This window comes from Chiloscyllium plagiosum, unplaced genomic scaffold, assembly GCF_037043375.1.
Source record: "Chiloscyllium plagiosum isolate Xiang-an unplaced genomic scaffold, Cpla_swu_hap1 HiC_scaffold_7, whole genome shotgun sequence".
Lineage (NCBI taxonomy): Eukaryota > Metazoa > Chordata > Chondrichthyes > Orectolobiformes > Hemiscylliidae > Chiloscyllium > Chiloscyllium plagiosum.
The window spans coordinates 41,950,023-42,094,201 of NW_028270145.1; the positions used below are offsets into that span (position 1 = coordinate 41,950,023).

General features: G+C 41.9%; 4 protein-coding genes across 8 annotated transcripts in view; 1 reads left to right on the forward strand and 3 right to left on the reverse strand.

The window, feature by feature from the left end:
- Positions 1 to 18,582: 18,582 nt before the first annotated feature.
- On the forward strand, positions 18,583 to 83,533 carry zswim2 (zinc finger, SWIM-type containing 2). Of its 4 annotated transcripts, none has more exons than XM_087988959.1 (12): positions 18,583 to 18,638; positions 33,537 to 33,718; positions 37,561 to 37,790; positions 53,427 to 53,605; positions 55,353 to 55,429; positions 57,641 to 57,681; positions 58,816 to 59,035; positions 61,730 to 61,978; positions 65,997 to 66,081; positions 70,094 to 70,221; positions 70,768 to 70,927; positions 79,940 to 83,533. In XM_087988959.1, the coding sequence occupies exons 4-12, from the start codon at positions 53,456 to 53,458 to the stop codon at positions 80,747 to 80,749; spliced, it is 1,920 nt and encodes a 639-aa protein (XP_087845085.1). In that variant the 5' UTR covers positions 18,583 to 18,638; positions 33,537 to 33,718; positions 37,561 to 37,790; positions 53,427 to 53,455; the 3' UTR covers positions 80,750 to 83,533. The 4 variants fall into 4 exon arrangements, with proteins under 4 accessions (XP_087845085.1, XP_043549373.1, XP_043549376.1 ...); XM_043693438.2 differs by having other exon boundaries at positions 37,561 to 37,609; XM_043693441.2 differs by having other exon boundaries at positions 37,561 to 37,609; positions 70,774 to 70,927.
- Positions 83,534 to 86,843: 3,310 nt separating this feature from the next.
- LOC148149599 (uncharacterized) lies at positions 86,844 to 97,499 on the reverse strand. Of its 2 annotated transcripts, none has more exons than XM_087988961.1 (5): positions 97,409 to 97,499; positions 96,283 to 96,328; positions 95,030 to 95,188; positions 91,334 to 91,381; positions 86,844 to 87,118 (listed from the first exon to the last, which is right to left on the reverse strand). In XM_087988961.1, the coding sequence occupies exons 2-5, from the start codon at positions 96,290 to 96,292 to the stop codon at positions 86,865 to 86,867; spliced, it is 471 nt and encodes a 156-aa protein (XP_087845087.1). In that variant the 5' UTR covers positions 96,293 to 96,328; positions 97,409 to 97,499; the 3' UTR covers positions 86,844 to 86,864. The 2 variants fall into 2 exon arrangements, with proteins under 2 accessions (XP_087845087.1, XP_087845088.1); XM_087988962.1 differs by having other exon boundaries at positions 96,283 to 96,334; positions 97,409 to 97,468.
- Positions 97,500 to 104,310: 6,811 nt separating this feature from the next.
- On the reverse strand, positions 104,311 to 126,380 carry LOC122551479 (uncharacterized). The gene is made up of 5 exons (XM_043693446.2): positions 126,261 to 126,380; positions 119,210 to 119,504; positions 113,211 to 113,387; positions 109,564 to 109,611; positions 104,311 to 105,749 (listed from the first exon to the last, which is right to left on the reverse strand). Exons 2-5 carry the CDS (start codon positions 119,487 to 119,489, stop codon positions 105,496 to 105,498), a joined length of 759 nt encoding a protein of 252 aa, XP_043549381.2. The 5' UTR covers positions 119,490 to 119,504; positions 126,261 to 126,380; the 3' UTR covers positions 104,311 to 105,495.
- Positions 126,381 to 133,968: 7,588 nt separating this feature from the next.
- fam171b (family with sequence similarity 171 member B) overlaps positions 133,969 to 144,179 on the reverse strand; it is an 80,262-nt gene continuing 70,051 nt past the window's right edge. The window contains exon 8 of the mRNA XM_043693447.2: positions 133,969 to 137,105. Coding sequence (XP_043549382.2) covers positions 135,698 to 137,105 — 1,408 coding nt within the window. The 3' untranslated portion in view covers positions 133,969 to 135,697. The remainder of the gene's footprint in view (positions 137,106 to 144,179) is intronic.

Below are 144,179 nucleotides of genomic sequence, written 5' to 3' on the forward strand. Positions count from 1 at the left end.
TTTCTCCTGTTGCAACCTCTACAGGAACCATTTGACATTCACTACTCTCTTCCCTTTTACATTTTTGTCAAATACTTTACAATTTGGTTTTATACGCATATCAAATTTATTCTCATTTTATATCCTCCCTCTTCATCAGTTAGTTTGTCCTCTTTTGCTGATATCTCGATATTTCCCAACTTTAGACTTAGTACCTCTTATGAGTATTATAAGCTTTTTTCTACCTAATACCACCTTTAGCCTCACTAGATAGCCGCATAGATGTCTTTCTGTATGGGCCTTTTGTTTCTCAATAGAATGTAGAATTGTAGATAGATATCAAATAGCTATTTAAATATTACTTATCTTCCATCATATCTTTTAACTTAATTGTTCATTCTACCTGAGTCTTCTCACCCAGCATACCAGTATAGTTTTTTAAATTAAAGTTCCATTCCCTAGTTTTGGACTTATATATGGTGTTCTCAAAGTTAATGTGATAATCATCATATTATAATCACTCTTTCCCAGAGGATCCCTGATAATTAGATTACTAATTAATGCAAAACCAGATCAAAATAGCCTCTTCCCTAATTGGGCCCATGATATATTATTGTAAGAAATGATCCTGAATATATTTCATAAGCTCAGCAAGCCACTTGTTGATTTGATTTATCCTGTCTGTTATGAAGATTAAAGTCCCCCATAATAATTGCATTATCTTTGTTACAAGACAAACTTATTTCCTTATTAATGCTCTTACTCATTAATAATGCCAACAGTATATCGATAGCAGTGTTTCCCAAACTACCTAAGTTCAAGGATTGAGAGTTGTCATGACTATTTGGTGTGCAATCTAAGAGTAGAGGGGTAGGGGACAAGAGCCAGTGGAGCAGTGGACAGAGAAAACAGACCTATAAGTGAGGGGGAGGTGTGTGGAGTTTTACAATGTCCATTGTTGCCTCAGAGAACACAACACTAAAATCTCAGGACACAATGTGAAGTCCCACCCAACATTTTGAGAATCCCTGATCCAAGGGGGTGAAAGATTTGATCAAGGGTAACAGATTACACAAATTGTTCAAGGAGTTACGACTTGAGAAATAACAGCTCAGATTAAAACCAGAACAGAAATTACGGGAGACACTGTGGAAAGAAAGCAGAGTTAACATTTTGAAAGTGGTGAAGTTCCATCAGAACCTTTCACTGGATTTGAAATGTTCACTCCACTTTCTTCCCACAAATACTGCCAGACCTGCTGAGTTTCTCCAGCAATTTTTGTTTCAGTTTCAGATCTCCAGCGCCCACAGTTCTTTGCTTTGTTTTAGTTCAGATTTATACAGCACACAATCCAAATAAGCAAATGTATGATTAGTAACAGGATTACCAATCAAGGATTGGACAGATGGGCAAGACAAAGTGATTTGTTTCTCCAGTTTATGATAACGATATCTTTTCCTTCACTTGTCTATCAAGCTGACTGAAGGTGTTGTGTATGTGAGAGCCCCTTAGAATAAGTTTTATACTTGATATGGAAAGAACCTACATGTGTACGTTTCTATCATGCAGAGCTTATTGTGTTGCAGCTACCATACAATGGCTGAAAATTTTCAAAATGAACCTAACCACCTCGAGGATAACTACTGACAATGATATTAAGTTGAAACTAGCTTTGATTCACATCAGAAAATCATTGTACTCCACCCATTGTCAGGCACTAACAGTCCCCATTAACAGATAGCCATATGTTTAGGGTGAGAACGGAAAGATTTAAAAGGGACCGAAGGATCAACTTTTTCATGCAGAGGGTATTGCATGTATCGAATGAGCTGCTGGAGAAGTGTTGGAGGCTCGCACAATTACAATATTTAAAAGACATCTGGATGAATATATGAATAGGAAGGGTTAGAGGGATATAGGCCAAGTGCTGGCAAATGGGTCTCGATTAATTTAGGATATCTGGTCGGCATGGACAAGTTGGACGGAAGGGTCTGTTTCCGTGCTGTATATCCCTGTGACTCTAACTCTATTTGATTAGTTTCTGAACAGTTTATAAATCCATTAGATTTCAACAATTCTGAGTTGATGCTCCTTCGTATTTACTCTGTCTACTTGTAAAACAGTTTTAGTGCAAACAAGCATCCATTTTTACCTCAGGGATTCCTGCTCACATACCAGCTTTTTTAAAAATATTGTGGCTCCAGATATATTTTTGAGTTAATCATTAAATCCCTGCATGCACAAAAACCAAACCCACTAATCTGAAATTTGAACTCTAAAGTAAATGATATTTACATAAAATTAAATCATATTGTTTATATCATACTATTATATATTTTAAATTAAATTAAAATGTCCCTGCAAAGTATTTATAATAGTCATAAAATTATTGATCTTACATTTCCACAAAAGCAGACTGAATCATGAGAAATAAATTTAAAGATTTAAACATTATTTGGAAAAGAATCTGGAGTCAGTCTGTCATTGTATGAAGCCTGACAACACCCACATGCATACAAATGTTGTACCTAATCCAATATTTCAGTTTATCAAATGGGACTTTTGGCAACAAATACCAACTTTGCTTTATGTAATTGTCCTCTGTCAGATTCAAAATCATAATGACCGCAGTGGACAATCCAATATTAATGGACCAATTAGTTTTCTTCAGTCAAAATTACATAACTGACTTTTTGCTGCTCTGGTGCCTACTAAGAAATAAAGCTTAAAGCTTAACGCCTTGCAGCTTCACTATAACTGGGTGAGTGCAAAAGCTATTAGAATGAATTGGCACACAATTTTGTTGTAGTCTAAGAGCAATGCGGCCAAAAAAAAACTTCTACATTGTGTAACAAAACTGTAAATTGAGAATCAAAAACTTTTAATTCTAAATAGCTATGGTGGCTTCACATTCTCAATTCTTTGTAAAGTGTCCAAGAAATCTGAAAAATGCATAATTGTATCAAGCTCTGGGAAGTAGTGAATCAATATTCACAACAAAGGGGAGGTTTGGATGGAAACTCTCAAATAATAATGGAGGCAGCCACTGTATCAAGGCATACTTTCCATTATGAGCAAGGCTGTTACTTCCCAGCTGCTCCCCCTCATCATCTCCTTTCATCCACACTGGGAAGCTCCTGCAACCACTACATGAAACATTTGAGAATCATAGAACACCTACAGTGTAGAAGCAGGCTATTTGGCCCATCAAAACTACACCACCTCTCTGAACAGCATTTCACACAGACCCATCCCTCTATCCTAACTCTGTAATCCTGCATTTCCCATGGCTAATCCACCTAACCTGCACATCTTTAGACTGTGGGAGGAAACCAGAGGAAACCCATGCAGGCACAGGGAGAATGTGCAAACTCATACAGACAGTCACCCAAGAGTGGAATCGATCCTGCATCCGTGGCACTGCGTGAGACAGCAGTGCTAACCAGTGAGTCACCGTGCCACCCCTATACATATCCTGCATAAACTAGGTATAAAACTAAGCACACTTGATTCATGCTGTCAGTTGAATTTCTCTATGACTGCAGCTCAAATATCACTTTCTCAATTCTTAGTTCAGAAAATTTAACTTGGGAGTGTTAGTAGTTTAAGCAGCTGCTTGGCTTACAGGCAAAATAATCATCCATGACAGATTAAGTGTAGTACAATTAAAATGCTATCGTCTTGACACAAGACAGAATGTTTGGGGTCCACTGAGAAATGGTGTGCATTTACCTCCAAGACACAGTTTCACTTGATGCAGCAATGCATATTATCATAAGAAACTGGGCATGGCAATTATGATATTGAAGAATCCATTTATCATAACTAAGTATTATTTGCAAACAGTATCTTCACAAGCTCATATGTGATCAGTGTCTGGACTGACATTAACCAATTAGTTTACAACAGAGGAAAATGCTTTTAACAGTGCCATCCTTCATGCAAACCAAGCTTAGATGGTAAGTGAGATTTCTACATCCTCAGACCACATGCTTTAGTCATAGGATTTTTTAGATTGTGAAATTAATTGTCATATACCAAATATATCTGTATGACCAAAATGAACAAATCTTTTGAGGTACTTCTCATTATTGTCAGGTCATCCTCGAATAATGATCTTTTGTGACTCTTGCAGTTGCCCAAATTCAACAGTTTCCGATCATCTGTTTTTCATACATCACCGCATCAAAGTTGTTACCCCAGTGCAGCATTAGTTTGTGGTCTCACCTTTCAGGGATCTGGCACCTCCACTATTTCTTCCCTGTTCAAATTTATGCCCAATGACAGGCATGTGTTACTCTATGCTATCTGCTAAAGTATGCACAGTTTCAATATCTAAACTTATGCCTGTTAATATCAGATTCAGTGAATGTATTTCTTCCTTATCACCTTTCACACCTCTGTCTGGACATGTAACATTTCTTGTGTATCTAAAAGCGTAAAGGCACAAGGGGGATTGAGAAAGTGTTGCTAGAGAAGGAAGGTGAGGGAGCAAGAGGTACACAGTTACAGTGATCACAGCTTCTTAATTTGGGTTACCCAAAGTGAAGACTGGCACCCCTGGTGAGGTCATGAACTGAAACTTTGGAGTTGTAAGTTCCTAGATAGTTATCTCTGCCACGGATACTGAGTTATATCAACTACACTTCCACTTCAACAAACTCCTGCTCTCTCAGGTTCTTGTCCACCTGTAACAGTACCCTCTTGTGGCCATTCGTATATGCAGCAGAATCAATCATTTTTAGTTCAGTGCTGAGTTTCCATGTGCTGCACATTGCTTCCTATGTGATGAAAAGATATTACATTTCGTGACAAGGATGGGGCTGTCTATGTCTTGGCCAGACAAATTTGTGTTGGATAAACATCCAACAAGCCAGTACGGGAATTGAGCTTTTTATTTGCACAGAAGTATTTTTAAAAATCTATTCATCCTGGAAATACTGTTATTGTGTGTGGGTGGGCTGACCTTCAAATGTGGCTGAGTCAGCAAGTATCTTTGGAAGACTGGGAGACTAAAGTCATGATCAAGAGTCTATCAATTCATATGTGCAGCAGTTCAAGATGCTTTTCACTGTTCATACTATCCTGAATGTTTCTAATAATCCAGACATTGATCAGGCAGTGGGTGAAAAGGAAATGAAGATATGGGCCATGTGTGCAGAACACTTAAGAATTTGCTCAGTCCTGCTGAACCAAACACACTGCTGTTAGAATTGTTTTTCTAAGCTCGTGTTATACTGCAGTCTGAAGCCATTGCAGCTCACAGAAAACTATTAGTTTGGAACAACGGATCAGTGTGTATCATCTACAAGATGCGCTGCAGAAATTTGACAAAGATCCTTAGACAGCATCTTCTAAAGGACAATGGCAGCAGATACATGAGAATGCCACCACTTGCAAATTCCCCTCCAAGCCAGTCACCATCCTGAATTAGAAATATATCTTTGTTCTTTCAGTGTCACTGGGTCAAAATCCTTGAATTCCCTCCCTAAAGTAATTGTGGGTCAACCGTTATTATTAGAGTGGCCAACCGTTATTATTAGAGTGGCACGGTGGCTCAGTGGTTAGCACTGCTACCTCACAGTGCTAGGGACCAGGGTTTAATTCCAGCCTCAGGCGACTGTCTGTGTATGTTTCCTCTGGGTGCTCCAGTTTCCTCCCACAATCCAAAGATGTGCAGGTTAGATGAACTGGCCTTGCTAAATTGCCTATAGTGTTCAGAGATGAGTCAGTTAGGGCGATTAGTCAGGGATAAATATAGGTAATAGGGTGGGGGATGGGTTTGGGTGGATTACTCTTTGGAGGGTCGGTGTGGACTTGTTGGGCCGAAGGGCCTGTTTCTACACTGTAGGGATTCTAATTCTAACGTGTACCCTAGTAATACAAGAATGCAGCTACCATCTTTTCAAGGGGAACAAGGAACAGGCAATGAATGCTGGCACCCAAGTCCCACAGGAGAATAAAAAAGTCACCCAGCAAAGATATTGGAAACATTGTTGTGACTTTATAAAAGTTGTCCATCAATTGTAACTTTTTCAAGAGAAAGCACAAAGGCATAGATTTGCATGTTGTTTAGAAAGTGAGAGCATTCTGAGTAAGTCACTAACATTGCTTAAGTTAACCTTTGACATTGCTTGCCAAGCAATTTTGTCCATGTCAGAATGTGACTCAAAAGAAGTCAGAACGAACAACCACTTGTTGTCTGCGGAAGTAAGTAAGCTGTAGCTGAATAAGCGGAAGGCCTCTGCCTTCAAGTATTCAGTTAGAAATGCTTAGGACAACATTGGATATGAAGCTGCAGCTGCAGGTGAAGGATCATCTTGTCGAAGTATTTCACAGGAGGGCACATTGAAAAGATACAGATAGAAAAGGCAGTCGTATAGTTTTTGTACAGTAGCAGATCAAAGTGGGGTCTATACAGATTGATCCAATAAGAATTACAAAACTGTCTAATGAAAAGTCACAAGGGCTTTGTAGTCAAAATAACACTGAATATAGCCTCAGTGGACTTGGTGATTGACAAAGGGGCATCAGTCAGTGTGTTGACTGGCAGATGACTTTGATGGAGTCATGTTGAGATTAGATTCGTTTCTGCAGAATGTTGTCCTTTCAAGTGTGAGTCCAATGTATATAACTCTATGCCTAACTTATGCAGAACCAACCATGAAAGCTTCCAAATGGTGCAGAACTCCCCAATGATTTCCGACAGGCTGACACACAAAGATACCTGAGAGTTCATTCTAAAGACAATCTTCTGTCAGGATTCAAATTCAGCAGAATAATCCCAAAGTAAACTTGGTCTATGGATTTCAGAGAAGAAATCTTTGGTATTACAATGAAAATATCAGAGTCACATCATATCAGACACTAATTGGTCCACTCATCTGGAGTATGAAAATTGTGTATCACATCCTTACACAGCAAGAGATAGAAGTATGGTTGAAGTGAACCAAAAAACATGTTGCAAAATTATGCATAAATCAGTGTGGAAAATACACCAGTGTCTCCCATTGTTGATCAAAGGTTTGGAATAGCAATCATTACAGAAAGAAATATACTTGATGGCACACAATGGAGTGGCAGTGTGTAATGGCAATGTCACTGGAGAAAATCCAGGTTAATGTTCTGTGGTCATGGGTTTAAACCCCACTATAGAAACTGGTGGAATTTTTCTTAGAGCAAAGGAGATTGAGAGTTTTCAGTTTGTTTTCAGTTCTGTTTTCCAAGCTATGGGTGTTACACCTAACCTCCAAACAAATTCTGAAATCTTCTATTTGGAAACTTAATACACAACATATTGGGGCGATTGAGAGTTATAAGGTAGCTAGGAAGGACCTGAAGAGAGAGCTAAGAGCAGCAAGGAGGGGACATGAAAGGTCCTTAGTTGGTAGGATTAGGGAAAACCCTAAGGCTTTCTATAGGTATGTCAGGAATAAAAGAATGACTAGGGTAGGAATAGGTCCAGTCAAGGATAGTAGTGGGAAGTTGCGTGTGGAGGCTGAAGAGATTGGGGAGATACTGAATGAATACTTTTCGTCAATATTCACTCAGGAACAGGACATTGTTGTCAATGTGAGTACTGAGTCACAATTAAGTAGAATGGATGGCTTTGAGGTATGTAGAGAAGAGGTGTTGGAAACTCTGGAAAGGGTGAAAATAGATAAGTCCCCTGGGCCTGATGGCATTTATCCTAGGATTCTCTGGGAAGCAAGGGAGGAGATTGCAGAGCCATTGGCCTTGATTTTTATGTCCTCGTTGTCTACAGGAGTAGTGCCAGAAGATTGGAGGCTAGCAAATGTGGTTCCCTTGTTCAAGAAGGGGAGTAGGGATAACCCTAGTAACTATAGGCCGGTGAGTCTCACTTCTGTTGTGGGCAAAATCTTAGAGAGAATTGTAAGGGATAGGATTTATGAACATCTGGATAGGAATAATGTGATCAAGGATAGTCAGCATGGTTTTGTGAAGGGCAGGTCGTGCCTCACAAACCTTATTGAATTCTTTGAGAAGGTGACTAAGGAGGTGGACGAGGGGAAAGCAGTAGATGTGGTGTATATGGATTTTAGTAAGGCGTTTGATAAGGTTCCCCATGGTAGACTACTGCAAAAAATACGGAGGTATGGCATTGAGGGTGAGTTGGAGGTTTGGATTAGGAGTTGGCTGGCTGGAAGAAGACAGAGGGTAGTAGTTGATGGCAAAGGTTCATCTTGGAGTGCCGTCACTAGCGGTGTTCCGCAAGGATCTGTTTTGGGACCATTGCTGTTTGTCATTTTTATAAATGACCTGGAGGAGGGGTTAGAAGGTTGGATGAGCAAGTTTGCGGATGATACAAAAGTTGGAGGAGTTGTAGACAGTGAGGAAGGATGTGGCAGGTTACAGCGGGATATTGATAAGCTGCAGAACTGGGCAGAAAGGTGGCAAATGGAGTTCAATGTAGCTAAGTGTGAGGTGATTCACTTTGGTAATAAAAAGATGGGGTACTGGGCTAACGGTCGGATACTTGGTAGTGTGGATGAGCAGAGGGATCTTGGTGTCCATGTACACAAATCTTTGAAAGTTGCCACCCAGGTAAATAGTGCGGTGGAGAAGGCATATGGCGTACTGGCTTTTATTGGTAGAGGAATTGAGTTCCGGAGTACTGAGGTCATGTTGCAGTTGTATAAGACTCTGGTGCGGCCGCATCTGGAGTATTGTGTGCAGTTTTGGTCGCCGTACTATAGGAAGGATGTGGAGGCACTGGAACGGGTGCAGAGGAGGTTTACCAGGATGTTGCCTGGTATGGTAGAAAGATCGTATGAGGAAAGGCTGAGGCACTTGGGGTTGTTTTCATTGGAGAAAAGAAGGTTTAGGGGTGACTTGATAGAGGTGTATAAGATGATTAGGGGTTTAGATAGGGTCGACAGTGAGAATCTTTTTCCACGTATGGAGTCAGCTATTACATGGGGGCATAGCTTTAAATTAAGGGGGGGTAGGTATAGGACAGATGTTAGGGGTAGGTTCTTTACTCAGCGAGTCGTGAGTTCATGGAATGCCCTGCCAGTAGCAGTGGTGGACTCTCCCTCATTATGGGCATTTAAGCGGGCATTGGATAGGCATATGGAGGATAGTGGGCTAGTGTAGGTTAGGTGGGCTTGGATCGGCGCAACATCGAGGGCCGAAGGGCCTGTACTGCGCTGTATTCTTCTATGTTCTATGTTCTATGTTCTATGTTCTATAACACTGTTTGCTTTGGTCACACTTAAGCTCTTCCCATGTAAACAAGATCCAATTAGTCTCCAGGAAGTCTTTGTGTCACACTGTGTTTAAAAGAAATCATCAAGATTTCTATAGAAATACTTACAAGTTAATCATTACAGAGCTTCCGGCACACAGAATACTCATATTTTGAACTATTTCTAGTTCAAAATAAAAAAAACAACCTCTAAACCAAATGGTATTAATAAATATGAATATCACACACCTTACACTGCACTAGCACAACTGTGCAAAATTAAAAACTCATTGATGCTCAAATTCAGGCTATATCTGGAAAATAATTTACAAAGGAAATTTTTTTGCAGTGTTCTGTTGAGCACCGATTCATGCTGATAACTTTTGCAATTATCCATTCATGGATGTGCTAAACTTTTTGCTATTTTTTCTGGCAAGTAATAGGGTAGTCATGTAACTTGAATGTGACAGAAAAATAATTGGCCCATATGTTCTGGTCAAACCACTGGATCCATTATGATTTTGAATCTGATAGAAAATAACTACACTGAACAAGTTTAATCACTGTCACCCAATGTTCTTTCAGATAAACTGAAAGATTATGGATTGGGTTTAATCTTTGTGTTGCAAGTTTTCACACAATGGCAGGCTGACTCGAGTTTTTTTCCCAAAAAATGTTCTGGTTAACATTGCCAACTTGCTTCTCATGGTTTCATCTATTTATTCAAAGTGCATAATCCTTGAAAATTTATGTGGGTATATGAGGTGTCTAGAAAGAATGGGTACGAAAAAATTTCCTGCTTGTCAGACCTAGCTTTTTAAACCAATTTGGGTAGTTAAGGAATCTGTTAGCTTGGATGGCTGATTTGTAATGCAAAGTGGTACCAATGGTGTGGGTTCAATTCTGGTGCTGGCTGAGGTTGCCATGAGGTCCTACATCGTGACCCTGGGGTTAAACTCACACCAGTCATCCCTCTATAATGAGAGAGCAGTCCCATGATCTCTGGGAATATGGCGATCTACCTCAATTTTTAAGGTGGCAATCAAAGCTCCCATCATCCTGGTACATCCAAGCCTAAAGCTCCTTGGTGCCTCAGTGAACATTGTACAATATCTCTGTTTCCCAAAGCCAGGAAAATGCCAGTTTTGACAATCCCATTTTTGCTGTGTAAAAGTCATCTCGAGTGCGAGAGGGGTATAGTCCTTTAAAATACCTCTTGGAAAAGTTTTTAAAAAACTGTTGTTAGATGTCGGTTGAAGATAGGATCAGGTTTATTTATGATGCTTTGTATGTTGCAACCTGATGCTGGCACTTACTTCCTGTCTCATTTCACAAGCTGTGGTGGGCTCTTGTGGTGCCATGGGGTTCCATACCTCGGGGCTGAAGGCTTGGGGTCAAATTCCACGAACTCCAAATGTGTATTCCAATGCATCTGAGCAGTTTGATTATATTTTAAAAATCAAATAAAATTTAGAGTCTGTCATATTCTTCAAACGTTTAGCTGATTTAAGCAGCTTGTACTGTGGAGCTGAAAAATAATGACACAGCATGTAGTCAAGCCAACAAGGGCGATCTGGCACTGGGCAATGAATCTGTCCAGGTGTTAAATTTGGAGGTAGGTGAGGACTTTGGTGATAGTGACCACAAATCAGTTATGTTTGCTTTAGTGATGGAAAGGGATAGGTATACACCAGAAGGCAAGAACTATAGCTGGGGGAAAGGTAATTGCGATGCGATTTGGCAAGATTTATGATGCATAGGATGGGGAAGGAAACTGCAGGGGATAGGCACAATAGAAATGTGGCAAAAGTGAGGATGCTGGAGATTAGATTCAAGATTAGAATAGTGCTGGAAATGCACTGGAGGTCAGGCAGCATCCGAAGAGCAGGAAAATTGACATTTGGGCAGGAGCCCTTCATCAGGAATGAAGGGCTCCTGCCCAAACCATCGATTTTCCAGTTCCTCGGATGCTGCCTGACCTGTTGTGCATTTCCAGCACCACTCTAATCTTGACAATAGAATTGTGGATCTTATTCAAGGAACAGCTACTGTGTCCTTGATAAGTATGAACCTGTCAGAGAGGGAGGAAGTTGTCGAGTGCAGGAGCTGTGGTTTATAAGGGAGATGAATCTCTTGTCAAGAGGAAGAAGAAGGCTTATGTTAGGATGAGATGTGAAGGCTCAGTTAGGGCATTTGAGAGTTACAAAGTGGCCAGGAAAGGCCGAAAGACATAGCAAAGACGAGCGAGGAGGGGACATGAGAAGTTGCTGGATAGGATCACGGAAAACCCTAAAGCTTTCTATAGGTATATAAGAGGTAAAAGAATGACTAGAGTAGGATTAGGGACAATCAAAGACAGTAGTGGACAGTTGTGCATGGAATCAGAAGATATAGAGGAAACACTAAATGAATATTTTTCATCAGTATTCACACTGGAAAAAGACAATGCTGTTGACGAGAATACTGAGAAATAGGGTGCTAGACTATATGGGATTGAGGTTTACAAGGAGGAGGTGTTAGCAATTCTGGAAATGTGAAAATAATAAATCTCCGGGCCGGATGTGAATTTATTCTAGTATTCTCTGGAAAGCCAGGGAGGAGATTACTGAGCCTTTGGCTTTGATCTTTAAATCATCATTGTCTACAGGAATAGTACCAGAAGACTGGAGGATAGCAAATGTCGTTCCCCTGTTCAAGAAGGGGAGTAGAGACAACCCTGGTAATTATAGACCAGTGAGCCTTACTTCGGTTATGGGTAAAGTGTTGGAAAAGGTTATAAGAGATAGGATTTATAATCATCTGGATAGGAATAAGTTGATTAGAGATAGTCAACAGGGTTTTGTGAAGGGTAGGTCGTGCCTCACAAATCTTATTGAGTTCTTTGAGAAGGTGACCAAACAGGTGGATGAGGGTAAAGCCGTAGATGTGATGTATATGGATTTCAGTAAGGTGTTTGATAAGGTTCTTCATTGTACTGCACAATATATGGAGGCATGGGATTGAGGGCGATTTAGCGGTTTGGATCAGACATTGGCTAGCTGAAAGTAGACAAGGGGGTGGTGGTTGACGGGAAATGTTCATCCTGGAGTTCAGTACTAGTGCTATACCGCAAGGATCTGTTTTGGGTCCAATGCTGTTTGTCATTTTTATAAACGACCTGGATGACGGCGTAGAAGGATAGGTTAGTAAATTTTGGACGACACTATGGTCGGTACAGTTGTGGATAGTGCAGAAAGATGTTGTAGGTTACAGAGGGACATAGATAAGCTGCAGAGCTGGGCTGAGATGTGGCAATACGAGTTTAATGCAGAGAAATGTGAGGTGATTCACTTTGGAAGAAGTAACAGGAACGCAGAGTACTGGGCGAATGGTAAGATTCTTGGTAGATGAGCAGAGAGATCTGTGTCTATGTACGTAGATCCCTGAAAGCTGCCAACCAGGTTGATTGGGCTGTTAAAAAGGCATATGGTGTGTTAGCTTTTATTAGTAGAAGGATTGAGGTTTGGAACCATGAGGTAATGCGCCAGCTGTACAAAACCCTGGTGCGGCTGCACTTGAAGTATTGCATGCAGTTCTGGTCACCGCATTAAAGGAAAGATGAGGAAGCTTCGGAAGGGTTTATAGGAGATTTACTAGGATGTCACCTGGTATGGGGGGAAGGTCTTAGAAAGAAAGGTTGAGGGACTTCCATTAGAGAGAAGAAGGTTGAGGGATGACTTAATTGAGACATATAGGATGATCAGAGGGACAGTGAGAGCCTTTTTCCTAGGATGGTGATGGCTAACTCGAGGGGGCATAGCTTCAAATTGAAGGCTAATAGATATACGACAGATGTCAAAAGTAGTTTCTTTACTCAGAGTAGTAGGGGCGTGGAGCGCAGTGCCTGCAACAGTTGTAGACTCACCAATTTTACGGGCATTTAAATGGTCATTGGATGGGCGTATGGACGAGAATGGAATAGTGTAGGTTACATGGACTTCAGATTGGTTTCACAGGACGGTGCAACATCAAGGGCCGAAGGGCTTGTACTGCGCTGTAATGTTCTATATTCACTAATTTGGTGACAGTGATAAAAATCTTGCAAAGTATTTTAATCTGATTTCAGGGATATAAAACTTATACTGAGAGTAAATTGGACAGCAGTTGAGCAGAAAACATTTTAAGAAAAATAAATTGGACATTTGGGGCAACTGAAGCGAGAGGTGGCGTTATTGAGACATATGAGATTCTTAGGGGACTTGAAGTTTAATGTGGAAAGGCTCTTTCCCTTTGTGGGCATGTTTTGCAGCAGGGGCATATGGTGGAGCAGATTCAGTGGGCTAAATGGCCTGCATCCTGTCACATTTCCTATAGTCTCATTTTCAGAAATACAATTTGAAATTATATTAAATAGTTCCACAGTCATTCTGAATACAATTATAAATAGAATCAATAGAACCCATAGATTTAAACATTCCTGGCATATCTTTTTTTTTCTGCTCACAAGCTGTTCCTGTTTCCAGGACAACTGCACTGCTGCCACTTTACTGCTGAATGAATTCATGATTCAGAAGGTGTAGTTTCCAAATATGACATCATTCGAATATAATCTCACCTGCTCTCGGGCAAGAAGTTTGAAAACATCTTTTCTGAATGACGTAACTCTCAAGAGTTTCTCCCAAGCAGAATGGGATTAATACAAAAGCAGAGATAAATGGATTTGGTATAAGGGGAAATTCTTACATACTGAATACATTTAGAATAAAAAGACAAAATGGAAAATGTATAGTTGAAGTGGAGTTGGTGAAAATCCTGATAATGTAAGATGGCCTTATGTATAATACTTCAATGTATGTAAGATCCTTTGCTTCCAATATTGGGTTGTCTATTGTTTGTAAGAATGTTATAACTGAGGATGCAGTGCGACACTATTTCTCTGACTCCTCCCATACCTCCACTAATTTTAAACTTAACCAGATTTCAAACTTTGCCAATTATATCCGTCTCAATCATTGTCAAGATAAAATATTTATCTATCTTTTAAAAAATATCTAATACCCAAAAGTCTGTGAAACAAAAACACAGAAACAATGCAGAGTGTAACTTTATTAAGAGTGTTAGGTGCATTAGTCAGAGGGAAATGGATCTGGGTGGGTTACTCTTCAGAGGGTCGGTGTGGACTTCTTAGGACGAAGGGCCTGTTTCCACACTGTAGGGAATCTAATAAATAAAGTAATAATTAAACTCATTAGAAGAAGGAGAATTTAGAATTGCCTCAAATGTTGTCTGATTCTGCAGTTATTCAGGACAATCACAAGCTACTGGTGCTAGGACACTTGTAGCTGGCTGAAGCCCCTTTTCTTCAGATTGTTGAGCACAAATTCAAAAATGTCCTCTTTGGGAAATCTGTCCAAACAGTAAAAACAACTTTAGTTTTTTTTGGCTCACATTGCAAAGGGAGTTGCAAAGAAAGAGGATGTTTCCTATGCTGTTACTCATCAGACAGGTCAAATTCTGCCTCACTGAGTTTAAAAATGCAAGTCTTTTCCTACTTCTAAACTGGACCATGTGACCTCACTCTGAATGCTCACCCAATTGCAGGACTCCATCTGAGATTCCTGCTACTTGCAACTGCAGCATTGTTGTTGCTCTGCCCAGTGCCTTATACTTATGCCAAGTCAGAAGTTACATGACAATAAGCTATAGTCCAGCAGGTTTATTTGAAATCACAAGCTTTCCGACTGCTGCTCCTCCATCAGGTGAAGTCTTCACACTGTTCACTTATGTGACGTGGGCATCTCTGGCTGGGCCAGTATTTATCGTACATCCATAATTGCCCTTGACCATGTGGTGGTGAATTGCCTTCTTGAACCATGTGGTTCATGCGCCGTGGATAGTGTGGAATTGCAATTTGAAAACAGTTAATATAATGCATTTATTCAAAAGTGTAGGAGACAAAAAAGGTAACTACAGACAAGTTAGATTAACACCTGTCATTGGGAAAGCATTAAAGTCTACAGTAAAGGGTGTAAAAGCAGAGCATTTAGAAATGCATTGTCTGATTAAGCAGAGTCAGCATGCGTTTATGAAGTGGCAATCATGCATAACATATTCATTACAGTTCTTTGAGGAGGTAACAAGCTTGACAGATAAAATAATTTGTATTTCCAAAAGAATTTCAATAAAGAACCCCATATGAGGCTACTTAATAAGATGTCATCCCATTGTGCTAGATGTAGTATATTAGCATTGGTAGAGGATTGGCAAATAAAAGAGAGAGTTTGGATAAAGCAGGCTGGTAGTGTGGCCGAGCGGTCTAAGCCGCTGGATTTAGGCTCCAGTCTCGACAGAGGCGTAGTGGGCGGCATGGTGGCACAGTGGTTAGCACTGCTGCTTCACAGCGCTAGAGACCCGGGTTCAATTCCCGCCTCAGGCGACTGACTGTGTGGAGTTTGCACGTTCTCCCCGTGTCTGCGCGGGTTTCCTCCGGGTGCTCCAGTTTCCTCCCACAGTCCAAAGATGTGCAGGTCAGGTGAATTGGCCATGCTAAATTGCCCATAGTGTTAGGTAAGGGGTAGATGTAGGGGAATGGGTGGGTTGCGCTTCGGCAGGGTGGTGTGGACTTGTTGGGCCGAAGGGCCTGTTTCCACACTGTAAATAATCTAATCTAATCTAAAAGGAGGCATTTTCAGGAGTGACAACTGGTGATTAGTGGAGTCCCAAAGGGAACAGTGCTGGGGCCACAATTTAAGACATGTATTCACAATTTGGATCAGGGAAATGAATGTGTTATTGTCAAGTTTGCAGATGACATAAAGTGGCGAAGGCAAGTAATAAGGATGACACAGAGGAGCTGCAGAGGGAAATCATCTGGTTAAGCAAGTGGGCAAATACTTGGCAGATGCAATACAACGCGGGAAAATGTGAGCAGGAAGGAGAGCTGCACATTATTTAAATGGAGATAGACTGCAGAAAGCTGCAGCACAAAGGAATTTAGGAGTCCTCATGCATAAGTCATAAAATGCTTGCACACTAGTTCAGTGGGTAATAGTGATGGAAATGTGTTGCTGGAAAAGCGCAGCAGGTCAGGCAGCATCTAGGGAACAGGAGAATCGACGTTTCGGGCATAAGCCCTTCTTCAGGAAGGGTAATAGTGATGGCAAATGGAATTTTGGCTGTTATTTCAAACAGAAAGGGATATAAAAATAGGGAGGCCTTACTACAACTGTACTGGTCAAACCACAGCTAGAATACTGTGAACAACTTTGTTCCATTTATCAACAAAAAGACATATGGTCATTGGAGGCAATCCAAAGAAAATTCACAAGGTTGATCCCGGGGATGGAAAGATTTCTTTATGTGGGATATAGGTGAATTAATGTTATTTCTGCAATTATAAGTTCTGATACAGAGTAAATGAATTCACATTAGTTTGGGATTGTTTCGGACGAGAGCTGACTTAGCAAGAATGAGGAAATATATAATCCGTTACAAAATGGTATGTTAGCAGGAGACGTGATTACAGAACAATGGTAGAAATACAGGCACTAAATAAAATGCTGTGAAAAGAGGCCTTTATAAACATGTTTCCCACTTGTACAGAGACACAGGAACAAACCCCAATTAAAAGGGCTTAGTGATAAGATACTGTGAGGGGCAGCGCAGATGGAGGGAGCAGATAATGGTAAGCAAAGGATGGGATGACGTCAAACAACTTTATGGGAGGCAGAGATAGACATTTGTCACTGACAAGGCCGGATAAACAGAAGTTGTGGGATCAGTCTTAAGGAAATGAATGACGTAAGCGGAGGATGGGGGTAAACAATGGAATAAGGAAAAAATATGGGAATTCAAACTGTATAAATTTCGAGAGTTTGTTGGATTTGGTGTGCATTTGTCATTGCCTTACCTGGCATTAGACATGGCACCCACTTGCAAGAATACAAATAAACGACACTGTTTCAGATTTTTGGTCTCGGACTGAAATTATTAAAGTGAGTGAGCTTTTGTTTCTCACACTTATGAAGAGGCGTCATTTGGGCCTATAATCATTGGAGTTTAAAAGAATGAAAGGTGACCTTAATCCAAACATACAAGATTCTTCGAAAGAACAGGGTAGATACAGAGAGCTTGTTTCCCCTTGTGGGAGAGACTAGGACCAGAGAACATATTCTCAGAGTAAATGATCACCCATTTAAGATAGAGAAGGAATTTCTCCCATCAGAGAGTAGTGAAAGTGTGGAATTCTTTACCACAGAGGGCAATAAAGGCTGCATCATTTAAGAATATTCAAAGCTGAGACAGACAGATTCTTAATGAGTAAGTGAGTAAAGAGTAATGGGGAAAAGACAAGAAAGTGGAGTTAATACTTGCATCCATCCTCAATAAATGTATTTTTTAAAGTTCATTTGTTGAATGTGGGTGTTGCTGGCTGGCCAGCATTTTATTGCCCATTCCTACGTGCCCTTGATGAGGTGGTAGTGAGCTGCCTTCTTGAACCACTGCAGTCCACCTGCTATGGGTTAACCCCCAAGGGAGGAAATTCCAGGATTTTGACCCAGCCACAGTGAAGGAACAGCGATACACTTTCCAAGTCAGGATGGTGAGTAATGTTAATTAATGGTAATTTAACAATGACCCTTCCTAAGGACTTTAATTGGTATCTAGACAATCATGATATCCAACACCTTTTCCAGCAGAGCTACTGGGAGAGATTGAATAGGCTGGGGCTATTTTCTCTGGTGCATCGGAGGCTGGGAGGTGACTTTATAGAGATTTATAAAATCATTAGGGGCATGGATAGGGTAAATAGACAAGGTCTTTTCCCTGGGGTGGGGAGTCCAGAACCACAGGACATAGGGTGAAAAGGGAAAGATTTAAAAGAGACCTAAGTTGCAGCATTTTCACGCAGTGGACTGTGGAATAAGCTGCCAGAGGAAGTGGTGGAGGGTAGTACAATTACAACATTTAAAAGGCATCTGAATGGGTACATGAATAGAAAGGATTTAGAGTGATATGGGCCAAGTGCTGGCAAATGGGACTAGATTAGTTAAGGATATCTGGTCAAGCCAGGACCAGAGGGTCTGTGTCTATGCTGTATAGCTCCATGACTCTAATTCCTTTTTGGAGAATTCCCAGGAGCAAAACTGCAGGATGCAGTCACAAGGAGGAAGAAAACAAACCTTGAAGATCTGCTGTGGGTGGAGAATACAATGTGACTGTCAATCCTCCAATTAAAAACCTATTTCGACGAAATTGAGAAACTCCTTGCGCTGCATTTCAAAGAGCCACGTGTAGGTGCAGGAACCAGTCCCTGCGCCGCTCACCGGGAAACCCCGCCCCCAGTGACCTTTCACCCGGCTGCACAGGGCTGACGGGAAGCCCCGCGGCGTCCTGTTTCCATGGTGACGCGGCTCGAGAACCTCCGCCGCCCGTTTTCAGCATCGAGGACCCAGTGGCCGCACTCTCCCAGGTCAGCGTCCCAGAGGCCGGGGGCGGCGGAGACAACAGCAACAACACCGGGAGAAAGGGAAAGGGAAAGGGAGAGGGAGGGAGGGAGAGAGAGAGAGAGAGAGAGAGAAGGGAATGGAATGGAATGGAAGGGAAGGGAAGGGAAGGGAGTGTAGTGGGAGAGCAAGAATAGAGGGGGTGAGGGGTGGGGAGAGAGGAAGGGGAGAGCGAGAACAAGGCGAGGGGAGAAGCAGGAATTGGGGCTTGAAGGGAGAGATGCGAGTAGTGAATGAGGGAAAGTGGAAGTGAGGGGGTGAGGGAACGTGTGAGAGGGTGGAGGGGATTGGGGGAGTGGGAATGTGTGAGCGGGACAAGGGGGTTGAGGCGAGGGGGAAGGTGGGAGTGGGACGAGGGGGCTGGCGGGATGGGGATGAGGGGGAAGGTGGGAGCGGGACGAGGGGGCTGGCGGGATGGGGACGAGGGGACTGGCGGGAGCGGGACGAGGGGGCTGGCGGGATGGGGACGAGGGGGAAGGGGTAAAGTTGGAGCGGGACAAGGGGGCTGGCGGGATGGGGACAAGGGAGAAGGGGTAAGGTGGGAGCGGGACGAGGGGGCTGGCGGGATGGGGACGAGGGGGAAGGTGGGAGCGGGACGAGGGGGCTGGCGGGATGGGGACGAGGGGGAAGGTGGGAGCGGGACGAGGGGGCTGGCGGGATGGGGACGAGGGGGAAGGTGGGAGCGGGACGAGGGGGCTGGCGGGATGGGGACGAGGGGGAAGGTGGGAGCGGGACGAGGGGGCTGGCGGGATGGGGACGAGGGGGAAGGTTGCAGCGGGATGAGGGGGCTGGCGGGATGGGGACGAGGGGACTAGCGGGAGCGGGACGAGGGGGCTGGCGGGATGGGGACGAGGGGGAAGGGGTAAGGTTGGAGCGGGACGAGGGGGAAGGTGGGATGGGGATGAGGGGGAAGGGGTAAGGTGGGAGCGGGACGAGGGGGCTGGCGGGATGGGGACAAGGGGGAAGGTGGGAGCGGGACGAGGGGGCTGGCGGGATGGGGACGAGGGGGAAGGTGGGAGCGGGACGAGGGGGCTGGCGGGATGGGGACGAGGGGGAAGGTGGGAGCGGGACGAGGGGGCTGGCGGGATGGGGACGAGGGGGAAGGTTGCAGCGGGATGAGGGGGCTGGCGGGATGGGGACGAGGGGACTGGCGGGAGCGGGACGAGGGGGCTGGCGGGATGGGGACGAGGGGGAAGGGGTAAGGTTGGAGCGGGACGAGGGGGCTGGCGGGATGGGGACGAGGGGGAAGGGGTAAGGTGGGAGCGGGACGAGGGGGAAGGTGGGATGGGGATGAGGGGGAAGGGGTAAGGTGGGAGCGGGACGAGGGGGCTGGCGGGATGGGGACGAGGGGGTTGGCGGGATGGGGACGAGGGGGAAGGGGTAAGGTGGGAGCGGGACGAGGGGGAAGGGGTAAGGTGGGAGCGGGACGAGGGGGAAGGTGGGATGGGGATGAGGGGGAAGGTGGGATGGGGATGAGGGGGAAGGGGTAAGGTGGGAGCGGGACGAGGGGGAAGATGGGATGGGGATGAGGGGGAAGGGGTAAGGTGGGAGCGGGACGAGGGGGCTGGCGGGATGGGGACGAGGGGGTTGGCGGGATGGGGACGAGCGGGAAGGTGGAATGGGGACGAGGGGGTTGGCGGGATGGGGGCGAGCGGGAAGGTGGGAGCAGGACGAGGGGGCTGGCGGGATGGGGGCGAGCGGGAAGGTGGGAGCAGGACGAGGGGGCTGGCGGGATGGGGGCTGGCGGGATGGGGGCGAGCGGGAAGGTGGGAGCAGGACGAGGGGGCTGGCGGGATGGGGGCGAGCGGGAAGGTGGGAGCAGGACGAGGGGGCTGGCGGGATGGGGGCGAGCGGGAAGGTGGGAGCGGGACGAGGGGATCGACAGGAGCGGGAATGTAGGAGCGGGACGAGGGGATCGACGGGAGGGGGAATGTGTGAGCGGGACGAGGGGATCGACGGGAGCGGGAATGAAGGAGCGGGACGAGGGGATCGATGGGAAGGGGAATGTGTGAGCGGGACGAGGGGATCGACGGGAGTGGGAATGTGTGAGCGGGACGGGGGGATCGACGGGAGCGGCAATGAGTGAGCGGGACGGGGGGAGCGGCAATGAGTGAGTGGGACGGGGGGAGCGGGAATGTGGGAGCGGGAATGTGGGAGCGGGACGAGGGGAGCGGCAATGAGTGAGCGGGACAGGGGGAGCGGCAATGAGTGAGTGGGACGGGGGGAGCGGGAATGTGGGAGCGGGACGGGAGGAGCGGGAATGTGGGAGCGGGACAAGGGGACCAAGGGAGCGGGAATGTGTGAGCGGGACGGGGGAGTGAGGGGAGCGGGAATGTGTGAGCATGACAGAGGGAGCGAGGGGTGAGGGAATGTGTGAGCGGGACGAGGGGAGTGGGAATGTGGGAGCGGTACGGGGGGAGCGGGAATGTGTGAGTGGGACAAAGGTAGCGGGAAGGTGGGAGCGGGAATGTGGGAGTGGGACGTGGGGAGCGGGAATGTGTGAGCGGGACGAGGGGATCGACGGGAGCGGGATGGGGGGGATCGATGGGAGCGGGACGTGGGGAGCGGGAATGTGGGAGTGGGAGTGGGACGGGGGGATCGACGGGAGCGGGAATGTGGGAGCGGGACGGGGGGATCGACGGGAGCGGGAATGTGGGAGCGGGACGGGGGGATCGACGGGAGCGGGAATGTGGGAGCGGGAGCGGGAATGTGGGAGCGGGACGGGGGGATCGACAGGAGCGGGAATGTGTGAGCGGGACGGGGGATCGACGGGAGCGGGAATGTGTGAGCGGGACGGGGGGATCGACGGGAGCGGAACGGGGGGATCGACGGGAGCGGAACGGGGGGATCGACGGGAGCGGGACTGGGGGATCGACGGGTGCGGAACGGGGGGATCGACGGGAGCGGGACTGGGGGATCGACGGGTGCGGGAATGTGTGAGCGGAACAAGGGGAGTGGGAATGTGTGAGCGGGGCGGGGGGAGCGAGGGGAGTGGGAATGTGTGAGCATGACAGTGGGAGCGAGGGGTGAGGGAATGTGTGAGCGGGACGAGGGGAGCGGGAATGTGGGAGTGGGACGAGAGGAGTGGGCATGTGAGAGCGGGACGGGGGGGGGATTGGGCATGTGAGAGCGGGAGGAGGGGATTGAAGGGAGTGGGAATGTGTGAGAGGCACAAGGGGATTGAGGGTAGGGGGATTGGGAATGTGTGAGAGGGACAAGGGAATTGAGGGGATGTGGGAATGTGTGAGAGGGACAAGGGGATTGAGGGGATGTGGGAATGTGTGAGAGGGACAAGGGGATTGAGGGTAGGGGGTGTGGGAATGCGTGAGAGGGACAAGGGAATTGAGGGTAGGGGGAGTGGGAATGTGTTAGAGAGCCAAGGGGATTGAGGGGATGTGGGAATGTTTGAGAGGGACAAGGGGATTGAGGGGAGTGGGAGTAGAAATGTGTGAGAGGGACATGGGGATTGAGGGTGGGGGAGTGGGAGTAGAAATGTGTGAAAGGGAGAAGGGGATTGAGGGTGGGGGAGTGGGAATGTGTGAGAAGGACAAGGGGAAGAGGGGTTTGAGGGTAGGGGATGTGGGAATGTGTGAGGGGGACAAGGGGATTGAGGGGATTGAATGTCAGGGATGTGAGCATGTGTGAGAGGGACGTGGGTTTTGAGGGTAGGGGGAGTGGGAATGAGTGAGAGGGACAAGTGGAAGAGGGGATTGAGGGTAGGGGATGAGGGAATGTGTGAGAGGGACAAGGGGATTGAGGGTAGGGGGAGTGGGCATGTGTGAGACGGACAAGGAGGTGGAGGGGAGTGGGAATGTGTGAGAGGGACAAGGGGAAGAGGGGATTGAGGGGAGGGGATGTGGGAATGTGTGGGGGACAAGGGGATTGAGGGTAGGGGATGTGGGAATGTGTGAGAGGGACATGGGGATTGAGGGTAGGGGGAGTGGGCATGTGTGAGACGGACAAGGAGGTGGAGGGGAGTGAGGGTAGGGGAAGTGGGAATGTGTGAGAGGGACAAGGAGAAGGGGGATTGAGGGGAGGGGATGTGGGAATGTGTGAGAGGGACAAGGAGATTGAGGGGATTGGGAATGGGTGTGAGGGACAAGGGAATTGAGGGTAGGGGGAGTGGGAATGTGTGGGAGGTCCTAGGGGTTTGAGGGGAGGGGATGTGGGAATTTGTGAGGGGGACAAGGGGATTGAGGGTAGGGGATGAGGGAATGTGTGAGAGGGACAAGGGGATTGAGGTTAGGGGGAGTGGGAATGTGTGAGAGGGACAAGGGGAAGAGGGGATTGAGGGTAGGCGATGTGGGAATGTGTGAGAGGGACAAGGGGATTGAGGGTAGGGGATGTGGGAATGTGTGAGAGGGACAAGGGGATTGAGGTTAGGGGGAGTGGGAATGTGTGGGAGGGACTAGGGCATTGAAGGTAGGGGGAGTGGGAATGTGTGGGGTGTCCTAGGGGTTTGAGGGGAGGGGATGTGTGAAGGGGACAAGAGGATTGAGGGGAGGGGATGAGGGAATGTGGGAGAGGGACATGGGGATTGAGGGTAGGGGGAGTGGACATGTGTGAGACGGACAAGGGGAAGAGGGGATTGAGGGTAGGGGATGTGGGAATGTGTGAGAGGGACAAGGGGAAGAGGGGATTGAGGGGAGGGGATGTGGGAAAGTGTGAGAGGGACAAGGGGATTGAGGGGGTTGGGAATGGGTGTGAGGGACAAGGGAATTGAGGGTAGGGGGTGTGGGAATGTGTGGGAGGTCCTAGGGGTTTGAGGGGAGGGGATGTGGGAATGTGTGAAGGGGACAAGAGGATTGAGGGGAGGGGATGAGGGAATGTGGGAGAGGGACATGGGGATTGAGGGTAGGGGGAGTGGACATGTGTGAGACGGACAAGGGGAAGAGGGGATTGAGGGTAGGGGATGTGGGAATGTGTGAGAGGGACGAGGGGAAGAGGGGATTGAGGGGAGGGGGAGGGGGACAAGGGGATTGAGGGTAGGGGATGTGGGAATGTGTGAGAGGGACATGGGGATTGAGGGTAGGGGGAGTGGGCATGTGTGAGACGGACAAGGAGGTGGAGGGGAGTGAGGGTAGGGGAAGTGGGAAAGTGTGAGAGGGACAAGGGGATTGAGGGGGTTGGGAATGGGTGTGAGGGACAAGGGGATTGAGGGTAGGGTGCGTGGGAATGTGTGGGAGGTCCTAGGGGTTTGAGGGGAGGGGATGTGGGAATGTGTGAGGGGGACAAGGGGATTGAGGGTAGTGGATATGGGAAGGGTGAGAGGGCCAAGGGGAAGAGGGGATTGAGGGTAGGGGATGTGGGAATGTGTGAGACAGACGAGGGGATTGAGGGTAGGGGATGTGGGAATGTGTGAGAGGGACAAGGGGATTGTGGGTCGGGGGAGTGGGCATGTGTGAGAGGGACAAGAGGAAGAGGGGATTGAGGGTAGAGGATATGGGAATGTGTGAGAGGGACAAGGGTGTTGAGGTAGGGGGAGTGGGAATGTGTGTGAGGGACAAGGGAATTGACGGTAGGGTGAGTGGGCATATGTGAGAGGGACAAGGGGATTGAGGGTAGGGGGAGTAGAAATGTGTGAGAGGGACAAGGGAAGAGGGGATTGAGGACAGGGGGAGTGGGAATGTGTGAGAGGGACAAGGGGAAGAGGGGTTTGAATGTCGGGTATGTGGGAATGTGTGAGAGGGACGAGGGTTTTGAGGGGAGTGGGGAATGTTTGAGAGGAACAAGTGGATTGAGGGGAGTGGGCATGTATGAGATGGTCAAGGGATTTGAGGGTAGGGGGAGTGAGCATGTGTGAGAGGGACAAGGGGATTGAGGGGAGTGGGAATGTGTGAGAGGGACACGGGGATTGAGGGTAGGGGATGTGGGAATGTGTGAGAGGGACAAGGGGAAGGGGGATTGAGGGTTGGAGATGTGGGAATGTTTGAGTGGGACAAGGGGATTGAGGGTAGGGGGAGTCGGAATGTGTGAGAGGGGGAAGAGGGGATTGCGGGTAGGTGGAGTGGGAATGTGTGAGAGGGACAAGGGGAAGAGGGGATTGAGGGTAGGGGGGAGTGGGAACGTGTGAGAGGGACAAGGGGATTGAGGGTAGGGGAGCGGGCATGAGTGAGAGGGACAAGGGGATTGAGGGGAGGGGATGTGGGAATGTGTGCGAGGGACAAGGGGAAGAGAGGATTGCGGGTAGGGGTGTGGGAATGCGTGAGAGGTACATGGGTAAGAGGGGCTTAATGGTGGGGATGTGGGAATGTGAGAGGGAGAAGGGGATTGAGGGTAGGGGGAGTGGGAATGTGTGAGAGGGACAAGGGGAAGAGGGGATTGAGGGTAGGGGGAGTGGGAATGAGTGAGAGGGAAAAGGGGATTGCGGAGATTTAGGGGAGTGGGAATGTGTGAGAGGGACAAGGGGATTGAGGGTAGGGGAGTGGGCATGAGTGAGAGGGGATTGAGGGTAGGCGATGTGGGACTGTGTGAGAGAGTCAAGGGGATTGAGGGGTGCGGATGTGCGGTTCTGGTCGCCTCACTTTAGGAAAGATGTGGAAGCTTTGGAGAGGGTGCAGAGAAGATTTACCAGGATGTTGCCTGGAATGGAGAGGAAGTCGTACGAGGATAGGTTGAGAGTTCTCGGCCTTTTCTCGTTGGAACGGCGAAGGATGAGGGGTGACTTGATAGAGGTTTATAAGATGATCAGAGGAATAGATAGAGTAGACAGCCAGAAACTTTTTCCCCGGGTACAACAGAGTGTTACAAGGGGACATAAATTTAAGGTGAAGGGTGGAAGGTATAGGGGAGATGTCAGGGGTGGGTTCTTTACCCAGAGAGTGGTGGGGGCATGGAATGCGCTGCCCGTGGGAGTGGTAGAGTCGGAATCATTGGCGACCTTTAAGCGGCATTTGGATAGGTACATGGATGGGTACTTAATCTAGGTTAGAAGTTCGGCACAACATCGTGGGCCGAAGGGCCTGTTCTGTGCTGTATTGTTCTATGTTCTATGTATGAGAGGGACAAGGGGATTGAGGGTAGGGGGAGTGGGAATGTGTGAGAGGGACAAGGGGAAGAGGGATTGAGGGTAAGGGGAGTGGGAATGTGTGAGAGGGACAAGGGGACTGAGCGTAGGAGGAGTTGGAATGTGTGAGAGGGACAAGGGGAAGAGGGGATTGAGGGTAGGGGGTGTGGGAATGTGTGAGAGGGACAAGGGGAAGAGGGGATTGAGGGTAGGGAGAGAGGGAATGTGTGAGAGGGACAAGGGGATTGAGCGTAGGGGGAGTTGGAATGTGTGAGAGGCACAAGGGGATTGAGGGTAGGGGATGTGGGAATGTATGAGAGGGGCAAGGGGCAGAGGTGATTGAGGGTAGGGGGAATGGGAATGTGTGAGAGGCACAAGGGGATTGAGGGTAGGGGATGTGGGAATGTCAAAGAGGGACAAGGGGATTGAGGGGATTTATGGGAGTGGGAATGTGTGAGAGGGACATGGGGGAGAGGTGATTGAGAGTAGGGGATGTGGGAATGTGTAAGAGGGACAAGGGGAAGTGGGGATTGAGGTTAGGGGGTGTGGGAATGTGTGAGAGGGACAAGGGGATGGCGGGTAGGGGGAGTGGGAACGTGTGAGAGGGACAAGGCGATTGCGGGTAAGGGGAGTGGGAATGTGTGAGAGGGACAAGGAGATTGAGGGGATTAAGGGTAGGGGATGTGAGAATGTGTGAGAGGGACAAGGGGAAGAGGGGATTGAGGGTAGGGGATGTTGGAATGTGTGAGAGGGACAAGGGAATTGAGGGTAGGTGGAGTGGGAATGTGTGAGAGGGACAAGGGGATTGAGGGTAGGGGGAGTAGAAATGTGTGAGAGGGACAAGGTGAAGAGGGGATTGAGGGTAGGGAATGTGGCAATGTGTGAGAGGGAGAAGGGTTTTGAGGGGAGTGGGAATGTGTGAGTGGGACAAGGGGATTGAGGGGAGTGGGCATGTGTGAGAGGGACAAGGGGATTGAGGGTAGGGGGAGTGGGAATGTGTGAGAGCGTCCAGGGGATTGAGGGTAGGGGGAGTGGGAATGTGTGAGAGGGAGAAGGGGTAGAGGGGATTGAGGGTAGGACATGTGGGAACGTGTGAGAGGGACAAGGGGATTGAGGGTAGGGGAGTGGGCATGAGTGAGAGGGACAAGGGGATTGAGGGTACGGGGAGTGGGAATGTGTGAGAGGGACAAGGGGAAGAGGGGATTGAGGGTCGGGGGCGTGGTAATGTGTGAGAGGGACAAGGGGACTGAGGGTAGAGAGAGTGGGAATGTGAGAGAGGGAGAAGGGGTAGAGGGGATTGAGGGTAGGACATGTGGGAACGTGTGAGAGGGACAAGGGGATTGAGGGTAGGGGGAGTGGGAATGTGTGAGAGGGACAAGGGGAAGAGGGAATTGAGGGTAGGAGATGTGGGAATGTGTGAGAGGGACACAGGGAAGAGGGGATTGAGGGTGGGGGAGAGCAATGTGAGAGGGGTAGAGGGAGTGGGAATGTGTGAGAGACACAAGGGGAAGAGGGGATTGAAGGTCGGGGGAGTGGGAATGTGCGAGAGGGACAAGAGGATTGAGGCTAGGGGGAGTGGGAATGTGTGAGAGGGACAAGGGGAAGAGGGGATTGAGGGTCGGGGGCGTGGGAATGTGTGAGAGGGACAAGGGGACTGAGGGTAGAGAGAGTGGGAATGTGTGAGAGGGACAAGGGGAAGAGGGGATTGAGGATAGGGGGGAGTGGGAATGTGTGAGGGACAAGGGGATTTAGGGTAGGTGGAGTGGGTATGTGTGAGAGGGACAAGGAAAAAAGTGGATAGTGGGTAGGGGATGTGGGAATGTGTGAGGGGGACAACGAGAAGAGGGGATTGAGGGTAGGAGATGTGGGAATGTGTGAGAGGGACAAAGGGATTGAGGGTAGGGGGAGTGGGAATGTGTGAGAGGGACAAGGGGAAGAGGGGATTGAGAGTAGGAAATGTGGGAATGTGTGAGAGGGACAAAGGGATTGAGGGTAGGGGAAGTGGGAATGTGTGAGGAACATGGGGAAGAGGGGATTGAGCGTAGGGGTAGTGGGAATGTGTGAGTGGGACAAGGGGATTGAGGGTGGGGGAGTGGGAATGCGTGACAGTGACAAGGGGAAGAGGGGATTGAGGGTAGGGTGAGTGGGCATATGTGAGAGGGTCAAGGGGATTGAGGGTAGGGGGAGGAGAAATGTGTGAGAGGGACAAGGGAAGAGGGGATTGAGGACAGTAGGTGTGGGAATGTGTGAGAGGGACAAGGGGATTGACGGTAGGGGGAGTGGGAATGTGTGAGAGGGACAAGGGGATTGAGGGTAGGGGATGTGGGAATGTGTGAGAGGGACAAGGGGATTGAGGGTAGGGGAGCGAGCATGAGTGAGAGGGACAAGGGGATTGAGGGGAGGGGATGTGGGAATGTGTGAGAGGGACAAGGGGATTGAGGGTAGGCAGAGTGTGAATGTGTGAGAGGGACAAGGGGAAGGGGGATTGAGGGTTGGAGATGTAGGAATGTTTGAGCGGGACAAAGGGATTGAGGGTAGGGGGAGTCGGAATGTGTGAGAGGGACAAGGGGATTGAGTGTAGGCGCAGTGGGAATGTGTGAGTGAGACAAGGGGATTGAGGGTAGGGGGAGTGGGAATGTGTGAGAGGGGGAAGAGGGGATTGAGGGTAGGGTGAGTGGGAATGTGTGAGAAGGACAAGGGGAAGAGGGGATTGAGGGTAGGCGGAGTGGGAACGTGTGAGAGGGACAAGGGGATTGAGGGTAGGGGAGCGAGCATGAGTGAGAGGGACAAGGGGATTGAGGGGAGGGGATGTGGGAATGTGTGCGAGGGACAAGGGGAAGATGGGATTGCGGGTAGGGGGAGTGGGAATGCGTGAGAGGGGCATGGGTAAGAGGGGCTTAATGGTGGGGATGTGGGAATGTGAGAGGGAGAATGGGATTGAGGGTAGGGGGAGTGGGAATGTGTGAGAGGGACTAGGGGAAGAGGGGATTGAGGGTAGGGGGAGTGGGAATGTATGAGAGGGACAAGGGGATTGAGGGTAGGGGAGTGGGCATGAGTGAGAGGGGAAGAGGGGATTGAGGGTAGGCGATGTGGGACTGTGTGAGAGAGTCAAGGGGATTGAGGGGTGCGGATGTGGGAACGTGTGAGAGGGACAAGGGGAAGAGGGGATTGAGGGTGGGGGAGAGCAATGTGAGAGGGACAAGGGGATTGAGAGTAGGGGGAGTGGGCATTTGAGAGATGGACAAGGGGATTGAGTGTAGGGGGAGTGGGAATGTGTTGAGGGACAAGTGGATTCAGGGTAGGGGGAGTGGGAATGTGTGAGAGGGACAAGGGGATTGAGGAGATTTAGGGGAGTGAGAATGTGTGAGAGGGACAAGGGGATTGAGGGTAGGGGGATGTGGGAATGTGTGAGCGGGACAAGCGGAAGAGGTGATTGAGGGTAGGGGGAGTGGGCCTGTGTGAGAGGGTAACGGGGATTGAGGGGAGCGGGAGTGGGAATGTGTGAGAGGTACAAGGGGGTTGAGGGTAGGGGATGTGGGAATGTGTGAGAGGGACAAGGGGAAGGGGGATTGAGGGTCGGGGGGAGTTAGAATGTGTGAGTGGGACAAGGGGATTGAGGGTAGGCGGAGTTTGAATGTGTGAGAGGGACAAGGGGATTGAGATTAGGGGATGTGGGAATGTGTGAGAGGGACATGGGTAAGAGGGGCTTAATAGTGGGGTAGTGGGAATGTGAGAGGGAGAAAGGGATTGAGGATAGGGGGAGTGGGAATGTGTGAGAGGGACAAGGGGAAGAGGGGATTGAGAATAGGGGGAGTGGGAATGTGTGAGAGAGACAAGGGGATTGAGGGTAGGGGGAGTGAGAATGTGTGAGAGGGACAAGGGGATTGAGGGTAGGGGGAGTGGGAATGTGTGAGAGGGACAAGGGGATTGAGGGTAGGGGGAGTGGGAATGTGTGAGAGGGACAAGGGGATTGAGGGTAGGGGATGTGGGAATGTGTGAGAGGGACAAGTGGAAGAGGTGATCGAGGGTAGGGGGAGTGGGCCTGTGTGAGAGGGTAACGGGGATTGAGGGGAGCGGGAGTGGGAATGTGTGAGAGGTACAAGGGGGTTGAGGGTAGGGGATGTGGGAATGTGTGAGAGGGACAAGGGGAAGGGGGATTGAGGGTTGGAGATGTGGGAATGTTTGAGTGGGACAAGGGGATTGAGGGTAGGGGGAGTCGGAATGTGTGAGAGGGGGAAGAGGGGATTGCGGGTAGGTGGAGTGGGAATGTGTGAGAGGGACAAGGGGAAGAGGGGATTGAGGGTAGGGGGAGTGGGAACGTGTGAGAGGGACAAGGGGATTGAGGGTAGGGGAGCGGGCATTTGTGAGATGGACAAGGGGATTGAGGGGAGGGGATGTGGGAATGTGTGCGAGGGACAAGGGGAAGAGGGGATTGAGGGTAGGGGGAGTGGGAATGTGTGAGAGGGACAAGGGGAAGAGGGGATTGAGGGTAGGGCGAGTGGGAATGTGAGAGAGAGACAAGGGGAAGAGGGGATTGAGGGTAGGGGGAGTGGGAATGTGTGAGAGGGACAAGGGGAAGAGGGGATTGAGAGGGGGAGTGGGAATGCGTGAGAGAGACAAGGGGATTGAGGGTAGGGGGAGTGGGAATGCGTGAGAGAGACAAGGGGATTGAGGGTAGGGGGAGTGGGAATGTGTGAGAGGGACAAGGAGATTGAGAGTAGGTGGAGTGGGAATGTGTGTGAGGGACAAGGGGAAGAGGGGATTGAGGGTAGGGGATGTGGGAATGTGTGAGAGGGACAAGGGGAAGAGGGGATTGAGAGGGGGAGTGGGAATGCGTGAGAGAGACAAGGGGATTGAGGGTAGGGGGAGTGGGAATGTGTGTGAGGGACAAGGGGAAGAGGGGATTGAGGGTAGGGGATGTGGGAATGTGTGACAGGGACGAAGGTATTGAGGGAAGCAGGAGTGGGATGTGTGAGAGGGACGAAGGGATTGAGGGTAGGGGAAGTGGGAATGTGTAAGAGGGACATGGGGAAGAGGGGATTGCGGGAAGGGGATGTGGGAATATTTGAGAGGGACAAGGGGTTTGAGGGTAGGGGGAGTGGGAATGTGAGAGTGGGACAAGGGGATTGAGGGTAGGGGGAGTGGAAATGTGTGAGAGGGACAAGGGGTTTGATGGGATTGAGTGTAGGGGGAGTAGGAATGTGTGAGAGGGACAAGGGGAAGATGCGATTGAGGGCAGGGCATTTGGGAATATGTGAGAGGGACAAGAGGAAGAGGGAATTAAGGGTAAGGAATGTGGGAACGTGAGAGAGGGACAAGGGGATTGAGGGTACGGGATGTTGGAATGTGGGAGAGAAGCAAGGGGATTGAGTGGGGATGTGGGAATGTGTGAGAGGGACAAGGGGTATAGGGGATTGAGGGTAGGGGATGTGGGAATGTGTGAGAGGGACAAAGGGTATAGGGGATTGAGGGTAGGGGATGTGGGAATGTGTGAGAGGGACAAGGGGATTGAGGGTAGGGGATGTGGGAATGTGTGACAGGGACGAAGGTATTGAGGGTAGCGGGAGTGGGCATGTGTGAGAGGGACAAGGGGAAGAGGGGATTGAGGGTAGGGGATGTGGGGATGTGTGAGAGGGACAAGGGGATTGAGGGTAGGGGGAGTGGGAATGTGTGAGAGGGACACGCGGAAGATGGGCTTGAGGGTTGCGGATGTGGGAATGTGTGAGAGGGACAAGGGGAAGAGGGGATTGAGGGTAGGGGGAGTGGGAATGCTTGAGAAGGACAAGGGAAAGAGGGGATTGAGGGAGGGGGAGTGGGAATGTGTGAGAGGGACAAGGGGATTGAGGGTAGGAGGAGTGGCAATGTGTAAGAGGGACAAGGGGATTGAGGGTAGGAGGTGTGGGAGTGTGTGAGAGGGACAAGGGGAAGAGGGGATTGAGGGTAGGGGGAGTGGGAATGCTTGAGAAGGACAAGGGAAAGAGGGGATTGAGGGAGGGGGAGTGGGAGTGTGTGAGAGGGACAAGGGGATTGAGGGTAGGGGGAGTGGGAATGTGTGAGAGGGACATAGGGAAGAGGGGATTGAGGGTAGGAGGTGTGGGAGTGTGTGAGACAGACAAGGGGATTGAGGGTAGCGGTGTGGGAATGTGTGAGAAGGATAAGGGGATTGAGGGGAGTGGGAACGTGTGAGAGCGACAAGGGGATTGAGGGTAGGGGATGTGGGAATGTGTGAGAGGGACAAGGGGATTGCGGGGTGGGGATGTGGGAACATGTGTGAGGGACAAGGGGATTGAGGGTAGGGGGAATGGGAATGTGTGAGAGGGACAAGGGGAAGAGGGGATTGAGAGTAGGGGATGTGGGGATGTGTTAGAGGGACAAGGGGATTGAGGGTAGGGGGAGTGGGAATGTGAGACGGACAAGGGGATTGAGAGTAGGTGGAGTGGGAATGTGTGAGAGGGACAAGGGGAGGAGGGGATTGAGAGTAGGGGGAGTGGGAATGTGTGAGAGGCACAAGGGGTTTGCAAGGGTAAAATGGATTGAAAGGAAAAGTGGGGAGAGAGTGGGCGAGGACAAGTGTTGGAGTATGGGGAGGAGGAAGAGGGGTAGACCCAGAGTGGAGGTGAGGTAGGCATAGAGGGGGAGCAGATGGGAAGGGGTTTGCAGGAGGTGAGAAGAAGGGGTGGGAGAGGGGACAGAGGGAGAGGGAATTGTGGGGCTGGTGGTTGGGGGATGATAGAAGCCAGGAAGGAGATGGGGAAAGGGTGAGGGGAAGGGGGCAGGTGGAAAAGATCTGGATTGGGTATAGGGGAGGGGGAAGAGTGAGAGTGGACTGAGGGCAAGAGGGAGTGAAGTATGGAGTTGAGGGAGGGTGGTGGAAGGTGACAAAAGAATGTAGTGGAGGGTAAATGGGGAGAGGTGGTGAAAGAGGCAGGTAGTTGAGGATGAGGGATGGGAGAAAGGAGAAAAGTGAAGTAGTGAAGGGACAGGGAGAGAAAAGGAAGGGGGAAAGGTCAGAGGGGAACCACCAGAAAAATTTGGAAATGACCAAAATTATCCAAGCTTGTTTTGTATCTCATAGGAGATGGAGGTGGTTTGAGGAGATAGGAGGGCAAGTTTCCAAAAAGATTCACAAACAATGAATTTAGTGTTAAGTCTAGAATCATGCAGTGATACAGCAGGAAACAGGCCCTTCAGCCCAACTCATCCTTGCTAAACAAGTTTCCCAACTAAACTAGTCCCAATTGCCTTAGTTTGGCCCATATCCAACTAAACCTGTCCTATTTATGTACCCATCTAAATGTTGGAAATGTACCTGCGTCTACCACTTCCTCTAGTAGTTCATTCCCGAACATATGAACCACCTTGTGTGTGAAAAAGTTGCCTCTCAGGTCCCTTTTAAATCTTGCTCCTCCCACCTTAAAAATATGTCCCCTAGTTTTGAATTTTCCCACTCCAGGGAAAATATTTTGCTATTCACCTTATCTATGTCCCTCACGATTTTATAAACTTCTGCAAGATCATCTCTCGACCTCCTATGCTCCAGTGAAAAAAGGCCCCAAACTATCTTCGTAAACACCCTGTGGTTAAGCACAGTAAGCATAAGGAACAGGATATTTACATTGCTTCTGTATGTATTTTTCTCCTGAGGTCACTGTACAATAAGAGTTCACAATTTCTGAGAAGGGTTATGTTGACAGAACACTATCGTATAAAGGGTTTGGTTTCGCTCTGATATGCTAATAAGAAGTAAGTGGTACAATGCAGTGATCATGCAGCTCTGTGGCAAGGTGAAGGCTCAGTAAGATGCTTAAATAAAGTTGATATTTTTCTTCCCTGACAAACTCTATAAATTTTTTAACAGTGCAACAAACCAAGAATACTATATGGCAGGAAAAATGAACGAACAACCATGAAGAAGTCTCTGCCATTACCAGAAAGCAAATCTCAAGCCCCATTGAGGAAGAAACGTGGCTAAATTGCCATCAAAGAATTACAAGCTATCACACTGCATCTAGTCTTGCTGTGAAGTTGTGCAGTGAGCAGGTCAGTACACTATTGTAATCAATGGATGATTGTGCAGACAATATCCTAGTCAGACAAGTGATCAACAAAAAATATTATGTCCAAGAAGTTAATAAATGCCTACTTCAATCTACAAAAACGTATAATTTCTATCAGGTTAAATGTAATAAGCACACCCAACGACAAGGAGAAAGTGTTAAAACATTTATCAATGGACTGTACAAATATATATGGATTATGATTAAGCCGGATTTTTAAAAGGCTTGAATTTAGTGTTATCTTGGAATTGAGAAATGACTTAGCATTAACCAAAGCATTTGAACCAAGCAGATGAGCATAGGTTGAAAAGAAAAACTAATTGGTGATTTGTGATAGTAGTGGTAACCATGCAAAAATTATCTTGCCAAACATTTGGTAGAACCAGTCTGATTCAAGATTGTAATACACACAGACTCTAAACTCACACCTTTAATACATTGTCTAGTCTAAGCTGAGCTGTCACCTTTGTTTTTACCTTAAGTTATCTCGGGCATATGATATGAGAGAATTTCTGGGACTTACATATTAATGAATCAAAACCTGCAGCCCATTCTAAAAGGTGAAAGACTTAACAGTAATCTAGGTTTGTTCAATATGTTGCATCAGTGTATGACACTCTGACCTTTTGCTATAAATTCTGTGTTCTATGATCCTACTCTACTAGCCACCTGACAAAGGAGCAGTACTGTGAAAGCTTGTACTTCCAAATAAATCTGTTGGAATATAACCTGATGTCATGTGGTTTTTAGCCTTGTAGACAAAATGAGACATTTTAAGTTGGGCACAGATGCAGCAATTTTGTTTCTTTCTAACAGTGAACTGTAGAGGAATTGGAAAGCCATAGAGTTCAGCCTAAAAACTTCAGAGGTGAATTTCCACTGCTTATTACTTCACCAGTGGGAGAACGAAAATGCTGATGCTTAGAGATGTTGCTAGTACCAGAACTAAGCAGGTCTATCAGAATCTGCAGAGATATTGTATAGCTGAATAAAATAGTTGAATGTGAAGTTCATCAAATGCCAGCTGGATGCAATAGCTCTGCAAAATTAAAAAGGAAGTGAAAGTGAAGACTGCAGATGCTGGAGATTAGAGTCAAGATTAGAGTGGTGCTGGAAATGCACAGCAGGTCAGGCAGCATCTGAGGAGCAGGAAAATCAGCATTTCGGGCAGGAGCCCTTCATCGGGAATCCTAATGAAGGGCTCCTGCCCAAAACGTTGATTGTCCTGCTCCTCAGATGCTGCCTGATCTGTGCACTTCAGCACCACTCTAAAATTAAAAAGTAGTTTAATCTTCTCAAAATCAGATGCAAATATTCTTTTTAGGCCATTGATGAAAAGTGTAAGTAGCTCAGAATCCTATGACACTGTTTGGAAGGTATTTTTCTGCAGGTTACTTTGTAGTGATTGTAATAAGATCAGCCAGGTGGTCTTCATAGAATATAAGTTCCCTGATTGGAGCTTTTAACCTGGTCCACTCAGGGAACCCTGGCTGACAGATAAGAACAGGAGTGTCAGACATCCTGTTCACTCTGAGAACTAGGTGTGAGGGAGCTAGATCAGTATCAAGGACTCTCCACATGTAAATAATTAGTGACAGGAACGGGTCTGTGTGGAAAGAAAAGCATGCTTCTGAAGAAATTCACTTGCAATAGTCGTCTTTGAGTTGGGGTAAGCATTTCTGGCATCATGTTCTTTGTGAAGCTTGATCCTGCTGTTGAGACGGCTCAATATGTGGAAAGAGTGTGTTTTGTTTTCAGGCAAATAACATTGGAGCAGATCAAAGGCAACGAGTAGTTCTCCTGGCAACTTGCAGCTTTTTCAGTTATTAGGAGCCTAACTTCCCCTGAGGCATCAGATACTAAAACCTTTCAAGAGTTGATGGATTTAGTTAAGCAATATTACTACCCAAGCCTCCTCTAATTCTAAGATGTTATTGGATTTACTTGGCAATTCAAGAACTAGGGGAATCCTATTCAGAATTTTTGACGAGGTTAAGACAACGGGCAGAGGCGTGTGACTTTGGTTTAACCTTTAATGAGATGTTGAGAGACTGTTAGTTTGGTGTGAGCGATTAATGATGTAACCATGCAAAAGCACCTAGTAGCTGAAGACCAACTGAACTTCAAACAGGGACTACAACTGGCTTTGTCATTGGGAAATGAGGCAAGTGGAGCATAGGAGTTGCAGAGTATTCCGATGGAAGTAAACGTCCCAAGTAAGCTTGGGAAACATTTGAGTGAAGGCAATTGCATAGTGTCACTCAGGACATAGGGAAACTCTAGGTCAGCCCACAGCAAAACCCCAAAACAAAACCAATCCTCGGCCAAACGATTAACATTTTCTTCATGATCCGGGCTGGCAAGTCATTGTAGTTGCTGCCGGTATGCAGACTCCCACTTACTAAATTAAGTAAGAGAACTCATAGGCCAGTATTCAGGAGAGTGCACACCCTGGAAAGTCTACCTACATCTGATTTGAACAGTTAAATTGCTTAGCAGCATCAAAATCAAAACAAATCGAAATAAACATTTGATTAAATGGTCACCTGGTTCTAATGGAAGTTGATACCAGTGCAGCGACTTCTGTGATCTCAGAACCAGACTTTAACAAAATTTGCCCTGATTTAAGTTTGCACAAAACCTCAGCTAGACTGACAACCTATACTGGGGAACCTTTACAGATTAAGAGTATAACTTCTGTTCCACTCTTTTATGAGAAGCAGCTGATTCAGTTACCAGTGGTTGTAGTAAAAGTCTTGGGTCCATGGGAGGAAATTGGTTGAGAAAGATTTACCTAGATTGGCTGCACATTTTCAATTAGAAAATGGCTGCCTCAATGAAATCCAAATTAAATACTGGGAAGATTTTCAGGAGGGTCTAGAGACAACCAGAGAAGCCAAGGCTACCGTGCATGGATCAGAAAGCAATTCCACGATTCTGCAAGGCCCGCCCAGTGCCATTTGCCTGACAAGCAAAAGTAGAGGCAGAAATCAGGCAGCAGTAAAGCAAAGAAATCGGCAAACCAGTCCAGTTTATGGAATGGGCAGTTAGATGAGGATTCCTAGAAGCATGCTACAATTAATACGCAAAGGAGTTTGCACCAATATGCTAGACTACCATTTGGGATATCATCAGCCTGTGCAATTTTTTGGTGGATGATGAAGAACATTTTACAATTCGCTATTTATGTAGATGATATGCTAACAACAGGGAAGATCGAAAGGAACACTTAGAGAACTTGGATGTAGTCCTTAGATATTTCTCCCAGGAATTCGTACACCTTAGAAGGGAAAATGTGTTCTAGGCACCCCAACTGATCACTTGGACTACAGAGTCAACAAGACTGGAAAATAAAAGTGAGGATGATCAAAGGTGCCCCAGCTCCCACGTCTGTACTAGAGCTTAGATCTTTCCTTGGGCTGGTGAATGTTCCGTAATAATTCATAAATACCGTGGCCTCCATCCTGGCATCTTTGCAAGGGCTCTTAAACAAGGATAAGCCTTGGAAATGGTCATGGAGTCAAGGGAAGTGAAAAAACAGCTATCATCCTCAAATGTGTTGAAGCACTATGATTCCAAGCAAGATCTGGTATTTAATGCGATGCCTCCCCATATGGCATTGGTGTAGCATTATCTCATAGTTGGTCCAGTGGAGAGTAAGGTCCAATAGCGTATGCATCCAAGACTTTGGCTTAAGCAAAGCGTCAATATGCCCAGATTGAGAATGAAGGTTTGGTGGTCATATTTGGAGGCTGGAGGTTCCACCAATATCTTGCAGATATAACTTATATTATAATAAATTTTTTTTTTCCTGTCCGGGAGCAGCAGGAGACAGAGCAGAGGTGACTTTGGAGACCAGGAAGTTGCTAGGAAGGTAAGGACTTAGTATAAATTCTTACCTTCGAAGCCTGCGACCTTTTTCTTGTCCGGGAGCAGCGGGAGAGCAGAGGTGACGGAGACCAGGAGGTTGCCGGAAAGATAAGGACTCAGTATATACTTCGGGCAATGGCTAAACCTGAGGTACTACGTGTGTAGTAAGGTTTTTACTCTGTAAGGTAAGGCTTTTTCTTTCATATATTTAAGTGCATTGTTTGGTTTTAGTTAGTTGATATAAAGCTAAGGCTTACAATGGCAGGGGACCTCAGACCCATTGCATGTGCGTCTTGCTTGATGTAGGAGCTCAGGGACGTGGCTGACATTCCTGACTCTTACACTCGCAACAAGTGTGTCCAGCTGCAGCTCTTGATTGACTGCATGACCACTCTGGAACATCCGTGATGCTGAGGAGGTCGTGGATAGTACGTTTAGTGAATTGGTTACACCACAGATTAGAATTGCTGAGGGAGACAGTAAATGGGTGACCAAAAGGCAGAGAAAGAGTAGGAAGACAGTGCAGGTGTCCCCCGAGGTCATCTCCCTCCAAAACAGATATACCGTTTTGGATACTGTTGGGGAGGTGGCTCACCAGGGGAGGGCAGCAGTTGCCAGAATAATGGCACTGTGGCGGGAACTGCTGTTCAGAGGGTGGGAAAAGACTCATAGGGCCATAGTCATCGGGGATTCTATTGTAAGGGGAGTAGATAGGCGGTTCCCTGCCTGAAAACGAGACTCCTGGGTGGTATGTTGCCTCTCAGGTGCTCAGGTCAGGGATACCACCGATTGGCTGCAGGGCATTCTGAAAGGGAAGGGTGAACAGCCAGTTGTTGTGCTACATATAGGCACCAATGATATAAGTAAAAAACGAGATGAGGTCCTGAAAGCAGAATTCAGGGAGCTTGGAGAGAAGTTAAAGAGGAGGATCTCAAAGGTAGTGATCTCAGGATTGCTACCAGTGCCACTTGCTAGCCAGGGTAGAAATCAAAAAATAAGCAGGATGGTGGATTGAGGGATGGTGTAGGAGGGAGGGGTTCAGATTTCTGGGACATTGGGACTGGTTCTGGGAAGGTGTAGACTATTACAAATTGGATGGTCTACACCTGAACTAGACTGGAACTAATGTTCTTAGGGGAGTTTTTTGCTACTGTTGTTGGGGAGGTTATAAACTAATGTGGCAGGGGGCTGGGAACCAGAAGACTTGTAGGCAGTGAGGTGGAAACTAGAGACTGTAAGGATCATGAAGTTAACATTACCAACGGGAAGAGTAGGCAGAGTTGATCTACGCAAAAGAATTGGAGGCCTGAAGTGCATATACTTTAATGCAAGGAGTATAGTGGGTAAGGCAGACGAACTTAGGGCTTGGATTGGTGCCTGGGAGTATGATGTTATTGTGATCAGAGATTTGGTTGAAGGAAGGGCATGATTGGCAACTAAATGTTCCAGGATATAGATGCTTCAGACAAGACAGGGAGGGAAGTAAAAGGGGGGGGAGGAGTTGCATTGCTGGCCAGGAATGATACCACAGCTGTGCTAAAGGAGGACACTATGAAAGGCTTGAGTAGTGAAGCATTATGGGTAGTGCTGAGAAATAAGAAGGGTGCAGTTACATTGTTGGGGCTGTATTACAGTGTGAGGTAGAAGAACAAATAAGTAAACAGATTATGGAAAGATAGGGAGAAGTAGGTACTGTAGATGCTTAAAATCTGAGTCAAGGTTAGAGTGGTGCTGGAAAAGCACAGCAGGTCAGGCAGCATCTGAGGAGCAGGAAAAATCGACGTTTCGGGCAAAAGCCCTTCATTTGGAATGAGATTATGGAAAGATGTAGAGGCAACAGGGTGGTGATGATGGGAGATTTTATTTTTCTCAACATTGACTGGGATATACTTAGTGTCAGAGGTCTAGATGGGGCAAAATTTGTAAGGAGCGTCCAGGAAAGCTTTCTAGAGCAGTACGTCGATAGTCCCACGAGGGAAGGGGCCATATTGGACCTGGTGTTGGGGAATGAGCCAGACCAGATGGTAGAAGTTGCAGTGGGGGATTTCTTTGGGAAGAGTGACCACAATTCCGTAAGTTTTAGAATACTTATAGACAAAGATGAGAGTGGTCCTAAGGGAAGAGTACTAAACTGGGCCAAGACCAATTATATCAAAATTCGGCAAGAGATGGGAAATGTCGATTGGGAATGGCTATTTAAAGGGAAATCCGTATTTGATATGTGGGAGACTTTCAAAGATAGGGGTTGAGGATAGTGCAGGATAGGCATGTCTCTTTGAAAACAAGGGATAGGAAAGGCAAGATTCGTGAACCGTGGATGACAGGAAAAATTGTGGACTAGCCAAGAGGAAAAGGGAAGCATACATAAGGTCCAGGCAGCTAAGAACAGAATGGCCTTGGAGGAATATAAGGAGATTAGGACCAATCTTAAGCAAGGAATCAAGTGGGCTAAAAAGGGTCATGAAAAAACTTATGTGAGCAGAATTAAGAAGAATCACAAGGCTTTTATTCATATATAATAAGCAAGAGGCTAACTTGAGAGAGGGTTGATCCACTAAAGGATAAGGAAGGAAGGTTGTGTGTCAAACCTGAGAAAATGGGTGAGATTCTCACTGATTACTTTGCATCAGTGGTCACTGAGGAGAGGGACATGATGAATGTTGAGATTAGAGATAGAAGTTTGTTTACTCTGGATCACGTTGACATAAGGAGGGAAGATGTGTTGGGTAGGCTAAAGGATGTTAAGATGGACAAATCCCCACGAGTGGATGGGATCTATCCCAGGTTGCTGAGAGAGGAGAGAGAGGAAATAGCTTGGGCCCTGACAAATATCTTTGTAGCATCCTTATTCTCAGGTGAAGTGCCAGAGGACTGGATGGTTACTAATGTTGTCCCCTTATACAAGAAGGGTAGTAGGGATATTCAAGGTAACTACAGACCAGTGAGCCTGACATCAATGGTGGGAAAGTTGCTGGAGAAGGTACTGAGGGATAAAATCTATTTATATTTGGAAGAGAATGGGCTGATCAGTGATCGGCAACATGGTTTTGTCCTGGGGAGATCGTGCCTTACCAACTTACTATAATTCTTTGAGGAAGAGGCCAAGTTGATGGATGAAGGAAGAGCTGTAGATGTCTTGTACATGGACTTTAGTAAGGCATTTGATAAGGTTCCTTATGGTAAACTAATGGAACAAGTCAAGTCATATGGTGTGCAGGGTGTTCTAGCTAGGTGGATAAAGGACTGGTTGAGCAACAGAAGACAGAGAATAGTAGTTGAAGGGAGTTTCTCGAAATGGAGAAAGATGACCAGTGGTGTTTTACAGGGATCAGTGTTGGGGCCACTGTTGTTTATGATTATACATAAATGATCTGTTAGTCTGATCAATAAGTTTGCAGATGACACAAAGATTGGTGGAGTAGTAGAAAGCATAGGGGACTGTCAAAGAATACAGGCGAATATAGATAGACTGGAGAGTTGGACAGAGAAGTGGCAGATGGTGTTCAATCCGGGCAAATGTGAGGCGATGTATTTTGGGAAGTCTAATTCTAGAGCGAATTATACTGTAACTGGAAGAGCCTTGGGAAAAGTTGATGATCAGAGATCTGGGAATTCAGGTCCATTGTACCCTGAAGGTGGTTGCACAGGTGGAATGAGTGGTCAAGAAGGCATATGGTATGCTTGCCTTCATTGGGTGGGGTATTGAGTATAAGTGCTGGCAGGTCGTGTTAAAATTGTACAAGACTTTGGTTAGGCCGCATTTAGAATACTGTGTTCAGTTCTGGTCGCCACATTACCAAAAGGATGTGGATGCTTTGGAGAGGATGCATAGAAGGTTTATGAGGATGTTGCCTGGTATGGAAGGTGCTAGCTATGAAGAGGTTGAGTAGGTTAGAATTGTTTTCATTTTTAAAAAAAAAGGAGATTGAGGGGGAACTTGATTGAGGTCGACAAAATCATGAAGGGTATAGACAGGGTGGATAGAGATAAGCTTTTTCCCAGGGTGAGGGATTCAATAACGAGAGGTCACCCATTCAAGGTGAGAGGTGAAAAGTTTAAAGGGGATACACACGGAAAGTACTTTACACAGAGGGTGGTAAGTGTCTGGAACGCATTGTAAGCAGAAGTAGTAGAGGCAGGCACGGTAGATTCATTTAAGGTGCGTCTGGACAGATGCATGATTAGATTAGATTAGATTAGATTAGATTAGATTAGATTACAGTGTGGAAACAGGCCCTTCGGCCCAACAAGTCCACACCGACCCGCCGAAGCGAAACCCACCCATACCCCTACATTTACCCCTTACCTAACACTACAGGGAATTTAGTATGGCCAATTCACCTGACCCTGCACATCTTTGGATGGTGGGAGGAAACCGGAGCACCCGGAGGAAACCCACGCAGACACGGGGAGAACGTGCAAACTCCGCACAGTCAGTCGCCTGAGGCGGGAATTGAACCCGGGTCTCTGGCGCTGCGAGGCAGCAGTGCTAACCACTGTGCCACCGTGCCGCCCACAAATGGGGAGCAGAGGGATACAGATGCTAAGGAATTGGGCGATAGGTTTAGACAGTGGATTTGGATCGGCTCAGGCTTGGAGGGCCGAAGGGCCTGTTACTGGGCTGTAAAATTTCTTTGTTCTTTGTGTTTTTTTAATAATGGAGCACAAACTCCTACCATGTCTACTTAGAGGACAAGGCTGTGCCATGCATAGCTTCAGACCTAATTTAGTGGTTTGATCTAATATTAAGTGCATATAGTTATAAAGTGGAATACCATACGGGAGGCCAAGTAGCAAATGTGGATGCATTGAGCAGCTTCCCACTGATAGATACCACTGGTGATATCACCACCAGAATACCTAAGATTTTAAATTTTCTGGACACACTTCCACCCACCGCTGACGATATCAGAAATGTCCAGTCCTGGCAAAACTGAATCAGCTGGTGATGATGAGGGAAACCAAAGGGCTATCACAACCAGAATTGAAACCTTTTTGGAATGGAGAGACCAGATCACAGTCAAAGATGGCATATTATTATAGGGAGGAAAGGTCACTATCAGGTACTGGCTGAATTCCACCAGGGTCATCCAGGGGTTTCCATAATGAAGATGTTAGTGAGAAGTTATGGTTGGTGGACAGGACTGGATGCTGGGGTAGTGTCCACAGTGCAATAAAGTCAAAGATTACAGACAGCAACTCGCCTACATTTATGAGAATGGCCACGTAAACCCTGGACTCGGTTACACATCGAATATACTGGTCCTTTCATGATCTCAATGTTCTCATCATTGTGGATGCCCACTCAAAGTGGTTGGATGTGCATAGAGTTCATTCAAGGAACTTGAGTACAATGTGCATCTTTTGCAATATCCGGATTCCTGGAAGTGTTGGTCACAGATAACGGGCCATCATTAACCGGAAGGGAATTCAAGTATTTCCTAAAATCAAATGGCATTTGATATAGAAGGACAGCTGCAAACCATCCACTGTAATGGTCTGGCAAAACAACAGTCCAAACTTTGAAGGCAGGCTTAAAGAAACAGCCTACAGCCTCACTAGACACCTAACAGTTCCTATTATCGGACCACCCCAGCTCCAGCAGAGATGCAATTTGGGAGAAGACTCCGTGCCAGGTTAAATTTGTTCTTCCCGGACCTGGGGGGGAGGGTGAAATGGCCTCCGGAATGGCAATGCCAGTTGCAAGATTCTTCTAAGCAAGAGACACAGTTTACTTCAAGGAACGGTATCTCAGCCGGGCCCGCAGGAGCTGACCAGACCTCCCAGTCACCACTCATTTTAATTCCCCTCACACTCTTTCCAACATGGCCATCCTTAGCCTCCTCCATTGCCACAATGATCAAACTGCAAATTAGAGGAACAACACCGCATCTTTTACCTGGGCAGCCTCCAGCCTGGAGGACTCCATATTGAGTTGTCCAGTTTCAAATGACCTCCCTTCCCAGCTCCTCATTCTCCCTCTCATTCCTCTCAGCCACCAACCGGACTCATCCCTCCATTGACCAACCACGTTGTACCCTCTACCTATCTTTACCTATCCCCACCTCCACATCCTGCCCTTCTCTTCACCTCCCCCCCCCCCCCCCCCACACCCATTTTATCTGCTGCTTCCCTTATCCACCCCCAGTCCTGAAGAAAGGTTACACCCGAAACATCAACTGCTCCACCTCCATTGCTATGTTCTCTCAGCTTCCTGCTTGTCTGCATGGGTAAGAGGCATGGTTAACGAGAGGTCAGGTTCAATGATGTATGAAATTCAGGTAGGTGCAACACCCTGAACAAACACATGGACCATATAAAAGCTGCAAACTCACAAACTGTGGGAGCAAAATATGCCCCAATCCTTAACAGCCTTTCTGACTGTTCTGGAACATATGGATTCTCCAAATCAGTCAAGCATTGAAAATAGCTCAGAATCTGAGATGGACGCAGAGGATGTCGCTGCCTCGACGTCTTTGCAGCCTGAAGAGAAGAACAAATTTCTTCCATGATGTCTCGGACACAAGTGGTGAACGTCTGTGTATTACACTCTGCTATATTAGAGGAACCAGTGTATGTCCTCTGACTTGGGGAGGGAGAGATGTAGTGAGTGTCGCCAGGTGGACCTCATAGAAAATGACCAGGGCTGTTGATCTGGTCCAGTTATGGAGCCCTGGCTGACATTCTGTTAACTCTGTAACCTGGCTCTGAGAGAGCTGGATCAGTGTCAAGAATTTTCCATATTTAAATGAAGGGTGATTTGTTGTCTGGATACCAGCCTGTGTGGAGTTTTTTTCATTCTTGTTATTACATTAGCAGCAGTAACCTTTCAGAGGATAATGTCAAGCAGCCTAGAGGTCTGGCTAGAGTCATATGTCACATCGATGATGTCCTGATCCATGAATCCACTCAGACAGAATATGACTAGTATGTGAGCTCTGCTGCAATGCCTACAGATAACAGGACTTGCACTCCACTACAAATGTGAATTCTCACAGCTGACTATGTCAGGCTCCTTAGGCACATTGTGGAAACATCCAGTGTTAGGGTTGATCAACAGAAGACAAAAGCAATCAAGAATTTTCCAGCTCATTGAAATATTAATGAGCCCCACGCATTCATGAATATGGAAAACCAAGTTGGAAAGTTCTTGACCAATATAGATATCATCAATGAATCATTTTATCAGCTGTGAGAACAGGACAATACATGGCTCTGCGAGGAAGCCCCAAGAGCTTTTTCAAAGAAAATCAAAAAGGTGGAGATATCATCTGATTTTATGAGCTTGGACACCTATTACTTTTACTGCAGATGCATATTTTACACACCTAGAGGCTGTGCTCTTTCAGGTACAAAAGCTTGAAATAAGTAGGTAGTATCCGATCCAATATATTAACAGATAGACAAATCAGATGTATGCAGTGATAGATACATTTTCAGCTGCACAGGCTTGTAAAAGGTTTGCAAGCTTACCACAAACCATCTTTTAAATTCTGAGGAGATAAACCTGCATCCATCAGTATAGCCATTCAAACTGAGACTACTGAGGTTTGAAGCAAAGATAGAGTATGCCAATATTTATATCTGTGTCAACAGCTTAAAAAAAGTAGTTTTCATTGAAGTGCTGAACCTTTTATTATCAATAGCAACAGCAATTCTATCAGCAGCAACTCAGTGACTGAATAGAATTAAAGATCCACAAAAGTCTGACAAAGCTTGTACTCATGAAAAAGATTACTTTATCACAGGATGGCTATCACAAATGTCACACAATTCTACTCTTGGAAGAGGAATTACATCTCATCAGTGAATGATTTATTTATTTATTTATCATGAGAGAATGACATTCTGATAGTCACTGAGACTCAATATACAGTAATATTTGCACCCCAAATAACTCACACTTTGCGTTAGAACAAGATATTCTGCTTGGCAGTTCGAGGTCTCAGAACCATCGGAAGAAATTATATCAAGCAAAGTTTTTTGTCTATTCATTACCAAAAGACAAAAACCATTTATGTCATTTTCATTCCCTTCACAACCATTTGAATTCCTTATGTTGAAAAAGACTAAGAAATCAGCTCTCTGCTCTTCCATATGCACTCATCTAGAATCACAGAATTTTACAGGATTATTATAGCACAGGAGAACATTCAACCCTCAGGTAACACTTACACTGAGTATTGCAACAAATGCCTTCTCCCTGTCATTCTGCACTTTGTTCCTTTACAAATAACGGTCTTTCTCCCTTTTGAATGCTTTGATTGAACAATGCTATAAGTATGAGATGTCACAGGTACAATCTGATGACTTCAGAAAAGGTACAAGCAAAAGACAATGTGTATTGCTATGGCAAATGTCACAAAATATACAACTTACTACATTTACTAGGATGTCTTGAAACGCATAGAAGTGGATAAATCCCCAGGACCTGATCTGGTGTACCCTAGAACTCTGTGGGAAGCTAGGGAAGTGTTTCCTGGGCCTCTTATTGAGATATTTGTATCATTGATAGTCACAGGTGAGGTGCTGGAAGACTAGAGGTTGGCTAACTTGGTGACACTGTTTAACAAAGGTGGTAAGGACAAGCCAAGGAACTATAGACCAGTGAGCCTGACATCGGTGGTGAGCAAGTTGTTGGAGGGAATCCTGAGGGACAGTATGTACATGTATTTGGAAAGGCAAGGACTGATTTCGGGATAGTCAACATGTCTAACAAGCTTGATTAAGTTTTTTGAAGAAGAAACAAAGACGATTGATGAGGGCAGAGCAGTAGATGTGATCTATATGGACTTCAGTAAGGCATTCGTCAAGGTTCCCCTTGGGAGACCAATGAGCAAGGTTAGATCTTGTGGCATACAGGGAGGGCTCGTCATTTGGATATAGAAGTGGTTTAAAGGTAAAAGACAGAGGGTGGTGGTGTAGGGTTGTTTTTCAGACCGGAGGCCTGTGACCAGTGGAGTGCCACAAGGATCGATGCTGGGTCCACTACTTTTCATTATTTATATAAATGATTTGGATGTGAGCATAAGAGTTAGTAAATTTGCTGATGACATCAACATTGGAGGTGTAGTGGACAGCGAGGAAGGTTACCTCAGATTACAACGGGATCTTGATCAGATGGGCCAATGGGCTGAGAAGTGGCAGATGGAGTTTAATTTAGGTAAATGTGAGGTGCTGCATTTTGAGAAAGCAAATCTTAGCAGGACTTACGCACTTAATGGTAAGGTCTTGGGAGTGTTGCTGAACAAAAGAGACCTTGGAGTGCAGGTTCATATCTCCTTGAAAGTGGAGTCGCAGGTAGATAGGATAGTGAAGAAGGCATTTGGTATGCTTTCCTTTATTGGTCAGAGGACTGAGTACAGGAGTTGGAAGGTCATGTTGCGGCTGTACACGACATTGGTTAGGCCACTGTTGGAATATTGCATGCAATTCTGGTCTCCTTCCTATCGGAAAGATGTTGTGAAACTTGAAAGGGTTCAGAAAAGATTTACAAGGATGTTGCCAGGGTTGGAGGATTTGAGTGATCGGGAGAGATTGAATAGGCTAGGGTTGTTTTCCTTGGAGTGTCGGAGTCTGAGGGATGACCTTATTGAGGTTTATAAAATCTTGAGGGGCATGGATAGGATAAATAGGCAAAGTCAGGCACCTAAGGTGGGGGAGTCCAGAACTAGAGGGCATAGGTTTAGGGTGAGAGGGGAAAGATATAAAAGATACCTAAGGAGCAACTTTTTCACACAAAGGTTGGTACATGTATGGAATGAGCTACCAGAGGAAGTGGTGGAGGCTAATACAGTTGCAACATTTAAAAGGCATCTGGATGGGTATATGAATAGGAAGGGTTTGGAGGGATATGGGCCAGGTGCTGGCAGGTGGGACCAGATTGAGTTGGGATATCTGGTCAGCATGGACGAGTAGGATCGAAGTGTCTGTTTCCATGCTGTACATCTCTATGACCTGCAACAAGTACGTTAGTTTCAATTCAAGGCCAAGCTCAATTTGGACAAGTGACTAGATCACCTGGATTGCAGGGAGAACTAGCCATTTGGATACAGAACTGGCTCAAAGGTAGGAGATGCATGTTGGAAGTGAAGGGTTGCTTTTCAGATGAGAGGCCTGTGACCAGTACTGCAAGGATCTGCTTTCTGGTCATTTATATAAATGATCTGGATGTAAATATAGGAAGTATCTTTTGTAAATTTGCAAATGGTACCAAAATTGTTGGTATGTTGGTCAGCAAAGAAGGTTACCTCAGAGTACAACAGGACCTTGATCAGATGGGCCGATGGACCAAGGAGTGGCAGGTGGAATTTAATCTAGATAAATGTGAGGTGTTACATTTTCGTAGGGCAAATCAGGGCAGGACATACACTTAATGGTAAGGTCCTGGGAGTGTTGCCAAAAAAAGAGACTTTGGAGTGCATATTCATAGTTCCTTGAAAGTGGAGTATGAGGTAGACAGGGTTGTGAAGAGGCATTTGGTATGCTTACCTTTATAGGTCAGTGCAGGACTTGGGAGGTCATGTTGTAGCTGAACAGGGTAATAGTTAGGCTACTTTTGGAATACTGCATTCAGTTCTTGTCTCCTTGCTATAGGAAAGATATTGTTAAACTTGAAAGGGTTCAGAAAAGATTTACAAGGAGGATGCCAGGATTGGAGGGTTTGAGCTTAAGGGAGAAGCTGAATAGGCTGGGGCTATTTTCCCTGGAGCGTAGAAGCTGAGGGGTGATAGGTTTAAAGTGAGAGGGGAAAAATTTAAAAGGACCTTAGGGGCAACATTTTTCTCAGAGTGTAGTGAATGTATGGAATGAACATTATTCAAACTAATATTGGTACAGATTGATGGAGCCGACATACACTGGTTTCTACAGGGGAGCAACCTTCTACACGGTCTAAGCAGTAATTAACAGATCAAAGATACAGTGTTCATTGAGAGATCTGAATGATGACCTGATTGCTGAACAGAAGTTATCTGTCAGTTTCCTTTCTGCCCATTTAGCCATCAAAGTCTAAGAGACCACACATTGGATTAAAATTCCTTAATCTCCTCCAACGAAACTAAGATCACATTCTCATGGACTAGTGAAACCACCATAGCAAATGCTTGTTTAAAAACTGATTTGAAGTGGGGACTCAGCTGTAATATATTGAATAGAATTAGAGACTCTGGGGGTGTAGCATTTGTGGTTAAGTCTGACTGTGCTATGCTCATAAAGTACAATATACGTCATTGAAAATAATGCATTGTTACATGATCTTGGCACATCAGCTTTATAGGTTTATTAACACATCTCTGGAGAGCAGTAATTTCAGTTTGAAAGGCACAGAAGTATGAAGATTTTATGCAAGAAGCAAGGCTTTAAATTGGACCAGATTCAAAATGCTAACCAACTTCATTACTGTCCTCTAAAATGAGAAAGAAAGAGAGCAAATACATCAAAAATTGTAAGCAGCTTGAAAATAAAAAGTATTTTAGTTTTATATATAAAATATAAAGATACAGACAGACACATAATCAGCCTCACCTCTGAGCCAAATAGGCCTCACTCCTTGAACTTGATTACAAATCCTATGTTTATGGGTCAGTAGAGGTTAAGAGGAATGAGATCCTGAAGTGCGTCCCCTGCAGTTGTGCTTACAGCAAATGCATCCATCATTAGGTCCTTCATCATTGAAAATGTTGCTGTAGCATTGCTGATGGAACAGTGTAATTACGTTAGGTTTTTATTTCCACAGTCAACATTATACCTGTAGGCAGTGGAAATATGATTATAGTTGTGTGTATATACCTTAATACAAACTGAACTCTATATTTCTACGTTGTTCCACTTATGCCCAGCCTTCTGGCTCCACTTCTTCTAACGACTACAATCTTGAGGCCAATATGCAACTCACCAAGGAATCAAATGTCATAGATAAATGATGTGAGCTCGCAGTCAGCATAAAATAAAGAGCATGGTTAACCAAAAAGAAGACCATGAATGACAATTTAATACATTGAGCAGGCAGATGTCAGATTAAATGTAATGTAAAATGTCAGTTGGTATCAATTTCAGAGAATGAAGGAAAGGATATATCACAGAACATAAGTATATTTTAAAAGGAAACAGAGTTGCTGATACATAAATCATTAAAATGAGACAATATATTCATCTATTTTTGAAGAAATTTGCATGAGCTGAGGCTAAAGCACAAAAGGTCAGAGATAATGGTAAATATATCTAAATCATTTTATTGTGCTTGTGAGATAATGTATTATGATTCTCTTTCCCAACTCAGTCATAAACACTCCATGTTTACTATACTGCGTTTCCATTCACTCATTCGTAAAATCATGTTTTTAGAACAAAGAACAAAGAAAATTTACAGCCCAGGGAACAGGCCCTTCGGCCCTCCGAGCCTGAGCTGATCCAAATGTACTGTCTAAACCTGTCGGTCAATTCTTAAGCATTTGTATCCCTCTGCTCCCCACCTACTCATGCATCTGTCCAGACGTATCTTAAATGAATCTACCATGCCTGCCTCTACCACCTCTGCTGGCAACGCGTTCCAAACACCCACCACCCTCTGTGTGAAGTAATAACTGCGTGTGTCCTCCTTAAACTTTCCACCTCTCACCTTGAAAGCATGACCTCTCGTTATTGAATCCTTCACCCTGGAAAAAGCTTGTTTGTATCCACCCTATCTATATTCTTCATGATTTTGTAAACCTCAATCAGGTCCCCCCTCAATCTCCTTTTTTCTAGTGAAAATAAACCTAACCTACTGTCTTCATAGCTAGCACCTTCCATACCAGGCAACATCCTCATAAACCTTCTCTGCACCCTCTCCAAAGCATCCACATCCTTCGGGTAATGTGGTGATCAGAACTGTACACAGTATTCCAAATGCGGCCAAACCAATGTCATGTACAATTTTAACAGGACTTGCCAGTTCTTATAATCAATACCCTGTCCAATGAAGGCAGGCATACCATATGCCTTCTTGACCACTCTATCCACCTGTGTAGCAACCTTCAGGGTACAATGGACCAGCACTCCCAGATCTCTCTGCCCATCAACTTTTCCCAAGGCTCTTCCATTCATTGTAAATTCGCTCTAGAATTAGATTTGCCTAAATGCATCACCTCACATTTGTCTGGATAGAAAGCCATCTGCCACTTTTTGTAGTATACTTTACTCTTATAAGATAAATTAAATTAAACATAGAACATAGAAGAATACAGCGCAGTACAGGCCCTTCGGCCCTCGATGTTGCGCCGATCCAAGCCCACCTAACCTACACTAGCCCACTATCCTCCATATGCCTATCCAATGCCCGCTTAAATGCCCATAATGAGGGAGAGTCCACCACTGCTACTGGCAGGGCATTCCATGAACTCACGACTCGCTGAGTAAAGAACCTACCCCTAACATCTGTCTATACCTACCCCCCCCCTTAATTTAAAGCTATGCCCCCTTGTAATAGCTGACATCCCTTCCAACCCATTACTGTTTCTTTACACCTTTCAATTGTTATAGGCCTCATGTTGCAAGCAGTGTTTAGTGGGCGGCACGGTGGCACAGTGGTTAGCACTGCTGCCTCACAGCGCCAGAGACCCGGGTTCAGTTCCCGCCTCAGGCGACTGACTGTGTGGAGTTTGCACGTTCTCCCCGTGTCTGCGTGGGTTTCCTCCGGGTGCTCCGGTTTCCTCCCACAGTCCAAAGATGTGCAGGTCAGGTGAATTGGCCACGCTAAATTGCCCGTAGTATTAGGTAAGGGGTACATGTAGGGGTATGGGTGGGTTGCGCTTCGGCGGTGCGGTGTGGACTTGTTGGGCCGAAGGGCCTGTTTCTACACTGTAAGTAATCTAATCTAATCTAAACCTGTTTCTGTCTCAAAGGCTACCCCGAATGTGTATTAATACCACTATCTACTCAGAACAATGCCACTCTGCCATCGTGTCTCCATAACTCACTCAACTATGGAAAGATTAACCATCTCTCAAGACCTGAATAGGTTGCAGATCATCAAACAGTTTTTAAATGCATATCAATAGGGCCGCTAACCCCTTTAAGAAACACACTATCAAAAAAGAGGTTCTGGGAAACTGGATGAACGCATGTGTAAGAATCGTTAAAGACCAGTGATAGTAAATGAAATCTCATGACCCAGCTGCGAGAGATCAGTTTAAAATCCTCAATACCTTTATTTAGTACACATATACGTTTTTACTTATTTAGACTATATAGGTCGAGTATTTTTACTAACATTACTAACTTTAAAGACAAATGGATTAACACCTGTTAATTATGCAAACTCAGACCTGACAGACATTCTGATCCCATTAAGAGTAACAGCCAGCATTTAGCAAGTGCTTAAACTATCTCCTGTTTCTCAAGTACAGATGTCACGCAAACTTGTGTACAATAGATACAACTATGTGACACCATATTGTTAAAATTTTAAGGTATGTAAAAACTGTGTATAAAAGAAACTATGCTTTGGATGCCATCGCGTTTCAAACTGTGCTACAGCAGATGTTCAGTAAAGAGGCTATTTTCGCCATTCACTGATCTTGGTCATTATTGAGCATTATCCCACATGCTGCTGTAAGAATACTGAGTCCAATGAGACAGTTGCAGTTTTAAAGAGAAAGGCATGAGACCTTCATAGAATATAAGGATAAAAACATTTTGGACAATTATAAGTTGTATACTGTAGTTTAAAGCCCTGATTTGAGAAGTGTGATAGATTCTAATTTAATTTTGTACTTTTAGCAAAAATAATTTGCACAAATCAAATTGAATAAACCTAATTACAGCTGCTATTCTAAATGTTCACCTTATTACAAAACAAAGCAGCTCATGATTTCTTATTAGGTTTGGCCTCTGTTGTCGATAATGTAGTGCTGAAAAAGAACAGCAGGTCAGCCAGCATCCGAAAAGCAGGAGAATCGATGTATCAAGCATAATCCCTTCAACAGGAATCTTTTTATCAGGAATGAGGCTGTGAGCTGAGGGGGTGGAGAGATAAATGGGAGGATACAAACTCCCAAACCTGGCTGCCCTTGGAAGATACAATTCTTCCTGTGACATCTGGAAGAGTATAAAGTTGAAACTACTAACCATAAAGCAGTACATATCAGATAATTGTTTAAATAGCTTTTAATCAAGGCTAAGCTTTGAAAGTTATGTTTAATCTTACTCGTTTAACTAAATGCATTGTCAATAATCTTGACAATCATTTTGGATTCCATAAATTTGATATATCATTGATTTTCCAATTTTATAATAATACATGCAACCTGAAAGAAATATAAATTCAAACTATAAAAATAAAGAAAATAATGTTACCTGATCTGGGGAAAATAGCCTAGAAACTGAACAGGCTATCTGCTCCAAAGCCTATGCTAATTCCTGAAAATTAACTGCAATTTTCCAGCGCTACACTCTCTACACTGCAGTCCTCACTTTCTCCTGAAGTTTTTGTTGACTAAAGGGAAAATTGCAAAGGCACATGGGAATGCTTACAAAATAGACCAATGATTTATATTAGCATGCTATAAGAGGCATACCCTAACCTTACGCTAATCTGCATGTAGATGTAAGACAGCATGGAAATAAAAGTAAGACTTTTGGAGTGATTGACAAATTTGAACTCCCAAAAAATAACTGTAGAAAACTGTAAACTTATGGCACCACTCAAGGAGAAACCATTACAATTTGATCCATACAGTTAAGTAAACCTTTCTGGTTAGTCTTTGTTGTAAGTTGAGAAGAATTCATAGATGTTATTAGAATGTTGTGTATTAGTTCACTGTTTATTTGATGTTCTTCAGACATTTGAGGTTTCCTGAACCTTCTCAACATGGCACGAGCAGTTCAACTGAGAAGAGCTGCAACTGATTTAGTTAGCTGGCATCAAGATCAGGCAGTCAACACCACAATATATATTCTGAGAGAATTGGGTCCAGTTGGTTTTCTTCTTAAAGAAGAAGGTATATCTAAATATTTTAAAGTAAGTATACAAAATTTAATAAGACTTCAGATTTTTTTATTTGGTACTGGTTCCTTATCAAATCTTTTACTGCTGAAAGTTCTCAGTATTTCTCAGCTTTTATATTTTAGATGGTCATTTGTTCTTTTCATTACTTATATGAAAAAGCAGAAAAGTGAAACAAAGTAATATTTGATTTCCATGTTTACCAGTACTAATAACACAAAAATCTTTCTCAAGGTGTAGTTTTATACATTGCCTTTGCAAGCACATTTCTAATGTTAACTTACTGGCACATTCTATTCCCATTCCTCAAATTGTGAGCTGTGCTTTTCACAGAGATGAGATGACCAGAGGATAACATCAACTCAGATTTACAGTTCACAAGGTGAACTTAGTTTACACTTGCTGAGAGCAAAGAAATCTCATATCAAACTAACGATCTGAATTTTCATAGTTCTCTTGTTACAATGTATGGAACTGAATTTTATTTCTGGTTTGTAGTGGTCTGTAGTGTGCCAAATATCACACCATGGAACTATCACCCTTTCTGTTGCCAATGTCTTTATTGCAGCAAATTTGCAGCATGCCATTCCTGTGATTATTACAGGTCTGCTGTATGCTGCACAAAAAATGTGGCAAACACTTGTGACACTAACTTTAATGCATCCTCATTCAGTCCCTCTATGACCCTTAATATTGAAATTTCACCTACTAACACAGATTATGTAGTGATTTTCAGCTCAGCTCCTTAGATTTGCCATCCCTTCTGACAGTGGTGATTGTTTGCCATTGCTTTTGCAATACTGGTTACTTGTTGAAATGATTCAGATAAGGGCAACCAATCAAATGCAATTATTGGAATAAATATCAGACAGATTTAACCAAGAAAGCCCACCTGTGCTGTCAGCTGGTGAAGAATTTTGTTTTAGTTAGAACTGTGTATCACTCTTCACCCTGAGTGAATTTAAGTGGAAGATATTTTTTATTGTTTTGGAGTACTTCAACATGTTTGTTCTTTGTGTTTCATAAATATGGATGAATTAATGATCTTGAATTTGCAAGGACTCCGGAATGACAGTAGAGAAAGAATTTGGAAAGAATTAAACAGAATTTTAGAGCACAAATACAACCCCTCATTCATACCTCAGACGAGCCTCCTCTTAGCTTACTTCATTTCATCTAATTGGCAAGTCTCTTTATTCCTTCTGGTACCTTGTAATTATCAAGCATCCCCTCAAATTCACTTGCATTATTCACCTCAACTACTGCAAGTGAGAGTGATTTTCTCATCCTACTAGGTTAAATAAAATAAGTGATCAGTGGGACAGATGAGATCAGTTAAGAATGGCATCATGGTTGGTGTCGAATGCAGGGTCAAAGGGCCTATTTCTGTGCGATATGTTTCTATGTTCTATCTTCAAAGTCTGAAGTTTATAAAAACTGCCAAATTTTGGGAAACATTGTGTATATAAATGAAAAAATGATCAAGACACTAATCTGGCAATTGAACATATAAAAGGGAATAAATCATGTTTTAATTAGATAATAAAATATTTTTCTTCATGTAAAAATAATTCTCAGATTCTTCCTTGAGCTTTAACATGATGCAATAAAAGTCAGGTGACAGTAACAATGACATTTCCACTTATAGAAACAAAAGAGAAAAATGTCTGAACTTGTGAAACCTGTATGTGAACAGACATGATGCTGAATATGTATAGACATATAGATTACATTAATCTCAATTATTTCTATTTCCTGGAAGGTGAATATAGGAAACATTCACACCTGCAACTGTTCCACGTTTCTCAAAGAGAAGGACCTCTGCAAGCACATCTGCTGGTGAATTCATTTTCTTGCATGGTTTTTGATTGACAGTTTTCTAAAATATCTTTTAAACAGTGCTATACTGTATTAGTAGCACTGCTATTTGGAGTTTTCTGCAAATAGTAGATTAAGCTGCTGGCTGTAATTTATATAATGGTTTCAGCTCTGTTAGGAATATAGCTTTTAAGTCTTCAGTACAATTGATTTGCCCATAGCATCTTCAAAAGAGCACAGCTCTTAATAGCTGTGGGACTAGTGTTTTGAGGAAAATTGCAGTTAATTTTGACTATTGAAAGGTGAAAGAAATTACTTACACAATTATGGCCGCACAAGAATTTAATTACTGTCTTAAATTCACCCAAATTACTCTTCAAATATTTTAAGCATGTCAGCTCTAGCTTGAAAATGCAAGCATTCAACCATCCTGTGACAATATAAAAATTGACAAAGATGTTGGCATTGTTCTGGAGTTTGTTTTGTTGAATTGAAAGTATATCTTCCTTTAATTCTAAGTTTTACTGGAAGTGGTAAGAGAGCCAAAAATTGTGTTCATGTTCTAGGGGAATTCAGTATGCTGAGGGAGCACAATTTGTTCTCACTGTGTCTTCAGGAATATATATTTATTTGAAATTATATCATTTAAAGAATTGCATAAATTCCAAACATTTGCATTGTAATTAAAGACAAAATGCAAGGCTGAAGTGCTTTCAAAAGAAACTGCTTTACTGTGTTCCACCAGAAGAAGATCTGCCAATTTGGGCCTTCCTCTCATTGGGGACCTGCTCAGCAGATGTCAGCAGTACAAGTGGCTGATCAGCATATTTTTCACTTCGTGGATGTTAATTGAAAAGTCTCAGAGCCAGGAAAATTCAGCACTAATTGCATACTGATATGTATTTGGCCAGTACTGAACTTTCCCAACATAGGCACCTCCCAATCTGCATTTAGAAAAGGAAAGGATGTCAAACAATGTTCTTTCCCAAAGAGGGGCCATTAGTCATGCAGCCGATGTTATCTGAATCACTGCTGTTAAGGGGGCTAATTTGTAATGAATTTCTCTTGTACAAGTAGGTAGCATATCAAATATCTTGAGTAATTAGGTCATCATGACAATTCAGTGGGGGAAGTATTAACAACACTCCCTTTGCAATTCTATTTTCACAAACCTAAGCTGTCAAAACATAATTAGTACATTAATGAAGACATGATCAAGTGTGAGAAAATATTGCTCCAATTCTGCAAATTTATCCAGTGAATAGTTCAATAGCCAATAACCCCTTCACCCAGAAGATCATGAATCTTTGGAATTATCAAACCCAGGGTGTTGTGCATGCTCCAGCACTGAGGATATTTAAAATTGATTTAGACATTTTTATTCATTCAGAAAGTCAAGGGATATGAGGAATGGGTAGAAAAGTGAAGTTAAGAGAGAAGGTCAGCCAAGATCACATTGAATGGTAAAGCAGACTAAAAGACCATATGGTCTATTCACGTTCCTATTTCTTACGTCCAGGTGTGTTTTCTTCTCTTTTTGTTCAGATGACTGACCTTAACTGAGATAGGAATAGGATGCTTTGGTTACTCACAGTGCCCAGGGGATTAAAAAAGCTAAATTAGCCATGGTTTCTGTTCCTGATTGAACATCTTGGGGGGATAAAAAGTAACCTGTTTTTCTAATTGACTCCTTTCAGAGATGTTATTATACATGTTTGGATCAGGTGGGACTTGAACCCGAGCTTCCCAGTCTAAGGGTAGAGACTTACCACTGTACCACAAGAGGGCCCCCACACACAGAGCAAGTACAGGTTGTTTTGCTATAGCACGCATTTCATCAATGCAAATTTGTTGTAATGTGATTGACGAATAGGGAATGTTGTTTCTAAACCACAAACTTTTTAAGCATGTGTTGGATATAGCGTGATTGCCTCACCAACACTTTAAATGTGATTTGTGTAGCGTAATTTTTGTGTAGCATGGGGTCACACAGGAATACAACTACTGAATTGCCCATTGTAGTTAGGTGCCAGCATTCACTATTAAGGCTCACACATGAATAGTGGCCAGGTGAAAAATGTATTAGGTTGCTTTGAACACCTGAAATCATTCCCCAGAGATGCTTTCAAAATACAAGAAAACAGAAAACAACTTTAATATAGTGACTCTCATTACTTTAATTGACACTTTGGTATTTTTGGATTTATTTTAACTAGTTTTGTTTTCAAACAGGATTTTGTTAAAGAAGTTTAAACTACCACGTGGTCATGAATGTAAGTTTGATAATTCAGTTCTTCAGTTATAAATTGAAGATTTTAATAACAATAGTACCTTGATGACCATGGCTAGAGGTCTCCAATGTAACTGATCAGAGCACCTCAGTTTCCATTGAGGAGGCTCCTCCCACTATGTACTTCCCTTAGTCACTTGGCTGGGGCAGATTCAGCCTGAAAACCATACACTGTTGGGAAAGAAGGAATTTATGTTAAAAGGCTTTATTTTGGGCTTTTCTAGTCATTCCACAACACTCACTGAACTGACAACACACCACAGGAAAAGACACAATATTATACTCTAGCATTTGCATCTAGAATGTGTCTCCACCTGGCTGGAAAATTCTCCCTCTTCTGTGCCGCACTTTACTAGCTATAAAAGAAAATTACAACTTTAATTGCACTGTGATAATTCCTTTATGATCTCCTGAATTAAGCCTTCAGTGTTGCAAATTGCTTTGGTTTGGTTTATTGAAAACTACTTGGTGGTGTTCCATTTTTAATGCAATTTATAAAATAATACAAATGGAAACGAGTTTAATATGTGATACAGGTTCCCTATTTGTTCCTTCAGTAATTGCATTATGTAGCTGAGCTAAACAAATGATAAGTTTCAGGACTAAGCTAGTCTCCTTACTGAAAATGGAACAATTGAGTACAATAATTGGGTTAGGAAGGTAAAATTAACAAATTAATATTCATCATTCTGCTTAGAAGTGGGTTTGATTAATTATTTTTCAAGGACAGCATCAGGTTCTGTCCAGGCGCAATGTATCATTGAATAACTTGCTACCACTCCATATCAACTTCACGTGTGAAAAATTGTAATTTAAGTGAGGTATAAGGAAACAACCAGGACCTGCAGGGCAGTTCTTCAGCATAAGTCAGTAGGAAGACTAATTGAAAGGAGAATCAGCCGTTTTAATAATTGATTCTATTTATTATTTAACTGTGGATTTATGCCTTGTCTTAACATAAAATGGTGATCAGACAATGTAGATGTATTGCATTGATTTTAGAATTGCATGTATAAGGTCTAATTATAAAATGCTGCTTTAAAAATAATTACAATTTTAAGATAGTTTCATGTGTGTCGGAGTGAGTAAGCCCTTTTTGGGTTTCTTCTCCTTTCAGATGCTTTCCAACTTGGCCTTGTGGACCGAGAAATCGAAATATTGTTGAACAGTCTTCATACAGAACAGGCACCACAGTCACTCCCTAACAAATATAAGAAAAAGCAAAAGGATGAAGAAATAGTTGGTGCTGTATGTCAGAAGGAAATTGATCCAGAAGATGTCTGTCCCATTTGTCAGGAAGAGCTATTGAAAAAGAAACAACCTGTAACATATTGCAGGTCAGACATGCGCTTCTTGTATTTTGGATTGCATTCTAAAACAGAGGAATAGAATAAGGAAGGGAAAACAAAACTTCAAAAAAGCTTGCAAAATATTGTTTGGTCACCATGGGTATATTTAAAAATTTTAACAGCTTTTTCAGGCATTTAAGATTTCAGGTGTGATTTGACAGAGGACGTGAGTTGATATTCTTCATATTTTGATATCATGTACAGGACTGTGAACTTGGAAAAAGTGTTAAAGAATATTCTTGCTTACTTGACTAATCATGGTTGAGCAGAGTTTAAAATAAGAATAATCAATTTCATGTGACTTTAAATTCTCAAATTGGTTTATTTTAAAAATTTTGAGGAGTTTATGAATCTTTTGCTTTCTGTACTTTACAATGGTGGTTCTTAGGACTGTGGAACTAAAATTTATTATGTTCTGTTGTTGCTGCTTCACAACCTCACTTTGCATGCCTCTAAAGTAAATAGGAGATTCAAATAAGTTAATTTACAGATAGCTAACACTGAAGAATGTGGTTTTACTTACTCAGGAGTTGCCTTGCCACTTTTGTGTGTTAAAGTTTGATTAAAATAATGTAATATCATTGTGGAATGTGGGTAATGATATGCATAATGCAAAACTGATATCACAATTATCAGTGTTTAGTTTTTTTTTAATTCATTTGTGGGAAGTAGGCATTGCTGGATGGCCTGCATTTATTTCCCATCCCCAAGTGCCCTTTAGAAGGTGGTTGTGAGCTGCTTTCTTGAATTGCTGTAGTCCATATGCTGTGGGTTGACCCACAATGCCCTTAGGGAGTGAATTCCATGATTTTGAGTCAGCGACAGTGAAGGAAGAGTAATACATTTCCAAGTTAGGATGGTGAGTGGCTTGCAGTGGAAGATGCTGTCCAAGGATCTAGGATGAATTTCTACAGTGCCTCTTGTAGATCGTACACATTGCTGCTCTGAGCATCCGTGGTGGAGGAGTAGATTCTTTGGATATGGTCAGGCATGTGGAAGTATTTCTTCACACTCTTGATCTGTGCCTTGTAGATGATGGAAAGTCTTTGTTGAGTCAGGTGGTGAGTTACTTGCCGCAGTGTTTCTGCCCTCTGAATTGCTCTTGTAGCTACTGTATTTATGAGGTGAGTTCAGTTGAGTTTCTTATCAATAGTAACCCCAAGGATGTTGATAGTGGGGAAATTTAGTGACGGTAACACCACTGAATGTCAAGAGGCAACAGATCATGTCTTATTGGAGACAGTCATTGCTTGGTATGTGTATGTTTTTGCCGCTTGTCAGCCCAAACATGAATATTGGTCCAGATCTTGTTTCATTTGAATATGGACTGCTTCAGTATCTAGGAGTTGCTAATTTCATTAATTTGTCATTTATGTTGATACTTTTAAGGGGCAAAGTTGAAATTGTCTATGTCCTGTAGTCTTTCCTTTTTCTTGCAACTTACAATTTTTGAAAGTCTAACCACAACTTGCTTATTTGTATCATCTCCTCCAGTTTTTTTAAAACATAGTTAGTATTCTGCAATTTGTCCAAAGATGGTTGGGTGATTTGGCCATGGCAAATTGCCTATTGTGTCCAGGGGTGTGTAAATTAGATGGATTGGCCATAGGAGTTGCAGGGTTACGGGGATAGGGTAGGGAGGGTAGGTCTGGGTGTAATGTTCTTTGGAGGGTCAGCGTGAACTTGACAGCAAATGGCCTATTTCCACACTGTAGGGATTCTATGTTTTGATCCTTGCTGATGTTACTAAATATTCAAAATTTAAAATGCTGTGGATAGAGTGAGATAAAAATATTACAAGTTGAGAGCAAATATCTAAATGATGGATTGCCATCTAGCTAAAAGGCTGTGCATATCAAATGTTGTACATAGATTCTCAGCACAAGAACACATAATTCAAGCCCCCCACCATCTCTCTCACACACACACCCACCTACCACCCACCCATTAAACGGTAAAGATTAGAGTATGTTAGCAGTAATCAGTGGCACCCATAAGATGGCACTATTGTAGTTACAATGCTTATTAGTGAGCTGTAATAGCAGTGTCTGAGTACTACACAGATAGTACTTTTGAACAGCATATAGCTTTAAAATTACAAATATACCTTTTATCTTGTCATCTTTGTCTGGATAATGTTTATTATTTTTATGTGAAACATTACATAGATGAATAAGACAAATATAGGACATTTGTGCTTGATTTTTAAATTTTCTTTTAAACTTTTGTTCCTTTAATGAAAAATGTCTTCTCAAAATGTCTTTGAATTTGTTTGCTATATGATTTCATGGAGTTACAAGTATTAATTTCATATTTTCCTTTTTTTTTGAAACAGAATGATGTTAACGATTTAGATAGTGGCTGTTTGTTAGTAATGGTTAAACTGCTATATTCATCTTTTCACATTTAATATACCTTATTACAAGCTTTGTTTAACATTTGCACCAACATAGGCATTAAAATCCCACTTTTGATTGCTGAAGCAGTGTTTCTGGAAATAATATATTGACATCATCTTATCAGCTAATTAAAAAATATAAAAAGAAAAGCCAAATGTAAATATTGTAGTGAGCATATTTATAGTGTACATTTTTGTGAATGTCCTGTTAATAGTCACCTTCATAATATTTAAATAGTTGATTATGCATACAACTATGGTGACAATTTGTTTTCTTTGTACAGGTATAGCTGTGGAAACAATGTCCATATCAAATGCATGAAAATTTGGGCAGAACATCAGGTAAAGACTGAGAGTGAAACCATTGCCAAATGTCCTCTCTGCAGAAAGGAGTTTGCACCACTTTCTCTCTTGCAAGAAGAATTTAGAAACTCCACAAAACTTCTGGCTGCAGAAAGAGAAAGACTTGACAAACACCTTGGTATTCCATGCAACAACTGCCAGGTTTGTCCAATTCAGGGCAAATGTTACAGGTAAGGTGATTTCTATTTCAAGTTAACAAAAATCTAATATATAGTGGTTTGCTATTTTGATTAGAGCATCTACACCAGTTGCTGCATCTTATATATGTTATCTTTAACATTTACAGTACAGGTCTCATTAAATGCTCTCTAGTATGATGAAACATAAATGAAGAAAACTTGGGTTCTTTTCATTAGAGCAGAGAAGATTATATGTTGACCTGATAGATTAAAGTCATGAAGGTATGCAAAACTGTAGTTAGAAACAAATTTTCCGGTGATGGATGTTGAAATGCCTTGCAGCCAACCACCTTGAACATTTACTCTATGACTGATGAACTGTGGCATCAGTGTGTACCATCTATATGAAGCACTGCAGTAAGTCAATGCTCCTCTGACAGCACTTTTCAAACAAAACATCCCTGTCACCTAGAAGAACAAGGGCACTAGATGCATGCAAACAATTAAACAATGAGTGAACCCAGCACGTCAATGAAAAAGACAAAGCTTTTTAGCCATCATGATCTATATTGGCCTTGTCTTGAGGTCCTTTATGACATGGATGCAAGTTTTCAACTAATTTGATTCACTCCATATGATATCAAAGAACAACTTAAAAGGTTATCATGATTTGGAGATGCCAGTGTTGGACTGGGGTGTACAAAGTTAAAAATCACACAACACCAGGTTATAGTCCAACTGGTTTAATTGGAAGCACTAGTTTTCGGAGCACCGCTCCTTCATCAGGTGGTTTCCTTGATGTAACCTGGTGTTGTGTGATTTTTAAATCAAAGGTTATCAGCCTTGTAAACATTCTGACAATCATACTGATTGCACTCCAGAATTAGCTGTGCCCTGAACCAGGCTGTTCAAATACAATCACAGCAATTGAATCAATTCAGCAATGTGGAAAACTGTCCAGTTATATCACATCTACACAAAGCATGATAAATCCAACCCAACCAATTTACTGTACCATCAGTCTGTTCTCAATCCCCAGCAAAATAATGCAAGGTGTCAGTGACAGAGCTATCAATATTCAACACACCACTCACACCATTTGTATGATCTTTTGATCTCTCTACCCATTGATCTCTTTGCCTGTATATTCTGTGCCTGTGTGCTTTTCCTCACTTCACCTGATGAAAGGGCAGTGCTCTGAAAGCTTGTGATTTCAAATAAACCAATTGGATTATAATCTGATGCCATGTGACTTCTGACCTTGTCCACGCCACTCCAACACTGGCACCTCCACATCGGGACTTAGATCAGGGAGAGTACAGAAGGGGCAATTGGATTTCAGATCAGATCAGAAGTTTAAGCTCTTGAACATTACATTTTAGGGAGCAAAACAATTTCCCATTTTAGAAATCCCCAAAATTTTAGGCAAGAATCCACAAAGAGCCCGAAATAAAGCTCACCCAACTATGCCATCTCCAATCATCAGACGGACATTAATAGATTAAGTGAATAGGCAAAACTAAAATAAATGTAAGTCAAGATGGGAAAGTCTGAGATCATCCATTTTGACACTGCATTTATTATTAATTATTATTAACTAATTAGTACTTGTTTCATAAATCAAGCCTATATGTCCCTGACTATAAAAGAACGTGGCATAATCTAATTGAAGTGTTTAAGATGAACAAATGAGCTAGACTGATATCCACTGGAGTTAAAAGATTAAGAGGTAAGTTGATTAAAACATATGACAGAATGGATATGGAGATGATGTTTCCTCTTTTTGGGGAAATCTAAAAATAGAAGTCACCATTTCAAAATAAGTGATCACCCAATTAAAATGGAGATGAAACTATTATTTTTCTCTTTGAGTAGTTTATGGAAATGCGTTGGAGGTATTCTTGGATATTTTCAAGACAGAGGTGAATAGCTTATTGTTGATCAAAGAGGTAAAAGATTATAAGGAGAAGTGGCAGGAATGTGCATTTTAAGATTGCATCATCAGCCACAATCTCATTAAACGATGGAGCAGATTCAAGAAGTCAAACGGTCTACTCCTGTTCCTTATTCTTATGTTTGTAATCCAAGAAGCATTCTCATTTTAGGAAAATAGTTGGAAGAAAGGGATTGGGCAGGGAACAACCATGAAGTATTATACAACGAGGGGGGAAAAAAAAGACTAGACAATTTAAAAAATGCAAAGTGCAGAGAATTGGCTAATGGGCAGAACAGAGTGAATGGGGATGAGGAGTTCTTCAGGTTGGCGACCAGTAACCAGTAGGGTACAAGTGGGATCAGTGATGGACCTCAACTGTTTACGATATATATATTATTGACCTCTAAGAAGGGAGCGAATGTACTAAAGTCAAATTTGCAGATGTCACAAATATAGGTGGAAAAGAAAGATGCAAACAGCTTACAGAGAGATGTTGATAGGTAAAGTAAGTGGGCAAAATGTTGGCAAATGGAATATAATCATTATGGAAGGGAAAACAAAAGACCAGAATATTACTGAAATGGAGAAAGTCTGCAACACAAATGATCTAGGGAGTTGGTGCGAGGTACTTGTGCACGAAACTCAGAAAACTAGTACATAGGTACAGCATTGGGAGCTGATGGCCTAGTGGTATTATTCACTGAAATGTTAATCCAGAGACTCAGGTAATGTTCTGGGGATTCAGGTTTGAATCACATTGGCAGATAGTGGAATTTGAACTTAATAAAAATTCTAGAATTAAGAGTCTGATGATGACCATGGAAACCATTGTTGATAGTCAGAAAAACCCATCTGGTTCACTATTGTCATTTAGGAAAGGAAACTGCCATATTACCTGGTCTGGCCTACAAATGACTCCAAACCCAGAGCAATGTGGTTGACTCTTAAGTACTCTCTGGGCAACTAAGGATGGTCAATAAATGTTGGCCTTGCCAATGATGCCCTCGTCCTATGAATGAGTAACAAATAGTAATCAGGAAGGCTTAATGGAGTGTTGGCCCTTATTTGAAGCTAGTTGGAATATAAGATTAGGGAAGTCTAACTGCAACTACAAAGTGCTGATGAGACCCAGTCTGGAGCACAGTGAGCATTTTTGGTCCTCTTATTTAAGGAAAGATACTATTCAGGCAATTCAAAGAAGTTTGCTAGATTGATTTCTGGGATGTAGGGACTGTCTTATGTGCAAAGGTTAAACAGGCTGGGATTCTTCTCATTGGAATTTAGAAGAATGAGAGGTGATTTTAGTGAAATAGATAGGCTTCTTAAGGGGCTTGACAGGGTAAATGCTGAGAGGATGCTTCCCCTCTGTAGGATTTCGGACAAGAGAGCAGAGTCAGGATAAAGGGGTGCCAGTTTAAAACTAAAATGACTAAGAATTTCTTCTTTGAGAATTGAGAGCCTTTGGAACTCCTCGTCACGGAAGGGGAAGAGTCTTGTGTATATTTACGGCTGTGATAGATTCTTGATCAGTAGGAGAATCTATGGTTATGGGAAAAGTAGATATCCAGAGTGTCAGATCAGCCATGATCCTCTTGAAAGATGGTGCAGGCTTGAGGGGCGAATGGCCTACTCCTTTTTAGAATTAGAATCCCTACAATGTGGAAACAGGTCCTACGGCCCAATAAGTCCACAGCAAGCCTGTGAAGAGTAACCCACCCATTCCCCTCCCCTGTAGTTACCCCTGACTGCCTGCACATCTTTACAACTGTGGAAGAAACCGGAGCACCCAGGGGAAACCCACGCAGACATGGGAGAATGTGCAAACTCCACACAGACAGTCACCCGAGGCTGGAAACAAACCCGGGTCGCTGGCGCTGTGAGGCACCAGTGCTAACCACTAAGCTACCGTGCTGATCCAAGTTGTAACATGCAATAAATTATTTTGGAAGAGGATGAAGGGTGTAAAACAATTGAGCGTCATACTGTTCCTTCTTTTTATGGTTTTATGATCTTAATTTTTCTAATCTTAATTAAACTGAAGTACAGATTAACCAATTGCACATTGGTTATGTGCAACGCAAGGTTAATATTTAACAAATTGATACAAGCATTTTTTTGTTAATCTTCCAAAAGGTGTTTAAGATGTCCTGATTTTCACCTTTGTCAGGAGTGTTTTCCACGCCTGAACCATCCTAAGCATGAGTTCACTTATCGAGAGGTAATTCTAGGTGCTTTCTATTACAATAATTTAATTGTTATGCATAAGTATGGAGTAAAGACGATGCAAAAGTAGTCGTAACAATAACTTAACTAATGATAATTGTTGTAATTAAGTATGCTTGGGGATTAGCATGGAGAAGGTTTGGGTAACCAAAACTGTTTATTGAATTATATACATTTATATACAGAGTAGGGAGAAACCCTGCATGGTAAAAACAATGACTGCAGATGCTGGAAACCAGATTCTAGATTAGTGGTGTTGGAAGAGCACAGCAGTTCAGGCAGCATCCGAGGAACAGTAAAATCGACATTTTGGGCAAAAGCCCTTCAGCAGGAATACAGGCAGAGAGCCTGAAGGGTGGAGAGATAAGTGAGAGACACCCCCACCCTCCTCTCATTTATCTCTCCACCCTTCAGGCTCTCTGCCTGTATTCCTGATGAAGGGCTTTTGTCCGAAATGTCGATTTTACTGCTCCTCGGATGCTGCCTGAACTGCTGTGCTCTTCCAGCACCACTAATCCAGAAACCCTACATGACTATTATAGTGCAAGTTCTATTAAGTGACATGTACCTGATGTCATTTCCTTTGATGTTATCAGCTACCATATTACTATATTACCATATACCTTATACTGCACTGTCCTCCTCCAACATGTATTTATTCTTCCCCATCATTGAAGTTTGCATTTCTGTTCATTTACTTGTATATTCACTCCCAACTAAACCTCCTGTAGCAAGTCTTCAAAATCAAGCAGGGTTCTCAACGACCTTGTGCCCTTCCCTGCCAGAGCATGATTATGACTGGTGCCTGGTATGTGTTTCCTTCTTCGGTGTAAAGATGAAATTAATCTTCTTTAATCTTTAAATAAATGTGTTATTGTGACATTTTATGTGCTGTTCTTGCTTGTGGAATGAAATGTTGTTTCACCTGACTTGTTGTTCGGGTGAATCTGATTGGGCTTCTTCCAGATCAGCTTGAGTACTGAATGGTAGTGGCGCAGTTATCGGGTAAGAAATAGGCCATTATCCAAAACCCCTAGTGCTATTGTGTGTGCCATTTTCTTGGCAGTTTTACCCTATCAAGATCCCCTTTGTGTGGGATCCTTTGTCACTGGGGCTGTTTCAGTCACACTCTTGGGGTAGCTGATGGTGAACTGGCAGGTCATTCTGCTCTCTGTGAGAACGTTTGTGCCTCAGCTTTATGAGAGAGTACTAGATCTGTACTCTGGTCTGAGGCTTAGTGTCCAGGTTATGTCTTCAAAATGAGTGTAAGGATCCTTTTCCTTGTGGTCTATTGGTTGCTGCCAGAGCTCTTCATAAATTCTCTTTATTTAAAGCTAATTTCCAATAGCTTCTGAGTTTAGGCAGAGTAATCTTTCAGATTACATTCCTTTCAGACTTTGTTCTAATGCATGGTGTTCTATGCAGGATTTTTGCATTTGGTGAATCTTCCAAATTTTCAATCATACTCATCCTGATCATACTTGCCCTGTTCTCTGAAAGCAGTTTATCTTCATTTGTACGCTGCCATTGTGTCAGTTTTATCATTATTTCCTGGGTTCTAGCACCCCCAAGACTCACTTATTCGGGTCACTATCTGGAATTAAATTGGACTGTTAATGGTGAATTCTCATTTGGGTGGTATAAAACCACATGTGCTCAACAAAGAATTGTTTCAGAGAGACATAGAATTTTGTGAAATTTCTCATCTCCTGTTCTGGAGTCTTTCAGTCAAACAGTCAAAGACCGTCAACGAGTTGCCAAATAGCCTGTCAAGGCATATATAAAAGGCTAGAGAAGCTCTAGTCTCGGTCACTGCGCAGCATCTGAAAGGATGGAGATGGCTTATTGAGCTTAAATCTTTTTTTGTGTCAGTTAGTGAAGAGTTTTGTGTTGTGGTCTTCCTACCTCCTTCAAGAGGAAACTTGGATCTTTGTGGCATGGGCAGAATCTGTGTTTAGGAGATGGACCTGCTCAGTGGTTCCTCAAAAGACAAACCACCTAAAGCGGAATCCGCCTAGTGAACCTTCTCTGAACTGCTTTCAATGAAAGTATCACTCCCCTTAGATAAGGTGGCCAAAATTGTGCTCATTGACCTAGGTCTCGCCATTGCTCTGTACAATTGTAGCAAAACTTCTCTACTTTAACACTCCAGTCTGTTGCAATAAAACCTAATGTTCCATTTGACATCCTAATTATTTGCCGTACCTACATGCTAACCTTGTGTAATGAGTGTACAAGGACTGACAGATGCCTGTCTCCAAAATTGTTCTGAAGTTTCTCTCCATTTTGCCTAATCACTTAACCTATTCCTTTTCTGACTGCTGTATTTGTTTCAACCTCATAAGTTGCTTTCCTTCATATGTTCCCACTGTCAGCAAATTTGGTGACAACAGGATGGACCCCTTCATCCAAGACTTTGATACATATTATAAATAGTTGAGGTCTCAGCTCTGAACTTGATAGCACTCCACTATGTACTGTTAGGAATCCTTAAAATTACCCAGTATTGTGACTCTTTGTTTCTATTACTTAATAAGTCTTCTCCCATACCAATATATCATCCAGTATCATAAGCTGTCAACTTATTATGTAACACCTTACTGACTGTCTTTTGGAAATCCAAACACACTACACCTACTGGTTCCCATTTATATACCTCTCTCCCACTGCATGTTTTCAAATTGCCCTTTCACAAAACCATGTTAACTCTACCTTATGACATTATAATTGTCCTGCTATCTCTTTAATAACAGATGCTTGCAATTGTCCAAGTAACAGACCTTAAGCTCACTAGCCTATTGATTCCTGTTATCTATTGCCTTCCTTTCTTGAACAGTGGTGTTACATTTGTGTTTTTTTGATCTGCTGAGATCTTTATAGAATTTAGGGGACTATGGAAAATTCTATCTAGTACATGCACTATCTCTGTATTTACTTTCTTGACAACAGGATGCAGGCTTTCAATCCCATTAAGATCACCTGTGATAGTGATTGTTTCAAGTTTCTTTCCTGCCTTATACTGCTTGATTTTATATTACTCTTGGAATATTTTGCATAGTTTCACTTGTTCAAAGCATTTGCCATTTTTTTGTTTCCATTATTAATTCTTCAGTCTTGTACTCTGTGGGATCTATACTCATTTAGCTACTTATTTTCTTTTTTTTTTGCAGGTTTCTGGAAGCTTTTACTGTTTTTATATTTCTTGCTAGCTTTTTCTTGTATATCAGTTTTGTGTGTTTGAATTGAAAGATTGTGGATATCTGGATTAGATTTCTTTTAATAAAGGTCACTGAGTGGACATAAGAACTTTACCAGCCTTTATTAAAATAATTACATAATTAATTAATGCTTGTTTACTAGAGATCTCCTACCTGGGTTCATGATCATCAGGTTACAGTGTCTGATTGGAATATTGTTTGAAGTAGTTAGTAACCAGCCTGCTGAAGGAAAGGAGCTTCCCAGTTTTGCTTTCCTGTTTCTGTAAAAATCTTCCTTGTGGGTGCAGTGTGGTATGGGAGCTGTGGTTCAGGTGGTCTAGTGCGAAAGCCTCAGAAGGAGTTTATTGATAGTTGCTGCAAAGCTTCCAAGCAACAACTGTAGCATTGAGACACAACAATATTTGTGCTCCAGAACATTGGATTGACAGCTATCTGAACAGCTCTTTTTTGCTTTCAAGGACTAAGACATATTTGCCAAAGTGTTTCTTTTTACCCTAAAGTGAATATCTGCAAAGAGAAATATGTTTTTTTCCCTTCCCCTTTGTATGGCATATATTTGTAGGCATAGGATTTGGGTTATTTAGAGGGGTAAATATTCATATTTTAATATCACAAACTCTAAGCTTTTTGTTTAAGGGGATAATCCATAAACTACTCCCACCAATGACTTATTTCCTTTGGAATTTCTTATTTCCACTCAAGTACCAACTGGATTAGGCATGTACAGTCTTAAACATTCATTCAAGGTTTTCTAAACAGCAAAAATAGGTGATTTTTTTTTAATTTTAGAAGAGAAATCAGCGTTGGAAACCAGTACAACAGGTTTCTGGCATGCCTTTGCCATTAGCAGTTATCAATGATCTAATGAACAGAGAAATAGTTTCCAATGACTATGATCTCCTTCTGCAATTGGACAGGTAAGTGCTTTTTCAGCTGTGATGACATTTAAAGTTTTATCCATTAGAGGTAAAATAACTTAATGTCTTCAATGGGCCAGATCATAATCAGGAGAATATTTCCTTTAAATGAAAACCCTGTTTGTGCAAAGAAGCACCCGGACTGAAAAAGGATAGGTGACAAGATAAATCCGGCAATAGTGATTTTTGATGCAATGCTTGACTCGATTAGTATTGTACAAGAGGTGATTTAAGATAATAGTGGGCTCGTTTCCCAGAAGGTTTCAAATTTTTTGAGAGAAAGGACATCAGTAATATAGCACTCAATAACCTTTCATTGGGTCAGTCAAGTAATCTCTGGTTTTCCTGCCCCCTTGATGCAGGCACAAAATGAGTAAAGCTCATAAAAGTCTTTTTTAAATTTGATATGTGTATTTTATGATAATGCTTTCATTACTTTTATGTTTTAATGAATGTAAACACAGATTCTTAAAATGTACAAATCCAGTGTGTTTCTATAGCACATTTCACTTAGCTATATATGTAACATTGTTCATCTGTTCCAAGAAATAGATCCAACACTGTACCAGGCCACATAGTGCTGACTTTACCCTTGTTAATAGTGAAAGAGCAAAGCAAACTCCTTGTGCCTGGTCAGCAGTGCAGAGTCTGTCTAAAAGCATTCCAATTAAGGCAGCAAGTTCGATGGCTGCCTTGTCATCACAAAGTAAGAACATTTTTTCACGTTATTAGCTAATTTCTATCTTTATGCATCAATTTCAGTACAAATTAGTACTTGTAAAAAGTATTATTTTGCTTGCAGCCATGCTTTAGTTTAAGGAGACAAGAGGTCTTTTCTCTACTTTTCTAATTAACTAGTTCATTGATGTTATTACACACCTCTCAAGCAAGTGCCTCTTGGTCCAGGGGAGGGACTGTACCACTGCACCACAACAGGGTCCCAATTCTTTTCTCTATTCTGTTAGTATAGAAAAGATAGAGTATGCACTGGTGATCACAATGCTCGATCCTCCCAGTGTATCCAGAGCCAGTTTACTTTTCTCTGGCACGTACTCTCACCAGATGGGTGGATAATCTTAGGCAAATGGTACAGCAGAGGGAAGATGCAGTAAGAATGGCTTTGGCACCCTTGTACCACTCCAAAACATTACAAACTCCTCTAATGTTCTGAGTCTTTTGTAGGAGGGCCAGATAAACATTTTAACTGTCACATTTCTAGGGCCTTCCAACCTTCTATCTTAACATGAGGCACACCAATGACCTTTAACAGATCTTTAGACTGGGCTCATAGGCCAAATTCGGGGCAGACAGTAAATGCCTGAGGCTTGATCCTAAATTGCCTTTCTCTGCTGAAAGTTGCCATATCCAGATCTTGCCTCTTCTCACTCCACCTAATTCATGCAGTTTACAAGAGAGTGTGGCTTCATTGGAGATCACTTGCAAAAGTAATCAAATTGAATTTATTATCACGTGTACCGAGGTACAGTGAAAAACTTTGTCTTGCAAGCAATACAGGCAGATCACAGAGTTAAGTAGCATAGATAAATAAATAATAGGTAAACAGCAGCAAAATCAAAAACACAGGTACAGGCGAATGTTAAGAGTTTGTGAGTCCATTCAGTGTTCTAACAACACTATGGTAGAAACTGTTACGAATCCAGCTGGTGCATGTGTTGAGGCTTCTGTACCTTCTCCCTGATGGTAGAGGTTGTAGAAAAACATTACCAGGATGGGATAGATCTTTAAGAATGCTGGTGGCCTTTCCTTGACAGCGGGCCTGGTAGATGGATTCTATAGATGGGAGGTTGGCCTTTGTGATTGTCTGGGCCGAGTTCACCACTCTCTCTAACCGTCTCTGATCTTGAATGGTACAGTTGCCTTACCAGGTAGTGATACATCCAGGCAGAATGCTCTTGATGGCGCACCTATAAAAGTTGACAAGGGTATTCGCCGTCATGCCAAATTTCCTCAGCTGCCTGAGGAATAAGAAACATTGTTGAGCCTTTGTAATCAGTGCGCCCACATGAAGAGTCCAAGAAAGCTTGTTGTGGATGACCACTCCCAGGAGCTTGACACTCTCCACCTGTTCCACCTCTATGCTGTTGATGTGTAGGGGGATATAAGTAACATCCCGCCGAAAGTCAATAATGAGTTCCTTGATTTTGCCAATATTGAAAGCTAGGTTGTTCTCAGTGCACTATTTTTCCAGGTCTTCTATCTCCCATCTATAGTCTGTTTCGTCGCCATCTGAGATTCGACCGACTTTGGTGGTGTCATCAGCGAACTTGTAAATGGCATGAGTGTGGTATTTGGCGACGCAGTCATGGGTATTCAGTGAGTACAATAGGGGGCTGAGGGGTGGCTCCAGTGTTGAGTGTTTGAGTAGGCTCATGTAGGCTGTCTCCAGCTGCCCTGGCCACCTTCCAGGGTAGTCGAATGGGTCGTGGGCACCACGTGATCTGCTGCCTTCATCCAGTCAGCTGGCTTTGAGGATCAGAGGTGCTTCAAACCTGTGAGTTTAGATAAAACATACTTTTAAAAATTACTAATAACTATGCGATTACGTTTAAAGAGTGTAGAATAATTGTAGGAAATAGGAAACTTAAATCTGCACGTAGGAGTTTGCAAGGAGTCGACCATATGTGACGCCATCTTACATCTTAGATTATAAGTAATCTTATATTGCTTATACAAGCCATTGGCTGCTTTTAGCTAAAGTGCAAGCTTTCATTAAAAAAAAAGCCCATAGGGGTCTGAATGGTGTAATCGACTTAAATTTATGTTAATACAAAAAAACAGGCCTTCGAGTCAACCCTACCTACCATCAGGATATAATTTTTTTTTTATCATTGCTCTAGGCACCTATATAACTGTGGAGTTTGTTTACCTTCATTTTACATCATACGCAGCTGCTGTATTTTTAAACTGATATTTCATAAGAACATAAATATGCACAAAAGTAGACTGTCTGGCCTTTCAGGTCTACTTGTGCTATGGCAAACACTAATCTTTAATTCCATCACTCTTCGGACTTTCTTTTAAATATGTATTGTCAACCCCACATTGACTGCCAGCTCTATTTTGCAACTTTAAACTCATCAACTCACTGGAAGTTCCAAAATTGATTATAAAGGAACATACCAGACCCCCCTGGGTATTTCCACTTTTACTAATACAAGGATTACTCTAAGAATAGCAAGACTACTTTTAATGAAGCCTGTTGACCATGGAATGTTGGAATAACATTTGCATTTAGAAAGTGTTCAGATTTCCTGATTATGTCCTGCCCAGATGCAGGTTCATCCTCCTCAGCTCAAATTCCCACGGCATCTCTGGAATATACTGAAATGAGACTTATGGAAGCCTCGACTGGGAGGGTGCATTATCCTGTCTCATTGGGCTGAGACAGCTGGGCTGAGAGGTGGCAAATGGAGTTTAATGTGGAAAAGTATGAGGTAATTCACTTTGGCAGGAGCAACAGGAATAAAGAGTACTGGGCTAATGGTAAGATTCTTGGTAGTGATAGATGAGCAGAGCGATCTCTGTGTCAATGTACATAGATCCCTGAAAGTTGCCACCCAGGTTGTTAGAGTTGTTAAGAAGGCATACAGTGTGTTAGTTTTTATTGGTAGAGGGATTAAGTTTCGGAGCGTCGAGGTCATGCTGCAGCTGGACAAAACTCTAGTGAGGCCGCACATGGTGTATTGTGTACAGTTCTGGTCACCGCATTATAGAAAGGATGTAGAAGCTTTGGCAACAGTTTCAGAGGAGATTTACTAGGATGTTGCCTAGTATGGAGTGAAGGTCTTAGGCTGAGGGACTTGAGATTGTTTTCGTTAGAGAGAGGTAACTTAATTGAGACATATAAGATAATCAGAGGGTTAGATAGGGTGGACAGTGAGAACCTTTTTCATTGGATGGTAGTGGCTAGCACAAGGGGACATAGCTTTAAATTGATGGGTGATTAGATATAGGACAGATGTCGAGAGGTAGTTTCTTTGCTCAGGGGATAGTAGAGGCGTGGAACGCCCTGCCTGCAATAGTAGTAGACTCGCCAACATTAAGGGCATTTAAATGGTCATTGGATAAACATATGGATGAAAATGGAATGGTGTAGGTTAGGTTCCACAGGTCAGCGCAACATCAAGGGTCGAAGGGCCTGTATTGCACTGTAATATTCTATGTTCTATTGTAAGGAAGGTACTTGTGAAATGGGGTCAGGTCCCTTGTCCCCCTGTCGCTTTGTATGCCATTACTCAGCATCAATGGCGAGTTGGTACACAAATCTGGTAAACACTATACAGGACTGGTTCTCCAGTACTATTGCCATTTCGATATGGATTTGGCAGATATTGCATGCCAAGAGCCATTGTGATACAAATGGTATTGGTGCACTCTAACCTTTGATCCAGGTTCCCTCCGTCAAAGCTGTCTTTTTGATTAAGCCATTAATGACTGATGCCATGGGGTCCCATACTGCCTGGGACAGCAAGTACATGTATCCAACAGACCACTGAGTGCCAGCAACCTGGGGAATTTCTTCCTTGCTGTAGAAATGTAGCAATGATGTGCTCAACAGATGTCATAGAGTCATAGAGATGTACAGCATGGAAACAGACCCTTCGGTCTAACCTGTCCATGCCGACCAGATATCCCAACCCAATCTAGTTCCACCTGTCAGCACTATCCCTCAAAACCCTTCCTATTCATATACCCATCCAAATGCCTCTTAAATGTTGCAATTGTACCAGCCTCCATCACATCATCTGCTAGCTCATTCCATACACGTACCACCCTCTGCATGAAAAAGTTGCCCCTTAGGTCTCTTTTATATCTTTCCCCTCTCACTCTAAACCTATGCCCTCAAGTTCTGGACTCCCCCAACATCGGGAAAAGACTTTGTCTATTTATCCTATCCATGCCCCTCATAATTTTGTAAACCTCTATAAGGTCACCCCTCAGCCTCCAATGCTCCAGGGAAATCAGCCCCAGCCTGTTCAGCCTCTCCCTATAGCTCAAATCCTCAAGCCCTGGCAACATCCTTGTAATCTTTTCTGAACCCTTTCAAGTTTCACAACATCTTTCCGATAGGAAGGAGACCAGAATTGCAACAATATTCCAACAGTGGCCTAATCAATGACCTGTACAGCAGCAACATGACCTCCCAACTCCTGTACTCCATACTCTGACCAATAAAGGAAAGCATACCAAACACCTTCTTCACTGTCCTATCTACCTGCAACTCCACTTTCAAGGAGCTATGAACCTGCACTCCAAGGTCTCTTGTTCAGCAACACTCCCTAGGACCTTACCATAAGTCCTGCTAAGATTTGCTTTCCTAAAATGCAGCACCTCGCATTTATCTGAATTAAATTCCATCTGCCACTTCTCAGCCCATTGGCCCATCTGGTCCAGATCCTGTTGTAATTTGAGGTAACCCTCTTCGCTGTCCACTACACCTCCAATTTTGGTGTCATCTGAAAACTTACTAACTATACTCCTTATGCTCGCATTCCAAATCATTTATGTAAATGACAAAAAGTAGAGGGCCCAGCACCGATCCTTGTGGCACTCCACAGGTCACAGGCCTCCAGTCTGAAAAACAACCCTCCACCACCACCCTCTGTCTTCTACCTTTGAGCCAGTTCTGTATCCAAATGACTAGTTCTCCCTGTATTCCATGAGACCTAACCTTGCTAATCAGTCTCCCATGGGGAACCTTGTCGAACGCCTTACTGAAGTCCATATAGATCACATCTACTGCTCTGCCCTCATCAACCTTCTTTGTTACTTCCTCTAAAAAACTCAATCAAGTTTGTGAGACATGATTTCCCACGCACAAAGCCATGTTGACTATCCCTAATCAGTCCTTGCCTTTCCAAATACATGTACATCCTGTCTCTTAGGACTCCCTCCAACAACTTGCCCACCACTAAGGTCAGGCTCACTGGTCTATAGTTCCCTGGCTTGTCTTTACCACCCTTTTTAAACAGTGGGACCACGTTTGCCAACCTCCAGTCTTCTGGCACCTCACGTGTGACTATTGGTTATACAAGTATCTCAGCAAGAGGCCCAGCAATCACTTCCCAGCTTCCCACAGAGTTCTCGGGTACACCTGATCAAGGTCTGGGGATTTATCCACCTTTATGCATTTCAAAACATCCAGCACTTCCTCCTCTGTATTATAGACATTTTTCAAGATGACACCATCTATTTTCCTACATGCTATATTTTCCATGACCTATTTCACAGTAAATACTGATGCAAAATACTCATTTAGTATCTCCCCCATTTTCTGTGGTTTCACACAAAGGCCCCCATGTTGATCTTCAAGGGGCCCTATTCTCTCCCTAGTTACCCTATTGTCCTTAATGTGTTTGTAAATACCCTTTGGATTGTCCTTAATTCTATTTGCTAAAGCTATCTCATGTCCCTTTTTTGCTCTCCTGATTTCCCTCTTAAGTATACTCCTACTTTCTTTATACTCTTCTAAGGATTCATTTGATCTCTCCTGTCTATACCTTTTTCTTCACCAAACTCTCAATTTCTTTAGTCATCCAACATCCATACCTATCAGCCTTTCCATTCACCCTAACAGGAATATGCTTTCTCTGGATTCTCGTTATCTCATTTCTAACAGCTTCCCATTTTCCAGCCGTCCCTTTGCCTGCCAACATCTGCCCCCAATCAGCTTTTGAAAGTTCTTGCCTAATACCGTCGAAATTGGCCTTTCTCCAATTTAGAACATCAACTTTTAGATCTGGTCTATCCTTTTCCATCACTATTTTAAATCTAATAGAATTATGATTGCTGGCCCCAAAGTGCTCCCCCACTGACACCTCAGTCACCTGCCCTGCCTTATTTCCCAAGAGTAGGTCACCTCGTGTCATGATCACTTCTTGTGGTGAATATACATAACAGTTAGCATGATATGCTAAGTCATTTGTAGCTTCCCCAATCCAGTGACTACTTTCACCAATTCCATCTTGAACTTGAGTGGGGCTGCCTATCTTGTTTAGCTCACCCATATTGCAGATAAGTTGCAAGTCTGTGTAGGTGCTATGACTCAGTTAGAATGACTCCTTGTTGTGATTTACACAAAGTATTTCAGTGAATACTCTTGCCTTCTAGTGAAGAGTGGCAACCATTTGGCTATGTATCTTCAGTGGGGGCCCCCTGGATGGAGAAGTTGAAGAGTGTTTGGAGAAAGTCAGGCTTCAATCAAGCTGTGGCAACTAAAAGAATGCGGATGCCTCCTCATGTGTCTAAGATGTGCCAAGCGACCATTCACCATTTTATCAACAGTCCAAAATTACATTTTGATTCTGAAACCCTGCATAAAACAAGTGGTTAGGACTCACAAGATTTCCTTGGATTGGCAGAAGCTGTTGTTGGTCACCATGTATATCTTAGCTTTTGATTTGGAGTTCAAAGCTGCCTATTACTGCATACTGCTGGGAGACATCCTCTTCGGTGGTAGTATGCATTGATGACAGGACAGGTTTGATGATGATCTGTTCGTCTGTAACAATGGAGGCACCAATTAAGGGCAGCAACTGTGCCCTCTCCTTTCAAACACTGCTTCATTGTCAGACCCTTTTATCTCCAGACTGAACTAGGGCCAAATAGATAGAATTGCCAAAGGAATGCAAATTTGTTGAAGTATCTTGGGTGATCAGTCTGAATTGTCGTCATAAAATATCACCAGCATACCTGTCAATGGTGTAGTAGAATGTACCAATGTATCAGCATCTGAGCTGATTGAGGATGCAGGAAGTGCTTTCTCAGAGGAATCTGAGACTACTTCTTCAGAGATGGTGGAGCAGATATTGGCTCTCTGTTGAGAGCAGACACTTTGTGAATGCTTCTGGTGCCTGCAGAAGGCAAGTCAGGAAATGAGTAGCAAAACAGGAGTGGAAGCTTGGTGGGCAACATTTGACAATGAATCTCACTTGGTTGCTAGGGCATGTAATCTCGGCATCACCATGAGAGGTCTTCGTCCTCATATATGGGCTCAAGCATCCTCTCCTTGTATGGAGTGAGGAGATGAATTTCAGGTATCCTACCACCCATAATGTCTCTTTTAGCCCAATTGAGGGCTATATTCTCCTGCAATGTGACTGAAGTAGGGATTGAGTGAAACATATCTGTTAGTTGTGCAAGTGGAGTACAGGTGGCGAATGAAATGGAAGCATGGAGGGCAGGAAGAGTGTTTTTGTTTTTGAACTGCCTATTGTTGATCTTCATTTTTGTACTCAACACTCTTTATTTTTTTAAACTCCATACCTGTGCTTGTGTGTATTGATGTCACAATTCATTACTTGTCTCAGAATTAGTAAACAACAAAATTCCTCTTTTTTCACTCAAAAAAACTTCTTACTTGTCTTCTTAATTTTGAGTAGTACTACATTTGAACTTAGTTAAAAATCGCACAACACCAGGTTATAGTCCAACAGATTTAATTGGAAGCACTAGCTTTCAGAGCACCACTCCTTCATTGTGGAACTGATCTTTTGTGTAACTAAACAGGTTATGAGAAAAACAGGAATTGATTCAACTCTCTCCACCTGTTCAGAACAATACCTATCACTCATTTTTATTCCCTCATCAAAAATGCAATTAATCGTATCTGACTTTGTGCCTTGCGGAAGAGTTCTCAAATCTTTTCCAACATTAAAATCTACCTTTCAGGGTAAAGAAAACTTTTCATTATGATGCCCAATCCTATACATTGTAGTTGTTTAAAATGGCAGCATCATACTACCATATATACTTGTGTAAAAGTCTATCTCATGTAAAAGTCGACCCCTTATTTTTGACAAATTTGTTAATGTTAATGTTCCTGAGGTTCATTACATAGGAGAATAATTGGAGGGAAATGGAAAAATTTGGTGGGCAAGTTCAAAATGCTTACACATTCAGAATTTAATATATATTTCATTTTAGGTGTGCCATTATACCAGGCCATGATGATGTTGAATAGTGTGATTTTGCAGGATTTCAATGAATCTTTGACATGTTAAATTTTCGTACCGGTATATATAAATAACATTTACTACCAGTAATTCATTCTTGTTTCTCTTTCTTTTATCTGTTAGTTACCTTTACTGTAATTGGTTGTGTTTTTCATCTTTACCCGGGATTAGTTGAGCGATAAAATCGACTTATGCTAATAATACGATATTTCGAACTGCAGCATGAATTTCAGCCCCTCAAAACTAGTGCCCGTGTAATAGTTGACACTATAAATTGAACCTTTAAAAATAGTCTAAAAAAGTTGACTTTTACACGAGTATATACGGTATTTCCAACCTGTTCCATGAATGGCTTCCAGACAGAGGTAGGCCTACTGCCAATGGCCAACCTAGCTAATTAAATAAAGCTTTTCCCTGAAGATCACGGGTTCATTCAGTCAAATTGGTGAAACCATAAACAAGAAATATTTTGTATCACTTATATTCATGCTGACTTATTTTACTATTGTTAACTGATGGAGAAAAGTAACCACCTATGATTATATAAATGTTATATATCTGTACATACTTGTAACTTTTTTTTTAATCTCTTTACTTATTTGGTATATATAGCAATGCTAAATCAATCTTGTTTTCAAGATGAAGTAATTTATTTTATTGTGTCGTAGTTGGAGGGGCATATTGTTGTATAAATAATGGTACATGTGAACCTAACTATTAATAACATTTCTTGTTTTAACAAGTTTCACAAAGACTGCATTGACCATTGGCTATTGCATGAATCTAATTCATGTCCAATTGATGGACACGCAGTCTATAATCCATTAACCTGGGATGAAGGATCAAGCAGATGCAAAAAGAGAGAGGCATTCACCAATTCTGAGCATTCCAGCTCTAATATTCAACCGGATAAACCTCAGTTTGCTATTCCAGTGATTGGTTACCATTCATCACTGAGAAAAAGCAGCAATCAAACCTATGGTCAGCTAAATCAAAACCAACGTCAAAGAGGATATGGAGATCAAAATTCTATAAACATCACAAAGGATTTTGCTGTAAATGGATTAAATTACTTCCGTTTGAATGAAATAAAAAATGAAACAAGCATAGATCAAGGTCATAATATACAACATTCAATACCTGGAGGAATGTTTGAAGAACATGTCCCAGGTCTTTTACCTGATACAAGAGGTAAAAATAATTCTGCAGCTGTTCAAGTTGAAGCAAAGGACTCTAAAGATAGTCAAATAAAGAAAAGAAATATTGTCATTAGCAAGACTCATAGCGCTGGTTTAAGTGGTACATCGATATTGCAGTCCATGCACAACAGCAAATCTAACTCAACAGAATTATCACCGCAACAGATCTTACAGGTGGAGCTTTGTCCACATGACAGTAGTTCCATACAGAGAACTCAAAGCAGTGGGCTTAAAGGTGAAATCAGAAAACAAGTTGGACTCCTTTCAAGAAAAGTCAGATGTGCATCCATGAGTTCAGCCACCGAATGTGTGAGTCTTGCTATGGAAGGAGTCGCAGTGAACACCAGATTATAAAGCCATTCAATTATTGTAGCATATTGTCTAGCAAGAAGTTTAAAATTATTAATACAGCTGTTACTTGAAATTTGTAAAACCTGTTTTCTAGTAACATTTTAAAAATTGTGGACAAAATCACAAAGTTTTTGGAAATCCACAATTCATGCATGACTCTCTAAGAAAGCAGAAACTCAAAGTTATCCCACAGAAATTTCAAAAATGAGAGCCTTTACCTATATTGCAAAATCTAATTAACCAAGAATAACAAAAAGGTAGCATCAAAATAGAGTAGCATATCACTTGACTTGAGCGTTTTAATAAATGAGTCAATGTCTCTACCAGGTTTTATAGTCTATATTTTTTGTGCAGAATACTACTCCTAATTACGTGTGGGAATATTTTAGTTTATAGTGTTTCTTGATCATTCATTTTATTTTGAATCAGGTGAAGATGTGTAGCCCATTAAAGTTTTTTTTCATTTGATTAGTGTTATTCCAAGAAATAAAGTGCAGTTAGTACGACAGAATTTAGTATTTAAAAAATCAACTCTTGCATTTTTGTCAGATACTGCAGGCTATCCTAAAACAACAACTCTGTCACACTTTAGACTAGTTAATAATGGGCATGTTAAATATTATGAGATAATATATTTGATACTAAATAATACATAGTATAGAAAATTATATTTGACAGCATTTACTAAACATAACAGCAATGTTATGAAATTGTTACTTCCAGTTAATGGTGGTAATATGCTGTAAATTAATAATCCAGAAAATAATGAATATGCAGTTATTGTTGTGTAAAAGAATAGCTCAAAGAAGATTATTATCATCTGAATCATTTTATTAAATTGACCTACTTATTTGAAAGAAGCAACAAAAAATCCAACAACTCCTCTGACTAATATCAAGTCCGATATTACTTGAAAAGAGACCAAGGAAGGGTAATCCAGTTCACCTGCTTGGAATATGGAAAAAAGTTGACTTAACTTTAATTATGATTAAAAGAGATTGTTAACTACATATCCTGACTTTTTTATTTTAAAGAGTTTATTGTGTTTCGTAACTTTTTAGCAACATCATAAACTCATTAGTTTATAAAATAAAAATACATTTGTTTTATTTCATCTGCTGTCAACTTAATTAAATACACATTCTCCTCTATCTTTAATGCTGTTGTTCCCAGTAAACATTAACTGCATCCACCTTGACTGTTTCACACTAACATGGCCCATTCACACTTAACTGTTAACACAAAAACATTTGTAGTCAATCCTCTCATGAGTTGACATTTTAATTGATTTTCTCTCTTTGGGTACTATATCAGTCCAGTCCAAAACCAGTGATAGCAATCGAGAAATTATCCTCAAACTTTGAAGTTCTTAAATGTACCCTCACAAAAATATGCCCATCTTTTCCACGAGGCTATGTCTAAATTTCTGTAATCAGTTAAAAATCGGGACCTTGGGTTCATGTCACATTACAGGTGATCACCATTGCACTACATACACACACAGATATTCCTACACACACACACTCTCACTCTCACATACATACGGACACAGGTACACACAGACACCCACACACACTCTTATAGACACACACACTCCCACACTCACACATGCACCCCCTCACAGACTTAAGACACTCTGCACTCACTACACACACACACTTTCTCACACTCACAACCCCCACCCCGACAGACAGACAGACACACACACACAGACAAAGACCCACATGCACACATATATTTTGTGGGGTGAATTTGTACTTGCAGAGTTACATTTCACTTTGCTCAAAAACTACATACATTCATGTAGAACTCTGAGCTCAAAACTGCATGAATTTATGTAAAACTCAGTTATCTCACTTTTTAGATTAGAATCAATCTAAACATCATGGCATAGACAGAGAACACAGGGGGCTAACACCTTCAACACATTGTCTAGCTATCACCATTGTTAACAGCTAACCCGAGAATGCAACTTTTAAAAAAAAAGGTTTTGTGATTTACACATGAAAGAAGTGAAGCTATCACTGTATTTTAACAGATGAAAGGCTTAACAGACAATCAATTTTTCAATGTATAATTTCAGTTACATCACACTGTAAATTTTTGCTATAAATTTTGTGTTATGATTGAGCCCGCCACTATCACCTGATGAAGGAGCGTTGCTCCGAAAGTTAGTGTGCTTCCAATTAAACCTGTTGGACTATAACCTGGTGTTGTGTCATTTTTAACTTTGTACACCCCAGTCCAACACCGGCATCTCCAAATCATTTCTATAATCAAGTATACACTAACCTGGCTGTGACAAAAATATATGGTATTCTGTGGTGTGGAAGTGTAGTGTATTATCTACTTTCATTCTCCTTGTCCACTTTGCATTCTTTGAAAAGGTTGATCAAAACATCCTCTTCCAATGCCTCTCCTCCATTGTCTAGTTCTTTGGGACTGCCACCATTTAGTTCTACTCTTTCCTATTAAATTATAGTGAGTGCATCTTGAACCACAATTTTTTTTACTGCCCTTACTTTCAGAATCCACATGGAAGGACCTATTCTTGGTCCCCTGTTCTTTCTTATATGTTGTCCCTTGGCAGCATCCACTAAAGGCACTAGCTCAGCTTCCATGCGTATGCTTGAAGTGACATACATTGTCTTGGTCCTTTTTTTGAAGAGAGGTTTTAAGACAGGTGCAGAGGTGTCTATTTGAATCCAATAAAGTGAACAGCTTGTGCGATCTTGTATTTTTTTTTCAAAGTTGGAGCAGACTGAGTGGGTGGAGTCAAGCTCTCGCAGAGGCAGGATTTTCAGTAGCAATTGCTGTGGTCTTGAAGCGGAGTTTGGAAGCTGCAGTACATCTCTCCCTGCTGCTTTCTCTTTCAGACTTTTATTTTGATGTTTTTCCTCCTGTTTAGTAGTTAAGTAATCTATTATTCTGTTAAGTTTTTCAATAGAGCTGTTTTTCCTTTTTTTTGTATTTTAACTATAGTGTATGAATAAAGTGTGTTTTGTTTCTAGACCGGTAGTTTGACCAATCGAATTGCATCTGGAATACAAGGCCTGGCACTTGCCTTTAAGATATGAAAAAGTTAGGATCTAGGCCATCTTCTTAATATATAACAATGCTGAAGATACTAACATGTACTAATGATGTCACTTTAGATAGATATCTCCAGCACCTGATGGTTTCCATCTCAGGGTATTAAAATAAATAGGAAAGGAAATTACAGATGCAATAATCCAAATGATTTGGAGATGCCGGTGTTGGACTGGTATGTACAAAGTTTAAAATCGCACAACACGAGGTTATAGTCCAATAGGTAGCACTAGATTTCGGAGTGACTAGATTAGATTCCCTATAGTGTGGAAATAGGCCCTTCGGCCCAACTAGTCCACACTGATCCTCCAACGAGTAACCCACCCAGACCCATTCCCCCTAACTAATGGACCTAACTCTATGGGCAATGTAGCATGACCAATTCACCTAACCTGCACATCTTTGGACTGTGGGAGGAAACGGGAGCACACGGAGGAAACCCACGAAGACACGGGGAAATGTGCAAACTCCACACAGACAGTCACCCGAGGCTGGAATCGAACCCTAGTCCCTGGTGCTGTGGGGCAACAGTGCTAACCACTGAGCCACCGTGCTGCTCCTTCAGGGGGTTGTGGGGTGAATTTGTACTTGCAGAATTGCATTGTTCTTTGCTCAAAAACTGCATGAATCCATGTAAGTCTCTGTTAACCCATTTTTAAAATTAGAATCAATCTAAATAGTATGGCACAAACAGGACACAGGGGGCTTAACACCTTCAACGTATTATCTGGGCTGACACCAATTGTTAAAGTTAACCTGCGAATGTAACTTCTAAAAAAAGTTTTGTGATTTACATATGAAAGAAGTGAAACTAACATGGTCATTCTAACAGATGAGAGACTTAACAAACAATCAAGATATCTTTCAATGTATAATTTCAGTTACATCACACTGTAAACTTTTGCTATAGATTCTGTGTCTTACAATTGTGTCCACCACAACCACCTGATGAAGGAGCGGCGCTCTGAAAGCTAGTGCTTCCAATTAAACCTGTTGTGTGACTTTTAATGCATTAATCCAAGGTTTTCAAAATTGGACTGGAAAATTACAAATGTTATTCTGTTAATTAAGAAAGGTGGAAGAGACAAAGTAAGCAACAATAAACCAGTCTAAAGTTCAATGTGGGAAGTTACCAAAATCAGGGACAAAGTAACTGAGTAGTCAGATACATTTGAGCATTGTGATAAGAATGCACCTAAGGGTATAATCTATATCAACTTCCAGAAGAAATTGCAGGCAACTTATTGACATGACTGATAAATTGAATGGAAAGTCAAAAAAGAACATGAAGGATAATAGCTCTGTACACTGGCAAGATGTCACAAGTGTGGTTCTCAAATATCTACATGGCAAAACACTTGAATTTATGCAAATCTATAAGAGTGGACATGTAAGTAAGAGAAGAAACCAAAAAAAATGAGAGCAAGTCATTCTTCAGATTCCATTTGAAGTAGTAGATCCATTGTGGGTATCACACCACAAGCTGGATACACTGAACCTAGAGAGGATGAGGTGCAGATTCACAAGGAGGCTAGTGGAATTAATTGATTAAATTACTGCCTTTATTCCTGGTGAAGGGCTTTTGCCCGAAACGTCAATTTCGAAGCTCCTTGGATGCTGCCTGAACTGCTGTGCTCTTCCAGCACCACTAATCCAGAATCTGGTTTCCAGCATCTGCAGTCATTGTTTTTATCTCGTTGATTTTTAACCCTACTGCGCCACGCTCCAGGCTCACTGCCTTTATTCCTGATGAAGGGCTTTTGCCCGAAACGTCGATTTCGAAGCTCCTTGGATGCTGCCTGAACTGCTGTGCTCTTCCAGCACCACTAATCCAGAATCTGGTTTCCAGCATCTGCAGTCATTGTTTTTATCTCGTTGATTTTTAACCCTACTGCGCCACGCTCCAGGCTCACTGCCTTTATTCCTGATGAAGGGCTTTTGCCCGAAACGTCGATTTCGAAGCTCCTTGGATGCTGCCTGAACTGCTGTGCTCTTCCAGCACCACTAATCCAGAATCTGGTTTCCAGCATCTGCAGTCATTGTTTTTACCTCTAAATTATGAGGGGACTGGTTAAATCAACTTGGTGTGTATTATCTGTGTATTACAGGTGTTCTGATCAAGTTCATTAAAGTAATAGAAGACTTTTGTAAGATAGATAAAAAGGAACAGTTTCTGCTGGCGGAATAGGGCAAGGGGTATAATCTTAAAATTAGAGCCAGAACATTAACAGTGAATTCAGGAAGCACAATTTCACACAAAAGGTACTGAAAATGTGGACGCTGGGTTAACTCAAACCTTCAAGATTGAGTTTAATACATTTTGTCAGGCAAGGGAATGAATCGAAAGTGGATAAAAGAAGATGAATTAGAGATCCACCATGACATAATTGAATACCTATTTCGGACAGATTGCAAACATAACATTTCCCTCCCTGTTCTTATCCACCCAAATCTCATAGCCTCAGGGTTTGGAACTAGTTCGTCATTCCTTCAAAGTGAAAAATCACACAACACCAGGTTATAGTCCAACAGGTTTAATTGGAAGCACACTAGCTTTCGGAGCGACGCTCCTTCATCAGGTGATAGTGACTAGAAAGCTAGTGTGCTTCCAATTAAACCTGTTGGACTATAACCTGGTGTTGTGTGATTTTTAACTTTGTACACCCCAGTCCAACATCGGCATCTCCAAGTCATTCCTTCACTGTAACTCAAAATTTGGAGCTCTCTTTCTAACAGCAGGTGAATGAATTAAAATTAAACTCCTACTGTTAATCTCAATAGGAATCTCCACGTTCCTCAGCTTCTACAATTTTCCTCTCAATACCATGCTGTCCTACCACCTGTCAGAAAATATCTGGCCCCGACCATCTCTAATCATTATCTCATTGCTATTTGTGCACAAATTAGCTGCAGCATTTCTGATAATAAAATGACTATAATATACTTCATTGACTGTAACGTCTGTGGGATGTCCTGAAGTTATGAAAGAGTCACAACATAAGCTGTATTAGGTGGGAAATTGTTCACTTTATTGAATGAGCTCTTCCATAACACAATATTGCAACTCACACAATTTTGTAAAGAGATGATTACAAGTATTTTCAGCCACTGTCATGTATTGTAGAAGTTTCCTCATCTTCTCTTGAGATGTTTTGCAGCTCATGATTTCAGAATACATTTCATTTGTGAGGCCAAACCCCATCATTTGATCTGCAAGTTCTTCAACGTTTTGCACCTTCTGAACAAGATTCGCCCAGTTTTGTTGCACAAAGGTTTTCTTGTCTGTTGTTGTAAAACATGGAAAGAAATATAGGAATTAATGTCACACCTAAATGTAAGAAGTTAAAAAACAGAATTTAAAGAAATCAAACTTAAAATCTGCTTTGACAATATGTGATGTTAACATCATGAAATTGAATATTATAACACCTCCTTTTACCTGATTTGAAAAGCTAATCATTTATTAAAAAATCTTTCAGCTATTATTCTGAAACAATTAGAAAAAAGACCTTCTAGCTCAAATGTCTTTTAATTTGGTCTAATAAAAATTACCTCTGAGAATCAAACAGTTTTCTATTGGATCTTAATGTGAGAAAGATGTACACCCCAAGGGACAAAGAACTATACTTGTTAAAATATAAGATGTAAGGGTCAACATAAAACTAAATGCAAAACAAATCAGAATGCAAAGAAAAAGCATGTGCTGATGATTGGAAGAGGTACACAGAATGAAACAGGATAATTACAGAATTAGTGCTATAAAAAGCTGATGTAAAATGAAACTTGAAGGGAAACCAAATGCACACAAGAAACCTTTGCAGTTATACAATTCAAAATGAAGATAAGAAAGCATTGTGGGCCCCTATAAAACTTAACAATGGTAATATTATATCAGAACTGTTAGAAAAAAAAATTCTGCCAGTATTTACAGTAGAAAAAGAGAATACCGTGACAGAAATCACAAGGAAGTTAATATTAATTCAGGGACAGGTACCAAAATTAATATAAGCAATTTAACAGTAATAAAATTAATGGCATTAATTGTGTCAAATCCCCAAGACAAGATTGTTTCAAACCAAGGTTGTAAACTCTGCATACATTGGCTAGCATGCTTCTTGCATTACAACAATGAGTAAGTTTCAAAAAATATCTCATTGGATGTAAAACTGCATGGAATATCTTTGGTCATGAAAAGCAGTATCTAAATTTAACTCCTAGATGTCTTAGTTGCGATCTTCCAAAGTTATCTAAAATCAGGAATTGTTCTATTAGACTGGAAAAATGCACTTCATTCTACTATTTAAGAAAGACAAGAGAAGGAAACCAGTGAATTAGACCAATTAATGTAACATACCCTAAAATTAAAAGCCTGGTCTTTCAAAAGAACAGAGAACAATCCTACATGTTAAGTTTGGAACACTTCCACAAATAGCAGTCATTAACTTTACATCTGAAATTAATACATTATTTTCTAAAGACATTAACGGATATGGAAAGCAAGTATGTGGGTTTAGGTCACATATCAGTCACAAACTCACTAAAAACAACTAAATGCCTAACTTTGGTTCCTATGTTGCTGTGTGTCAGGCAAAGGACTGAATTTCATTGACGTTTGAGACTGGCCAGTGCAGTACTTTTACATAAGAAAAGGGAGTAAGATTAGGCCATGTACTCCCTTTACCCACTCCAACTTTCAAAATCTCACATCTGATCATGTATTTCAACTTCACTTTGCCATTATAATTCCCAAATCTCTTCTTTCTTTAATGTCGAAAAACATAGATCTGAATATTCCTACCCTCATAGAAATTGATGTGGACATGTATGCCAGGAAAAGAGCGAAGACAAATTCATAAGGGAAAGATCCTGCCTGATCGATGTCCTTGAGCATTTCAAGGAAATGCTAGCAAAATGGACATTGGAAAATTTTATGCCACAGTGACATAGAGGCACACCGCATAGAATCAGGCCCTTTGGCCCACCATGTCTATGCCGACCAAAAATACCAAACTATGCTAATCCGACAGCCTACTATGCGCTGGCATTTTAAGCACTCATCCAGCTGCTTCTTAAATGTTGTGAGACCACTTGTCTTCACCATCTGCTCAGCCAACCATATTCCATATTTATACCACCCTCTGGGTGGAAAATATGCTCCCTCAGGTTCCTTCTAAACCACTTATTTGTCACCTTAAACTTATGCCGTCTGCTCTTGGACATGTCTAAAAGGGTAAATTATCCTCATGATCTACCATCTGTATGCCTCTCAGTATTTTGTATACCTCAGTGAAATTCCCCCTCAGCCTCCTCTACTTCAGGGAAAACAAACCCACCCTGTCCAGTAACTCCTCATAACTGAGACTCTCCAGAGGTTAGATTAGGTTTCCCACAGTATGGAAACAGGCCCTTCGGCCCAACAAGTCCACACTGACCGTCCAAAGAGTAACCCACCCAGACCCATTCCCCTACCCTTTATTTACCCCTGACTAACGCACATAACACTATGGGCAATTTAGCATGGCCAATTCACTTGGCCTGCACACATCTTTGGATTATGTGATGAGGAAACCGGAGCACCCGGAGGTAACCCACACAGACACAGGGAGAATGTGCAAACTCCACACAGATAGTTGCCTGAGGCGAGAATCTAGCCCGGGTCCCTGGCACTGTGAGGTAGCAGTGCTAACCGTGCCGCCCCAGGCATCCATCCAGGCAATATCCTAGTGAATCTCCTTTGCACCCTCTCCAGTGCAGTCACATCCATAGAATGGTGTGGTGACCTCACAACTGCTGTATAAAGTTGCAAAAGGACTTCTGCTCCTACATTCTATGCCCTGGCTAATGAAGGAAAACATCCCACACCCCTTCTTCACAACCCTATCTACCTGTGCTAACACCTTTGAACTTGTACACTTTGTTCTTCAGTACTCCTTACGAAACTACCATTCATTGTGTTCATACTTCCCTTATTAGACCTCTCCAAATGTATTACCTTATCAGGATTAAATTCCATCTGCAATTTCTGGTATTATTTTTATTCATTTAGAGAATGTGGGCATCACTGGTTAGGTCAGCATTCATTGTCCATCCCTAATTGCCAAGAGGGCAACTGAGAGAAAAATTACATTCTCCCTGTGTCTGCGTGGATTTCCTCTGGGTGCTCCGGTTTCCTCCCACAGTCCAAAGATATGCAGATTAGGGTGAGTGGCTGTGCTAAATTGTCCAGGGATGTGTAGGTTATGTTAATTAATAATGGGAAATGCATGGTTCAGAGGGGGTGGGTCTGGGTGGGATGCTGTTCGGAGGGTCGATGTGGAATCGATGGGCTGAATGGCCTGCTTCCACACTGTAGGGTTCAATGTCTACTTGTGTACACTGCTGTGGGTCTGGAGTCACATGCAAGCCAGACCAGGTAAGGATGGCAGCTTCCTTCCAAACAGGCTTTTCAAACAGTCAACAACAGTTTCAAGGTCATTATTAGACCTTTAATTCCAGATTATTATTTAATTCAAATTCCACCATCTGCCATGACAGCATTGGAACCTGGGTCTTCAGAACATTCCCTGGATCTCTGGATTAATAATCTAATGGTAATACCACTAGGCCAGCTAAACTCAAATTCCACCATCTGCCATGACAGCATTGGAACCTGGGTCTTCAGAACATTCCCTGGATCTCTGGATTAATAATCTAATGGTAATACCACTAGGCCAGCTAAACTCTCAAAAGTTATTGAGTTAAACTGAAAGCTCTGTGGAGGACTTTGAAGAGCAAAATCCAGGAATAGCCAAGTTATGTGTGGTGCTAAAAATAGAACAATGAAAACAGACATGAGAAGTTAACTCTGTCCACAATTGCTGCCAGCTTTAGAGTATTTTCAACGGTTTTGTTTTATTTAATATTAAAAATAATGGAGAGCTTACTATGTAGGAGGAGGGGGGAGTATTTAATGAAATGTCTCCAGTGTTGATGGCACTTCTATATTTCTATTTAATGCAAATAACCTTGATTCAGCAATAGAATTAGAAGGCCTACAACAATTGCAGGATGTGTAATGTGTAAACAGGGAGAAGAATAACAAATAAAGTTTGGTACAGAAGAGTATTATGATATTTTGAAGGCAAAATGGTTAACAGATAGTCTGTGAATAATGCTAAAATTTTGAAGGATGGATTTAAATTAAAATTTGAGAGAAGGTAGACTCTATGCAAAATATATCTAACAATGCTGCACTGAAACAATGTTGACTAAACTGTAGATTGCAAATTTGGGAAGAAGTTGTGATCATTCTGCATAGTATTCCAATAGGACCATCCCTGAATACAATTGAATACAGTTAAAGCTGCCCAGACTAAGAGAGACACTTACGCAGGGTATTTTAAAGGCAGCCTTAAGAATCCTCTGAATGGACAAATTTAGAGGGTCAGAACAATCCTCCTCATTTACAACTCTCTTGTGTTCTTACAAATAAAAACGCATGTAGGAAAAATGAAATACCTGTCACTTTGCTTTCCAGGTCTTTAGTGTTTATTTTCTTCATCGGAGCTGCAAGGAAAAGATTAAAGATTTGTTATCCCTGAGTGATCTTCCTTAATGTAAAACATACATGTGTCATATTTTCAATAATCAATTCATACACAGTGTATGAATTCTACTCCAAGTCATTTCAGGCTATTATTGTATAATGAATTACTCTCATCTTAAAACTATTTTAGGTTGGAGTCTCATGGTCAATGGTAGTGCACCTACTTCTAAACCAGAAGATCTGGAATTAATTACTCACTTTCCATGGAGCTGTGTCATAACAGTTCTGAATAGGTTGATTAAAAATAATGTTGGTCTCTTCAGGCGCAGTGGCAGTGCCAAATCTGAGTCAAGGTTCAAGGTTCCAGAGTGTGTCATAACATCTCGGAATGGGTGGGTTGCGCTTCGGCGGGGCGGTGTGGACTTGTTGGGCCGAGGGGCCTGTTTCCACAGTGTAGGTCTAATCTAATCTAATCTAATCTAATCTCGGAACATGTTACTTAAAAATAGCTAAAACTATTTTTGGACTTGATTGCCTTGCGCCGGTCATGTGTGTGAAAAGCAGATCGGTTGTATCAATTCTGAGCTAGAAATGGGAGTGGAAGGATAATGTCAAAATTGTAGAAATGCAAAACTTGCGCCCACATCTCCCCCCTTACTTCCCTCCAAGGCCCCAAGGGATCCTTCCATATCTGCCATAAATTCACCTGCGCCTCCACACACATCATTTACTGCATCCGCTGCACCCTATGTGTCCTCCTCTGTATTAGGGAGACAGAACGCCTACTTGCGGAACGTTTCAGAGAACACCTCTGGGACAGCCGGACCAACCAACCTAACTACCCCGTGGCTCAACACTTCAACTCCCCCTCCCACTCCACCAAGGACATGCAGGTCCTTGGACTCCTCCATCTCCATACCATAGCAACACGACGGCTAGAGGAAGAGCGCCTCATTTTCTGCCTAGGAACCCTCCAACCACAAGGGATGAACTCAGACTTCTCCAGTTTCCTCATTTCCCCTCCCCCCACCTTGTCTCAGTCAAATCCCTCGAACTCAGCACCAAGTTCCTAATCTGCAATCTTCTTCCTGATCTCTCCGCCCCCACTCCCACTCCGGCCTATCACCCTCACCTTAACCTCCTTCCACCTATCGCATTTCCAACGCCCCTCCCCCAAGTCCCTCCTCCCTACCTTTTATCTTTGCCTGCTTGGCACACTTTCCTCATTCCTGAAGAAGGGCTCATGCCTGAAACATCGATTCTCCTGTTCCTTGGATGCTGCCTGACCTGCTGCACTTTTCCAGCAACACATTTTCAGCTCATTTTCTATAGTCCATAAATTTATACAGACAGCTAATCCAACAGAGCAAAGAAGCTACCATGTGTTGTTGCATTATGTCACAGTAACACAATTACAGAACACTAATAATGATATTATAAGTGGCAACCAGTGAAAAACAGATGATTGATTAGGGGAAGTATTTCAAGTATACTGTAATTGAAGAATAAGCAATTAAATCAATTGTTAATAAAAGCTGTATTTTATAGTTATTTGCTACCATTTACATTAATTGTTCTATACAAAGTATTGTTCAATCAAACAGTGGGAAAGGACTGATTTAGACATCTCCAGGATTCAAGTCTCCTTCAGGGTTTTATCAATAGCACAGCTCGAGTCTGAAATTTTATGGGCTCTAGTGAGGAAAAACTTGTTCCTTCTTAAGATAAAATGACACTCTACAGCCCATTGAAAATTCCATTGTTTTCAAGAGTAAAGAAATACACATAGATTGAAATGAAAAGGTTGCAAAGTATTCAGCCCAAAGAAAGAATGAGCAGAGTCGGGATTATATGCCTATTAACCTTTATTAACAGCAGCAGAGAACAGACCAGGAAACATGGTTTTGAGAACAAGGGCTGGAAAGACTATCTCTCTCTCTCTCTCTCTCAACCTAGATTTCAGATACAAACCGACAAAAAGCATCTTCAAACAACAGTGACCATTAAGCAGAAGCACGGGCACATCTGCAGTTTTCCATTATGGAGGAAGCAGGAGAGTACCTAAATAGTTGACCTCAGGTTTCACTTTTGCAATTCAAAACACTTGAATAACTGCAAACTTCCAACTGCCTTTACCTCCCTGTCTGTATCAGATAGCTGTAATGAAGAAGCATCTCGACTCGAAACGTTTGCTTGCTTTCTCTCCACGGATGCTGCCTGACCTTCTGTGATCTCCAACTCTTCTTGTTTTCAGTACCTCACCAATGCCTCCTTTTTGTGAGCTCATTACCTGTAGTTTACATGTGTGCTTGCTATTAGGTTTTATTATTTTTTTCAGGTCATAAATCTCCACTCTCATTCAAGAAAACCTTGGAATTGGTTCGCCTTTATTTTTGATCTGATTAGCAACATTTAATTGAAATGTGATAGCTATGTGCTAAAATAAATTGTATTGTTGCAGCTGACCAAGAGAGGGTTTAAATCAATTTGAGCCATGACCCCCCTCACCTTGTTACAACATCATTGATACAGTGTCTTTGTATAATGGTTTAGTTCTGTTCAACATATAACTTCTAACCTAAACAGTTTTAAGTGAGACTTTTAATCAGTTGAGCTCAACCAAATCAAAAAATCTTAATTGCCCAAAAATCCTTTCCAAGCTTGCACACACATAATAACGAAATGTACTGCAACCAAAAGAAAAGTCAGTTCTAGCAATGTTCGGCTGCCATATCATTTAGCAAGCAAATCATCCACATTAAGGTATCCATAGGTAGCAGCCACCACAGTATGACTGAATTTCACATCCAGTTAGAAAGGGAGAAGATTGGGTCATGGACTAGTACTTTAAATCTGAATAAGAACAACACTGCGGGCATGAAAGCTGAGCTGGCTGAAGTGAACTGGCATTCTAGGTTGGGGAATAGGTCAATAGAGACACAAAAGCAGGCATTTAAAGCAATGTTTTAGAAGACTCAGAATGAATATATACTGGTCAACTCTGCACTAACGCTCCAAAAAGCATCCCACCCAAACCCACCACTTCCCAACCACCCTATCCCCGTAACCCCACATTTCCCATGTCTAATCCACCTCACCTGCACACCTCTGGACATTATGGGCAATTTGGCATGGTCAATCCACCAAACCTTCACACCTTTGGATTGGAAAGAAACCAGAGTACCAAAGAAAAAAACCCATGCATACACAGGGGCAATGTGCAAACTCCATACAGACAGCCACCTGAGTCTGCTGACACACATCACAAGCTTTTCCAGAGTTCCTACCATCTTCACTAGTTATGATGATGCACACTGCTGTGGATCTGCTGTTTCTAAGCTGCAAACAATTTTCTAACAACTCCTCTCTCTCTCGTTATTGGTTCGAGGAGGAGGGAAGGAAATCATTTTATGGTTCCAGGAAAGGCACACAGCGAGTTTCATTTCACACAGGAAATGTTTAGACTATAAAATAGTTGAAGACAGATCATGTAGAAATTTGACCTTGGGTGGTGGATTAGTACTGAAACACAAATATAGACTACAATTTTTTCCAGTTGTACACTTTATTCTGCTTCCATTTAAGTGCTTGATCTAATAACTGACAAAAGCTGAATAATTTAATGTGGTGCATATCATGTTACAATTCAATATCAAAATAACAGTTACCCAAAGGTACTTTATTCCTGGCTTTCTCGCCATGAGATTTCGAGCTGGGATTTGTCGATATTTTGATGGTAGCACTGTTCAATCCTTGGATATTGGGACTAAACACAGTAGAGCCTCCATCAGCCGTGATATTAGACACAATCTTATGCCCTTTGGCACCTAAATGGGCAGTTTAGAGAAGATAAATTACAGAATTAGCCAACATTATAGATTTTTACCAGATTGTACATCCAAAGTATGACTTGATGTCTTGCTACTACTCATTTCATTCAGAAGAATTAAAACACAGTTTCTGACTTAATCAATATTACACCACATTGGGTTAAAGAATATGAACTGTAGTTTTTTGATGTTGAACTATTAGGAACTTTAAACCTTCCAACTAGTGGGAAATATATTCTGTAAAGTTTGTGCTAGATAGTATCATTCATAAATGCCTGTATTTTGTGAAATGGTGTAGGTATCCTAAGCAGGGAATGATCCAATGTACTTGACTCTTAACAGGGTCAGATAAAAGAGAATGCAGTTGATATTATCTTTGGTCCCTACTCCCTAGTGGTCAATTCTTTTCTTTCTCCCTGGCTACTGTCTGAAGTTGAACCAGATATTTCACAATTATGCAATCCCACTTGACCCTGAGCTGATTTTTCAACACCATAGCCTCCTCATCATTAAGGCAGACCATAATGTGAGCATAATGAAGTTAAAATGTCTTTGGTTAGGTAACTGAATGACAACTTGGAAGAGGAATGTTTTGAGTAAAAAGAAGGGGAACAGGCTAGTATTCATAAAGATATCAGCCAACAACTTCTTCTAACAAATGACAAAAGTCAGCCATCAAGATTTCTTTGAGTCAAGTATCTGGTCAAGGAAAGTGTAAGATTCCGACTAGTATCACCAGCAACAAAAAAAAGCAAATTTTAAAAAATCAAAGTTTAATTCAGGGCAAGTACATAAATATCTTTTTGATAAATCCATAATTCCTATGTATGCAAATTCATGATGTATAATAAATTATATAAGGTTGCATTTGACCATTGATGTTTAGACTAACACTGTGCAGCTACATCAGAATGAAGAATACCAGTTGTAATATACTTGAGCACCTCTGTCTCTGCCATAATATCAAATAAAAGAACATTTAAATATTAGTCTGCAAACACATTTCAGCAATCAACTATTAACTGAAATGAACAGACTATATTTAATCTGGCTTTTCTTTCAAGAAAGTCACAAGGTAAAATAAAAGATACCTGAATCCATCTTTGGTGTTCAAGTCTCTTAGCACTGGGGAATTACCTGCAGCTCAAGTTTAAAGAAGAGATTATTTTGTTTCAATATTTTGTTTTAAATTAAAGTAGCAAAGTCCAGTAAACAAGGTCTATATCCTTTAATCTTTACTCTGCCATAAACCTTTAAACAAATCATACAAGCATCATTAAACCATAAAATGTTTAAGGCTCCACTAAGAGCTGAGTTAACCTTTGGACTAATTTGTGCGACTGACTTAGGAGCATTTATCTCCTTGACTAGAAACTTGATCCATTTAAATGTAGTAGCTAATTTCATCTATGTGGTAGTGTGAAAACTATAACTAACTACTCTCAAGAAGGAATGATATAAGCATATGTTAGCATTTTGAGTACAATTATTACTGCTGGGAAGTGGAAAAGTGTACATTGGACATCAGTGTGGTTGAATCTGCTTCAATAACCTGCCACCATTCACTCCCCCCGTTCGGGTAAATGACCTGACAATATTTACTTTCTGGATTCATACACTAGAATCACTGAAAAAAGTCAAGAGTTGGAGGAAAACATTACAGCCTGGAAATTCACATTTTTAAAGATATAATTTAATATTTTTGCTCCTGAAACATATCCAATTCCCAAGTGAAAAGGAGCTGCTATTGGGTGGGAATAGGGTAGGATCAGCTGTGAAGAGCCTCAATTTCCAACAGCTTGACAGTACTTGCTTACTTACAGTAGAGTAGGGAAATTACAAAACATGAAATGGACATCCCAAAGCTGATTTAAAAGGACTGCAGCAAATAATCAAAGGAGAGGCTACGCAAACAGAAAGAAAAAAAGTGAAAAGACAACGTCATGTTAATCACAACAGGGAACACAGCATGTTAATTTCAGCACTAATATTAACTTTATCGTTCTGAGGAAGGGTCACCGACCCTGAAATGTTAACTGTGATTTCTCTTCACAGATGCTGCCAGACCTGCTGAGCTTTTCCAGTAACTTCTGTTTTTGTTAACTTTATTGTTGTTTATGATCAACCGATGGGCTTTTCAACATGAAAACAATGGCCCTAATGTTCAGATCAGGGTCAGGAACTCTGTTCATGTCAGACAAAAAGTTACCTACTTACCTGCCCAGGATTTTTCGCACCTGAGTTCCAATGCCAGATCCAGTCCAAAACAAAACACGTGAACTTTTACAGAAGCCGCACCTACTTTTACAGCAAGTAAACACAGCCTCAAGGTGCCAAAGCCTCTTTTACGAGCGACTGAAGGAAGGTGAGTGTTTATGGTTAGTGGGTGTGGGAATGAATTGGCAGGATGGAAGGTGAATAGTGTGGCAGATGGATGAGGGGTTAGGGTAAGGTGTCAGATGAGGGGGTATGCTGACAGATGACTGTGTTGGTGGATAGTAAGGTGGGAGGTGGTTGAGGGGGTAGATGGCAGGGAAACAGGGTAGGTTGAAGTTGGGTGAGTGAGTGCCCAATGTTGAAATTGGGTTAGGGCATTCCAGTGTTGGGGAAGACAATTGGCTACCCAAAGGTTGGGCAGATGATGAGGGGAAGGTGTTGAGGATGGAGGCATCAGGAGTCAGAAGAGGAGGTGTCAATTCTTGGGGTGGGAAAATTGTTGAGGATGGGGATCCAGGTGTCCTGTGGCAGTGCAGATCAGGTATGGTTTTAGAGGGATTGGATGTGATTGGGAGTGGAATAGGGCAGGGTATAAGATCATAAGAGGTAGGAATAGGAGTAAGCTATTCACCCTCTTGAGCCTGCTGTACTCTGCAATGGAATTATGACTGCTCTAACATTCCTCACACCAATTTCCTGCACTTTCCCCATAACCCTAGATTCCCTACTCATCAAGAATCTCAGCCTTAAATATACGTAAGGAGTTTACCACCACAGGTCTCTGTGGCAAGGTCTTACAATGACTTACAAGCCTCTCAGAGAGAAAAAAAATTCTTCCTCATCTCTATTTTAAATAGGCACCTCTTTTTATCTGAGGCTATGTGCTCTTGTCCTAGATTCCTCCATGAGGGAAAACATCCCCTCAGCATTTATCCTGTCAAGCCCCTTAAGAATCCTCTATATTTCAATGAGATCATCTCTCACTCTTCTAAATTCCAATGTTTTGATTCCTAATCAATTTACCCTTTGCAATTTACAATCCTTCCATACTAGGGATCATTCTAGTGAACCTCTTAATTGCTCCAATGAAATGATGTGTTCCTTTAATAGTGGGACCAAAATGGTTGGGTGTTCAAACATTACACCTTTTATGAATTAAACAAGAGCTTAGGAGACAGTTATTTCCTGGTGCATTCACCAATGCAATGCCCCAACCAATCTTGATAAACATGCCAAACACTCATCACGCTTTTCTCGAGGAATATAAATTTTAAAGGGATATAGACCAAATGCTGGGACGCGGGACTAGATTAATTTAAGATATCTGGTTGGCATAGGTGAGTCAGACTGAAGGGTTTGTTTCCATGCTGTACAGCTCTATGACTCTAAATTGTTGTTCCCTTTGAAATTTGGCATTCTTCCATTGCCCTGATAAGATGAGATAAAAAGCTTCGACAGCAGGTCGTTTTTTTAGCCACATATTCTTGTTTGTTCTTAAATATAATGGCGTTATGTAAAAGTAAAGGGGTGTGTCTCACAAGATTAGATAGCATTTTGTGTTGGCCTTTGTAGCAAAAGGATTCAAGCACAGGAACAAGGATATCTTGCTACAGTTATACAGGGCATTGGTGAGGCCACACTTGGAATAATGTGTGCCATTTTGGTCTTGTCATCTGAGGAAAGATGTTTTTGTTATAGACGAGCGCAGCGAAGGTTTACCAGATGGATTCCTGGGGTGGCAGCACTGACATATGAGGAGAGATCGAGTCGGTTAGGATTGTAATTCCCTGGAGTTTAGAAGAATGTTGGACTGGAGGGGTGCGGATATCATTGATACCTATAAAACTCTAACAGGAGTCAGTGTATTAGATATAGGAAGGATGTTCCAGATGCTTTAGAAGTCCAGACCCAAGGCTGATAGTTTAAGGATTAAAGGGTAAACCTTTTAGCACTGAAATGAGGAGAATTGTCTTCATCCAGAAAGTGGCAAGTCTGTGGAATTCACAGAACATCATTGAGTACAAAACATTATGTGTTTTCAAGAGGGGAATCAAGGGATATGGGGGATGACAAGATTACGGTATTGAACTTGATGATTAACCATGATCATATTGAATGGGGTCAAATGGCCTGCTCCTGCTTCTATGCTTTCTGTTAAAGCAGTTGTGAATTTACAAATTTACAAAATTTGGTGAGTGATATTCTAGTCCTGCTTCAGGGGACAAAAAAACCAAAGGTTATCCCCAGATAAAAGCAGGGAGCAGGACTCTCCTCCTTCCTGCTATGTTTTAGGGAGATGATGGACTATAATGGTGTCACTTGACTCTTAATCCCCAGGACTAGGCTGAAGTTCCCTCTGTCTCTCTCTCTCTCACACACACACACACACACACTTAGAACCCTTTGAAAGACCTTTTCCTTGATTGCCTCTTGCCAGTCTAACTGAAAATCAAAGAGGGGTTTCACTGTCCTCCAAGCTTTGAAATGGCTTTTCAGTGTTTCCTTGGGTCAGCTTTCATACCCCACTACCGAATATTTGGGTGAAAAGATGCTCTTACGTAGTGTTGCTTCAAGTGAGCTCCAGGTTTTTTTTAAGTGATAACAATTGAGAGGAAAGAAGTACAAGACTCACAGGAAGCGCCTTTCAATGCAGTCAGCCCCTGGGGCATCAACATAATTCAGTGCGTGCAGCCAAACAATTCCTCTGGTCTTTGAATGACTTCAGTCCTGAAGGAGACAGTGGTCAGAGAAGGATACTGGAGTAACTTTGGTGGATTCAATTGTGTGAGTGTTTGACACAACCAGGAACTCCCTCTTAAAGCATAGAGATACATCTTGTCTCAACCATATGTATCTACTTGCAGATCCATCTTCAGTGTTGAAGATGTCACATAACTTGACCTCTTTGATGACTTTTAACTGGAGGACAAACAAAGAATTCAGTCTGGTGTTAGGTCTGCTAGATTGTTCAACCACATTGATAATGCTATTAGGGTAAATTTAGAGTTTTAGATTGTACCAGTAAGGGTTAAATGGATATTTCCACAGTCAAAATGAAAGTAGACTACTGAAACTTGTATTGAATGAACCTTATGCATTCTAGATGCTAGTGTCAGCAGGAGTTCTGGAAACACCTGTGTAAATAGGAGATAATGTTAATAAAAGGATTCTGAAAAGTCCTTGGAGGATGGTAACATTGATAAAGAAGAGAAAGGCAGTTGTTTATCGGTCAAAGGTTGATTACTTTTTGACGGGTTGAAGAAGACATTAACATTAACCCATGATCTTGAGTGGACACCTCTTCTTTTGTTTGCATAAGGAAGATTAAAATTTGTATAGTAAGATGCTTAAGATATAACGTTACTCAACTTTTCCACATGCTTCAGAGTTTTGCTTCAGTTTTTTAGCTCCAAACATCTCTTGAATAAAACTATTGCAAAACATGTACTCAGTCTCCAGTAATGGATTTAGTGATGAAGATAATGCCTGGTGCTGTGAGCTGGATGCTGATTTAAAATCATCTGAGCAGTGCTGCAAAACAGGTGAATATTTTTTAATACCCACCAGCCTTTAGTATAATAAGCTGACCCAAGGAGGTCGAACATCAAAGAATCTGGAGGAGTACTGAGTACAGAAGGCACTGCAAAGAAAGAGATTGATAACAAGGATTCTGTGTTGGCACAGTTCGCACAAAAGTGAGTAAGCAAGCCAAACCTGCGCTGGTGGTATCTGCATAAAGGTTGAAGTAAAGAACTGTCCTCGTTGTTTCAACACTGAGTACAGGAAAAGAATTAAAATGCAGTCAGGAAAAGGGGAGTTTAGGGGCACTATACATTAGAGTGGGGATTGGAGATCTCCGCTGAGAGTGGAATGGCAGTTGAAAATAATTCAGAGATGCTGATGAACCTACAGGGCACCCTCAGAAAATAAAAATATTGGTTGATGGGCGAGAAAAGGGATAAAGAACAAAAGGCGGTAATGATCATCACCAGTTTGTGCCTATGAGTTAATGCTAATATAAGAAGAAATCATGAGTTAGTGACTACAATAAGTATGGATAAGTAAAAACAGCTGAAAAATGGCGAGAAGACAGGGTCACACCCCCATAAAATGAATTGCAACAATGCAAGGAGAATGTCAGTCACGCTTTCACTAATATTAGGGAGTTGTTGGCAAAAATCAAAGAATCAAAATTGGTTTGTCAGAGAAATTCAAAAGTTTGGATGAATGTGTGGAAATGGTGGAACACAGTAGCTGCTCCTCCCATCGAGCTGAGTACACGTGCTGATTACTCAGAGCCACATGTTTTTTGCAAGTACATCGGTTACGAGGAGACAACTATCTATTGCCTCCTTTAATTCTGTGATGCTGAAGTTATCTAATTGAGGCAGAATACCCAAGCTTGAGAAACAGCACTTGTTTCCTTCTTACCAATATATTGTGATCATTAATATCAGCATTAATGATTGCTGATGTGCATTAAGCCATGTTCTTGCAAGGACAGAACTTAGCCTTGACTTCAGTGAGGTAGCACCACAGTTTTTTTTCTTTACAGTTGTAACTCTTTATTCCACTTTTAAAACATATGTACACCAAAGTCCCATTTAAACAGTCAGTTGGAGAGCAGAGATTTCTCTGTGGACGTGGTCCTCGGCTACCTTGGAGGTGGAGTTCAAGCTTCCTTTGGTACTTGCGTTAAGCCATAGAAAGGTGAGAGAAATCCTTCATAAAGCATCCTTTGGATGGAGGTCATGAATCCTTTAGGAAGGGGGTCAGATTTCCTTTGGGAGTGTTAACTGTAAAGAAGTTCATGGATAAATGGAGCATTAAACATTTTGAAACTGTCCAACCTGTCAAGAGGTGTCACAAAGTGTCAAAAGTATGTCAAAAAGTTTCCAGAACTGTCAACATACATCAAAAATGTTTTTTGGGAGTGAGAGTGATTTTCTTTGCAATAGAGTGCATTTTGCAAGAGAGAAAACTTTTAATAGAAATTTATTTCTTCTCCTGCATTCACGGGTAATTGTGGATGCTGGGAAGTTAGCAAGGTAGGTGAAGAGATAAAGGCTTGGACCATAGAAGCAGAAACTAAGTTAGCATAAGAGGTATGAGGGTCGGGGGTGGGGAGGGGTGTGCGGGTTATGGGGGGATGTTGGGTGACATTAGGTACCATGGGTTGGCACTGATAGAACATTGGGCACATGTCAATGTGAGGGGAAACGAAGGAGGAGTGAGGGATAAGATCCAAAGGAGCGGGCAGGGAGTGGGGACGGACGGGGTTCTGTGGGCGTGCAGGGGATGGGGGAGACGGGGTTGGGGGGCGGGGTGGGGGTAGGGGCTCGCCGCAGTGTGCTGCTGCCTAGTCTCCTGAATGAGAAGCAGGCTTCACAGAAAACTCTGAGCCCCAGAGGAAATCAATTAACCAAATAATCAATTATCCAAATGAAATAGTGCCCGGCCATCTTGTTCGGATAATCGAGGTTCCTCTGTACTAAGGCATTTAACTGTTAGGGAAGTATTAAACTAAAGAAAGATGTTAAAACCTTCCATCTCTATACACCCATTTAATCACGTCAGGAAGACACACCATCACAAATAATATCATCAAAAATACAAAATTTCAGAAAGGGGCTAAATAGAACACTGAATTCGACATCTTGAAAACAATTTCTGATATACAAAATAATTCCTAAATTCAAATCTGAACACATCTGAAAGTGATCAGAAAAACAGATCATAAATGTTTAGTCTCTCAGCTAGATAAGAAAATGAGCAAGGATGCCTCCAAGAACATAGAGATTTTGATATAATCTCATTAGGTTTGCCAATGAAACAGCATACATACAGCAAAAAGTGCAGATGACATCATATGCACTCTCTAGAGTGATGGTTGACCACCTTATCAGGCATAATGATGAAAAGTGTGTCATACATTCAGTCCATGGCAGCTCAATAGTTAGCAAACCAGAACTGATGGGAACAGTTGAGGGACCAGGGATGTCTCAACATCTAATAGTATTGTGCTGAAGGTTGACTAGACAGAAGACCCAGCAAATTGGTCTTGAAAATATATTTTGAGCACCGAATGCATTTTAATAATTATATGTGACACAGCAGAATATTATGAATGACTGGTCATTTCACCTTCATGTCTAAAAAATATCGTAGGGAGGTGGCACCAGCAACACTTGGAGATCAATAAGTGCAGAATCAGATCTTAGTCAGTGTTGTGGTGGCTATGAGTCTCAAAAGTTATCAGATATCTCATTGTCAAATGCAAGACTTGTGCTATTCACAGACCTTAGCAACAAAAGTCATTGATACTGGCCGGGTATATTCCCCACCTGACTGTGCTAATGTGTGGACATAGATAGAAAACCGTAGTAGCATAGAAAAATAGGAACAGGCCATTGGGTCGAGTCTGTTCAACAGTCAAAATTGTCATGGCTGACCATTCAAATCAGTACCCTATTGCTGTTATCCTCCCATACCCTTTGAATGTTTTTTAGCCCTAAGATCTATATATGTCTCCTTTTTGAAAATATTCAATATTTAGGCCTCAGTTACTTTGTGACAGACAATTCCACAGGCTCAGCACTTCCTGGGTGAAGAACTATTTTCTAATTTCAGTCCTAAGTGATCTATCCCTTTTGCCCTGGCTCTGGACTCCCTGGTCATCCAGGACATCCTTCCTGTGTTTATCCTGTCTAGTATTGTTAGAAGTTCAAAAGGTTTCTATGACATGCCTTCTCATTCTTCCAAACTCATGTGAATATAGTCCTTACCGATCCAGTCTCTTTTCGTATGTCAGTCCAGCTATCCAAGGAATCAGTCTGTTAAACCCATTGCCATTACATTGATAATATGCTGTATTGTCAAACAAATGAATTCACATGGACAAGTAAGATCAGCAGATTTTTATTTCATATACAAAGCAACAGCAATTCCTTTCCATGCATTCCCTTATTCCTGCATGGTCAACTAATAGACCACTGTGCACTTTCCTTCAATCCCATGTGTAACAGGCTATTTTTTTAAGCATAGGCATAACCAGAAGTAGTCTCTGAGGTGCCTTTACTGACCATGACCAAAGTGTATATGTCCATTTTCACAGTCCACGTCTCACATGGGGATAGCCAGAGGAAACCTGGCAACAGTTCACATGATGCTGTTTTACAACTCCCACCTCTCTCTCACTATTAGAATGGAAATTGTGATGAAACTGTGCAATTTAAGAGAGATGTATTCTGTGCTGTTTCTCTTGCAGAAGAGTTTTGCCACAGTGATGTTGTACAGTCTCCTTCAGAAAGGCAGTTGGCAAACAGCTTGGAGTTATCTTTTTCTTTAGAAAGGGACAAAAGAATCATGAGTGGGCATGGTCAGGGTTAAACAGAGCCAGGAAGGACTTTTAGTTTTGCTTTCAGTTAGTGAGAAGGTTTCTGCGAGCTGTTGAGGTAAAAGCTTGCGCTTCCGGTGACTAGAATGAAGTCTTAGAAAGTGAGGCTTCCTCTTAAAAATCTTTCCTCTGGACTGGAGAGAGACAGCACGTGAGATCCATAACTGTTTTGCTGAATAGCATTTTTTAGCAAAGGCTATGTTTGTGGAATGCTGTCTACATTGAAACAGTTGATGATCAGTGGTGAAAAGTACATTACCTTGTTAAGTATTTCAATAAAGTTATTCTAATTATTTTTTCTTGTATTTTAGCTGTTTTGTAAAAATAAGGCATGTTATGATAAAAGCCTAGTGGTGGACTAATGGAATCATATCCGGAACACCGCACCTTACATTTGCCTTTAAATAAATATAAAAGTTAAGATTGAGGCTACCTCCTTCCAATACCTTGCAAGGGGTCTGGTCAGATCCAAGTACAAAGTGCTATGTGTACACATGAGGAAGCAAAATCCAGCACCACACGCAATTAGAGGATAGAACATAATGTAGATGGAGACCCGGCATTATGCTTTAATACTTACCTAAATATTATAGGCCTGAAATATGAAGGCATTCTTTACAAACACAGTTAAAACCAAGCCATGTTTTAGCTACACAAAATAAGGAATAATCTCAGATGGTATATGTTAGTCTTATTGAATTAGCTCTTGTATGACATAATTATGCAATGCACACAATGCTGAAAACAGGTGCCCTGAAACCACATCAGTTGTTGTTGAGTATTGTAGAAGTTTCCTCATCTTCTCCTGAGATGTTTTGCAGCCCAAGATTTCAGAGTACATTTCATTAGTAAGACCATATCCCATCATTTGATCGGCAAGTTCGTCGACGTGTTTTACTTTCTGAACAAGACTTCCCCAATTCGAGAACAGAAATGATTTCTTGTCTGTTATTACAGAAAATGGATACAAACAAAAGGAATAATTAATACCATGCCCCAAATGCAAGACTTACACAAACCTTATGACTTTGTTGAGTATGTGGCTGAAAATTTGTTTTGACAAATTGTGATTCCTATGTCAAGAAATTGGAAAATGTTGAAAACTTAATTTGTGGGATTGGAAAAAAAATAATGTAATCTAATCTCACCAAATGGATCATCAGTAAATTCTCTTGATTCAGAAAAGATTCCATTTGTATGGAAAATAACAAACATAACTGTACTATTCAAGAAGGGGGGGAGGCAGAAGAAAGGAAACTATAGGCCAGTCAGACTTGACATCAGTCATGCAGAAGATGTTAGAATTAATCATTAAGGAAGTTACAGCTGCATACTTAGAAAGTCTCAAGGTCATCAGGAAGAGTTAGTGTGGTTTCATCTAATGAGAGCCACTTGGATTTCCAGAAGAGACTTGAGAGAAATGCCTCATCAAAGGTAACTACAGAAAATCATAATATGGGGGTACCATATTAGTATGGATTGAAGATTGGCTGGGAGAATACAAGCGAATATATAAATGGGTCTTTGTCTCATAGGTGGGATGCAATGAGTGGACTCCCTTAGATGTCTGCGTTGGGGCCTCAACACTTTACAATTTAGGTTGAGTATGTGGGCAAAATTCTGGCAGAGTATAATGTGGGATAATGTGAAGATGTTCACTTGAGCAGTAAGAATAATGAGGAATAGTGTTACTTAAATCGAGAACATACTGCAGAATTCCAAGGTGCAGTGGAATGTAAGTGTTCTACTGCATGCACCTAAAGAAGTTAGTCTGTGAAGATATCAAGCAATTGGTTTGGGGGTGGGGGGGCGGTTAATGGGAATTGCTATCCTTCATTATACGAGGAATTGAAGATAAAAGTTGAAGATAAAAGCAAAGTACTGCTGAGATCTGGAATAAAAATAAAGTGCTCCAGAAACTCAGCAAGTCTGGCAGGATCTGTGGAGTTGGAAACAGAGTTAATATTTTGGAATAACAAGAGGACTCAAATCTCCTCAGGTCTTGCCAGACATGGTGATCTTGTTCAGCACTTGCTGCTTTTGTTACAAAAGTTATGTTATGTTTCAACTGTATTAGGCATTAGAGAGACCATGACTTAACAATTTTGATCTCCTTATTTAAGGAAGAATAACATATGCACTGGAGGTAGTTAAGAGGACGTTCACTAAATTGAGACTCAGAATGAGTGGTTTATCTTATGAGGATTGTATAAATAGGCTAGCCTTGTTTCCACTGGAATTAATACAGGGATGATTTGATTGAAGTGTCTAAGATTCTGAACAGTGTTGGAAGGTGGATATGCAAAAGGAAGATTCCACTTCAGGGTCAGTCCAGAATGAGAGGGCATTGTTTTAAAATTAGTGGTTGCCTTTTTTGGACGGAGATTAGGAGACATTTTGTCTTCCAGAGAGTTATGCAAATTTATTGCCCCAGAAGGTGGTGGAGGCTGAATTATCAAATAACTTTAAAGACAGAGGTGGATAGCTCGAAAAGTTCTGAAGAAGGGTCACTGGATGCAAAAGGTTAACTTTGTTTTCTCTCCACAGATGCAGCCAGACCTGCTGAGTTTCTACAGCAATTTCTATTTTATTTCAGATTTCCAGCATCTTCAGTTCTTTATTTCAGTTTAATGGATTGTTGGACAATGGAATCAAGGGAGACCGGAGATAAGCAGAAAGCTGGAATTTGAAACACAAACTGAGCAAACATGACCATATTGAATCATGGATCAGGCTAAATGGTCTACTTCAGTACCTAATTCATACGTTGATATGATTTTTTTTAAAAATTCTTCAGCTCTTACTTTGAATTAGATTGAAAAAGGTGCTTATTATGTCTGGATCAAAAATATTTTAATTTACTGAGGCTGCAACAGAGATGACTGACCTGCTGAGCTATCCAGAATTTTCTGTATTTATTTTAGATTTCCAAAATCCAAAGTACTTTGCTTTTGTTGTTTTAATTTGGATTGATAACAGTGCCCTATGAGAACCAAGGACCAAAACAATGGAATTTTAAAAGCAGCAAGTTCTGCATCTATCACAACTCAGATTAATTGAAGTTTAGGGCTGATTATTTTGACATCTTGCTTTTCATTATTTAATTCTTTTTTGAATTCAAACAGTACAAGTTCAGAAAAAGTTCGTTTTTACAGCAACAGTTTTTTTTCGCCTTAATTCAACACAGATGTGTTTTAATAGTACTTTCTGGAAGGTCAACAATTTAGCAGCTGTTTGGGGTCCTGTGCCTTGACCAGCTGTTATGTTGAACAGGACAATTGAAAGTTAACTAGAGAAAATGGGTAGTGAGGGTAGCAACCCTATGAAGGTTGTGCATCTCACAGCCCTCCATCAAATTGCAAGGTTCTGCCTGGGTTTAAAAATGTGTGCAATGTAATCAATACATAGATTAGTGCTTCAATATTATCAGTAACAAATTTGCAGCCAATTGATTTTCTGAGCTGGTTCTACAATTTGACAACGCAAAAGAAGTTTTGTAACATAAATTTTGTTCCATCCTTCAGTGTCCTGCTCTCAAGGACCAACTTGTATCCTACCACATTGAGTCGTAGGATAGAATGCCTACATTGTGGAAGCAGGCTGTTTGGCTCATTGAGTCCATGCCAACTTTCCAAAGAGCATCCCACCCAGACCCACCCAGCTACTCTACATTTCCCACAGCTAATCTACCTAGCCTGCATATCACTGGACACTATAGGCAACTTAGCTTTGCCAACCCACCTGACCTGCGCATCTTTGGATTGTGGGAGGAAACCGGAGCACCCGGAGGAAACCCACACAGACACAGGGAGTATGTGCGAACCTCACACAGACAGCAACCCGAGGCTAGAATCAAACCCAAGTCCCTGGTGCTGTGAGGCAGCAGTGCTCACCACTGAACCACCGTGTCACCCCATTGGTTAGGGCAACATTTGAAGAATCTCCAATGGCTCAATAAAACTAAAAGTTATCTGTCATCTTAATTGGCAGGCAGTTATTGGTCTTGAATAACAACAGCAGTGAATTTCTGAACCTAAATGGGCAGGTACAATTGCTCAGCAAGAGGCTTCACAACTTTTACAGGAGATAGGCATCAGGGTTTCCTTTGTAAATGAAGGCGAAATGTAGCCAGTGGAAACTACTGCCATCTCACCAGCCTTTAATGGGACGTAACTTCTCCCATTTGTTACAGGAGCCATATGGCAGGACCGAATAAGTGAGTCAACCAAAAATTCTCAAACTTTAGACAAATTCTGTTCAGTCTGTCCAATATTTCAACTAAAACCTTACAGGATGTTTTAATCTAGTCATTATTACATGGTATGGGAAAATGTAGGAGATGTGAATATAAGGTTTTCTGAAACACTACATGATTGAGTATCTGTGTACAAGATAGAGTGTTTCAATATTTTTATGGATACATCTATGATGTGGGACTTGCAATAATGATTAAAGCTTCATCACATGACCTGCTGCTTCAACCCCCCCCTTGTCTAGTAAAACATCCTTTTAATTTCTGTTACCTGTTTCCCTACAATTAGTTAGCAAAAGTGTCTTAAGAAAATGGAAATACTGCCCATATTTTTTTTTAAAATGCCAAATTTATTTGTTTTTGGCTTGCTCACAGCAGTGTTTGAGAGATTAACTACTGATGTTTGAGGACCTCAGCTCAAACCTGGAGGATTAGTAACCCTCCGTCCTATTATCCTGTATCTGTCATATATTCTACCTGTTTTTAATCAAGAGTAAAATTTATTACCTGTTACTTTATCCTCCAACTCTTTGACACTTATTTCCTTTGTGGAACCTGTAAACAAGATATCATTTTAATCATTTTAGCCTCTTGAATATTTTAGTTAATTACATACATAGAACATAGAACATAGAAGAATACAGCGCAGTACAGGCCCTTCGGCCCTCGATGTTGCGCCGATCCAAGCCCACCTAACCTACACTAGCCCACTATCCTCCATATGCCTATCCAAAGCCCGCTTAAATGCCCATAATGAGGGAGAGTCCACCACTGCTACTGGCAGGGCATTCCATGAACTCACGACTCGCTGAGTAAAGAACCTACCCCTAACATCTGTCCTATACCTACCCCCCCTTAATTTAAAGCTATGCCCCCTTGTAATAGCTGACTCCATACGTGGAAAAAGATTCTCACTGTCGACCCTATCTAAACCCCTAATCATCTTATACACCTCTATCAAGTCACCCCTAAACCTTCTTTTCTCCAATGAAAACAACCCCAAGTGCCTCAGCCTTTCCTCATACGATCTTTCTACCATACCAGGCAACATCCTGGTAAGCCTCCTCTGCACCCGTTCCAGTGCCTCCATATCCGTCCTATAGTATGGCGACCAAAGCTGCACACAATACTCCAGATGTGGCCGCACCAGAGTCTTATACAACTGCAACATGATCTCAGTACTCCGGAACTCAATTCCTCTACCAATAAAAGCCAGTACGCCATATGCCTTCTTCACCGCACTACATAGTAAATATTTCATTCTTTCAGCAAAGTATTTATAAAACTTCACACTTCCTGCCTGTATTTACCAGAAATTTCATCATACATAATGTCAGTCTTAAAATAGTTTAGATTATAAGAGTATTGATTTATTACAATACATTAAGGGAAAGGATATTGTTGTACATGGGTCTGAAAGGTTCAACACTGATTGTGTGCCATACACACCACCTACTATCATGATGTTATGATAACTGGTGCCCGAATTAATCCAAGATCTCAAAGAATCATTTTTTAAGTGAGGTCCCTCCTAAAAGTATCTGTAAGGGTATATAGCATATCTATATTTTTGGAGATCCCTCTTTTTAAGAGACACAACATGGCCAGAATTTAAAAGCTTGCTTCAATTGACTGTTTTAAGAGACACAAAAATGACCACAAACAAAACTTGCTTTAGCTTAAGTGAAAAAAAAATGGGCCTTTGAGAGGGGAATCATTCCAAGGCAAAAGAAAGCATTATCTGACTGGCAAGATTCCAAAGACTGCAAACACAGCAATAAAGAAGATTTAAAAAATTGGAAGATTTGTAACAAAATCAAATTGTAATTCAAAAACTTTTTAAAAATCACTACAATAAGTAATTCATTCTAGTCTCATTTTGGCTGTGTTCAGCCATTAAAAAAAAACAGCAGCCAAAGTTATCCTGCAGAAATTAACTGTCTCTTTGAAACTATTTACAATATTAATAAGTTCTAGTTAAAGATCCTTTAAATAATCACAGAGATAGATTTCAATGCAATTATAAAACATTAAAGGGATGCCTGGCATATGTTGTCTGACTAGCTAAAAAAATGTTAACAATAGAAAGGATAATAAAAATTATAATTATTATTATTGAGTGTTTATAACAGAATCAATTTTTTAAGCACTAATGGAATTTGATAGAGATAGCCAGTAAAATGGACAATCGAATTCAAACAGTCCTTAGAGATAAATAATGAGGTGAATGATCAAAAAGGGGACAGCCAGTAACTTTGGAATGCAATGTAGAAAGATCCCAAGGGGCCTGCCGATTATAATAATTGTTAGAGATCATAAAAAAAACTAAGAATCTAGTGCTGACCATCGCAGTAATCATCATTGATCAGGTCTTTTACAAGATCGATCTTAAAGAAGGGAAGGGGAGAGTATTGTAAAAATGCTGTGCATGATCATTGGGACACAAAATGTATAAGGTTACTGCTTTTTACTGGAAAATCAGAGTGTGTTATTGATTTCTCTTTTCATCTGTGGTGAAGATTAAAAAAATGATTGAGTTTCCATGTTGAAGCCAGATTCTGGGAAGATCCTTTAGCCCTCTCCCTGTGTTAGCTGGTTTTTGCTTGAATCAAAATCCACTATGTGCCTGTATCCTGCCTCCTGACTTGAAATGCATCCTGTATCTCTGCCTGAGAGCTGCAGATTCCTTTGATTATAGCATGTGCCATAGCAGGTCTGAAATGCTTTCTGTGGTCCTTTAAAGTATTCTTCAATATTAAGCATTGCCACAAGATTTTCTTCTCTAGGGTTCATCAGACCTTCAGATCTCTGTGGATGATCTTTAGAAAGTTGTTCACTGTGCTAGATGTGTACACACTTTAATCTTCATATTTCCTTCAGATCGTCACTGCTGACCACCATGTTGTTTGGTCAAGCTAAAGCAAATCTTCTGATTGCCATTGTTACTCAGCCTTGTGTATGTACTGTCATCAATATGTCCAAGGGATACACTCTTCAAAGGCCTGGATGGTCCAGTGGGATCAGGATAGCTACCTTCTAGTCTAACTAAAAAGAGTCACTTACACTAAAACAAGTGCTTGTTTATTGTATCTGTGTAACTATTTACATGGTGCAAGTGTAGGAGTGAGCTTCTTTAATTTCAGACAGTTCAGAACAATCATATGAGCCTTACCATGGAACACTTGTACAATCTTGGAATACGCCTGTCAAACCCTCCTCTCCCCACTCTAAACATTTTCAAGTCACAAATCAGAGGAAACAGATGTTAAATTGCACAAGTTATCGAGATCAGCTTATATCATGGTCAATTCAGTACCAGAAGTCAACATTAAGAGCTAATCATCTTAAGTCTGAGCTTATTTTCTAAGCCTAAGCCTAAGCCAGTGTTAACAACTTAGCCACTGAGGCAGGGCGGCACTGTAGCTCACAGTTAGCACTGCTGCCTCACAGCACCCGTGTCCCAGGTTCGATTCCAGCCTCGGGTGACTGTCTGTGTGGAGTTTGCACATTCTCCCTGGGTCTGCGTGGGTTTCCTCTGGGTGCTCTGGTTTCCTCCCACAGTCCAAAGATATATAGGTCAGATGAATTAGCCATGCTAAATTGCCCAAAGTGTTAGATGCATTAGTCAGAGGGAAATGGGTCTGGATCAGTGTGGACTGGTTGGGCCAAAGGGCCTGTTTTCACACTGTGGGGAATCTAATCTTATTGAGTTTTCACATTTCATAGGTGGCAATAATTTACTTTCCTTCCCTCTGAATGTTAGATGAGATGCAATCAAATTTACTTGAGATTATCGTTCCTGGTGAAATGCTAAAGTGCTTAACCAGAGTAAGTCTCAAAACAACCTTTCCAACCATTTTGAAAGGGAACCTAATCACAAGTAGTGATTGGCAACAGACATCAAAGTAAATAAATCTTGTCACTTGGGCCAATAGGGTCAAAGGTTATGGGGTGAAAGCAGGCTCAGGCCATTGAGTTGGATGTTTAACCATTATAGTGGTGAATGGCTGAGCAGACTTGAAGGGCTGAATGGCCCCCTCCTCCTATGTTTCTGTGTTATTACAAACATCTTCTAAGCAAGACGTTACAAAAGTAACATCATGAACAATACAGAACATTGCACAAAAGTAAACAATTAACAGACAATTATTTACCTAAAGTCAGACTGTTTGGCAGACTCCTGTCATTCTTGGATGAATTGATATTCAAAGGTATGCTGACATTTGGGGTACTCAAAGTTTGATTAGTTTGGATTATGGGACACACAACGAAGGAACCTCCAGCAGCATGAACATCAGCGTTGATAATATGTTGTCCACTGGGTTTAACAGCTGCAGAAAAGTAACAGGAAAAGATTAGAAATTTTAATTATTCAGCACATTAATTGTATTGGAATGACCAAACAGAAACATAGAACACAAAAGCAGGATTAGCCATTTGATCCTTGAGCCTGCTGTGCCATTCATTATATCATGGCTGATCATCGAGCTCAGTGCATTAACTCTGTCCAAATCCCTTGACTCCTTTAGCAACAACGGTTAGCAACAACTTTAGCAACAACTACTTCCTTCTTGGACACACAATGTTTTCGCTTCGACCATTTTCTGTGGTAGAGAATTTGACAGGCTCACCACTGTCTGGGTGAAGAACGTTCTCCTCATCTCAGTCCCAAAGGATTTGCCCCCTATTCTGAAACTATGACCCCTGATTCTGGACTCCCCAACCATTGAGAAGATCCTTCCTGCATCTAAACTATCTGGTCCTGTTAGAATTTTATAGGGTTCTATGAGATTTACCCCTTATTTTTCTAAATTCCAGTGAATACAATCCTAGTCAACTCTCCTCACGTGTCAGTCCTGCCGTCCCACAAATCAATTCCATAAACCTTTGCTGCACTCCTTCTCCTGCAAGAACATCCTACCTCAGATAAGGAGACCAAAACTGCATACAATATTCCAAGTGTGACCTCAACAATGCCCTTTATAATTGTAGCAAGACATCCTTGTTATACCATAAGACCATGAGATATAAGAGCAGAATTAGGCCATTTGGCCCATCATGTCTGCTCCAACATTTGATCATGGCTGACATGTTTCTCAACACCATTCCCCTGTCTTCTCCCTATAACCCTTGATCCTTTTACCAATGAAGAATCTATCTCTGTCTTAAACACACTCAATGACTTGGCCCTCACAACCGTCTGTGGCAGTGAGCTATACAGATTCGCACCCTCTGGCTGAAGAAATTCCTCCTTATCTCAGTTCTAAAGGATCACCCCTTCACACTGAGGCTATGCCCCCGGTTCCTAGTCTCTCTTATTAGTGGAAACATATTCTCCGAGTCCACTCTATTCAAGCCTGTCAGTATTCTGTAAGTTTCAATCAGATTTTCCCTCATCTTCCTCAGTTCTATAGAGTACAGATCCAGTGTCCCCACCCTCTCCTCATATGACAAGCCCTTCATTCCCGGGATCCTTTTTGTAGCTCTCTTGTAAACCCTCTTTACTCAACCATCGCATTACATCTGATTCAACTTTTCCCCTTTCAAACTGTAGGGTGAGTTTGTTCATATTATGGTCACTGCTCCCTAGGGTTTCTTTCACCATAAGCTCCCTAATCAAGTCTGCCTCATTACACATCACCAAATTCAGAATTGCCTGTTCCCTTACTGGACTCTACCACAAGCTGCTCCAAAATCCCATCCCGTAGACATTCCATGAATTATTTTTCTTGGGATCTGCGACCAACCTGATTTTCTCAACCTACCTGCATTTTGAAATCCCCCATGATAGTTGCAATAGTGCCTGTCTTACATGCCTTTTTTATTTCCTGATTTATTTTTTTCCCCACATACCGACGACTGGGTTTTTTTCCTTTGTGGTTCCTCAACTCAACTCTACCCACACAGATTCCACACCTTCCAACTCAATATCACTTTTTGCTAACAATTTAATTTTACTTTTTACCAACAAGGCAATCTCGCTCTCTCAGATGATGGAAATGTGTTGCTGGAAAAGCGCAGCAGGTCAGGCAGCATCTAGGGAACAGGAGAATCGACGTTTCGGGCATTAGCCCTTCTTCAGGAATCTCGCTCTCTCAGCCTATCTATCTGACTTTTCAATAGGACATGCATCCTTGTATATTTAATTCCCAGCCCTGATCGCTTTGCAGCCACATCTCTGTTATTCCCACATCATATTCAATCTGCACTATACATTCATTTACCTTGTTTGACGTATAGCATGCATTTAGGTATACCACAGTCAGTCCTGTATAATTCTCATAGTTGTCCCCTTATCTCTTATGCCTTAAGTTTGATTCCTGACCCTTTCCATACTCTCTGTCTTCTTTTTTGCTCTAGAAACTTTAATGAGCTCGCTGAACGCCCCCCACCCCACACCTCTCACTCTACCCTTTTCCCTAATTTTCCATACTACTGAACCCAATCACCACCTCCAACCAAGTTTAAAGTTTAGTTTAAATCCCTACCAACAGCCCTAGTAATGTAATTCACCAGGACTCTGGTCACAGCATTATTCAGATGGAGCCCACCCTGTCAGAACAGCTCCCTCCTTCCCCAGTTTTGGTGCTAAATGCCCATGAATTTTAACCTATTTCTCCCACACCAAGCTTTGAGCCACACATTTACCTCTTCAATCTTGTTGACCTTGAGCCAGTTTGCTCGTGGCTCAGGTAATAATCCAGAGCTTATTGTCTTCTTCATTCTAATTTTAATTTTGCTCCTAACAGCTCATATTCCCTTAGCAGAGCCTCTTTCCTCTTTCTACCTATATTATGAGTACCTACATGCAGCCCAGATGAAGTATACTGAACTTGAGCACCAGGCAGGCAAAACAGCCTTCGGGACTCTTGATCCTGCCAACAGAGAACAGTGTTTATTACCCTGATTACAGCTACATTTCTCTTTTCTGCCCCCTCTTGAATGGCTCCTTGTGCCACAGTGCTATGATCAGTTTGCTCATCCTCCCTGCTCTCATCCACAAAGGCAGCAAGAATCTTAAATCTGTTAGACAAGCTTAAGGGCTGAGGTTCCTTCAGCACTACCTCCTGAGCCCTTCCATCTGCCTCACTGGTAGTCTACCCTCCTGTCCCTGACTACTGACCAAATCCAAGGTAGGGATGTGACCATCTCCTGAAACAGTGTCCAGCTAACTCTCCCCCTCCCTGATCCTGTACTCAAATCCTCTCATTATAAAGGCCAATATACAGTTTGCGTTCTTTACTGCCTGCTGCACCAGCACACTTACTTTTAGCAACATCCAGGTCTTGGTAAACATTTCCCTCTCTCAATTTACAGCCACTCAAATAATAATCTACCTTCCTATATTTGCTATCAAAATGGACAACTTAACACTTACCCATATTTGCTACATCTGCCAAGCATTTGTCCACTCAGTCTGTCCAAATCACATTGCAACATCGCTGTATCCTCCTCACAGATCACCCTTTCACTCAGCTTTGTTTCATCTCCAAATTTTGAGATGTTACATTTAGTTCCCTTTTACCTAATTCATTAATATATATTGTGAATAGCTGGGGTCTTAGTATCAATACCCACAGTACTCATCAGTCACTACCTGCCATTCAGAAGACCCATTTATTTCTACCTTTTGTTTCCTTTCTGCTAACCAATTTCCTAATCATCTCAATGCACTGCACTCACTCTCATCCTCTTTAATTTAACACATTAATCTTTGTTGGAAGCCTTCTTAAGGTCCAAATAAACCACACTTACTGGCTCCCCTGTTGAACTCCATTAGTTACATCCTCGAAGAATTCCAATAGATCTGTCAAGCGTGATTTCCCTTTTGTCAATCCATGCTGACTATGTCTAATTCAATCACTGTTTTCTAAGTGTTCTGCTATAAATCTTTGACAATGGACTCCAGCAACTTCCCCACTACTAATGTCAGACTCATTAGTTTATAATTGCCTGTTTTTTAACTATATCCCTTTTTAAATAGGACTGAATTAACTGCTCACTGCTTCCAGGCAGTTACACATTAAAGAAGTTGCCACCAGGCAACATTTGTTCTGACAAGCCTTCCTCCAATAACAATATTCTGGGGAAAACTTGCCCCAAAGTGTCAGCTTCCACATATACAATGTTGACACCTAGATCTATGCCATCACTACCATCTTTTACAAATTCTTCATAGTCCCTAACCTGGTACAGTCCTTGTATACAACCTGGTACTGATTGAGTTGAATTGGCCTCCAGGTAAGTATTGTGGAGACTGAACCCACGCCCTCTTTGGTTCCCACCAAAACCTTCATTCTTTTGCCATTGTTTCCAGTCTTCTTCTAGGCAAATGCCAACCTTGCTGAGCCAGACTGGTCGCACACTTGGTATTTTATTTGATCCCAAGGTTAACTTCTGACCACATAGAAACCAAGAGCACTTATTTTTATCTCTGAAACATTCCTCAACTCTGTCCCTACCTCAGCTCATTTGCTCTTTACCTCCTTTAAGTCACTCCTTAAAACCTTGCAATTTTCTAAGGTTTTAGTCATACATTCTTCTTTGTGTGGATGGGTGTCAAATTTTCTTTGATAATTCTCTTGTGAAGCACATAGTGCATTATAAACTCTTTATATTTGAAAGCTGTGCTATAATCAGTGCCATAGAGGCATTGTCCTTTCAGATGTTAAAATTAAATAAGCCTCTGTTTTGTACCTGCTCTAATCTGCTAGATGCAATAACAATATATTCACATTCTTTTAAATCAATTTTAGAATGTACTGGGACATGTTTCATTAAAAATGTTGTTGTAATTTCTTGTGGCTATATGACTTAATCAGCAGTGTTACAGGAGTCTGCCATGTTGATAAATGAAAGTATTAATCATTGTTTTAAACAATCTAGAGCTCTGTGTGAATATATTATTCATTTCAGCTGCCACATCAAGTGAGGAATAACAACACTTGAGCCATGACAATGGGAATTCACTGAACAATCCAACAATGATAATCCTTTATACTTTCAGAGATCTACGTGGAAATTACTTTGTGGAGGAGAAAATCAAATACACTGCCAGCGATTAGAGCAACTTAAGTACACAAGGCTTCCTGTTTAAAGTTTCATAGTTAAACTGTTCATAGCTCGAGAACAGAATGCAAGGTGTTCATATTGATGTGCAATGTCTTCTTTACCCCCTGACTCTTTTCAGTCTATTATGCAACTTCTCAAATAAATTTAGTACTGGAATGATGGTCTGGATATCATTAAGGTTCCATTTTATTTACTGTTTAAACAATCAACTTAAAATTCTAAATGGACAGGTGTGAGGTAGACATTAAGTCAGTGGGTGATCAGATAGGAAGAGAAATCAAAGACTTGACCCCCATCGAAATTACTTTCAAAAGAGGGTCAGAACAAAATTCAAATCTTCTTTGATTTAATTTTTGAGTTGGATTCTTTTTGATTTAAGAAACTCCACAAATATAACACTCTTAAGTCTACTTGAAGTTTCTTTAGATGTATATTTTGATAGAGAAATGATCAATACTGTAATTTTTTCTTTAATGTAAAGGGCATACACAAGGCATTTTGATTTTCATTTAATTTTCAGAAACCATTAGGTTCACAGTGGAGGTACATTAAAACAGCAAGAGTTCAATTAATGCATCACCGGTGGCAATTAATTGCCAGTCAATCACAGTAAAGGACAGAAAATAACCTTTGGTTGAAAGTATCATAGTATTCTATAGTGGGAAAAGATGCATAGATTAATATCAAAACCATCCTATTCTATCAAGATGCAGGTAAATGAACAGGGAATGTTTGTGAGGATGCACTGATTACCATAAAAAGTACATATTTTGTTCAACAGATAGAGTATGATCCTAGTAATCAAGAGCAATTTATATTGCATGCAACTCCTCACAGTAGTAAAGAATTGCTTTCAACTTGAATGATTAACCACTTTCATAATTTATTAGTCTACAAGCTAAACAGGCTGTCTAACTGTTAGTGTAACTAAATTAAGTGAATGACTAGAACAATAAAGAATTGTAGGAATATGTGAAGAATAACAATTGTACTTACATTGCTGTTAAATGCAAGCATATTACAGTTAAAGTTTAACTTGAAAATTTTGAGACAATATTGGATAATGGATGGCAGAATTTACCTTGTTCTCTATGTGAAAGCCATTCTGTCAGCTTTGGATAAGTCTCTTTAACTTTATCTTTCTGCAGGATACGGATGAAGTTCTCACAGGATAAACTGCCTTTTCCAATTACAATATCAAGAAGATTTATGATTCTTTTTTCAGGATCATTCTCTGCCTTCAGTTTTTGATACTCTCGCTGAGTAATGAGACCATCTTCTTGTACTACTTGTAGAATAAAATCTGGATCATTGGTCAACCATTGAAGAAGATTAAGTTTTGACCTACGAATATCCTCCATGTTGATTGCCTATAGCTGGAGAAGGAACAAGTATTAGAAAATTGAAATGTTTTAAAATGCTTCGGAGTGAGAAGTGCATGAGCAGACTCAGAAACCCAGAGCAAAAAAATACATTGCAACTTTTCCACAGGGATACAAATATGACCAGACTCCCACCAACATGCATTTATAGAGTCATAGAGATGTACAACTCAGAAACAGACCCTTCAGTCCAACTCATCCATCCTGACCAGATATCATACATTAATCTAGTCCAATTTGCCAGCACTTGGTCCATATCCCTTTAAACCCTTCCCATGTATATATATATATCCAAGTGCCTTTTAAATGTTGTAATTGTACCAGCCTCCACCATGTCCTCTGGCAGCTCATTCCAAACATGCACGACCATCTGTGTGAAAAAGTTTCCCCTTTAGGTCCCTTTTATATCTTTCCCCTCTTACCTTAAACCTATGCCCTCTGGTTCTGGACTCCTCCATCCCATGGAAAAGACTTTGTCTATTCACCCTATCCATACTGCTCATGATTTTATAAACCTCATAAGGTGATCCATCAGCCACTGACACTCCAGGGAAAACAGCCTCAGCCTATTTAGCCGTTCCCTATAGCTCAAATCCTCCAACCCTGGCAACATCCTTGTAAATCCTTTCTGAACCCTTTCAAGTTTCACAACAGCCATCCTATATGATCCTTTCATCCTTGTTTGACGAGTTAGGGAAAGTTCTCGATAAGAGGTATAACCTGTGAGGGGAACAAACTTGATGAGTTAAAAAAGGTCATTGGTGTTACTTCCTTTTAGACAGGCACAAGTTGCAACCTGTAAGAATGGTTGCAGCATGGTTATTGGTTTTGGAGAGCCCATAGGCTGCTGCTTAGGATGGGAAACACCACTTAGCACACAGCTAGCAAGGTGGTCTACACCCTGAAATCTACTTCATTCACAGTTATAGATTTCAAAACCCTTTTCCTTATGACTTGTTACATTTACTATACTCTGCTATTCTGCTATGATTATTTACACCTCCTCTGGAGTCACCTTTTTGGTTTCTGTGCATCTGATTGGGACCTCCTGTTGCCTTGCATTGATGTATTGTTTGCTCTTTCCTGCCTACTACTCCATCACAAATTTCACCATTTCATTCTTTGCCTCTCCCCTGTTTCCCGATTTTCTTCTTGCTCATCTTTAACATCTTCCATAGTTCATGATCTCTTTTTTTTTCTCTCTCTACAGATGCAGCCTGCACTGTTTTCAGCATCTTCTGCTTCTTTGTGTGAACCTTAATTAATTTCTGTGCAAATGCAGATGTCTTGTTGAGTAGATGTCAGGCATCACGTCTTTCCGTGTGTGTGCTCTGTTGTCAGGGTGACATTAAAATGTGACTGCAGCAGAGTCTGTCAGTCATGTTCACTGTAGAGCCTGAGGCCAGCTACACACAAACAGCCAGGGGTCTGTTGCTCCATGAATAATCTGAAGAGGTGCCTTGCTTTAAACAAAATTAACTGAAGTTAACATTTTTAATTACAAGAAAGCCCTTAAGTAACCATACATGAACAGCCAAAGCAGCAGCTAAAAAGCCTACTCCCACTCCAAAGAAACATTTCGTTCAGATACACAGCACAAGACAATTTCTTCCTTGCTGATAACATTTGTAAAACAGCAATAGAAGAACATACATAGAATTATACAATACTGAAGAGGCTGTTCAGCCCACTGAGAGCATATCGCCAAAAATACACAATTACCCACATTAGTTTCACGTTCCAGCGCTAGCTCCAGAGCCTTGAACCTTATGACTTTACATGCTTGTCCAAGCACGTTTTAAAAGTTATGTGGTTTCAAGCTTCAGCTACCCTTCCAGGCAGTGTATACCAGAACTCCAGAATCATTGATTATGCATTTCTTCAGACTGAAAAAAAGTATTAAATTTCCACAAATCTAAATGTCAATACTTTTGAGGTTAAGTGACACATTTTTGGCAAAAGTATCTTTTGCAAATGCCAGACTTGATCTTATTGAGTTAAGGTAAAATTGTCTGTGCAATATTCTATTCCAGTAAAGCTGACTAGAGTGACAGTGAATCACCAAGTTTTTTGCTAAAATTGCAATAGAATGGATGATATACTCATTCATTTTGTTATCGCAGTTTAAATTTTTTATAAGAAAGTATTTGAGTTGCAAGTTCAGATATGTGCTGCTGCTATTTTGAGGACATTGCTTCAGGCCTCAATCTTTGATGCACCCAAAAAGAAATATACCAACGACTTCATTCAAGGAACATGGCTGGGATTTTACAGGGCAGCTGTGGCCCCATCCACTGATTAGAAAGTCAGGAGGGTTCCTGCTGCCACCAGTAAGGAGCCCTGGCAGCAATCATCAAGCAGTTAATGCTCCTGGAAGGGTGGGTATCCTACCAACAAGGGCTAACATCCAGTTGGTGGACTGGCTACTGTTCAGCTCCAGAAACGCAACCAGGAGTGATGGCCAGCGCTGGTGTTTCAACAGTCTCAGATAGCAAGAAGGAGAAGCCTGTTAAGATTACAGGTTGGCTGAGGGTGGGCGGTCAGTCAGGCAAACGCTGATAGAGGAGTGTGGATCGCAATGATGGGTCTCATTCAAATGGGGCAACCCTTTCCACTGGGGGACTTTCCATGGATTACAAACTAGTTGATTGGGTGGGATCCCCTAAAGCCCCCAGCCCTGAGCCCACAGGATGGTCACCAGGGTGTATCTGGAATAGAGTGGCGCTGGAAAAGCACAGCAGGTCAGGCAGCATCCGAGGAGCAGAAAATCAATGTTGTGGGCAAAAGCCCTTCTTCTAGAATGAAGGTAGGGAGCCTCCAGGGTGGAGAGATAAATGGGCGAGGGGTGGAGCTGGGGAGAAGGTAACAAAGAGTACAATAGGTGGATGGGGATGGGATGAAGGTGATAGGTCAGAGAGGAGGGTGGAGTGGATAGGTGGGAAGGAAGATTGGCAGGTAGGACAGGTCATGAGGATGGTGCTGAGCTGGATGGTTGGAACTGGGGTAAGGTGGGGGGAGGGGAAATGAGGAAACTGGTGAAGTCCACATTGATACCATGGGGTTGAAGTGTTCTGAGGCAGAAGATGAGGCGTTCTTCCTCCAGGCGTCGGGTGGTGAGGGAGCGGTGGTGGAGGAGGCCCAGGACCTGCATGTCCTCGGCAGAGTGGGAGGGAGAGTTGAAATGTTCAGCCAGGGGGCGATGGGGTTGATTGTTGCGGGTGTCCCAGAGATGTTCCCTAAAGCGCTCTGCGAGAAGGCGTCCAGTGTCCCCAGTGTAGAGGAGACCGCATCGGGAGCAACGGATACAATAAATGATATTGGTGGATATGCAGGTGAAACTTTGATGGATGTGGAAGACTCCTTTGGGGCCTTGGATGGAGGTGAGGGGGGAAGGTGTGGGCGCAGGTATTACAGTTCCTGTGGCACCAACTGTACATAAACTTCCAATCAACCAGCTACCCAACCTTCAACCACCCAACATGTGACCGAGTCTACATACTGCACATGCAACTCACCTGGACCCTACTAAACCAGAGTAAAAATAAGTCATTCTCGATCCTAAAGGACTACAGAAGAAGAATGCTATACTAATATCGATGAATACTTTAATATACTCATGTGAAAGTCTATTGCTCTTTAATTAATCCATTAATCCATATAAATTAAGTTGTTTAATATCTTTACTAAATTAAAGGGTAAAGGAATGTCCTAATCACTAATACAGTCTTGCACAATATGCTTTCAATTCAATACTCTGTAAATTGTTTTCTAAATCAAGAATCTCTCTCATATGATTGGCAGACTGTAAATGCAACAGCTTCCATTTAGTATCTTGTACATGGTGGCTCAGTGGCTAGCACTGCTGCCTCACAGCACCAGGGTCCCAGGTTCAATTCCAGCCTTGGGTGACTGTCTGTGTGGATTTTGCACATTCTCCCTGTGTCTGCGCAGGTTTCCTCTCACAGTCCAAAAATGTGCAGGTTAGGTCGTATCTTCTGCCTTGGAACACTACAACGCTAGGGCATCAATGTGGACTTCACTAGTTTCCTCATTTCCCCTCCCCCCCACCTTATCCCTGTTCCAACCTTCCAGGTCAGCACCATCCTCATGACCTGTCCTATCTGCCAATCTTCCTTCCCACCTATCCGCTCCACCTTCGTCTCTGACGTATTACCTTCATCCCCACCTCCATCCACCTATTGTACTCTTTATTATCTTCTCCCCAGCCCTACACCCCTCCCATTTATCTCTCCACCTCGGAGGCTCCGTGCCTTCATTCCTGCTGAAGGGCTTTTGCCCAGAACGTTAATTTTCAAGCTCCTCGGATGCTGCCTGACCTGCTGTGCCTTTCCAGCATCACTCTAATCTAGACTCTGATTTCTAGCATGTGCAGTCCTCACTTTTGACTAGGGTGTATCTGATAAAGTGACACACATGGCAGCAGGGAAAGGCCCTTGACAGTTTCTAAAGGCGTTGCATCATAAAATAAAGTAGGCCTTCAACCACTGCAGGTAAGAAGCTAGTGACAAAGGGGAAGGTGATGGTCATGTCACCATTTAACCCAATTTTACAGGACCTTACAAAATACAATGATGAAATTACGGGATTGTCATAAAATCCCATCTGGTTCACTGATGTCGTTTGGGAACAGAAATCTGATGCCAGATTCACAATAATGTGATTGACTCTAACCTGCCCCTCTGAAAAGGCCTAACAAGATGTTCAGTCATGTCAAACCACTACAATAAGTTTGAAACAGAAAAAGACCAACTTATGCCCTCACATTAAACTATGGGACAGAAACGACGAAAGCAGTCCCAGCCTAATGGATGCAACAAAGACCTCAGCCCCAAGGTCTGGAAGCTTTATCAAAATTGGGTGAACTATTTCCAAGACTGGTCAAGGACCAGCTTGACAGAGTCATACTTTACAGACAACATCCCAGACACCACCATCATTGGGTATGTCCTATCAGCAGAACACTAGATGCAGTGGGCAGTATAATGATACAGTTGGAAGAGAGTGGCTCTATTATACCTTGATTTGACTGCAGACTCCGTGAGGTCGCATGGCATCAGGTCAAGCTAGGAGCCAGAAAACGTTCTGTTGAATAGCATCAACTACAGCATCCCACACCTCACCTCATCCATCTGCAACCACAAGTGCTGAGTAGATGATCTATCTCGATCTTCTCTTAAGGTTACTAATATCACCAATTTAACCAATCTAGTTCACACTATGGTATCAAGAAAGAGTTGAAGGTACTGGATACAGCAAAAGCTATAGTCCCTGAGTATATTCCAGCAGTAGAATCAAAGACATCAACTCCAGAACTAGCTATGTTGATCTAGTACAGCTGCAATATGGGCATCTCCAGATGGTGGACAATTATCTAGGTATTTCCAGACAATACAAGTACAGGACAAATCCATTTGCCACCCCATTAGTCAACTCTCAATCATCAATATGATGAAAGGTGCAATTGACAGTGCTATCAAGTAGCCCATATTCACAAACAACTCACTCACCTTCTCAATTTCAGCAGCATTAGTTTCAAACCTCATTGCAGCCTTTGCCTAAACATTACTGTCTGAACTAACTTCAAAGGTGAGCTGACTGTGACTGCCTTCAACTGACCCCCAGCAAAGTTAATGAATGAGTATCAGGAGGAAATTAGTTAGAATCATACTAGCTCAAATGAAAATTGTTGGGTTATTGGGGGTGAACCATCTCAGTTCCAAGACCTTGATGCAGCAATTCCTCATGTAGTGTGCTAGGTCCAAGCATTTTGCTGCTTCATCAATTAATTTCCCTCCATTATAAGATCAAAAGAGGGGAAGATTGCAGAGTGTTCAGTACTATTCAGACACTGAAGCAGTCCTTGCTCACATGGGGCAAAACCTTGATATTCAGATTTAGACTTATAAGTGCAAGTAACAGAAACGCCTGACAAATACCAGACATTTCCCATCTGCCCTGGATGCTCAACAGCTTTATCATTGTTGACCACCCCCTCCACAAGCACCCCCCCACCAACCATCAACATCCTGAGGGGGTCGTCATTGACTGGATACGTAACTGGACCAGCCATACAGTTAGTGTGGTTATTGTGTGTGTGTGTGTGTGTGTGTGTGTGTGTGAGTGTGTCTGTTTCTGTGTGGAGGGGGGGGGGGGGGAGCAGTCAGAGGCTTGTAATTCTGCAATAAATAACAAACTTCTTCACTCCCAAAAGGCAGTTCACCAGCTCCAAGGCACGTTTCCAAGAATGTTGGAATTCTCTCCATTTTCCTGGTTGAGTGTAGTTCAAACACTCAGTACGTTTGACACCATTCAGGAAAACATAGATCATGTGACCAGCATCCCAGTCACCACCCTAAATGTCTGCATTGAACACCATGTACAAGATTCAGTGCAAAAACTCAACAGCATCTCATAAATTAGGAACCTCTGTCACCTAGAAAAGAAAGACAAAGTAGATGATACAGACTTATTTGTGGATGGCATGCAGCCTGACTGTGCATGTGCAAATAAGCTGCCAGTGAGTACTTTGCATGTGGTCAGTACTGCATGTGCCATGCTAAACGTGCCATGCCGCTGTTGTTGTGTACAAGCCATTGCTTTCTACTGCTGGCCTGCTGCACTTACAAATGACTAATGTTCACTCTCAGGCACAACCTCAACAATCAAGATTCTAAAAAGGCATGAACTGTAAGCCACTTGCAACTGAATTAGAGCATCTGATCACCTTACCTTTTATTCAAAGGATTATCACAGTAATAAATCCACTATCGTATTGATAAGGAATCAAATCAAAGAAAATAAGGCGCCTTCAAGTAGCACTCTGCTGATACACTTTCTTTCAAGTTTCACTTTTACCCTATTTCCTGTTTGTGAGAAGGGAGGATCTTAAAATTGGGGAAGGAAGTGACAGTTATAAATGCATCTTGCTGACTTCAAAATCTTAGTTAAAAGCTCCTGTCAAAACTTTGTCGGCTTGGTACCTCTAAATTTTGTATTATGTTTTTCTGAACCTGCCTTACTGAGTATTCTAATATCGACGTTCTGTTTTTACTATTAATCTTTTCACTTCCTGCAAAATTACTACACACAGGAGCAAAAGTTTCAACGTTTGTGTAACAGGATGTTCTCCCACATCTGAAAGTGTATGTCCTATACCAATATTGCTGGGTGCTTTACTCTTTGGACGGACAGGGACTGCTAGATGCAATATTCAGAATCTGTGGAGACGAGAAATTATGGTGAGCTGTCAGTTGCTGGAAATCTGTGCCTTTGTATGCAGCCTACATCATTATTATGGTGCTGAAATGCCTAGATATTATGGTGTGATTGAATTATGATGTTACTTATTACACCATCATTTCCTGGGATATATAAAATGAGACCTTTGCTGGAACATTCAAGACCAGCCACATTACACATTAAATTTAATGGCAATCACTACTTTCCCAAATTAACACTACCATAACCATCACAGACCATTACTTAATGGTGCAAGAATAACACAGTTAATTGCTTAGCTTGTACAGTATAGCTGAGGATGATCTTCATTCTATAATAATCAGTCGAGTGTTTTCCAATGAAGCAAATAACTTGCATATGGGTTAAGAACTGAATTAGGTCACATGGCTTTCTGAGTCTTCTTGGCCATGCAGTAAAATCTGTTCTGCTGTAGGAAAAGATACTGGTTATTTGGCAAGTATAAGTTACTCTAAGGTCTCTTCTATTCCTAAGATGCATCACAGTAAAGCAATTTGTGGTAACATTAATGGAATTTTGAAAAATAAAATTAAATATCAAATTGCATAAAATAATTAAATGGTTCCTTAAAACACAATAAGGATGGCAGGACAGCAAATACATCAGAATTGCAACATATGTGAGATCCTTCATGCTGGTTTAGTCCAGAACAAATATGTCTGTGCTAAGTGTTTGAAATCTGAGCAGCTCCAGTTCAGAGTTTATGAGCTGGAGGTTGAACTAGATACCGTGATGGAACAGGGAATTGGGAGAGTTACTTGGATTCTTTGTACCAGGCCTGGACACTTCGTATCAGGAGTCAGTCACATCTCTTTGGACTGGATTATCTGATTTGGTCAGGGATCAGGGATGGAAGAGTGCAAGTATAAGTGAGGCAGATAAGTGGATGCAGAGGACAGCAGCACAGGAGTCTCAGCCTTTGCAAATGTCCAACAGGCATGAGGTTCTTCCAACTTGTCTGGATGAATGTGAAGGCTACATTTTGGATACCCAAACTGACCATAACATATGATACAAGCAGCCATTCAAGAGAGGTGAGGGGTTGAGGGGGTATAGAGTAAGAAAGCATGTGGTATTAGTAGGGGTAGTGTAGTGAGGAAATTGACACTGCTTGCTGGAGCAAAGAGCATGAATCGAGGGGCTGTTATGGCTCTCCTATGTCAGGGTTGGGACAGCCACTCAGGGCTGTAGAAACGTACTACAAACACAAGGCAGACCTGGCTTGTGAAGCCAAGCAAATGTTGTTAAAAGAAAATAAATCAGGTTAGCCCTACTGCTTTCCATTGAAGCATGCATTGGATTATAATAACTTGATAGAAGAAATACAGCAGCTAATTTGCATGTATAAATTTCCCAGAAATGGCAAGGGAATAAATGTTCCCAAATGCACCTGACAACCTACAAAAGAAGTTCTTTTGGAATTTTAGGACAATATAAACTTGTGTGAAACACCCAATGTGTAAATACAACCTTGGAATACTATAACCCTGAGACTACAGGAGTTCCCTTCTTAAGGCTGTGCCATTTGGATGCGTGAAAATAGGAAAGTATGACATAGTGAAGAATGGTCAGTGTACCATCTTCATCTTAGTACATGCACACAGCTTCCTCATTTTCAGTTAGATTTTAAGGTGTTGGGTGACTACAGAAATTTTCTATGAAGCTCTGTCCTTGTTTGGTTTTTGGTGTTCCACCTTGATGCCTCAGATAGCATTAACCTCCTTTGCTATACCTCCTTCAGCATCATGGACAAGGTCAAGAACGACCATTCACCAAAAAGATCTGAAATCGGATCATGAGAGTTAAGACTTCAAACAGACATCACTAATCTCAATGATAAAGTTAAAAATCACACAACACCAGGTTATAGTCCAACAGGTTTATTTGGATGTACTAGCTTTCAGAGTGCTGCTCCTTCATCAGGTAGCTGTGGAGCAGGATTATAAGACACAGAATTTATAGCAAAAGATATCATTTCAGTTGTATGACACTGTAATCTTTTGTAATAAATTCTGTGTCTTATGATCCTGCTCCACAGCTACATGACGAAGGAGCAGCGCTCCGAAAGCTAGCGCTTCCAAATAAACCTGTTGGACTATAACCTGGTGTAGTGTGATTTTTAACTTTGTCCACAGCAGTCCAACACCAGCTCCTCCACATCACTAACGTCAATGAGACCAGCCTTCCTGGGAAAAGGCAGCTGATGGAAGGAGCAGTGGAATATACCTCCTAATAGAAAGGACAGGCTGACAGAGACCCTCATCATCATTCACTTGTTTTGCCAATGTTATAAGATGCTTTGAAGGCCTCAGCTGGAATTTCCTCATGGTCACCATCTTTGTTTAGTTTTCTAGTTCTATCAATGCTTGTTGTAGCTCTTCCACTGATGGTGGTTCACCCACACATTCCACCACAGGCTACTGGGGATAGTCCGGAATGTACCTGCTCTGCAAAAACTAAAATAACTAGCATAAGCATAGTTAATCTACAGCTTGTGGATGACTGTAGTATTATTGAGCACTCTGCATGAGATTTACAGAAATATCTCAATTTTCTGATATTCTTCACATAAGAGACTTGGCTTGTCTGTGAATGTTGCCAAACCAAAACTCTTAACAACCCACATCAGCCAACTATTTCACCTCCCAGCGTTGAAGGAAATGCTCTGGAATATGCCGAGCATTTCCTATACCTTGGCACCTACCATTCTCAAATGGCCAACATCACTGAGAAAATCAAACATTGGATAGGTTGTGCTTGTTCAGTAATCAACAAACTAAGGCAACGAGTGTTTGACAATTAAGACCTCCAAAGACAACAAGAATTTTGTGCGCAGAGCAATTATTGTCACCACACTCCTGTACTGCAGTGAAATCTGGACTGTGACCCAGAACAATAATGCCTCTGCTCCAGATTGAATGGAGGACTATTGAACAATGTTAGTTTCCTTATTGAAGACAGCTCCACAAACATTCATGCATATCTCTTGTAAAATCAACTACAATGAACTTACTACCAGCCAGGAGGCCGAAAAGCTTTTCTCAAAAGGTTCTGTTTTCTCAACTCTGAGATGGTTAGCATTTCAGAGAAGGACAAAAAAAAATGCTTCAAAGACTCTCTGAAGCTTTCCTTGAAGTGTTGTAGCATTAACTTTAGTGACTGGAAAGAACCCGTGACTAATTATTATGAATGGTGACTACTTGGTACATTAATTTTCAAAAAGCTCAGAAATCAGTACTTTAAGGATCAGATAGGGGAGCAACAAAGAAAAGGAAACAAATTCCTCCACTCTGGATCCCACAATCTTTTGGAAACACCCTACCCTATGTGTCCAAAGACCTCAGGGTTGAGAATGGTCTGTTCTGTCACATTGAGGACACTCATAATTGACATCCTTGAATCACTGCCACTGGTCCGAAATCCAGAAACTTCCTTCCCAACAGTAGGTCTACCTACTCAGGGTGTACCACAGACTGCAGTCTTCTGAGTAGCAGAAAGCATAAGGGATTGTCAAAGAATACAAGAGAATATAGATAGTTGGGCAGAAAAGTGGCAGATGGAGTTCAACCCAGACAAGTGCAAAGTGATGCATTTAGGAAAGTCTAATTCTCCAGTGAATTATACAATGAATGGAAGAGCCTTGGGAAAAGCTGATGAGCAGAGGGACCTGGGAGCGCAGGTCCATTGTACCCTGAAGGTTGCTGCAGAGGTGGATAGAGTGGTCAAAAGGCATATAGTATGCTTGCCTTCATTGGATGGGGTATTGAGTATAAGAGCTGGCAGATCATATTAAAATTGTACAAGACATTGGTTCGGCCGCATTTAGAATACTGTGTACAGTTCTGGTCACAATACCAAAAGAAAGGTTTGTTTTCATTAGAAAAAAGGAGATTGAGGGGGGACCTGATTGAAGTTTACAAAACCATGAAGGGCATAGAGAGAGTAGATAGAGATAAGCTTTTTCCCAGGGTGAAGGATTCAATAACGAGGTCATGCTTTCAAGGTGAGAGGTGAAAGGCTGAAGGGAGGTATACGCAGCAAGTACTTTATACAGAGGGTGGTAGAACACGTTGCCAGCAGATGTAATAGAGACAGGCACGGTAGATTCATTTAAGATGCGTCTGGACAGATGCATGAGTAGGTGAGGAGCAGAAGGATACAGATGCTTAGGAATTGGGCGAAGGTTTAGACATTAGATTTGGATCGGCTCAGGCTTGGAGGGCCAAAGGGCCTGTTCCTGGGCTGTAAATTTTCTTTGTTCTTTGAGTAAGTAGGTCATCTCCACCTCCTCAAGGGCAATTAGGGATGGTCAACAAATGCTGACCTTGCCAATGAAGCTCACAGGATTTACAAAACAAACTCCCAACTATCTCTTCACAGAATAGTCAAGCATCAGTCAAAGTGTGCTACAAGCCCAAGTTCTGAGATTTTCATATGCTGGACACCAAAAGAAAAATAGCATATTTCAAATTACATAAAAACCTCTATGTTGGAGACTATGCATTGGACAAGCCCAGCTATAGTATTTCCCCATGTGCTATATATAAATTTATCTTACAATTTTCATCATATTAAGCCACTGTCATATCTCTATTATCTTAATCTCCATGTAAACAATCAGTGTGGAATGTGTGAGAGGATAAATGGTCAATCATTAAAGGGAACAAATGCAAACTGATGAATGCATAATTTTAATGCCATCATCTTGAATCCAGCATTTGAAATAAAAAGGCGGATATGGAATGTTTGAGTTTTAAAAAAAGGCTGGGACCTTTCTCATTGGTGCATAAGAGGTTGAGAGGTGACCTTATACAGGTTTATAAAATCATGAGGGGTTTAAATAGGGTGAATGTTAGATGTCTTTTCCCTAGGGTGGGAGATCTGAAGACTTGGGGGCATCTTTTTTTTAAGGTGAGAGGGGAGAATTTTTTAAAAAAAGGGCAAATATTTTACACAGATGGTGGCTTGTGTGTGGAACAAGCTTCCTGAGGAAATGGTGGATGTAGGCACAGTTACAGCATTTAAAAGACGTTTAGATAAGTACATGACTAAGAAAGGTTTGCCCAAGAGCAGACAGGAGACTAGTTTAGGATTATGTTCAGCATGGACTGGTTGGACAAAGGAGTCTGTTTCCATGCTGTACGACTCTATGTGCAATACACAACTACAGGCACGATATTCCTCTCCCTGGAGGTGGTGAGAAAAAGAAGTAACTGGGTGAATTGGCCTGGGAGAAAAGCACATCACCTTTTCTCCGCACCACTAATTACGCGCTGGACAAGAATTCCATGGGTGATGTTTTCTAATCACCAGTGGACTGCCATTTTCACAGAATCCCTACAGTGTGGAAACAGGCTATTCAGCCCAACAAGTCCACACTGACCCTCTTAAGAGTAACTCACCCAGACCCATTGCCCCACCCTATCACGCTACATTTACTCCTGACTAATGCACCTAAACTACACATCCCTGAACACAATAGGCGATTTATCGTGGCCAATTCACCTGACCTGCATATCTTTGGACTGTGGGAAACTGGAGCACCTGGAGGAAACCAACGCAGGCAAAGAGAGAATGTTCAGACTCCACACAGACAGTCACCCAAGCTGGAATCAAACTCGGGTCCCTGACGCAGTGAGGCAGCAGTGCTAACCCAACAGTGCTGTCCAACACATTATGGCTCAACAGGGGCCTCTTCCTTTTCTCTTCCCTTTCTCCAATGACTTTTCTACTCATCATCTAGTTCCATACTGTCTTGATCCAACTGATGATTCAATTCTACACTCATTCTGTTCAGGTAAGGACTGCCAAGCTGATCTTTCTGAGTTAAATCCATAGATCATGACCAGTTCAGTGACTGGAAATGAACAATTTACATTTTGCTTCTTTCCATTTTTGAGAATGATACTTCGGTACAAATGTATCTTGGTCAAAATTACTAATGTAATTCAGTTTTGCACTAGCATGCAAGATGAATTTCTGGCTCCAAACCTTCTACAAAACCTTGCTAACAGCCTTTGTATTATTTTTGATTCCACTGTCCTTAATTCTTCATGTACTAACATTCTCAACTTCACCATGCTAGAGTACTAAAGGTATTTTGGAAGAACATTCCTGCTTTTCGACCTAAAATAAGTAGGTGCTTTGTGGTTGAAGATGTTATGCATATCTCGCATTCAGTTTGTATCGTTTCATCATGGGGCAATGCCTTCCCAATTTCACTGAAACCTCGTATTATGTGTTCTGAGGCAGAAGAGTTTCAGCATTTATGTTGCATATTGGAATGATTATTTTGTTAGAAAGGGCAAATGCTCTGGTTTCAAAATGCTAGCATTAGTCTCAAATTTCCTGGCAATTTCTGTAATTGTTCTTGATTGAAAAATACACAGACAGGAGAATGTTATGTACAATGCTGTGATAATCTGGATTGGATGTTTCTGCATGCACTCACTGTTTACAAACATCTTTACAATAACATTAAAGAAATAAAGAGTTTGGAAACATTTGTTGTTAAATACAATTTTTTTAAAGTAATTGCTAATATGAGTACTAATAGTAGTCTCTCTGAAAATGGCATTGTTAAGTCTAGTAGAATCTGCTCAGAGACAAACTCCGAATTTAAATAAATTTCGATGATAAAAAGCACACATTCTTATTCTTTCCACCGCCCCACCCAACCCGCACCCCACCCAAACTTTGGTCTCTTAGTTCGGTTGTAGCTAAAGGGAAAGACTGGACCTGCACTGAACTGTCAACAACAGATTCCCACCCTGATAGTTGCTTGACCTGTACTTGGAATTTACCTCCGTTACAGCTAAAGTTCAGGACTCGGGAAAGCATAAAATTATATTTATAATGATTAAACTAAGTGCTTTTCCATGACTTAGTGTGAATTATAAAGTAAAACAAAATTGTTTGCTTATTAAATAAAAGCCTTGAAATTATAGCGTGAGATAGTGATATGAAAACCCAACATCTTCATTTGAATTTTCTTTTCACAATATTTCAACATCAAGCTGATTAAAATAGATACTTTTATGTTTTTTGGTGAAATGGTGAATGGAGGATTTTCAGATCTGTGCTTTCACACTTACTGATTCCACAGCATGGCACCAAGGCCAAAGACATTTTAGGCATCTGTGCACTACTTTACATGCATGAGAGTCAAACACAATGTAAACCCAACTCAATTCCATTTTATTGGGTTTTAAACAATGCATTAAAACAATTCTGAATGTAATTCACTACTCCTTAGAAATACTACACTGAACACAGGAATCTAATGGCAAAACTGGCTTTGATAATGAACAAAATGTATGAACATGCAACCATGCTTGACACCACACTGAATAAACAAACACTTTTCTCAACATATAATACAATAAAATACTTTCCAATGGTTTCACAAACAGTAGGCATCTGCTTTTGTTCCAGCATTTTGTCAATTACTGAAGTGAAAATCCAAATTGTTTTTGAGATATGTACTTATATAAAACAAAATTGACCCTGATCTTCAGAGCATGTAGTTCCCAAGATTAAACAGTATTTGATTCAGGGCTGTACTCTAAAAGTGCATTTTGGTCAGGAGGACTGTCTGAATTATGACAAACAGAACAGTTAGAAAGATTCACTTTAATTCTCAGCATCAGTAGATGGCGCCATGTAGACCGTCAATTTTAAAAATTGCAGTAGTTCCCCTGAATCTGAAAGAAAGAAGGTAGATGCAACAAAATGAAGGAAGCTAATGAGAACAATGGAAACTAGCATCACAGTCTTTTTGTATATAGTACACATGCTCCAACAGCAAAACTTCAAAACAACTTACTTCAACATTTTCTGCCCACCTCTGTCACAAAAAGAAAAAAAATGGTTATGCCTTTATGACTGGCGTTAGAATTTGGGGACAGTTTTACTTCAGTGTTGTGCTTTGCACATTTTATGGCAATTCATGAATATTGCATTTTATGAAGTCCTTTAAATTTAATTATAATCCATTTAAATCTGAACAGCAGCCTCTCAGAGGCAAAACTCTAGTGTTTTGCAAATGTTGCTGTGTGAATCACTAATCCTGTACTTGCATGCAAAATTTTACAATCTTTTCATGCTGCTTAAGAAATTTGAAAGATTTGTGCTTTTGGGATTGGAGATTTTAAAAAACATATATTCTTTAACATTTTATAAAATATTTAGTGTAAAATTATATGTTGCTTCAACTTTGAGGAATACATTCCATTTGTATAAATTGGAAAAAGCAGTGTGTTGTACTATTTTCATGTTAAAATAAAGGTTTGGTATGACAACTGCCTGAAGATGAAGCTCTCTATCTCATCCTGTTGCTGATATGGATTAAAGTTAAGTCAGCATTCTATTCAGAATATATTTTTTTAATTTTTAGATGTGCTCTTATGTCTGGGCACCACACAAATTGATCACAACAACAGGATTTGTATTTAACCATTTTTATCTTTGGAGGGCATATTATCAATACATTTACAAAACAGATTGACCTTAAACAATAAGACAAGGGAGAAAAGATCACTGTTCCTTTCTTGCTGGAGGTTTACAGTGGCAGAGGTGACAGATTTTTTTTTTAAAAAGGGCAATGGATTGTAAAAGAAACAATTCAAGGTCTGATTGTAAAAATATTCTGCAAACTGATTAGATACTCCATCATTTGTTTATAAACAGATTCTGGTGCAAAAATGTCAAGGACACAAATAACTTGGTGCTTAATAACCCTGTGCGTAATTATTTACAGGAAATTCAAGATGAGTGATCCAAAATATCCACCTTATACAAATAGGATGTTTTTATTCAGTACCACAAAATGTAACTAATCATTAAAATAACCACAGAACTAAAAACATGCTTTGTTCCATTGTAACAACTTGGAATCAAAGATATTCAACTCAGTTTATAGAGATCAGAGGTCGTTCCTCTCTCTTCTGCCAAACACTTTTTTTACTATCGTCTCCATCTCCATCTCCATCAGTACTCACTCGCCCCTTCCTGTGTGGAGGGGTTACACTTATTGCATCATCCAGCAAACTTCGGTCACTTTGTTCTTCCTCAACCTCAACTATCTGGTCGCTTCCTATATCTAATACATGTCTGAATGATAGGTCCTCTGGGGTACAGACAGTGGTGCCACTTTCACTGCCACTCAGATCCATGTCTTCAGAGTATAGGTTCTTTGAAGCAGGTGCACTTTTGATGAAAGTCTTCTCCTTTTCAAGTTTCTTGCCAGTGTGGTGCTCATTCATATCAACTCCTGAGTCGAGGCTTGTGTCATTGCTGTGCACTTTTTTCGGTTTTTGAACAATCATGCATGAGTGTCTGATTGGAGGTACTGGCTTACCCTCCAATGACACAAACCATGCTCTGGGATGTGGGGAAGGCTTGCCTTTGGTCAGTTCCAACAGTGTCTGTTCAGATATGCCCTGCAGTTCCGTGGCAAATGGAGCCACTCCCACTGCCTCATTCAATGTGCCAGGAACAGAAACAGATTCCAGGAGGCTGTTGCTGTATCTTCCCCAGTTTGCAGGCAGCACTGACTTAGAATCCATTACCTGTTTTGAATTTATATAATCCTGTTGCCCCTGAAGAATCTGCTGCTGTCTCTGGGATTCAGTCTGTTGTTGGGAGTGCAATGGCATTTTAGGAAGTGTCTGAGTGTAATTGTCCCTGGTTAATGGCTCAGGCAAAGGGCTATAGACGATCTGCTTATTTCTGGGCAAAGTAGCTGACCTGGCAACCTGGTCTGAAGTACAAAAATGACCTTGAGTTTGCATGATAGCCATGGCTGGATTATAAATGGGCAATAGTTTGTTTGAAATATGGGGTAATTGGTACATTTCTTCATTGTTAGCGTGCTGTATTTTATACTGCTCTTCCATCATCTCCTTTCTCCTCGCTAGCATCTTCATATGTTTTATCTGCAATGCATTTTTGGGTACATCCTTAGGACTACTGACTGCTTGCTGAGATACAGTTTCACTATGGAAGTTATCACTTAGTTTTTTCCGAGACCGAACTGTGTAATTGTCAACGTAAATTTTGCAGCTCTCGTTATTCTGCTTCTCTGAAGTCTTATTCACAAGTTTACAAAATTCATTCACTTCTTTTCGAGACAGATCTCTCTTTGGACTACAGGGGACTACCTTGGGCTGTTGAGAAACAAGCTTTTCATCAGATTTTAAATTTTCTTTGGTGACTGGGAGCAAGTTCATGTGAGTAGTTGATGTGGTCTGGTCCTTCTTTGATGTATCCAGTTTAGGCTTGGTTCTTGGCTTTTTGTGTGGATGACCATACTTTCCCCTGTCAAGAAAGAGAAACCAATTTTAATTATAAATGGCAAATACTTTTAATATAAATGCCTGAAAGGGCACTGAATGCAATTCTATAGGGAATTGATATTCAAAAATCATCTGTAGGCTATGAAGACAGGGCCGGGTAATGGGGGTAATTACATTCTGCTTTCAAAGGACAAACTAGCTTGCTGGGCTTAATGGCTTCCTTCGGGTCTGGTTAATTTTGTCAGGATTTGTACTAATAATTGATTTCAGTAAAAGTACATCTTAAAAATCCCTACGTTCTGTGATTTTTAGACAAGAACATAATAGAAAACGAGGACGAACAATTTGTGGTGCTAAAGAAGAGCTAGATTTCTAACAGGTTTTCAATTCCAGATTGAAGTAGTAAGTCCCATCAATAAAATCCAGAGGCCTAAGTTTCTTTCTTTAAATATTAACTAACAGCTTGCAATTGAAGCTGGAAGGCAACATACTGATGGCAAACAAAAATTCCCTATTTCACTGACTGAATTTTATGGTCAGAAATGAGGTGACAGTCTTTGATATCGATGTCAAAGAGTTGCCTAAAAAGACACAGTGATCTCTGACACAATGATTTCCCCTTTCCCAATACAGGTTTGAATCTTGCACAGTATCTAGGGGAGTGCTGGGCATCCAGCAGGGTAATAAGCCAGCAGCCAATCTCAGTGAAATATCCCTACAAACAGCAAAAATCACTGAAGACAGTTTCAATTTTATAAAGACCGATTGTGTGCTTTTTGAACAAAATAGAATGTATATGTGAACACAAATAGAATGTATCTGTGAAACGATCACAAATTATTAAGCGTAACAAATGATTGAGATGCCTGAGGAAGTAAGGAAGAAGATAAAATATAAAATTCACTAAAAAGTTAAATTGTGAAATTAACAGGATGGAAAATCTGACATTCAATAAACAAAATCTTACTCTTTATGAGGAAGAAGCGATTTCACAATAATTATTTAATTAAATAAGCCATGCATCCGACACATTGATATGATTTGTTTACTCTAGTGAAGAAGACAGTGCGCACATTTTCAGCTTGTGTGAGCAAGCTTGCTTTTCATTTTTAACCTACACTACTGACTAACAGCAATGTGAAAAAGAATGCCAAATGCGTTGTTTCTTCTTACATGTACACATCCTATCCACCTGCAATTCCTTAGCTAAGCTGCCTTGTGGCCCCCCTCTAGAAACTTCAGAGGAATTTGGAGGATGCCTTGGCCCTAGCCAGCATTTGGATTCCTTCCAACCAAACGTCCAGCTATGGGCGTCCAGCTATGGACCACCTTCATTGCCTTGTGGTCAGACCTGGCAAAAAATCTGCAGGATGACAAACCCAAACTAATGTCTAAATATGACAACTTTCTGACAATGTCTGTGACCAAGCTGGTGTTAAACAAAGTTGTTTTCATTCCATTGAACTCAACCAGAGATTGATTGGGGGTTCTGACATTTGGGAAGCCTACAATACTCTGGATAGGACAATCCAATTTTGCTGCACAGCATTATCACAACATTAGTTATAAATGATAAACCCAACTTGACTGTGTATGGAAAAACACAATGTCTCTAACATTAGGAGGGATCACAGTGTCCCCTGATCAGTCAACATGCACCTCAAGTCCAGCAGCTCCCAACTGCTGATGTGCTGAACTGCCACGCCTAATCTGCTTTAATGGATGCTTGGAGCCCACAGTTGGAATCCATCTTACTAGGCAGAAAAAAATAAACAAACAAACAGAAAGAAAGATGCCAATTCTTTGAGTGGCGAGCGAGAACATGGCACCATATACAACAACATGGCATGCAGCTGGTTAATATCAGTGCAAGATAACCATGATCCATTTGGCGGATTGATAGACTGACCAATGACTTTCATGACTCAGGATCCTCAAATGAAAATAAATTTTTCACATGTTTGTCTTAAATGGGCGCACCCTTTTTTTAAAAATGGCAAACGTGAGAAAACATCTTTTTCACATCAAGTTTGTTAAGTCTGTTCAGGATTTTCTATCTTGCAAACAAATTTTAAACTTCATCTAAACTTTTAGAAACACCAGTTATACTGCACTTTTTTTGCCAAAAACTAGGCTTAGTGCGAAGAAAAGAAAATCTTAGTTGTGTCACCACTGGGTGCTATATGGTGAATGCTAAATTTAATGGTCCAACATGCAGGCACATGGCTAGAGAATTAGCAGATAGCAAACAAAGAACAGGAATAAAGGGTCAATTTCAGAATGGAAAGTGGTAATTAGTGGGGTACCACAGGGATCAGTGATTAGGCCCCAGTTAATCATAACATATATCAATGAATTGGTCAAGGGATTTAAAAGTATTATTTCCAACTGTGAAAACAACACAAGATTAGGAGGAATTAAGAGTGATGATGAGGAAGAGCCTTCAAGGCGATCTAGACAAGAGAGTGGGCAATGCATTGCAGATGTAGTATAATCTGGATAATTGTGAAACTATCTACTTCAGTAGGTAAAGCTGAATGGTGAAATATTACTTAAACAATGATAGATTTGGAAAGAGATGTACAATGGGACTTGGGTCTCTCTGTCATCTACATGCAGCAGGTAGTTGAAAAAGCAACTAAACGTTAGCCTTAAATGCAAGTTGATTTGATTGCAGGAGCGAGGATAAAAGCAAAATACTGCAGATGCTGGAAGTCTGAAATGAAAACAGAAATTGTTGGAGAAACTCAGGTCTAGTAGCATTTGTGGAGATAGAACAAAAGAGTTAACGTTTCAAGTCCAGTAAGACTCCTCTTTCGAACTCTGAACCCACAGATGCTGACAAACCTGCCAGTTTCTTCAGCACTTTCATTTTTCTGTTTTTATATCTTGATGCAGCCAAAGAAAATCTCAGCTGGAGTATTCTCCTTACCAAAGAAAATATGGGCTTTGCCACAGAAGCAGTTCAGCCAAGGTGCGCATGGCTGCTTACTTTTGATGACAGGGAGACCCATGTCCCATTGTAAATCTCTTTCCAAATCTATCATTGTTTAAATAATATTTCGCCAGTCAGCTCTTCCTACTGAAGAGGATAATTTCACATGTGATGGCAGATTTGGTTGATGAGGAGAGACTGGATCGACTGGATCTGTATCCACTGAAGTTGAGAAGAATGAGAGAGGAATTCTTTGAAACATGTGAAATTCTGACAGGGCTAGACAAACTGGACAGATGATGGCCCCCTGGCTAAAGGGCACTAGAGAAAGGGTTCATTGTCTCATGATACAGGGTAGACAGTTTAGGATTAAGATGAGGAGAAACTTCTTCACCAAGGTACATAACGCTGTAGAATTCTCTACAATGTAAGGCAGAGGGGCCAGGTCTGAGTATATTTCAAAAATAAATTAGATTCCTAGACACTAAATGCACCACAGAACACAGAGAGACAGCAGATATATGGCACTGGAGTGGCAGAGTTAAGCTCAACGGGTTGAATAACCGAGTCTTGCACCTACATTCTATGTTTCTAACTCTGGGCCTGATATTTGATAGGGTCAGAAACAAAGACCGGCCACCTTAACCTGATTACTAATATTGTGAAGATTTTACTGATGAATGGTGATATGTTGGCTCAGTGGTTAGCACTGTTGCCTCACAGCACCAGGGACTTGGGCTCGATTCCAGCCTCGGGTGTGGGTTTGTGTGGAGTTTGCATATTCTGCCCATGTCTGTGTAGGTTTCTACCAGATACTCTGGTTTCTTCCCACAGTCCAAAGATGTGCAGGTGAGGTGCACATTGGCTGTGCTAAATTGCCCATAGTGTCAAGGGATGTACAGGCTAGGTGGATTAGCCATGGGAAATACAGGAATAGGGTAGGGAGGTGGATCTCGGTGGAATGCTCTTTGGAAAGTCAGTGTGGACTCAATGGGCTGAATGGCCTGCTTCCACACTGTAGGTATTCTATGATTCTGTACTTAACAGGAAAATACCTGCTAAACAAAAACAAATTATTGGAATTGAGTGTAGTTGTGCTCCATTTTTAAGTATTCAAAATGAGTCAGATCAGAATTTGTTATTTGCAAGTTTTAGTGGCTTTTCCTTCTGAAATATTAGGCTTTCATTATTAGTTAGACATAGAGCAATTAACAGTTATCCGATAATTAATTTGATGATCTCTATTTACTTTGGGAGCATGAACTGTATAAATTGTGGGATTATAACCTTTGCATAATTTTCAACCTATTTTTATAAAACCACCCTCAGAATAACATTAATGACTGAAATAGCATTGATTTTCATCCATAATTTTAACATTCTGAATTAAAATCTGCAAATAAAATCCTGGGGAAGCATACACCCACATTACACTGTACCAACTCAACATGTAATTGCAAAGTTTGTGCTTTTGATAAGCACTATGGGCAGAGGAAATGAAGAGAAATCCGGAAGAAAACTGTACTCTCTTTAAATTTTCTGATTTAAATTCTGCTTCCTTTAAAAATGGTCAACGTTGCTGGACTCACAAAATGTCAAGATTGCTAAATGATTCTTTGTCTAGAGCTTCAGACTCCTCCTATCTTGTAAACTGTGAGGAAGACAGCATGGAACTCCAACAAGGACACTGATAAATTGGAAGGGTGGGCAGATAGATGACAGATAGCATTCAATTCAGAGCAGTGAGAGGTTAGTAAAGTTAATAAAGCTTACAGGGCCCTCAGCTTTATTAATATGAGCAAAGAGTGCAAGAACAAGGAGGGGATTTGAACTTGTAAAAGACATTTGCGAGACCTTGGAGTACTGTGCGCAGTTTTGGCTGCCACATTATAGAAACAATGTGAATGCATTCTAGAGAGTGCAGAGTGATTTACAACAACGGTTCCAAGAATTAGAAACTTCAAATATAAGGATAGATTGAAGAAGCTAAGACTATCCTCTTCGGAGAAAAGAACGTTTAAAGAGATTTAATAGAGGTTTGCAGAATAATGAATGAGGTGGGTACAGTGGAAAGGAGAAGCTGTTCCTACTTGTAAAATGAACAAGAACAACACAGCATAGATTTAAAGTGATGGGCAAAAGATACAAGAAAGCAAGAGATAAAAATTTTCATTCAGTGAAAGTTAGGTATGAAATACACCGCTTGGAAGTGTGTATTCAAGTTCAATTGAGGCATTTAAGAGGATATTGAATGATTATTTGGATAAAAGTAATGCATAAGGGTGTTGGGAAAGAGGAGGAGATTGTCATTAGGTAATGATGCTCATTTGAACAGCCAGTGAAGATGCAATAGACTGAATGGCTTCCTACTGTGACATAACATTTTGTGATTCTGTATGGATATTCCAGTTGAAAGTGACACAAAGGACTGGAGAGACAAGTTTTCTGTATCCATTCAGCTTTGAACAAAGGGAAACCTTAAGATTCACCAAGCTAAAATAGATGCTGATGCTTGTGGCTGTGTTTGTTGACACGTCGTACACTGCTTAGATTTGCACATGTACATTGAAACAGGCTCTCCACTCGGCTGAACCTTCCTTCAATAACCCACATGGGCACTGCAGCTTCCGTGTATGACATCATTGATATTTTACATGATGAGATATCAGATCTGGAATTGTGTGTGGGTGTCAGCAGACACAGCTTTACAGTTATCTCTTCAATTTACAACGAAAATTCTAACAGAGGAGGTAAAGCTACACTGTTAGCATAACAATCTTCCAATCTCTCAGTTCCAAAAATACCTGTCTGTGTCACATGGCTGAAATCTGAGCTTGTTGACCTTCTTAATACCCAGCTCTGGAATTCTAAGCCAGTTGCTATCTTAACGTCTCAAGAAAAACAGCTTTTGGCCTTAACAGCTAGAAGGGCTGCCTTCCATCTCTCTCTCTCCCAAAAATCACATTGCCAAAAAGAGTCTCAGTTGAAACTTTATTGCTGGAACAGCACAGCAGGTCAGGCAGCATCCAGGGAACAGGAGATTCGACGTTTCGGGCACAGGCCCTTCTTCAGGAATGAGCAGAGAGTGTTCAGCAGGAGAAGATAAAAGGTGGGGAGGAGGGACTTGGAGGAGGGGCGTTGGAAATGTGATAGGTGGAAAGAGGTCAAGGTGAGGGTGATAGGTCGGAGTAGGATGGAGGCGGAGAGGTCAAGAAGAAGACTGCAGGTCAGGAAGGCGGTGCCGGGCTGGAGGGATCCGGCTGAGACAAGGTAGGGGGAGGGGGGATGAAGAAACTGGTGAAGTCCAAGTTCATCCCCTGCGGTTGGAGGGTTCCCAGTCGGAAGATAAGACGCTCCTCCTCCGACCGTCGGGTTGTTGTGGTTTGGCGGTGGATGAGTCCAATGACCTGCATATCCTCGGTGGAGTGGGAGGGGGAGTTGAAATGCTGTGCTACAGGTTGGTTGGGTTGGTTCGTCCGGGTGGCCCAGAGGTGCTCTCTGAATCACCCGGACGAACCAACCCAACCAACCTGTAGCACAGCATTTCAACTCCCCCTCCCACTCCACCGAGGATATGCAGGTCATTGGACTCATCCACCGCCAAACCACAACAACCCGACGGTCGGAGGAGGAGCGTCTTATCTTCCGACTGGGAACCCTCCAACCGCAGGGGATGAACTTGGACTTCACCAGTTTCTTCATCCCCCCTCCCCCTACCTTGTCTCAGCCGGATCCCTCCAGCCCGGCACCGCCTTCCTGACCTGCAGTCTTCTTCTTGACCTCTCCGCCTCCATCCTACTCCGACCTATCACCCTCACCTTGACCTCTTTCCACCTATCACATTTCCAACGCCCCTCCTCCAAGTCCCTCCTCCCCACCTTTTATCTTCTCCTGCTGAACACTCTCTGCTCATTCCTGAAGAAGGGCCTGTGTCCGAAACGTTGAATCTCCTGTTCCCTGGATGCTGCCTGACCTGCTGTGCTGTTCCAGCAATAAAGTTTCAACTTTGATCTCCAGCATCTGCAGACCTCACTTTCTCCTCCAAAAAGAGTCTCAGACACTGTCTACCAAACTGGACTAATTTTCAGAGCACAAGAGATTTTGCTGTATCTTTGATTGGCATCCATCTGTATCACAGGAAATAATTGCTACAAGATCAGA

Excerpts from the sequence above, each read along its gene's own strand:
- zswim2 (XM_087988959.1), top strand. The coding sequence starts at position 53,456 with ATGGCACGAGCAGTTCAACTGAGAAGAGCTGCAACTGATTTAGTTAGC. Across the intron at positions 59,036-61,729 it reads CAACCTGTAACATATTGCAG|GTATAGCTGTGGAAACAATG; the intron begins GTCAGACATGCG and ends TTCTTTGTACAG. Across the intron at positions 70,928-79,939 it reads GGCTGCCTTGTCATCACAAA|TTTCACAAAGACTGCATTGA; the intron begins GTAAGAACATTT and ends TGTTTTAACAAG.
- LOC122551479 (XM_043693446.2), bottom strand. The coding sequence starts at position 119,489 with ATGGAGGATATTCGTAGGTCAAAACTTAATCTTCTTCAATGGTTGACC. Across the intron at positions 109,612-113,210 it reads GCCAAACAGTCTGACTTTAG|GTTCCACAAAGGAAATAAGT; the intron begins GTAAATAATTGT and ends TCTTGTTTACAG. Across the intron at positions 105,750-109,563 it reads GTTGGAGGATAAAGTAACAG|ACAAGAAATCATTTCTGTTC; the intron begins GTAATAAATTTT and ends CTGTAATAACAG.
- LOC148149599 (XM_087988961.1), bottom strand. Across the intron at positions 91,382-95,029 it reads CAGGAATAAAGTACCTTTGG|CTCCGATGAAGAAAATAAAC; the intron begins GTAACTGTTATT and ends TTTTCCTTGCAG. Across the intron at positions 87,119-91,333 it reads CCTGGAAAGCAAAGTGACAG|ACAAGAAAACCTTTGTGCAA; the intron begins GTATTTCATTTT and ends TTACAACAACAG.